Below are 126,162 nucleotides of genomic sequence, written 5' to 3'. Positions count from 1 at the left end.
TAAAAAGTCTATCACCATAACCCTAACCCTCCCCATCCAGGACCCACATACAGAGACAAACAACCCCTCCCACCTTCTTTAGAGGGGGGGGTCTCCAACACGTCGCTCGCGAGCTACCAGTAGCTCTTGGAGCGTCTCTGAGTATTTCGCCAAAGGTTCGAAGGATACCATATGAATTTGATAACACAAAGTCACTGGGTAAACCTGTTTATATTTGTATCCCAACAAACTCACACACATCCCTCGCTCCTCTGACACCAAATGTTTATTTGCCACTTGGTCATATTACTGTGGCAAGGAGAGTGTCAGTATTGTCGTAAAACAGCTAGGACAGGTCATTGACAGGTGAAAATAGTTTTCAATCCAGTGACCAAGCAGCTAGCAGTCTTTGTTCGGATGGTGTTGGTTGACCTTTCCAGTAAAGAAGAGTTTTTAACCTTACTTCCACTGAAAGCTACAACCAGAGGAATTGATATTTATAATGTTGTGAAGGAATAAGCTGGTGTCTGTAACAACTGACAGAGCACCAGCCATGACAGGACGTCACTCAGGATTTGTTGCCCACTGCAAACAGCACCAGGATTTTCATAAATTCTGTATCATTCACCTACAGGCTATGTGTGCGAAGGTGATGAGATTTGCCTCATGTCATGATACCTGTTGTTAAGATGATCAATTCCATTCAAGCAAAAGCCAAACAACACAGGGGCTTCAAGTTGTTCCTGGAGGAATCTTCTGCCGAGTGTGGAGATTTACTTCTCCACACTGAAATCAGGTGTGCAGTGTAGTAACATTGCATTCTTTCCTTGCTTGGTGAAATCAAGGCTTTCATGGAATCAAGTGAGGAGGATATCACCCTGTTGTCTGATGCTGTGATGCTGCTTGATCTTGCGTTCCTGACACATGTGACTGAGAAACTGAATCACTTGAATCTACAGTTAAAAGGTAAAGATGAAAACATATGTGACTGATCAGTGCTGTCAAGGCGTTCAAAGCAAAACTGTCATTTCTCATTCAGCAAGCGAAAAACAGAAGGTTCTGGGCACTTCCCCTCAGTCTCAAAGATGTTGGAAAGCCATGCAAGGGCAGCCAACGTTTTGAACATACACAAGTATTGAGACCGACTGTCAAAGCTCAGGCAGGAGTTAGCAGACAGATACAGTGACTTTGAGAAACTTGAGCCCTGTGGGACATTTATTGCCGACACATTCATGAATGTGGACATAAGGGAGATTTCAGGACGGATGGTTGAACTGTTCTGTGTCAATCCTGTGGAGATGGAGGTTATACGCCTCCAAAATGATGTGCAGCTCAAATCTGTCACTAACTGGAGAAAAGACTGAGTACATACCACATGCATGTGAACTACAGATGATGAAGGGACATGATGTGATACAGTGATATGTGGACAGATGGAAATTAAGAAAGAGTAAAATAACTCAATGAGATGAAATGAATTCATTAGTGTGAGCTTGACACATAAATGTAAGGAAATGCATACAGAAAAAAGCATGTTCATCCCGCTGAATCTAACATGTTGGATACGTGTTCGATTTCAACATTTTGTAAATGTTAAAACAAAAGAAGCTTATTCAGCTGGTTCGGGTGGAAATTAGCCATGTTACTAAATGTTACAAATATTATAATAAATGAGTAGCTCTCTTTTTGTCAAAGTAGTTCTCAGAGTAAAGAAGATTGGAGAACCCTGCCTTAGAGTCTCCAATCAGCCTCGATCCCATCTGCTTGTCTTTGGGCCTGGGGAGGAAGCTGGAGAACTACGCAGACACGAGGAGAACAAGTAAATTCAGCATGTGAGGATTATTGAAAGATTGTTTTTCCAGAATCTGTATCGGATCATTAAAATATAACTTATGCAACAATCTAATTTCAAATGGAAATTGAATCATGAGCTGTTATTCAACCAGGAAGGTGTCGTTCATTTTATGACAGTCCTCTGATAATTTAAAGATTGCTATGATGTGTGACTAATTAGATGTACAGTTCTAATGTATGAATTAGAATTAATGAATATATCACAGAGGTCACAGTGGATGGAGGCTATGTAATGGGTTGAGGCTTTTTTTCCCCTCCATTCCTTTTTTAACATTAAATTGAACGCTTAAATCCCCTTTTCAATCCTCACAGTTCCAGTTTCCTGTAATTTAGCCTGACCTTCTCTGCAGCCATTAAAATAAAAGGCCTGATTTTAAATCAAAATCTCCTCCTCCTCACTTTCATACATAATACATAGAACACACATACAGACACACACATGAAAAACAACCTAAAAAATATACACAAACACAAGTACACTAACAAACACACACGTACACTAACAAACACACACGTACACTAACAAACACACACACACACGTACACTAACAAACACACACACACACACACACACACACACACACACACACACACACACACACACACACACACACACACACACACAACTCTCCTTAATAATAACCTGAGGCTTAACCCCAATCATGGTATACAACTATGTGTGTTTGTGTATGTGTCAGTGTCTGTGTGTGTGTTTGTGACAGCAAGACATAGGGGACATTTTTCTGTGATGAGAATCCACCTGCAGAGAATTGGCCTTACAGAAATTATTGGATTTGAAGGGGGGAGGAGAGGGTCTACATCAAGGCTTTTGTGTCAGCTGGATATGACTTGTGTTCTGTGTGTGCGCAGATCACATGATATGTCCTCCCCACATGGCTGCTGGTCACTTGTTAGCACCAGTGTCAGTGCATGCCTGTTTTGTGCAGCTCTGTATATTTAATGAAAGCCCTAACCTCAAACGCATCACACGGTATCTTCATGTAGGCAAAGGTCAACAATGAATGCAAAAAACTAATATGTGTAATGGCCCCTTCAAGGGATGTTTCCAATAATTTGGGATTTCTGAAAACATGCCTTGTAAGCAAACGACAGCTTAAAATGGGCCAAATGGCAGCTGAGGTCTGATAACTGAAACTGGCAGAGCTGCTGCTGCTGAACACAGATAAACTGCATTTGGAAATTCATGACTGTTGGGGCAAAACATCCACAACTTGGTGAGTATGACCAGGAGTGTAAACATCGAAAGCGATAATGTCACTAAAAACTAAAACATGAGGGGATTGCTCACTTGGCAGCCATGTTGTTTGCAATATTGGTAAACAATGTATCAACACTTGTATGACGATGTTTTCTTTAATAAAGAAGAAAAGTACAATTTTTTGAAATTATAATTCAGTATTGAAGTTTCTTATTCTATAATGAGGCAGAGCCTGCAGTTAAAATCCCATCCCATTGGACAACAGGTGGGGTACACCTTGAACAGGTCTGGACAATACCAGGGAAGACACAAAGTGTTAACCTTGGCTTGTCTCCTTCACAGTACTGGTAGTGTAATTGAGTTTGAATAAAAATGCACCTGCTGAAAGTTATGCCCAAGATAAAATAGCAGTTTGTCAACACAACTTTTTCCTTCCACTTTGGTTGGACATTTAAGTAGCTTAAACAGTGCTGGTCTAGTAAACGGCTCTGGATATGGATATTATAACTATGAGAAAAAAGTCTCTCCACAAAACTATTCTTCAGGCAGGTGTTACATCGCTTAAGGTTCAAATGATCGTCTCTACTTGAACAAAACTTACAAACTTAAAAATTGATGCACACACACATACAGATAAACGTATGAAGTCTAACAGAGGTACATGCCTGTGGTAATGCTGTGTTGCTGATCTCATGAGTGTTTTGTGGAAAGCAGGTGCTCATGAATATTCAAAAGAAGGGAAGTGGTCCAAATGTCTGCTTTTCAACCTAACAAACATCATCTGTGTGCGTGCATGTGTGTGGGCAGAGCTGTACACATATATATATATATATAGGGTTCTGTTAGTATGCAGAATGTATATCCATGTGTACAGCTGCGTGCGAGAGCGCGCATGTCTTTTCTCGGATCAATGTTTCAGGAAGATCCCGACTGCAATTAAGAACCCAAAAAACCCCTTCCTTTCTGCTGGCGTCTTGTCTCTCATTAGTATGCGCGGTCAAGTTCACCATGGGAAACACAATTTAGGAGCCGTTCAAAAACAGCCTGCAAGAAGGCAGGAAGCTGTACGTTCTCTCTGTGCCAGCGATGTTGCAGTCGCACAGATATCTCAAGGTTATTTTTCTCTCTTTGCCTCCAGGAAATTAATGAATTGTGCTTTGACAGTCAGGTTCGAACTCCCATGATCTGTAACGATGCCCTGTTCTGCTTCTTGCTCATATGATTTACATATTGTGACTTGATCACACAACAAGGTTTTCTCGAGAACCCTTTTTCTCACCAATAGCCTACTTAAAAATACCAGCTGAAGACTTATTCAGTAAAAAATACACAAAACATAAATTTCTCTTCGCCTTTTTTTTTTGTCTTCAATAATATTCAATAATACTGTATCATAATCTCACATTAGTTTATGTTATTAAGTGTATGCAGTACACAAGTAGAAAATAGTGGAATTTTTATAATGTTTTTGTAATTGGAATACTGATAATGCATGAATTGAAGTGAAACAGTGGTTATTTAAAGTAGGTTTTTAGACACTAACAAGAAGAAAAAACATTTCATATCAAAGTGAAAACACACCAATACAAAGTGATTCCAGCAAGTTGATAAGAAATACAAAATAAATGGCACATTTGTATTTGTATGAGAAGCCTTTTTCACCCAATTTAATGTGACACATCTAATTCATCACTGGTGCAGCCACTTGGTTCTAAAAATCGCATAACTGCCTCAGAGGAGAACACTTGTGTGGTGACTTCCGTTCTGATGAGTCAGTTTTGCTGAAAAAACTGTTTAATGAAGATAAAAGAACAGTCAAAGCAATTCGGCGCAACGATGTTGAATATGAGCTACAGTTTGTCATTCATGGATAGAAAGCAGTTAGCTAAGTGTGGCTGTGTGCGTTTCGAGCAGTACAGTGCGTGTGTGCTTGTGTCTACGAACGCGCTGATGGGAATGAAGACAAATGCCGTTTTCCCTCTCTTCCTGTCCTCTTGTTTTGGCTTGTTAGTGGAACACAGAAACAGAGCTGTTTCCTTAATCAACATGAATAATGAAACACTTGCTTTGTTTTCAGCAGAAAATGATGTCTGCCCTACACACATATCTCCACATGTACAGTGTGTGTGTGTGTGTGAGTGAGACACACAGAGAATGTAAGTGTGTGTGTTTGTGTGTGCCAAGTCTTGCATGGCAACAATTTGTTCATGACATTGTCACAGCGTAAATAAATTATGATTTATTTTGTGAAAATGTATCAAATATAAACAAGAGAAAATGTTACAAAACGATTTGTGCTACATCAGTTCGCCACCATTTGTTTGTTTTAGAAAATTATATAATTGTTGAGAGGGTGAGATCTGTTTTGACACACACACACGCACACACAGTATATATAGTATAGTAAAGGTACAAACATGTGTCTAATCTCCAAGAAAACTAAATTGTGTGTTTGCAAGACTGTATTTCAGGTGCTGGAGCCTTTTTTTTTAGGATTACAGCATGTTTGTCTGTGTATGTGTGCGTGTGCGTGTGTGTGTGTGTTTGTTAGAGAAGTGTTTGCCAGTAGCTCAAGCTACTTGAGGAGCACTTTGTCTCTTTGGGTGGGGTTTAGTAGCAAAGCCTGTCTCCTCTTTTCTTTGTATCTGACAGTTTTTTTCTCTCTATCTCAAGAGCACTTTGTCACTTTGCCATTTGGTATAAAAGTGTTATTTTCTTTGGAACTTTTTATCTCTTCATTTCAATCTCTTCAATTGTCTCCATGACCATCTCTCTTTCCTCAATTTTCTGTTCCAGCGTCTGATTTCAGCTATAAGTGGAAGTCTAGAAGGAGACATTGTGTAAAGATAATGGCCTTTACATCACTGAAATATCCAAAAGGACTCAAGCTGATGTTGGTTTGTGGTTTACCTGCACAGCATCTAAATGTAAAGTATCGACAGCACAGAGGAGCCGGCAGATGTTTGTCCATGGCCACTTGGCTCCACATCTTGGTGCAAAGAGCTATACTAGTTGTATATTATATATTCAATCTGCCTTTTTTGCAAAAAAGACAAGAATTGTTCAACATTTGGTCAACCTGTTCATTTCCATACCAAACTGTATAATCGGGCAATATTTCTGGTGGAACTCAACTGCATCATCAGTATTCAAGTGGAATGAAAAAGGTCTGTACAATTACTGCCAGAATAAAAAAAAAAACACTGTCTGATCCGTTAAAAGTGTTTGTCTGGGGACAACTCACTGGCAAACCTCTATATAATCAACAGGATAAACAGAAGAACATGCCAGATGGATGAGGAGAAATATATGTAAGAGGAAAGCTTGTTGTTAAACTCTACAAACTTGACAAACATGACGTACAATGCAAATACTGGCAACAATAAGCTGTTCTGTATTAATCTAGCCAAGGGGCTTTTCCTGTCTATGACACAGAGCCTCAGAAAGCCTCTTTTTACACAGCAACCATTTTAGTTCATGTATTTGTTGGGAAAACAATGGGTCTTTCTTAATATACAATCTGGTGTGTTGATAAATTCTTAGCTTTTTTTATCGAATGACTAGAATATTGATGTGAATCAAATGAAGGGAAGGAAGAAGAACAGATGCAGGTGATTTAGAATATAACTAATATACAGTGCTGCAGTGCAGACGGCACAAAGTGTGATCTTAAGTAACTTCACTATATTGCTGAAAGCTATACTCTAACTGCAGTGTTTCACATTAATTATCTAGACTGTGGCAGACCACCATATTCTGATTTATTCGCCACAGTTTCATAATGAACCAATACATACTAAAACCAATAAACAAAAATCTCTAACTTGGTCTTTTGCTTGGTTGCTGCAATTTATATCTGTGTGCAGCTGTGGCTCACTCACACTATCGTCCATAAAGTTTTTACCATCCACACAGTTACTTACTGTCTTACTGTCAGTTGCAGTTGTGCGTAAACACGCAAGTGGCATGCAATGGAGGTCTCTCTCCAACTCAATAACTTCTCGTTAGTTTGTGTAACTGTAACTCAGAAGCTGCTGCGCGAGAGCTTTCTGCGCGTGCATGTACACCCCTTCCCCCGCCATAGATCCACTGCACTTGTGCACATTTCTTCCAAAGATGGCCAAAAAAACCATAGTTTTCACAACAACCAAAGTAATTACTTTAACATACTTTAAAGTATTTTAATATAACAATATCAATGTTGTTTTTCCTTTCGTTTTCTGATTTGAAGGCTCATTAATGCTATTTTTCCAGTATGGTGTTTGTAAGTGAGTGAAGCAATGCAAGCCAAGTTCAAAAACTGGACATTCTCAGTAGCTCCCTCCTGAATGTTTTGTACTTATGATCCATCAGTACAAATAATATTATTTCATTTATTGGCACTGATAGACACAGAATGATCACATTTAATGTAATCTAGAGGTTGATTCTCATTGCGATGCACAGCATTGATATCAAAAGAATAAATAATATTCAAAAGTGCAACATTTTTACACTTGTTTGAACTACAGACCTTGATCCTTGGAGCGACTGTCAGATGAGAAGAAATGCCGGAGTCTGGCTTGGATGTCAGAGGGAAAAGAGGTGAAAATGTTAGAATACCCTTCCAAAATTATCTTGTGACTTGCAAGGAGGGTTATATACCCCTGGCTCGCTGTACCTGAGTTGGAATACTTCCACGAAAGCAATCCCACAGCTCTCAGACTCCGTGGCATTAGAGAAAATATGTGGGGTGCATGCAAAGAAGCAAAGAAACACATGGAAATTTATTCCAGAAGAGGGATAGTCTGACAATATAAAAGGTGGAATGGATGGGAAAAGTAATCAAAACTAAAGCATACGTGTCAGGAGCTAGTAGCATTTGGTAAATGTTAAACCCTCGGCTGTGTGTGTCTAGTTTGAAATCATCCAAAGTTTGGGATGAGCGCTACCGGAGGTGTGGCTGCTCAAGCTGACTGCTGCTTGTGCAGGTTTTGATCATACCCTACTCTTTCAGGCATCAATTGCTGAACTTGTCCGTGTATGTTAGTGTATTAAACTGTAAACTGACAGCATTATTCACACTCTATAGTCAAATAAAGCACTTTTTGTATTTATGAATAACCAAATCTACTTTGTTTTCACTGTGCGAGCCTAAAGGGTATTCAGGGAATAGACGCTATAATAGAAACAGATATTACAGGTATTAATTTCATTTGAACAAAAATAAACAGGCGCACACCTACAGGACAAGCTGCATTATAAAACTGTGGTTTTACCAAATAAATAACGTGTTTTAATAGAATTACAAGCTTGACACATTTGCGATTCAAATGAAATCACGTATTCTCCCTTCACAGTTCATAGCCCTGTCCTCCTGCTCCAACACGTCTGCCTCCCCTCACACAACACACACACACACACACACACACACACACACACACACACACACACAAAGCACAGCAGCCCATGCTTAATTAGTTATTTCCGGAGGTAGTGGGTAGCTAAATGCCAACCATCCGTCAGTGGTCTACTGTGTAAAATCCGCTCTCTCTCTTAACCTCCTCCCATCTCTACTCTCTCTTCATTTTTTCCCCTTTCTAGTTATGTCTGTCCCTCCATTTCTCAGGTCCCCCTCTCTTGGTCTCTATTTGTTCTCCCATTTAACCTCCCTTTTTCCTTTTCTCCAATCCATCCTCACGTTCACATTTTTCACCCTCTCTTCTTTCTCACACCCATCATCCCATACTTTTTATTACAGTAGCCCGACCTCCATCTCTCCCTCCTTTCTAGTCCCTCATTTCCTCCACCTCACAGCAGCCACCTCTTGCTCTCTCTGACTGAGCACTGGCTGTGAGCAGTGGGAGAAGTCGCTAACCTTTCACGACCTTTATCCGCACTGCAATGAGCTCTTTCTCTCTGTGTGTAAAGGTATTTATACCCATGAATAAATAATGGTAACTATTATAAGGATTGAATAGTTCATACCATTTTCATTTTATTAAATTTTCAGGGACATGTGCAAATTCCAAATACAGTTAAGAAGAATCAGAAAGAATAGAACCAAACGAAGATGGCATGATTGTTTATGTTTATGGTGTGGTCACACCAACACTCCGCCTGTTCTCCTCTGGAAGAGAGGAGGACTACTGGCTGAAGCGATCAAGTTGCTGCGTTGTACATGTTGTGGGAACACCAGAGGAAGCCGGCGGGAGAGAGGACAAGAGAAGTACTGGCTGAAGTAGCTACAACTGCTGCGGTGTGCGGGTTGTGGAAACGAGAAGTCAGCGCCAGTGTGTGCCCATCCGGAAGAGCACACAGCTCCGGGACCTTACCTGCTCCTCCAGGAGCTGTGTCTGGATGACTGTAGTTTCCAGCACTACCTGAGGCTGAGGAGGGACCGTTTGAACACCCTCTGGCTCGGATCGGTGCCATGACTGAGTCTGATGAGTTTCATTTTCAGCGCTGATGGATGATGAGACATTGCACGAATTTGACACCAAAGTTCAAATATATCACCCAATTTCATAAATCACAGTTTCTCAGGTCTTTCTTGACCTTTTAAAATCAGACTGTCCTCTTGTTTGTTTTTTTCTTTTGCATAACCATGCCGTAACCTTTAAGTGTTTAAAGTTGTATGCATGATGTCAAAAGTCTTGTGACTTTAACAATTTTTTTTATTTTTTATCCTTACTAAGGCCATTTTCAAACATGAATAATCCTGGATATTTCCCGGGCTTTCACATATGAAGAACGCAGCAGGAGACTGTCTGGGTCACAACAACAGGAAAATGTACAGAGCCTTCAGGTGAGGAGTGGCGCCTGGGTAGAGCACGCAGGAGGCAGGAGGCAGGAGGCAGGAGGCAGGAGGCAGGAGGCAGGAGGCAGGACATATAAATTCGACCGTTGCAGGCAAATGAACAAGAAAGTGCTTTTTTTTTTTTTACAGCAAATTTTTTACAGCAAATTGACTCAAGCGTCGCTTATCGTCAGAGCTCTGCAATTTTCGCTTATCGTCAGAGCTCTGCAATTTTGTTGTCATTCCAAGTTGACAACTTCATTGTGAATGGCACCTCTTATTTATGCTGAAATACTGGCATTCTTTTTGTAGGTTTTTGTATACTTTAGGTCCGTGACAAGTTAGGAACCTCATCAACACTTGTTCGCTGTGAATCTTCCGGATATTTTCCTGCTGTATTCTCACATGGGCTAACTCTGACATTTCCTTGCATCTCATGTATGTATGTAATTTGTGTAAATGTCCAGGTCTGGACCCGAAATGCTACAGTAGATTGTGTTTATCTGTTAATGGGACTAGATGGACATCGTGGAGGGGTCCTCTGTGTTCTCATCATCTTCAGTCAACTCCTTGATTATAGAAATATTTTTTTCCTCCAAAGCTCTCCATTATCCAGGTATTCACAACCCCAGTGCTGATGTTTTAAATAGCTGCGTTTGGAGAAAGCTGTTCGATGAATTCCCCCCCTACATCTGACCACCCCCAGGTGTAGGTGAGGGTCAGGTAGCCAGAGTCGGTTGAGGAGAACACACACAAACGTTCTCATGACAGGAATGACTCAGCTAATGATGCTGTCGGGCTGGTCAATCCCTGAGTTCTGCGAAATGTTTTTCTCACATGAAAGGAGCAATTGGCGAGATGACAGCCGGGGGCAGCTGCTTATGGTTTGAGATCTGAGTGAATCAGTCTGTTGAGTTTAGGGTTGTTTTCCTTGGGAACTTGCTCTGTCACCCATTTCTGCCTCAGTATTTACATAGATGGGCTATGTGTCATGGCCTGTCCAGTTAGTTTAATATTGTTTTACTCCAACCTCTCCTGGACAGGGGCTTGCCACATTCTACTATTAAGTGGACAACATGAGTCATCTATTTCGTTTTGTCATTTTAGGTTTGGCAGAAGGATTGTGCTCACTGACGCTCGCTTTACCCGCTTCCTGCAGGCAGCGTGGCGGAGGACACAGTCTGCGTTTTAGTCCATTGGCGCTGAAAGCTCTCTGGAGTTCCGTTTGAGCAAAAGGTCACGATTTCCAAACAGGTGAGTTATTTATAGACCAGTTTACTATCACTCCACCCGAGATAATTATCAGTTTGAGAAGAGCAGCTTTTTTGTGAGGAAAAAAATCATGCAACAGCTCATCATATTGTTTAAAGTGTGGCCCTTCCTACAAGCATAATATATTATGGGGGGCAGCTTCGGCTCAGGAGGTAGAGACCGTCCCCGAACCAAAGGTTTGTGGTTAGATCCACAGCTCCTCCAGTCCGCAAAGTGTCCTGATGTTCCTAATTGTCCAAATTGTCCCTGATGGCAGTGTCGGCACTGTGCCAATGAGTGTGTGATACGAATATGTGTGTGAATGGGTGAATGTACTGTAAAATGGTTTGAGTGGTCGATAAGATTAGAAAAACGTTATATATATACAGTCCATTTAACATCTACCATGTGGCACATGCTACTTAGCAAACACTGTACGAATCAATATTTGAAGTACTTCATATTTAACGTCATGTCCATTCAAGGAATGGACATGACGTCCGCTCCTGTAATTTTGGGCTCAATGAATAAGAGTGAAACAGTATTATTGATCTTCTACTTTACCACCATTTATCAACCTTTGATGAATCCAAAGCTTCCCAGTCTATCGCTGCATCAGTTTCTTTGTTAGCCATTTGGGGACCCACTACCTCCCAACAATATTAACTTCCAGGAGGTTTAGCTAAAGGTAGATTTTGACTACATGCATTGGAGATATTAGTTGTTAATTCATCACTACTGCATCCTGAAAGAATAGTTACGGTATGTGTTGGCCCTCAACGGCAAAATAATTAAGGTGTGTGTGTGAGTGTGTGTGTGAGAAAGAGAGAGAGAGACTGCCATGTAGCCAAATTGGCAGGTGCACAAGAATGTTTAATGTTACATAATTTAGAATGGTTTAATGTGACCTGGAAAGAAACAATACTCATGTTACACCTCTACCAAGAAAATGAGCCGCAGAGCACTGCAGTGTGTGTGTGTGTGTGTGTGTGTGTGTGTGTGTGTGTGTGTGTGTGTGCGCGTGTGTTGTTCTCCTGCTACAGAGTAACTAAGCCAGCTCGGAGAGGGAGAAACAAGGAGCAGGGGAATGCAGTGAATGAGATAAATGTTTTTTTCTTCAAAGGAGCCCGGCCTGTGGCGCCGTGCTCCCTCTCTTTTTTTTTTCCTCTCGTTTAATTAAGAAAGCAATCCCTCCTTCCCCTGAGCTCCCTCACTCCTCTACTCACTTGTTCTGGTGGAAGCCACATTTAATAAATGATCATGATGATAATGGGGTGTGACATGGAGTGGTCGGCGTGTAAGCATCTTATGTTGGAGTGCATGTATGTGTGGCTGTCAACACCACTCAAACACATCGAGGAGCATCGCCGCGGTAACACAGGGTGGATTTTATATGGATTTAATATTTGACGTAGTGAATTAATAGGGATGCAGAGGAGAAACCCAACTTTACAGTAACAAGTTAAAGCTGTTTGTACATAATTTTTACAGGATCAACGAGATGTATTTTTTTAATTATCTTTGGTTTTATGCTGCAAGTACAAGCAAAGCTGTTTTTTGTAACACATTTATCATTCTGTAGAAGAAAAATAAAGCAAATGGAGTATGCAGATGTTACAGCATGCAATATACCAGTTTAAACCTGAACTGGCTTTATTAAAAATGTATTCGAATATTTTAGCCATAACAACCATCTATCATAACGCTCACAGCTTCCTACTTAGTTTGGTTTCCTGGATATTGATCAAATCATATAACACTTTTCCAGTTTTAATGACCACTCAAGTGCTTTCCACTCAGTAATATTCACCCATTCTCACACACACACACACACACACACACACACACACACACACACACACTCTCTTACAGTACAACATATATGTTGCGCTTCTCATTCATAGCCGTCAGGAGCTATCTGAGGTTCAGCGTCTTGTCCAAGGACACTTCTTCATGTCGACTGCATGAGCTGGTGATCAAACCACCGACCATCTGATTAGTGGACGACCATCTCAACCCTCTTAGCCACAGCCATCCCCTCCAGTTAACACATGACCATTTCACAAGGAATTGGTAAACAACATGAGCGATTCAATGTCTTTCTTCTGGTACATGCATAACCACTAATGAAGGAGTTAGGTCACAACATTTCATACAAAGCTGGTTCACAGTACTGCTGTACTCCATATTTGTATGTACTGACAGAAACATCTGATAGTATCATAAATGTAACCGTAGATACTTTCGATCTGTCGTATATAGCATGTACTTCATCACAGCTTGGACATCACAGTGTGTGAGAACCACGGGAGAGCTAATCATTGGATCTAAAGAAAAGGGATGAGCCTAAAAAAAGAGCTTTGATTTCTAAAACACTCACCAACGTAACAACATACATTTGTTCAATGATCATGACGTCAACATGCTTTGTTTCAGGATGGAAACTCTTACACTTTGTGTAGGTCAGCTTGGTATAACACTCTGTTGTGAATAAATCAGACGATGGCTACAGATCGGAGCCCTCACACCAAGTGACAGGAAAAATCCCAGCACTGAAAATCTATGCCACAACATCGTTTTTCTATCTGTCCATTACTTAATGTAGTAATACACATTGGGCCCTGAGCCTTAAGTAGCAGGCAGCTATAGTTAGAATTATAGTTTAAGGAAGTGTGCCTGAGGCGCTTTGCTCCAACATTAGCATCCATGTGTAAAAAAGACACGGTTGTGATTCGTATGGCAAAATATTACCGTAATATAAATGCATCAGGGTGAATTGGTAGAGTATGGCTACACTATCACTGATCCATGCTGACATCTGTTGGGGGTGGAGTCGTAGTAGCAGTGGCTCATGAAAGGCGAGGAAAGGAGACAAGATGAAAGACGAAGTCAAAAATGGGCAGAGTAATGAACGGAGCAAATGGAAAATGGAGGAAGCGTATAGGATGTGTAAAGGGACAGAGAGCAAAAAATGAAAGGCGAAAGTAGGAGGAGAAATTGGAATGGGTCAGAGAAGACATAATATGAGCTGGTGCGAGTGGGAATACAGAACGATTAGATGAAAGAATAGGACGGCTTAAAAGGGGGAACAAGAGAGTTGAGGACAAAGGGGGAGAAAAGGGAGGGAAAAACAGGGTGGAAAAAAGGGAGCAATAATAATGGGGAGAAAAGTAAACCAGGGAGCTGAGACGTTGAGAGGAGCGAGGAGAGGAACAAGAATGGAGAAGATGAAAGAAGGGTGGGAAAGAAGAAATAGGAAAGTGGAAAAATGAATCAGGGCAATAACGCTGATATTTGACAATTCTGTATAATATCTGCAAGGAGAGAGAACTGTTGAACAAATAATTTCTGCACTGTACAGAATTTTTAGCATTTTGTCTTTTGCTTTGTGCATCCCCACACGTTTCATTGCTCCGATTGGTTGTAGGTCTGCTCTGCAGCCACTGATGACGCCTCCTGAAAAGTGAAAATTATCCCATTCACATTTGCAGTGATGCCATGGTAGTAATTCCTAGAAATTTTGGACAACAGAAAAAAATTCCAGGATCTAAGGACAAAATCGTGGAAGGAGTGAATTCAATGTTAACTAAAAGGTAAACCAGTGCTATGGTACAATACTTACAGCCGGACAAAGTGAAGGAGCAAGCGAGAGCCTGAAAAAGACACAGGGATATCCCTGGATCTCCGTGCCCCATTTCTGATGAGTGTTCTTCGCAGAAACATATTTAATTCATCCGCTGCTTCACTTCCTCTATCTCACCCCTTTTCCCCCTCCTTGCTTATCATCTTCCTTTTTTTCAGGAGTTGCGTCCAGAAGCAGCGACTGTGGCTTATTTCTTTTGCAAACATTTTTCTCGTATACATATGTTTTCTGCATCTTCCCCTCTTTTTTTCCCTCTGTTATCCTTGTTATTTTTCTCTGCCCCCTTCACGGTCTCACACATTCCTACCAATTACTCTTATTTCATGTATATATATTTCATGTATATGTTATGTCACTGCTGCAACATATATCAAACTATACCCCACATGTGGACGACAAGACGTCCTAGAATAAATGGAGCAGGACAGACGCGCTATGGTGCTGATAAATTGCCTTTTGAGTGCAGTTATGTAAACACAGCCCTAGACATGCATAAACATATCAACAAATAAACAGATGTGAAAGTACACTATGCTACACTATATCTTTCTATTGCTTGGTCTGTCTCCTATTCTCTGTCCAAACAAACAAAACCAATGCATGTGTGATGACACATCGCTGTATGTGTGAGTGTACTGACAGTTAGTTGAATGGGGTCACTGCAGCGTGGCTCTTTACAGGGGAAATACTCAACCGGAGACTCCAGAATGTGTGAAACTGATCTCAGAAGCAGCGACTCTCAGGACAAGCTGGAATAATGGAACTGTTGTTTTCACTGCTTGAAAAAACCAAACCTATATCATTAACCCTACAGCCTCCCTGCAGACTGGAAACATTTAAAAATGAAGTATGGCAACCTATTAATAGAGAGAGAAATGAAAGAGTAAAAAGGCCACAATAGTAAGCAGAGAAAAAACAATAAAGAGGCACAAGATAAGCTGTCATGTACTGTAATATTTTGATGTGCAGTTTGGACTAATTAATGTGAATGTTTGAATGAGTAGGAGAGATGATTCACGGTTTTCTATCAGCACACACGCACACACACACACACACACACACACACACACACACACACAGCTGGGCACTGCCATTTGAGCCAATTCTTCTGTGACTTGCTCAATTACTGACAAAAACAAGTGAAATGAACAGAAAGATTTTCTCATTTCACTAAAAGAGCTTAAAAAAAGCCACGTCCCTGGAGGAGAACCAATCACCACTGCAGACAGCTAATCTCTGACTGGCATTAGAGCCAATTGTGACCAGAGAGAGGACAATAGACTGTCTGTGGAACAGAGAATTTCACCCTAATTAAATTTATTGGTAAATATAGGCACGGGGGTAGGCCTCGGCTTGATTAGGAGCAACTGCTATGCTTTAGGGGAGGTTGTGGCGATTTTCATTGTGAATCAATCCAGCAAACACAAAACAGTCTTCTTGGTATTTTCCACGCAAATATACCACAGCAAAATAAAGTGCGAGGTAGTACGAGGCAAACCCTGTGTGATTTGAATAGCAACTAATCTTCAGAAACTCAATAATTCCACTAAATTATTCAAACCTCTGTCCGTCGCTCTCTCTGTCCCCGTCTCTCCCTGCGAGTCTGGCACAATGGCGCCCTGTGGGCTTCCTGTGCTGACAGGAAGAGAGTGGCTTTTCACAGCCGGCCAAGACACACAGCTGAGCGGAAGACGAGCCCCCTTTCTGAGGTTGTCTCTCCCCCCCGCTGCCCCTTCCCCATCGCTTTCTGGACACACTTTTACTCCCTTTATTTTCTCTCTCTCTCTCTGTGTGTCTGGACCATCCTCTCAATTGTCTCCTCCCAGTCTGTGGAGGAACTCGGCCTCACTTACTATCTGGCCATTACTTAATAGCTCCTCTGCTCATTTTCATTTGCTCGCTCTCCTCCCTCGATCAGATTATTTTTCTTCGTCATCCCCTCAGAGGAATCTCGCCCTTAAATTCCCTGTCACACTTTTTTTTTGTGGACCAACATTACATTTCTCAAGTGACATTTTAGCTGCTTCTTCAATTCGTTTATCTCTTCCCTCCCCATCTGTGCCCATCCCTCTCAATGCGCCCTGTCTTCTATGTACTCTGTCCTAATACGTGCTCTTCTCTTATCATCCCTTATCAACCCTTATTTACTTTTTTCACAACATCCTTTTGTTTCAACTGTCTTGTTCTGTCACACTCCTTTTACTAACATCTCTTTTTAATTAGTCAATTAAAGAACTACCTTTTAAACAGTAAAGCTGTTTTCAGACATGAACTCCAGAAAGTATCTGCACAAAGGGGTTCGGACTCAAGCAAGAGTTGGTGCAACATGCAGGAGAAAATACATAACATATACATTTTGTTGCAGTGATCATGTGTTTTTGTCTTTAGCACATGGACACCAGCTTCTGCCCGTATCACCCAAAGCTCTCGATTTGTGTCGGTGAATCGCCTGGAAGATCTGCATTCAACCCTCTGCATGAGTTCATTTGGACACTATCCAGAGTTTTTAACAGGGGGCTGGCAGGAGAGAGGGTTGACTCGAACATTTGGGTTCTCACATACAGCCCCTACAGATAATTTCAAAAGATTATGTGGAATTCAGTGCATGTCTGAAAGCATCTTGAGTTTGCCAGCTAACAGGCAAAGAACTGACTGATAAGTGTTACCTTACTCACAGGTCCTTTAAGGCCTAATTGGGTGGGTCCTGCTCGACAGTGGTCCATTCAGCGGTGCTGTAATTTAAATAATGACCAGGATTAAAGTCTAAGTGTAGATAAAAGTGCCCCCTACCGAGGTAGACAGTTTCCTGCCATCCTCGGGGTGAGGGGCCATGATGTGAATTTGTAGCTATTGTGCGGTGGCTCTCTCTCACTGAACAAGGCTCTGATGTCTGCTTCAAGGAGATGTTTCTGTGAGCTCCAATGTTTCATTTCAACTGCTTCGTCTCTACCTGTTTGTGGCCGCAGCGTTGTCAACTAGCCCTTTTCCTGCACCTTAAATCACCTTTAGGCACAAAGCGAGTCCGTTACTGTATCTGTTCCTCAGCTCTTGAACTCATGAATCTTCATTACTTTTCCTCTGGTCAGTTAAGGTGTGTCTTGCACCTCATTTGAGTCATCCCTCATGTTTCATGATGTGGAACAGACAACGGGGGGATTAATGATAGGTCTTCTTTTTTTGTTGTGCCAGTACCTGTGAGTGAGTCTTGGAGACCAGCTTTGGTGCTGATGTCAGCAGGAGTGAGTGCAGCTGAGCCTGACAGGACATTTCTCTTTGCTGACTGATGTTTCAACTGGAAAAGTGGCGAGAGTCAGGGTTTCCAATCAGCCAGGGAATTTTCACCTCCAGCAGTCAAACAGAAAATGTGCTAGACACGCACAGCAAATTTTCCCGGAAGGTTTAGGATTTCCGTACTTTCTGTCATTGTCATTAGTCTCTATAACACCTACAATATTTGAGTGTTGGTCAAACAACACTTTTAAAGGCCCTGAAAGCATATTATCTTATTGAGCTTATGAAGAGTAATGGGATCCTACACTTTCATAACAGAAATATCCATGAGTCCATGTGCATTGGCCCCAGTTCTCCCCGCAACCCTCAACGGATAAGCAGTGTAGATAATGGATGGATGGATGGATGAATAATGTGTGCTTGTGTGTGCTCACTGATGTTCGTTGCTGTGCTGTTCCCCTACATAGCCTTTTCAGAGTCAGCTGCCCCAACTACGTAATTTACACTTGAGCACACTCTTCAACCAACCATCTCCACGCCCACACACAGTCTCATTCAAATATAACATCACAGCCTCAACCTCTACCACCATCTTCATTAACCCTCACAGGAGTCATTGAACAACACACAAAGGAGGGATTCAGTCTTGGCCACGTTGCCAGAATAAAACAGACCCCACTGTATAAACCCATGCATTGCTTTGTGTGTATATGTGAGTCCAAGGATTGAATATGTAATTGGGTGTTTGTTAGCACTATGTACCGAATAGAGACATTGTGTGAGTTCAAGCTTAATTGTATTCCTTACACCCCTTTGAATACATCTGCCAGAAATGTTTTTTTAAATAATCATTCCACAGTTTCACATATTCACCGAACCTCCAAACTTCAATTAGGTTCACGCTACAAGGGCATTGTTTGTTCAGTTCTATAAATGCCAACCAACGCCACCTACAGGCAAAGAAACAGCCACTGCAGGTTGCACTCATTATATGAACATTTCAACCAGCAATAATGGTGTTATTGTGTTATTTTGTTGTCAGTTAAGTATTTGTTATGTGTCCCTTTATGGTTTTACCCATAAAAATGGGATATTATGTCACAGTAACTTTGAATGTGAAATTTGAAATTATAGAAACACAGCTTGTGACTATGCTTCTTGCCACCAGATGAGTGAGACATAATGCTGGTAATATTGTCAGTCACCAGATAATATTTTTATTCATCCCATTAATCAATGTCCTTATTTGTACAGTATTAACTCCTCCTAATAGTCAGCAGAAAATATGCTTCACTTGTTTTTTGCAGTTTAATAAAAACAAACTAAAAAAGTGCACAGACACAGAAGATGAACACAACAAAAAAAAGACATAAAAATAAAAAATGCAGTTGCAAAACTCTTTGCCTGCAGGTGGTGCAAATAAACCTATTACTTTTCTTGAATGTGGCAGAGGTCTGAACGTGGAGGACCAAAGCTGTAGTCTTTAGAATAAATGACACTGTGTTTCTCTGTTTATCTTTTAAACTCACCCTCCTCTTTTTCTATCAGGCCACCTGCTGCTCTTTCTTCTCATCACCTCACTCACAAGGCTTAACTAGAACACAGGTAGGAATCGTTTACAGTGGAGGTTCAGACTCCAACTTCGCCTCCAAAACTAGCCTCAATAGTCAGTCACAAAAAAGAAATACAACCCAGTGTTCACAGACGAAGGGACTACTATAGACTAAATGCATGCTGCTTCTTGAAAGTCAATCTACAATGTAGAAAATTTGAAATTATATGACTGTACTGTGGTGGAGGTAATACCACAGATATACATAGATATAAACACAAGTTACCCAAGTCACATGAATGATCTCCATATTAGTGGATGGGACATGGGTCAAACCAAAGTACATTTTTCTCAAAGATTGTTTCCATCATTTTAGGAAGTTCTTATCACACTGATGTATTTTCAAGTGTTCATTTCACAATATGTTAATGAGGTATTTGATGTTAGTATAAATGGAGTGAAACATGAGGCTGACTCACGATTGGTCGAGCTTGCCTTTTGACGGGACTTCAATACCATGGCTCCATCTGCTGATCGCTACTGCGCAGACTGTCTACATTTCTGGATGGATGGAGGAAGTGGAGAAGCAATTTCCATCTTTATAGACAGGCTTTGGTAACTACCACTAAGCTTCTAAGACGCGCTTATCTCTTCTGCAAAAGCCTTTCCCCTGAGAAAGTGAGTCATAGTTTTGGAGAGTGCAAGTTTAAACACAACAAGGCCTTAAAGGTCGAGAAGTGACAAGATCAGACTTTGTGTCTCATGGTGACGTTCAATGTTTCTGACGACTTCTGTACTCTCATTTTGCACCTTCTTAGCAATAACGTGTTTTAGACACATACAACTTTAAAAAATCTAATCATACAAGTGTTGTATTTACAGATGTATTTCATATAAAATATTAATGGTTACAGCAGCAAAGAATCCAACATAATGGCCATATTGATACTATGAAAGAGGCAACCAGCACTGCTACAAGTTGATTTCAATTGAACAAAAAAAACATAGGCTACAGAAGGATATAATTAGTTTTGTACGGGTGAAATGGGGAAATCACTATTTAGCCATAATGCACCTTTGAAGAGCAAACACAGAGTCAGAAAGTTATTATTGTCGTGCAAAACATTGTTGATAGTGTCAGATGATACGAGGTGGGGGAATTAGCATAAAAAAACAGATACCAACAGACATTAAAATAAACATGAGCAGGGACTCGCGGTACCAATTAAGGGCAATAATGAATGGGAGGAGCAGAAATTAGAGGTATTGAGTAGACGACTGTGTGGAATGACAGGGGTGCAATGGATGAGAAGGATGGGGACAAAGATTGGGAAACAAGATTTTAAGAGACGAGGAAGAAGTGAGCTGGAGTTAGAGGAGACAGGAGGGCTGGAGGACTTATGAGGGACAGTTGTAGGATATGACAGGATGGAGGGCTGAGACATTTGGGGAAGGATAGGTGAAGAAGGATATGAGGAGGCAGATAAGGAAAGCAAGAAAAAGGGGGAAAAGTCAAAGAGAATGAAGACAGCAAACATGTAGAGGGAGGGGAGAAGATGAGAGGAGATAAGGAGAGGGCGCCAGTGTTTGATTTTTTTTTCTCTGGGTGAGTCTCCTGAGGCTTTAACATGTACAGTGTATACACATAAATACACACACACACACAAACACACATACACTGAATGTTTCATGGCTTCCATTTGCAAGATTACATCTTTCAATTAAGACTGAGATGGTTGTCTCGTGCACTGTGACTGTGTTTGTGTGTGTGTGTGTGTGTGTGTGTGTGTGTGTGTGTGTAAATTATTTTAGAATCTTAATTTATTATTTCTCCAACAACAGATTTACAAATTAAGGAATGTTTGTCTATTACCAAATAAAACAGGGAGAGTTGAAACAAAATGTAGATTGTCAATAAATAGCTGACAGAGGATTACGCTGACTAAAAATATCAAACCCTGATTCCAAGGACAGCTGACCTCCATGTTTGTAGCGTTGATTAGCGTTTTGTCATGACATGTGAAACCAGTGGAGGAATATTGTCACGTAATTACATTTTTCTTTAAAAACTAGAACTAAATTAAAGGAAAAACTACATTATTATATCAGTCTCACTTGCTCCTCTATGACGCTGTATTTGCGATGCTTTGAGCTAAATGCCTTTGAGATGCTAACATGCTCATAGTAACAATGCTAACATGCTGATGATAACATATACAATTTTTTGCATTGTGTATTAGCATAAGATATGTTTATTATTAGCACTAATCTCTGCAAAGGCTAATGGGAAATAAATAAGATTTCAAGTTAGGAATTTAGTAATGAACAAAACATTTTGACCTGATGATGAAATTATATAAAAAGGGGATCGCCAAAGTCATTGCAATATATCCTGGTGGTTGAAGACATACTGAAGATAGGAAATGTGACAGTACAGAGAAACTTTTCAACTACTTATATCAAATTCATGTTTGTGTGTGGTTATATGTTTTTTGCACCAACTTAAATTCTTCTGCTGAAACATTTAAAAATTGAAATTTCATCAAAGATTTCATTGAACTGAAAGAACGTTTCTTGAACATCACAGAAAACAAAGTGATTTCATTGTATCTGTTTCCTTTTTGCAACAGCTTTGACATCTGCCTGTTCCTGGACCAGCAGCAAAGCACAAGGATGTTTTGTTTATAGAGTCACTGATAGCTATAAACTGGATATGATAACTGAAGTGAATTGTTTTTTGATATTTAAAATACACAACACTGAAAAACTGCTGTCAATTTAACTCTACATATAAGGTAGATTTTATCATTAGTTTGTTGGAATTGGAGTAGCACTGCATCGTTTCTACTGCATCTCTGTCCATCATTTCAACATTTTTGTCTGTTTTTCTGTTTATATATAACAATAATCAAATGAGAAATTCAGCAGCACTGATTCATTGTGCTGAGGATGTAAATTTGTACCTTTTAGTTTTTAAGCATTTACATAAACTCTCTGGTTATTACTCTGTATGATAGGCATAAATACCATCATTTTAAACAGCACTTACCATGTTATTTCATTTAGTTATTTCATTATAAAGTACATTCTTGCTAATTATTAATATGCTTTTACAACTACAGTGATACAATCAGAGCAGCCTAATTCCAGTGAGTGACATACTTTGGAGAATCACAATTAGGGGTTACTCCCAGGCATGTAAAATGCAACCTAGGCGACCAGAAGTCACAATGCCTGAAGTGAGCCACTTCAGGCATTGATGCAGCATTTCCAGGCTTCTTGTGGCCCAAACAGAATGGATGTGTGCCTTAAGTTGCCCAAGTGTAAAGTAGCAATTGTGGTTCAAATATCCTAAAACAAATGTGGGCCATGTTAATCTAAACCCTGGGTCATTTTTTTGTTAGTTTGTTGTTATTTTTTCACTGAATTCGTGAGAGTGAAATGGAAGTTCCATGTTGTTTGTCGAAATCTGTCGAAGGGAGTGAATGTTGCTGCAGAGCTCAGTGGGGCTTTACAGAAATACTATGACATTAATTGGAGGTTTCCCTGATATAATGAATCAATGCATCTTGCCAATTAAAAAAATTCAATAAAACTGACTTTAAAAAGACAAACAAAACTTATTATATATATATATATATATATTATTATATATTATATTTAAAAAGCAGCTATCACGTAAATATAAAAGCAAATTAAAATAGAACTTTGACTCATATAATAAGAAACACATGATTTTCTGGCCACGTTATTTTTAACTCCAGGGGCCGATTTAAGAAGCTCATTTTGTCCCAGAAAAAAAAAAAGTATGACTTAAATTGTATGTCGTTATTTCCTTGTTTTTCTGCAAACTGTATTCATTAAGTGTAAAATTTCAGACTTGCTCTTATGCTCTTTCTCTGGTATAAATAAATGATTACCCTACAGTGGGTGGGACCCCTCCTCTCCTCTGAATAGCCCAGATGCTGCAGATAGAAATAACACCTCATGTGAATATGCTTGTGTTTCTCATCAAGAACAGTTTCTTTGACCTCGAAAATGTTACACTCCGTATAAGCCTGCGTTATCTGCAATGATCACACTCTCACTCGGCTGCGCGCAAGGATGATTCTCCTGGAGTACAAAGACACCCAGTGGATGTACTGCACGTATGCTGACATATTCATCCGTATGGCACCGTAACACAGCAGAGTGACAGAGTGTGGGTAGATAATTGCCCAAGTCAGAAAGCTTAACGCATCTGCTGCAACAAACACCTATTATCAGCTGTCAGCCTATTTTCCACATATCCAATTAGGGGTTGTCATGTTATGGTGTGTAAACAAACCAAATGATGTGAGATCGCTCTCCCACACACACACACATCACCTTCTGACATGGGCCTTCATTTATTCTGCCGTCACACAAACCACTAAACCCCTCCAAACCTGGATTAATGTGGCCTAAGTGTCGTTATAATTGCTCAAATCTCATCTTGTCTGACACCTTTCCTCCCCTTAATGTCAGAGATAGATTTTGGCTCGGGTACCAGTGCATTTTCAGGAGACAAAGAGGATAGAGTCAGGTTACTTTAATGGAAAGAGTATATCACTGTTTATTGATGTGATTCAGGGCATTATGCATCATTAACTGTGCTGAGAGCCGACACTTTCACAGGGCTTGTGTGAGGACATCTTGCTCTTTGGCGAAGAAAGTTGCTTTTGTAAAGAATCAAGTGTTTACTTCCCCTGCGAAGTGACAGATGCTATCTCACTTGTGTCATTAAAGCCTCCTTCTGATTGCTGCACTGTGGCCCTCATCGAGTGAAATTGTCGGCCCAGCCTTGTTTTTGTTTTGCATTTAGTGGCCCGCTGCTTTGACGGTAGCCAAGGCACGTAATGAGGAGTTTGTGTTCACAAGGCCCGGACCATGATAACAAAACCAAACAGCTTGTGTATGCCAGTTTGTGTTGGCTGTGAAAAACAGCTTCCTCAGGAAGCCCCTCTCAGATGAAAAATTAATTAATTTGGTTTTGACAAAGAAGATATTACATAACAATATGTCCCGACATCCTCTCATGAGGGAGAAAAGACCCTGTGTGAGAAAATGTGCTGTCTTAATTCCACACTCTGCTCTTCCACCTCCGCCTGCTCTTCAACAGATTGGAGGGCTGAAACTATCATGAATCATCTCTTATTTGTCAAATAACCATGTTTTACTCGACTTTGTCTGTCCCCTTTTGTTGATCTGCGACTGGTTTGCCATATTTCTTGTTTGAAATATCTCATGTGTGGTGTTATGGCTTCTCTCTCCATAGGTGGTCCGGTTGTGTCATGCATAATAAATGACCACTGGTCTAGTTCCACTTTAACCTGCGTGACTTCCACTTTATTTATATCTGAACTGTCATTTCACAATCATTCACGAACACGCACACATGTGCGCGCACACACACACGCACACACACACGCACACACAATTTAAATATGTCTCCAGATAAGTTGAAACATTGAGCTTTTTTTTTTTTATCTAATATTCTGCAGGTCTCAGTGCTTCTGCTCTGTTGTTACTGTGTTTTTATGTACACTTCAACACACATGCATTCATAACAAACGTGACACTCCAGTAGGTACAACATGCATATCTCTGTCACTATCTGTTCTCCACAGTCATTGTTGTGAGGTGTGACTTGAGAGAGTCAGAGAAACAAAAGCAGACTAGTGAACTGTTAACAGATGGGTATCATCATCCCTGCAAAATCCACCTTTTTTAATGAGTATGCTTTGTTTGTCAGCAGCCCTCCTCCTCCTGTCGATTAGATAAGAAACAGTGAAGCTAGCGCAAACAGCAAACACTATAGCTCCTGTGAAACAGTATAAATGCAGTAGTTGTGTGTGTATACCGGAATCTCAAACTAATCAAATGTTTTTAAATGCGATCAAACAAGTGTAGCAAAAATAGAGTATTTTAAAGTAATGTGAGACAATAATTATAATAAAGTTCTCAAACCTAAATGAGAGAATCAGGTTTGGTAGGAAGTTCTGCACTGACTCATATGAGCACATTTCTATTATTTTAATAGTTTGTATGTTTGATTGTGAGCTAAGATCACACAAAACAACAGGAAGGATGCAGTATGGGTTAAACAAGAACCCATTACATTTTGGTGCGGATCCAGGGATTTCTTTCATTACCTTTAACATTGAGTGATGAAGCTTCTTTAAAAACATTTTCACGAATGTCCCAGGGAATAATTCTTGGATCCTGATAAAAAGAAAACTGGCACATTTAAGTGACTGATATCTATGAGTGTGTGACATTTGGTGCAGCTTGACTGAATTTAAGACCGTTAGGCCTTGGCAAAGGTATGCACTCTACTCAGAGCCATTCTATTTTTAATTCAGATTTTATGGTTATGCTGTCAGGTAACTCAAAGCAATTGGTTTAGGAAAGATGCAGGCTTTGATTTGAAGAACTACTCAACCCACCACTGTCTTTTCCATACCCAATGTGTCTGTGGCCCTAACATAAGCAAGATGCAAACAATCTTACAGGACTCTTAACTTGTAGTAACCCCAAGACACTAGGGGTTTTATTATATGAAATATTCAACACAAAGTAATTTTGTTATGGCTATTCTCTGTCTTCCCCTTTCCCTGTGTCCTCTGCTCTGCCATTCTTGTGTTGCTGACCTGTGTGTGTGTGTGTGTGTGTGTGTGTGTGTGTGTGTGTGTGTGTGTGTGTGTGTGTGTGTGTGTGTGTGTGTGTGTGTGTGTGTCCTACCACCACTCCACCTGAGCTCCTGTAGAGCTAATACACTCTTCAACCTGCTGCAGTGTTTAAACCCTGACCCATCCTGACCACCTCGTATCATTCAGTCGACTGACTAACATCAATTCTAAGTTTTATATGCTTCTCGTCCACAGTGCTTCAGGTGCATGAGCCAGTTTGCCTCTGTAATCTGACATGTCCTGCTCCTCACTTCCTGTTTGGATCTTCACCTCACCACCAGTCCTGCTCAGCCCCACAGTCCACAGAGCTTTCGCAATCCAGAGACTCCTCACCACCTGCTCCAGCTGCAACCTTCTTCCCCTCTTCAATGGACTGGTAAAAACAACCCATCTCTCAAACCAAAAAAGAAAGTAGTTTTCTCAAACTTTTTCTTCCCTTTATTTTCTGCTCTTTTTCAGGAATCTAAATTGAGGCATTAAAGCATTTTTAGTAGACATGGCTGTTGGATGAATGTTTGATTCTTACTGCAAATCATATTTTTAGCACCGTATTCTAAGGCTGACAAAAATATATTCCTTGTATACTGTTTGTGCTCTGAGGCAGATTTATACAAATTCATGTCTCACATACAGATACATGTATTCTATACTGTTAGGCCATGTTTTCATTTGCATGAAGTATATGCAGGTCAGTGTAATAAAACATTTATTTTTCTCTCCCTTCTGCTTCTTTGTAAAACAACACACAGCAGCAAGCAGTAAACACACCACCACTCATATATTAGCAGGCACCCACACTCATGCACAGGCCAAAACTACACGGCAGTTTGAAGTACAGTGCTTTGTGTTTACAGATGTGGGGATAAGGAATAAGCTTGTTAATTATTTATGACGACAAGGGTTAGTTTTCATGTTTTTGTTTACAGTTTAACTGGACTTAAAAGAGCTTTCAGAGGACAAAGCGCCTAAAAGGACAACTTGCTAACTCTTTGTGTATGAGCTGCAATATGTAGTGAAGCTATATTCAAAAATATGCTTAAAAATTCCAAGTTTCTCTCTTGTGTTTTGTTTGAAATTCAAAAGCAGGACTGCAGTCCATGCAGGGTTGTGTGTCCTTAACCTGGGTCAACGTGGAGGGAAACTCCACTGCTGTAGTTGCTGTACATGAGCTGTACTGCCTCACTGGCACTGGGGGAGAGTGAATGAATCACCATCTTTAATAAATGTACTTGATAATGAATGTTGGTGACTTTCCAAGTTGGATCAATAAACTGTCCTGCCAATGGTGTTGCACTATTCCACTGGGCTACAGGTGGCACTGACATGCCAAGATTTGATGCAATGCGCCAACAAAAGAAAAGGAAAGAACACTTTAAGGTAAGATTTAGCACCAAAGCATTCACACAATGCATCTCAGTAGTGGTGAATGGACTGCATTTATATAGATCTTTTCCAGGCTTATTGGCTGCTCAAAGTAGTTCACACTTAAACGGATAGTTCACCGCAAAAAGATAAATTCACTCATTATCTACTCACCAATATGCTGATGGAGTGTTTTTAGCCTAAATGTCTGCTACTGGAAGTAGCGATGCTAACACGCACCCCACACGGCACCCTTGGGAGAAAGCTTGTGTGCAGTGTGTGTGTGTGAATGTGAACGTGGCTCCAAAGGATGAGATCAGAGGACATGAATGTTCGGGCTCAAGGACAACTGGATGACACCACAGGAGCAGAATGGAGACTTTTTTTTTATGTTGTTTTTTTACGTTTGAAGAAGTGGTCACCATTTACTTAATTGTATTGGATTTGACTGCAACACTGTTTACCTTTGGACTCACTTCACCAATAGTGAATTTTCAATTTAACTTCATGGCTCAAATTGTGACAGTAAAGTGTAAATTCAGATTTTCTTTGTTTTACAACAAATGCACAGAATATTAGACTTTTTAACATCATCCACTCCAGAAACCACCACTATCCACAGCCAATGAATCAGTTTCTTTGTAATTATACTAATACTACCCTGGTTATAATGTTGGACAGTGGATGTAGTTTTTCTGATTTAACCTTTATTGAGCGTGGTTTAAACAGATAGTTATCATCATCTCACTCGTGTGTCTGGGACAATCTCTGTAATTTTAAAGACGCAGTAAGAGTCTGAATGTGTCGTGTAGAGTCAGAAACACAGTGAGTCTGTCGTGAGAACCTCTCAGAAAATATAGACCCACCCTGTCTGCACTGCTAAACATAGAGATTGTCATATATTTCAAACACGCGCGCACTAATGCATTAACAATGTTCTTAGTATTTGAAGGTAATTCCTACATATTTAATCCTACAACTGCAGTCACATAAAAGCGCTTCCACTGAAAATCCATCTTCAGTTGCAAACTCCTGAGCACATTTATATGTTAGGGAATAAATGTGAGTAAGTGAAAAAGAATGGGATAGAGTGTGTGTCTGTTTGCCATTGTTTCAATAGCCATAAAAATTCTCCCAGATGGGAAAAGAGCAGGGAGTGCTCATCACATAGTGTCCTCTAGCTTGTTAAATATTTTGAATATACATATTGTACTTTACAATGGAAGCCAGCATGTGCACCTTATAAATGTGAGCAACAGCAGACATATGTGATACTGTTTCAGGTAGCTTGGATTCATGTTGGTTATGTTATAACTCAAAAACATTGCTGTGGCGCCTTGTTCCCGAGATGTAAAAAAACAATAAGTACACAAATATGCCAACGCCCAGAAGTTCAGTACATCAGCGCCTAGATTGCCAAAGTAAAGAAGAGGAAGGTGTCATGTTTCCATTGCTGTGGATTGAAGCCAATAAAAACCTGCGTCTACTGCAAAGTCATTTGACCTGGGAGTGAATGTCCATTGTATCCATTCCCACTGCAGACAAAAGCCAGATGTTACGGGGTGTTTCACACTTTTTGGACCAGTGTAAAAGGGGCAATAGATACAACTGTGACAATTTTCACTGCATTATAATTTTTATTTCTATTATAGAAACATCTTAAATCTGTCCTCCAGTGTTATCTGTCCATCCAGTCATTGTTTTTGTCTATTTGTTTCCACATGGAAGCAGTGTACAGGTATACAACCACCTGCAAGAAATACACCAATTTGCTCATGACCTCAACTTGGTTGAAAGCACATACAGGTGTATGATTAAATCATATAACTAGTATGATTATAAAATGTATATTTTTCTTATAAAGAAATTAAACTTGACCTATTATCACATGTATATATACACTTACATATACAGACAAGCATAAATAACCCTGTCTGTTTGGCCCTGTAGTTAAAACCGATATAATGAGACCTTACAGGCTGTAATGTAGAATTATACTCAAGTCAGCCGCTGTCATATCAGGCGAAATTAGCCTTTCCTTTCATGCATGCATCCCTGCTTTATCCATTCTCTGTCAAAACACGGCTCAAAGGGCTGCGCCACACTCCTTCATCAGCCAACTGTGTATACACACACACACACACACACACACACACACACACACACACACACACACACACACACACACACACACACACACACACACACACACACACACACACACACACACACACAACTTTTTAACTGCTGCAGGGAGCTTGATTATACCCATTACCAGTGTGACAGCAGTGCCACAGTTAATGATATCTGTGTTATATACGTAGGAGAGCTTTGTGGTGAGTTATTAATACTAAGATGCCTCGTCTTTTATGGTCTTATCAATAAAAGCTTTTCTGCCAGTCGATACAGCTGCTTCACACCAATGACTATTCATCCAAAACGCAAATCGACCCAGCATGATATGTAAGTGTGTTGGTGTGTATGTGTGAGTGGTTGCGTTCAGTGGAAAGTAAGAGCATGTGGATATTGTGTTTGGCAACATCTCACAACATACACATTTTTCTTTTGGCTCAGACAAATGTGCACTTTTTGCAGGAGTTGTTCCAATAACATGTGGATTCAAGAGTGTAAAATGTGAAGTTGATTGTGAGGTTGAATTCGTTTTTTTGTCTCAGTCTGCCCTCTGCCATACTTGCTGGGACAGACTGGACTCTGGCATTGGCTTGGATGGGCAATTGCAAGCAAAAGTTGAGTTAACTGATTAAATAAAGTCATGAAACATACAAACGGATAAATGTCATATAACGAACTTGGTGCTTCAGTATAATTGGTTAAAATATTCATCTTTCTTTTCACAACTCTTTGAACCATCTGAATCATTGGTTTTGCAGATTAACATCCTGGTTCAAAATAGAAGAACTGTGATAATAATAATTAAACCTGAGTCCTATTTAAGAAATGCTAACAGAGAAGATAGGTGGAGCGGAATGTCTGCGGCAGGTGCTGGAAGTGAGTAAAGAGAAAGGAAGTAAGTGTTTACATTAAACCATGCACTGCACAAATGTGAGAGCAGATGTAAGAAAGTCAAATAGGTCAGAGGGGAGGAAGACAGTGATGAATAAATATGACAGCAGGTCAAAAATCCAGATAGGGCCAAAGTGGTCAGCGTTAATATGAATAAACAGATAAAATACAGATACGTTTAGATTTTGTCTGATTTACAGCTTCTGAGAATATCAATACCTCCTTGTCAATTCTGAATTAAAATAAATCTAAAGTTACAAATCAAATTATCCATATAACCACAGAACTGACCAAAGAATCACCACTTTTTTTTGTGATAGTAGTCTGTACATTCATAGGTGCAGGGGAAACAGGCATTTATAATAGTTAATTTGGCATACTTTCATTTGTACCAATTTGTGAAACTCTGATAAAAAAAAAATGGGACCTTTCTTGTCCATGTTGTAACTTTATGACTTAATGAATCATCATCATCATTGTACATTCCCAACCCCGCCCTCTGGCCTTCAGTGCCGGACTTTGAAAACCCCAACTAACAATTTAAGGTCAACGCTAAATGGTATCACACATTTTTGTCTTGTCATATGTGTGCACAGGGCATTAGCTACCCCTGCACATTTTGTCTTGCATGCTTGAGTTGTTGTTTCCACATATATTGCCTCTATCATCTGACCAAAGCCCTAGTGCACTCATTTAGCCTACGACATTGATGCTGTTCTTTCTGGTTTCTGCACTCTCTGTATGAGTCCTGCTCTGGACTTCAGTTCCCTGCTACAAGTCAGAGCATTCTCTGTTTCAATTTGAGTTGTTTTTCTTGTTCAACCAACACATGGAAGTTTCTCACTGCAGCTAAAAGCTTTGATCCTGTATTTGACTTCACGAACACCTCTCTCATTTAATATTTTATCGCTCTGTGATGAGTAAATTTGTTATCCTTCTGGCAATTCTTCTTCTTTTACAATCTTGTAAAAGAAGTTTGACAGTAGATACAACCTCTTAGCTTTGCACAGCTGGTTGGAGTAGGGTAGTAATCGCATGATCATAGATTAGTCTCACTTATTCTCAATAACTGCCAATTGTAAACTAGAGTAAGCTGCTCATGACAGCCATGGCCTGGAGGTTAGAGAAGCACACTTGGGTTCGCCTCTCTCAATGTCCATGGCTGCAGCGCCCTTACTAACACTCTAACTGCTTCCCAGGAGCTACAACTTGGCAGCCCACTGCCCCTAGTGAGTATGGATGTGTGTGTGTGTGTATGTGTTTGTACTTATATCTTTGTTAGAACCATTTTGAGGTTAGACCATATGTAGTAAGGACATTTGGGCAAGTGAGGATATTCTAGTTGGTCCTTACATGGATCTAAATGAGTGTGGACATTTTGGTCTGTCTTTACATAGAAATAACATAGTCAGACATTTTCGGGGGAAAGTCAGGACATTTTAGTTGATCCTTACATGGATCTAAAGGAGTGAGGACATTTTGGTAAAGTGAGGACATTTTGGTCGGTCTTTAAATAGACCTAAGTGATCCCATTTAGGGATGGTTAAGGTAAGTGTCTGGGGTGAGCTGGGAAAGTGAGGACATTTTGGTTTGTCTTGACACAGACCTAGCAAAGTGTGGACATTTTGAACGGCCCTCATCCTCAGTAGACTGCTTGGGGGTTAGGACTTGCTTCTAGGGTCCGGTTAAGGTTAGGTTTATGAGTGTCGTCACTAAGATAGACGTACACGGTTGTGTGTGTGTTCACTACATACAGACTGTTAAGAGGTCTAATTTCCTGTAAAATCTCCATGTACAAATAAAGAATTCTTCTTCTTCTATGTGGGTCCTTGCATGATCCATGAACTGAACTAGTTTATTTTCCTGCTTCTCAGTCTTTTATTTGTAGGAGTGCTGTAGCAGTGGTTTGAGAAGTTTCAATGTAAAGCTTCAAGGTCACCATGCAGAATTATTGCAACTGCCTCAAGACCAAGCTGACAGTTGTTGTCCTCTACGAAGAGGCTACACACTTTTTTCCTAATACCAAGATATTCAAGGACAAGATCTAAAACGAAGCCACATAAGCCCTTCTCTTTTTTATCTGTATTTTATTTCTTTCCCTCTACCCACTTCATTTTCTCTGGTTCTGTACATTTTGTAGATTACTATGCGCTTATTGTGGACAGTGCCTGTGTGTGTTATTGTATATACTTCTAGCTACATGCAGAGTTGTTCATGTTTTCCCTCCCCGCAGCTTATGCCAATATAAATATCTCAGCTAATTAATAAAAGCGAAGACCTTAGTATCTCTGATGGGATTTCCTCTGGGCTTATTCACTCTCATTCAGATTTCACCTCGCAGCACAGAGGGAGACTCATGAGGACAAGAGGCAGAGGAGGGGGGAGTGAGAGGAAGAGTGGAACACAAGACGAGTTAGAAGTAAGAAGACGTCTGAAATGTCTAAGTGAGCAGTAAATTCTGGCTTAAAAAATTCACCTACCTACAAATGATCGTTGTGCTGAACAACATGAAAGTCAATAGGAATGGGTTAAGCTTCAAAAAGCTGCATTGCAGACTGTAGCACTCCCGACACTGTTTATGTTCTCCAACCACTGAAAACAGTTTGGAAAATGTTGCAGTGGCAGAACTACCCTCAGTTCAGCTTGTCAGGGTGATCGCTGCCTAAGATGGAGAGGAAGATAGGAGCAGGAAAACTATTAAGCTGACTTCAGCCTGGTGTTCAAACAGACTGCAGCAGTATTCAGTGTGTGGAAACCAGCTCCCACCCACTGAAAGGCGGAAGACTTCAATTACGGTGGCAGCACCAAACGAGACAGCAGAGTGACTGTGTCTGTTTGTATGTCCTGTGCGTATGTGCTAGTTTACGTCTTTTCTGTGTGTATGTGTGCTTAGAGCTTTGGGTGTTTGTGCTTACAATGAAGCATCCTCCCGTGTGCTTTTAAAAGTGTCGACAGTGGTGTATGTCCTGTAAGTGATGTGTGTCAGATTGTGATTGTGTGTGTGTGTGTGTGTGTGTGTGTGTGTGTGTGTGTGTGTGTGTGTGTGTGTGTAAGAGATGTTACTGCAGACCCCCAAGCTCTGTATCTACAATGAGGTGGTCAGGAGTATCCCCCACTGGACCCCTCAGTGTATAGCTGTTTGCAGTTAACATGGCAGAAATGTCATTGAGCTTTCAGAGCTCTTCACTGCACAGAAGAGACAGCCTCGGGTGAAATTTTTTCCCAAGCAGCCTGGCACTGCACGCATGCACACTCATGCACATACACGCACAACACACATGCACATACACGCACAAAACACACACACACAACCTGAGCTCACACAGTTTTATTCTCAGTAACGAAGAGATTAATATTAATTGTTCTCTAGTGCTGCATTCATGCATGTGCCTTCACGTATACTACTACATTATTGTCCTTTTCTCAGCCATTTTCCGACATGAATTCCAGAAAATGCCCATAAAATTATGTCCAGATATATTCTGTTGTTTGTGTGTCTCATAAGAAGAACTTGGGTCAGGCACAATCACAACAACAAGAAAATGTCCAGAGGCTGGACATGACGTATAAATTCTGCTGCAGAAATCACATATTTTTGTTTACAGCACATCGACACAGGTGTTGGCCCTTAACGTCAAAAGCTCTCTTGAATCTCATCCTGACATGTTTGTATTCTTTTTTGTGTTTTACAGTTTTGATTCTATTAGAAATGCAGATTCTCACATGGGCTCACTCTGACATTTTCGGGACATTTTACAAGGAGGCTGGCAGGAAAGGTTCATGAAAATTTCAAAGGCATCTATCTGGCTTAAACATTTGCGTTCTCACATACAGCCCCTCCAGAAAATCTCACAAAACATTTGTCGTTTTCATTATCCCTGTTTTACTGTAAGGCAGATTAGCAGAGTTGAATTTAATGCTAACACGTTATGTAGGTACCATGTATCCAAAGTGAAGTTTAGCTAATCCTGATAACTGTTGGTCACTGTCCACATTGGTCACCACATGCAGATGACTCAGATGATGCAGATAAGCACAGCGCAATAGTGGAGTAATGAAAAATAATCACGTTTTTGTGAGTTCATGTAAAGGGGGTGATAAGAGAAATCTGATTCAGATATTAGAGGGAGAGAGAGAGCGGGTATCAGATTTGGCTGATCCAGTGGGCACATTCCCACACAGATTTCTAATTGTGTTAGAAGAACAAATTAATAATCGTGTTAGTGGAGCAGATGTTTGAGCAGCCTCCTGAGGACCTGCAGAACATCATCTTTCTCATCGGTGACTGATTATTCAGCAACATCAAGGGTTTGGACTCTGTGTAAAATGGTCTGTTAGGACCAGATTAATCATAGTCGTCACACTGCAGGCGTGAAATTAAATTGAAACTTTTATTTTCACAGTCTTGTGGCAACTGGTTAAAAAAAAGAAAAAAAAAGGGGCTGCAATGTTATTGGACCCTTTGGCTTAAGCCTGCTTTGGCTTTGTGGAGGAGAATCAGGTAGTTTACAATGCAACACTGCAGATGGTTTCACAACCGCTGCAATCAAATGTATTGTTAGCCTCGAGGAAAATACACGGCGGACATTTTGATGTGCTTCAGCTGTGGAACAGCAATTAAATCAAAGTGCTTTTTTCCCCTCCACTGCTGCTGATGACTTTATTTTGAACAATGACTATAACAGTAGTCAGTCTGATCAGTTAGCTTCCAATAACTTGACTGTTTTTCTTTGTAGTTGTACAATAAGTCTTAACCTCTCTATGTATCATCTAAAAAGTTGTATTTGTTCTCTTTTATTAAGGTTTAACTTCCAAAAATGTATTTGTCCCAATTTATTTCTCCTGTGATGAGACATTTTATTTTATTCTCCAACTACCTTGAACTCAAGCATTTTCTATTAACTTCCTCACCATGTTCCACAGCCCATCTTTCCTTCATTTCTTTAGCTCTGTGTTACCTCCTTCACACCTTCCAGTCGTTTGTTACTACATGTGCCTTTGATGTTGTCAATCAGTGTTTGAATTACTTACACAGTGGCTTTAAGAGGAGCCCTATTATCCGGTTGGACAACATGTGTCCAACATGTTGTTGCATACATGCTCACATAGCAGTGCATAGCAGCGCAGGCAATTGCAGGATGCTGTGAAAAACATTCTGTTTGTGTTTCTCTTGCTATTGTTGTCCCATCACCTAAATACCAAAATTACAGAATGAAATCACGCTTTGTGTTTTGTAACATGGCACTTCACCATTCAAATACAACTCTGTGAAGAGAACTGCAAAAGGTGACATAAGGTTATACTTATGTGCTGATGTATGGCCACAGCAGGAAAGGACTAAATCTTTAACCTGTAACAAAAATGGAAGATGCTACATCTAAATATCTCAAAATTGGCTTTCAGGGGAGCTCATGTCCTTTTACCGAGGACACGTGTTGTCGATGTCATGTTCTTTCTTTCTTTTTCGCCACAACATGTCTTTACTAATCATTTAGTCTAATCCGACACTTGTTAATGCGAGGACAGTCAGCTCTCCACTGCAGCTGTTCTTGGTGATCGTGTCTTCCTTCTAATAAAAGAATTCAATTAAACTAACATTACTGCACTATAAAAATTACCATATGTAGCATCCGTGATATCATTTACAGAATAGACCTAATCTCTTCAACCATATCAACCCCGTCTTTGTAACTTGATCTCCTGTTTAACATGGCATTACCCTATGTCAAACTTATTAACTTTAGCTGTAATGTGCATGATAATGCCTTTGCCTTTGTTATGCTAAACATTAGCCAGTGACTTTATGAGTAAAACAACTGAATTCAATCCACTTTGTTTTCCGCCGCACATTCGCTATTCATTAGCGAGGCCAAAGAGCATAAACAATGTGCTGCAAACATTCTTGTTCCTGGAATATTCATTGATGATAATTAAAGCATGAATAAAACCGAGAGTACAAGATTAATTAATCCTTTGACTTGACCTGCATGTTAAAATAAATAATCTGTCAGAGGAACTTCATTTGAAACTCAAAATACCCACAGCACAACTAATTGTGTGACCGTTCATCTACACACCCTGTTACTGGCCTCTGATCATTTTCATACACCTCTGACTCTGCGGGTTGCTCGGTGTCCGCATCAACATTGAGAAGCATGACCAGTAAATTACTTTTCATCTTTCTCAATTTTTTTTTATCTCCCTCTTGTGCTTTATACACTTTTTTATTGTTTGGATCTGCACAGTATTGTCACCCACTCTATTTGCTGCCTCTTGTCTCATCCTCCTTTTGTCAGTGTCCAATTCCATCTCTTCTCGCTGAAAATAAAATTTTCATTTATCCTTGTTTTGCCTTTGGCATTGTTGTCGTTACGGTAAGTCTTACCCCACTTTCTTTTGTCTTTTTTTCTTTGCATTTCGCTCATGTCTTTGTGGAAATAGTAACATCTACAGAAGGTCCTTTTTCCAATCGTCATCATTTTTATTTGCGATCTGGCTTTAATTGATTCTGTGTTAAATCAAAGAAAACAAACATTCAGAGAAACTATTCTTGATGCCTTGTGATGTTTTTGGTGCTTTATATGTATGTGTGTGTACAGTCCATCTCCCCTCACTCTTCCTCTATAAATGTCAGTCACTCTCATCCTTGGAATAGTCTATCTGTCATGTCCCTTCTTTTACTCTTTCTATTGCAGCAGCTCTTTCTAAAGCCTTCTTCTATGGCACTCCATCATTCTCTTCCCTTACTCTCTAAGACTTTAACCCTGAGGGGCTCAAGGATTACAGCAAGATGGCCATATAGGAGGGTGAAGCATACACACACACACAGTTTCATACACACACATGCATGCATGCACAGCCAGGTCTCAGAGCACGTACTCACACAAAATAACACCAACACTTGTACCTGTGTATAAAAGGGAAATGAAGAGGTCCTTTTTGATATTGAACACACACATGCACACAAACACACACAGATCCACACACACAAGAACACAAATGCACATTATAGAGCAGGGTCTTAGAGCAAACTGGATAGACACATGCAGTATAACATAAGCAACTAGGATGCACTGTAGAGCACAAACCTTCATCTTCACTAAACAATTCTTCAGCTCACAAAGCTGCATCATTATAACAGCACACACTGTGCTACCGGTTTATCAGAGGCAGCTAATGTGCTTCAACATCTCTCCAATAAATCAGTAGTGGTGGAGAAAACCACACAAGACAAGAGGTTGATTTGATCTAGTAACCATCTTTAATTTAAAATTAGCACTAATCATGGCTCATTGCTACTGAGTAAAGTTAACCAAATATCGAGTATTGCACTTCACTGACCCACACTTGGACAATATTTTACTCAGGGTTTTTAGATGGTGTACATCAGGGGTTGGTCAAATCTCAGAATGTTCTGCAACATTTTGCTATGGCTTCCAGGTTATGCTCAAAACAGTGTGCCACAGTGTGCAAAAGGCATTGAGGTAAGTTTTCTCTCATTTGGTGGGTGTGTCAGAGGTGTTGTCCAATCAGCAGCGACTTGAAGATAATCCCTGCTGTATTAAAAAGGCAGAGAACACAGGGCGGTGTATAGCTCACCTGGTAGAGCTGCTGCCCCAATGAGGCAGTGCCTCAACCCGCAGCTTCCATGTGTCTCTCAAGAGAGCATGGACAAATCTGTATTCTAATTTTGTGGAACATAAAATATGTAACGTCAGCCAATAGGCCAGTAGGGGTCTTTCAATAGAAATAATAACAAAAGACCTAGTTTGATGATGCCTTGAAGCAGCATGGAATCATGGCAGTTGTTGTCTCTACCAACATTGCCCAAGAAAATCTACTTGATGCAATCAATCATTCATCATATGTTGTTTGTTACAGCAGAGACACGGGTTAATCGGACATGACGCAATGAAATGAAAATGAAAATGAAACGTCCGATTACATTGAAAAAAATTGGGTATTTCTCTGGTTTTGAACACTATTAAAAACACTTTGGATATTGTAAGCTTTGCGGTCAACAAAATATAACACAGGTTTGGTCAGTTTTAGACATTTTAACGAAGAATTGTTCCATATATCTTTGATAATGTCCGATTTGTATCGAGTGAAAGAGAGATCGTCTATGCTGTTGTTGTGGTGGAGTCCATTTTCTGATATTTTTTACTCATTCTCTGCAAGTGGATACTTTTAATTTGGGTCTTCTTTGCTGTTTGATCAATGACCTACCTACTTTATTTGTTCTCTCAAAAATCACCCGCCCCTCCTCATTTCCAGTCTGTCTTCTCTACAACTGTGTCACTTTCAATGCTTCAGTCCTATATTTCTTTTCTCTCTCCCGCTAATTGCCTCCCTCTGTGCCAGCATCTCCCTTTCCACTTAGCCACCTTTTTCTTCCCTCTCTCACTCGCAGGAGGTTGACGTGAGCTAACGTACAGTATGTGTGCCATCACATGTTGTATGCATCATACTCTGTTTGGATGTGCCTGCGACTGTCTTCTCATGCTCCTGTGCTCTAATCTACTCGTTCCTCACCCACTCCTCACTCTTGCTGTCAAGAGTTTGTGACAGCGGGGGTAGGTTTGGGAATATCTTTCTCATCTTCTCCACGCTGCTCCCTAACTACTCTTGGCCCAATCATCACGCACTTACACTCACTTCACTCCCTCCCTCTGTCATCTCTTGCTCCCCAGCACTCTCATCCCAAACCCAACATTTATTCTGAGCAATTTGTTGAGCTCTGCAGCGATTTTTTTTAAACCACCAATTACATATTTGTTGGTGATTACCGTCATCTCCTAAACACACAGGACCACTGCCATGTTTTCTCCCACAGTACCTGGGATACAGATCCCACTCATTGCTCATTGGCACACACCATTTGTATACCAATGAGCTACTCATAATCATTAATAGCAGCAACATTTAGGTAATCAAAAGGCATTTGTCAATAGAGAGTATGTCATGTTCAAGCTAATATTTTGTGGAGTTGAGAAGAGGAGGATGAAGTTTGTTCAACTTACCATTTTGACAATAGTGTTTTTGCTTGCTTTTATTTGCTCGTTTTCATTTACACTGTATATATTTGATTTCTTCCTTGCATTGACTGTACACACTGGATAAATGTATACTACTGCACCAATCATTTTTCCAGATCTGGCTGCAAAAAATAAATTAGTCCAATAATTCAATCCATTATCTATCCTGCTTAGCCTTAAAGGGCAATGCTGGGCTGCATGGAGCCAATCGCAGCTGACATTGGGCAAGAGGCAGGGTAAACTCTGAGCAGGCTGCCAACGTACAGAGACTTACCTATAGTCAATTTAGAGTCTCCATTTAAACTAACCCCATTCTACTGACTGTGGGAGGAAGCCGGAGTGCAGAAAACCCACACAGACACAGGGGGAGCAAGGAAACCTTACAAACTCAAACTGGGATGAAAACCAATAACCCTATTGATGTTCCGATTTAGTAATGCGTTTGCTCAAAACCCTTCGCTTGCCCCTGCTTGTGCTTAGATTTGTTGTCCTTGTGTTCAAACTGTGCGTTTGCACCAGGATGTATTGTTGCTTGGATGGATTACCGGCGCTCCAGCTTCAGCTCTTCTCCATGCAGTCACGCTGCTTCTGTGTGCGTGTGAAAGGTTGGCTTTCGGATTTCTGCTCTGCGCATGGATTTTTACTTTTGCACGTGGATTTTGTCTGTGAAAATTCCCCAACCAATCGAATGCAGGTGTTGTGTTGACAAATCAAATTGTCCCGCCCTTGTTGTGGGTGTGTTAGCACTCTTGAATAAAGATAGGAAAAGATACAAGTCCACAAATCAAAATTATCAATGACCATATATCTGACCCTATCCCTCTGATACAGATGCTATAGATTCAGGAAAAGATCATTGCTTAGGTATAATATAAGTACTTCTTTTAAGTTTAGAGGACTTTGTTGTCATGGTTACAGCATTAATTACATTGTTACAGCACAATCACATTCATGGTGAAGAGAAGCAACATTTACTTATCAGTTTGAAACGAGAAACAAACAGACGTCTCATGTGTTAGAGTCTTGGATTTTGTTGACCCCAGCCTCATACTCTAAATTTGTGTCTCTATAACAACGTCATCATTACCACAGCCACAAGAGGGCTCTTTCATTTAAATGTAAACGAGTATTTTCTGAAAAAGACTGATGCTGTCTCACATGACCGATCGAGATCACTTAACAATAAAACGAAATAAGCTGCCTACACATACGACCTTTGGGGTCGTGTTTTATGGGAGGTCACTCTAAAAAGCCATTGTCCTCTTCACCCCTTCTTGCTCTATTCTGCTATTCCCCCCACAGCTGAGGCACCACAACGCCTGTTATTAACTTTCTCATACCATTTATCTCCCTTTTACCACCAGCATTACCTCCCCCTGCTTTCTTGTCATCTGCTCCTGGCACCCTGTATCTCTCTCTCTCCCTCTCTCTCCTGCTCACACACCATTTGTCGTTTTCAGCCTCATCAGTATTCTCCCTCTCTTGGAGTCAGCAGGTAAATTCAGCAGCCCGCCTCCCCTCCAGCCCACCTTCATACTTCACTATCCCGATGCATCATTCCCCTCGTGTCCGTTACTGCAGCAGGGCTCTTGTTACACCTGTCAGCGAAGTCATTTCATCTTCATGAGATCACAGCACCGCTGGAAAGCATTTGACCGCAGAACATGAAGACATTATCATTCAAATCAAGGTCATGGAGCGGCTGATTCATTGGTGCATTGTTATATGTGATAGTGGCTTTTTGTGGAGTCTTAATATGGCTGCTGTTCTCTTGCCTTGTGGTCAGTTGGATGGGCATTGAAATTATTGTATTGATTGATCTTTCACTAACGTTCATCAGTCTGACTCTCTGATGATTCAAAGTTTCCTTTATAGATTTGTTGTTGATAAATTGGTGAGGGGGGAAAAAAACTGCTACAACATTCTTGACAAGTTAATAACGAGAAAATGATGAGAATGAGTAGGGTTCAATTGTTCATTCGTTTCTTTATGGATGTTGGGTCAAGACTTTTTGCAGTTATGAGAAAAATCCTATTCAAACCAAAAAATGCTTTGAAACTGAAAACACTGCTGTACTCTGTCATACTAGAAAACAATGATAAGAAGGTTTAGATAAATTGTTTTCAAAAGACTTAAACTGTTTGTTCTTTTTCCTTTCATGATTAACTTGGCTTTGAGTTTGGATGTTCCTACACTCTGGGTAAATGAAGGAAACAAAGAAATGCTGCACTGTGTTGTATTAAATACAAAAAAGAACGGTTTCTACTGAAAATCAACCAGCTGTGAATCAGCATACATGTTTCAGTGTGCATGTGAAGGTTTCCGTTTGTGTGAATGTGAAGGTTATATGTGCACATTCCTGTGGCTGCTCTCTCCCATGCCCGAGGAATTTCCTGGAGTTCCCTGTTTCCTGATCACCTGTGATCATGTTCGCACGCGCACGCACACGCACGCACATGCGCACACGCACGCACGCACGCACGCACACACACACACAGAGGGATGCAGACACAAAATCCTGCAGCATGATGATGTATTATAGGAGGAAGCCCTTTCTTGAAATGTGCATTTACATTACATTTGTGCATGTGAATGCAGTCTCAGCCCTTGGTAACCACATTCAGTTATCTGCAAAATAATCTATCAAGGAAGGAACATGAGAGAAAGAGTAAGAGTTTCAATAAATGAAAGAAAAGTAGGTTCAGGCTGCATAGTCATGAATGTAATTTAATTATATGGGAGATTAGATTCAGATTACCACAGGGAGATGAATAGTGGTAAAACTGTTATTAGTCAGTAAACTCGCAGGCTAATTTTCCTCACATATGCTTAATAGAAATATTTTTCAGATGCAAGTCTGTCTGAGTAATGATCTGTCATATTTGATTTGACACTTCCTATATATAAATATTTCCATTATTCTTTTTCTTTAATTCATACAAAGCAAATTTGAGGATGAGACAACACATGAAAGACAGAAAACACATGACAAGAAAGGTAAGAGAAATATGATGATGATCAAAAATGCACTGTCACAAATCACAGAAATGTGTGAGGTCGAGGTTGGGGATAAGTTAAATAAGGTTGATTTTGAAAGAAAAGGTGGACACTTGAGAGGTAATAGGATGGAGGGAAACAAACTAAAAGAATGACCGAAGGGTTACTGATAAAAATAGTATAGAATAAATAATATAAATATATAAATAATGGTTAAACATACAGACATCATCTCACAGGCCAGTCCTCTTGTTGTCAGGACCAGATATCTTAAGGAGGTGAGGGAGACAGAGGTGAACATCAGATGACAGGAGAAGTAAAACAGCTGACAAGAGTGAAAGAGTGGAGAAGAAAAGCTGTGAAGGAAAGAGAACACAGTCAGATGTGAAGTGGACAAGTTCATGTCGTATAAAAAGGTGATAAAAGAACCGTTCCCTGACAGCAACCTCTCCTTAAAGTTTAATGGCACAGAACTGATCCCCCACCAACACTGGATAACAGTTCTAACAACTGAGAAAAGCTCTGTGTGTGTGTCAGTGTGTCATTTGTGTCTTTTCCTGCCTCAGCACATTTGTTCTTCCTTGAACATTAATGTATCATAAACCATTATTTTTCCACAGTTCTACAAGTGTGTGTGCGTTTCCACATGTTTGTGTGTGTTTCCTGCTATTGTATTTTACTTCAGTTTCCACCCAGGACAAATTTGCCCGTGTGTGTGTGTGTGTGTGTGTGCCAGACGAACCTGCCCACCTTAAGTGCCAACAGTTTAAATGATGGGGTTGTGACTTTCTGTCATAGGTCACTGCAGGCTTTGTTCGAAACGGCTTTTGTTTGTGCCTTGTATGAGCACAGTTATCTTGAAAATATTTTCCAGCACTCAATATACACAATGTGCCAAGTGGGAAAAAAATGAAAACACACCTAATATAATATTATAGTCTGTTATCTGTCACATACAGAACTAGAAGGGTGCTCTAACAGCACATGCCTCCTCCAAGCCTAATGCCCTATCTCACAATATCAAAGCAGTGTTTCCCATCAATTATTTTGACTGTGGTGGCCCCACATATTCTAATTTGTCACGCCACAGTTTCATATTGAACCCCGTCAAAAATTAACACTCCTAAAAAGGTAAGAGATCTCTAACTTGGTGTTTTACTCAGTTAATGCATTGTAAAGCTGTGTGTGGCACTATTTGTCATGTGCTCTCATGCCCTCATGCTATTGTCTCCATAAAGGTTTTACCAGCCACGCAGACAGTCAGACCTCATTGTTGCAGCTGCAGTTGTGCACGTACCCATACATACCTGTCACTCACAATCTGTTGCCCATGAGAGTTATGTTCATGCACGTACACCCCGCTACTGCCATATATTGCATGAATTATAAGGGAAATGCCGCAGAGACAAAGTGAAATAAAATTCCTGGATCCACCTATTTATTTAGATCTGCACCAAATTTGAATGGCTTCTGTCCTGACCCATACTGCATCCTTCCACTAAGTTTTGCAGTCATTCGTCAAGTTGTTTTTGCGTGATCTCGCAGACTAACAGACATTGGATGTCATTACTGCTTGAAATCGTTAGGTTAGGTTACTTTTTTTGTACCAGTAGGTAGATTTCTTTTGCAGCAAAGGAACTTGGTATAAGATGGGAGCAGTGAAGTCAGACCACTGCCAGAAAGTTTTGCCCACAGACACTTAAACTAAGGAAATGCTTTCAAGCTTTCATGCTTTCCTGAAGAAGAATAGTTCTACTCACAATGCACTCTGGTTTTCCCTTTTTAAGGGTTGGTGAAATCTCTGCTGGACATTTAAAATATGGATGCTGGCACTTTACACATGCAGATAATATGTACGCACACACACACACACACCCACACCCACACACACATACAGAGACACACACTCGACATTGGAGAAACAAGAAATATGAGAGCAGGAAGAGAGGTTCCTTAATGGAAAAAACAGGTTATTATTTTGATACAGGCACATTTGGCCCTCATTCCCTCTACTAATGCATCTAATATGTCATTATGAATCCCTTGGAAAGAAAGAAAAAGACGACAGAAGGAGTGATACAAGATAAAGATGAGAAGGTTGAGCATGGAAGATGGGAAAAAATGTCCAAGGTGACAGGAGAAATGCCTCAGAAACATTCCCCCTTTCCAGCAAGGCTAAATATAGGCTCATTAAATCTAAAGAGCCCATCCGGTGGGGGGGAGGGGGGGTGAGTGAGATCAGAGACTGACAGGTAAAGCAGATTTAAGAGGTCGGTAGCAATGATGAGAGACAGAATGTAGTGTTAGATAAAATGAAAAATGTAGGGACGAGTGGAGAATGAGCAATAGGAGTGTTTCTGTTCCACACAGGAGAGACGGGCCTTTCCCTTCCATCATATGTCGGCCACCAATTTGCCGCCTTTTCTCTTTTCTCTCTGCTCTCATCCAGTATTCAATGGCCCGCTCCTGTTCGGCCAGGACACCAAGAAAAAGGCCTCATTGTCGTGTTCCACTCCTATTTCTGCTCTAATTGAAAAGTGGAGGGAGGAGTAGGGGAGGTGTGTGGGGGGGGGAGACAAGAGGAGAAAGAGAGGAATAACGATCGAGATGAAGGACTAATGAGAAACCAAATCCACAGATGGATGATTTGAAACTTGTGAATTAAAAATAATCACACTTATAAATAACTTTTAAGGGATGCAACATGAACTTACAACTTAAAGATGGCTGTTCTCAATTATCACATCTTAGCAACTGCAACTAGGCTCAGGAGCCCTAAGAACTGCTCAAATTCACCCCGTGGAAAACTCATTCATTATCGCCTAACAGTGAGCAGATTTACTTATTGATGATCATTATTTTGTGTCATCACTGACAGCTGTAAAGAGGCAGAGTGGTAATTTTATAATCTATCGAATGCATCTCATACCAGGGGGGAAATGTTAGCACTACACTTCGCTGAGAAGAGGCCACGTCACGGCACAACGGTCCCTTTCAATTCAATCAAGCTGCTCCAAATTGCATACACTCATAGATACTGGTTCCCTATATAGGCCAGATTTTTTTCACCGAGATCCATGCAATAATCAGAAATCGATGAATAGTTGTGAAAGGTGAAAGTTTAAACCAGGGTTGGCAAGGTATTGTTTTTTTTATTATCTTTTTGGTTGAAATCCACTTCACTTGCCAATAGCCATCAAAAATTAAGTATTAGCTTTGAGTGGGCTGATGCATGGGAGGGGGTGGGATGTATCGGTTTCAAGTGTAGCCTGCTCTCGCTTCTCCATGATTACCAACGCACGCTTTTAATAGGTTCTTTTTTTTGGCCCATATCCCTTCCTTCCACCACGTTTCGTGAAAATCCATTGAATAGTTTATGCATAATCCTGTTGATGAAAAACAAACAAACCAACCACCTAACAAACAGACACGGGTGAAAACTTACCCTCTCTGGTGGAGGTAAAAACAAACTGATTGAGTGATTTATGACACACATGGACATGGTGTGCATGGCAGACATCCCACCCTTGAATAACTAATTTCAGTAGGTTCCTGCAACAACCTTCATCATTTTAACCACAGCATTACAGTAGCTTATGTTAGTCAAGTACAGCTAATGAAATCAGCTTGTGATATTTTAGATTTGAAATAACTCTCAGAAGTCTTCAATTTAAGTTCTTTGTGTTCAAGTCTTTTTCTCAAGTTGTGTCAAAGGGCATCAGATCTGTGACTTCAGTCTAAGCTGTTCAGTATTCATATAATTTTTACCCACACGTCTGTGGTTTTTAAAAAAAGGAGTTGGTTAATAATAAACACTATGTGGGAACAAACGATGAAAAGAAAAAGCCAAATTCTCTGCGGGAATAGACGAGTAACAGGAGTCTGGAGCTTGTAGAGTGTGTGTTAAGGTTTGTCTGGTGTAATGAGGTCTGAGAGGTGTAGCCAGGTGTAAGTCCATGTAGATTTTTGTATGGGAAAGATGAAAGTACGTGAGCATGAAACGCAACGAACGACACTGAGAGAGATGTGGAGGGAGAAAAGAGAAACAGACAGAAACAGAGGGAGGAATGGGAGCAGAAGACGCGAGACAGCCTTTGAGGAGAGAGCAGCTGTTCAGTGAAACAGCTGCAGGGCAAATTTCAGAATGCATGACAAGGGGAACCTTGGAGGCCTGGGTACATTCCCTGACACACACACAAATACAAGATGAGATACGATTTGTGCCTAAATGTATACACGCACATGAATGGACACATATCTTTTTCTTTTTTGCATCAACATACTTTGGGGTATATTTGCACAGTGTAACCACACATATATATATATTAATATAAGCTTTTCTCACACAGATGCACACACATGCAAGTGTTTTTCTTGCAGTTGTTGTTAACGAAGCTAAATTAAGTCAGTGAAACTGTCTGTGCCCAGCTATTAATAATGTCATTCTGTGATGCATAAATACACAAAAGAGGCAGGAAATCTATGTAATATTTCAACAGCAATCTCTAAGAGAAAGATGCAGAGGTTAAAGAAAGGTGATAATTACAAAAGCCGCACACAATCAATATATAAAGAGAAATAGGGGAGTCGATACAGTCTCCGACACCGATGATTAAACTAACGCCTCATTTCCACACTGTTTTGCTTTGTGTCCCTGATTCTGTTTCATATATGAAGAGGCGGAGCACATTGACTGAAAAGCATCTGCTATCTGCTTTCTCAGTTATCTGCATTCACATGTAGATAGATGTTATAAGAGATTGGCCAAATTGTCACTTGAACCTAAAGCAACAAAAAGTGAAAAAAAGAAACCTTTGACCCTCGTTATAAAAGAAACCAGCTGGACTGTAAACAGTGTAGGACAGATGGAAGATGAAGATCCTATAGTCTATAGTCTAAATCTCTTTCTGCGATGGGTTCTGAGAAGAATGTGTGATGTCATCAATGAGTAAAAAAATACAAAATTACAACAAATAAAAGAATTTGCGTTTTCTTTCTTTTTTTGCGGTTTTAATCATTTTTTGTAAAAAATGGTTTATGATTTAGTGTTTATCAGTCCTGCTCCATCAATAAAGGCATCTCTCTATATGTCCTACCTGCCCCAGTTACATTCATTCTTTCCTCCATCCCTCGTTCATTCGCTCCATCCCCTCTTACCCTCTGTCCCTCTATCTCAAGGGTCTGCGAGGGCAATTAGGTTGTTTTACTGCTGCTTTAGTTTTACTGGCTGGGGAGCAACACTATAAACACTAATTAACAAACACACAAACACTCACTCAACGAGCAAAGGTGATTGTGTTTCCTATCGTTTCTCCACTGTACAAACACCTGCCACTTACCTGCTTAAACACATGGACATTCTCATTAATAAAAGGTAGCCTACAATAAACACAGGATAAATATAACACTCAGTCAAAACCATTACCATACATACATTGAATGAATTAGATTATCATTAAAGAATGGACCTGATCAGGTTATAGCATCATGCAATTAGGTAGGTTGTCTATTTTTCCATTTTAAAAAGCTCTCTTACTGTAAGGTTTATACTGTGAAATTAATTGATTATTTATCATTATAAATTTATTTAAATTATATTGTCCTTAAATTATATATATACACATACTGAACATTGCATTAAAACAATTTGAAGAATATGTAGATGTTTCATTCTCTTGAAGACAGGGGGCGTCCTGCAAGCAATAAACTTCACTACAGCTTAATGTGGCCTATTGGGGTTGAATAATGACAACAGCCCTATTATCCTGGACTGACTTATTTCTAATGTAGCAGCTAATTAGCATTAGCCACATCAGCAGCTGAGAGCTCGGCCACCAGAGATAAAAGTCATGTGGTGTCAAGGCAGAGCAACACCAAACCTGTGTATCATTGTGTGTGTGGGGCGTGTGTGTGTGTGTGTGTGTGTGTGTGTGTGTGTGTGTGTGTGTGTGTGTGTGGCTTTGATTGGCAAGTAGAGTATTGATCCACGGGGGGGTGTCACTGTGATGAGTGGCACACACAAACATGCAGAATAGATAAACATGTGTAAGGTGGAGGCTTGTCAGTCACAGTTAAAAAGCGGAGTCTGCAAACACGCATAGCAGCAGAACACCCTCGGTCTCTCACAACAAGAGACACACACACACAAACTGACTGTCATCACAGATTCACAAGACGAGATTCAGCAGACACACAAACTGTGTCTATCACCCTGACTTTCCTCCAAAGGTCTTTACACTTGTGTAGCTGCATGAGAATGTCTGTGTTGTGATCTGCAGTGTTTGACAAAGCTTAAGAGAAAAAGCCTTGACTGTCGTCTTGTTCCAAAAGCAACGCCGACCTTCTTGAGGAATGGAAGGCAAGAAGACGGACATTCACAGACAGGAAGGCACTTTAGAAAATCTTCACCTTCTCTTTTATTTACAACACATTCCAGTATTTTTGCCTAGAGAAGCTACATACTGTATGTGCAAACATGCACCTTAATATTTTTGTGATATCATTGGTGACATTTGTATTTGAATAATTTGGGGGTGGGGGGGTTCAGCCTTAGTTTCAAATGCACAGCAGATCTCAAGGTGGAAACTTGAAAGTGTAACATTTGAATATTTGTTGTGATGGACTGAGTGTGGTTGTTGAAAGCGACAGAGCGGCTCACTGAGGCTGAAGGTAAATGCCTGATGAAGGCAATGTCATGGCTGATAAAGAGATAGAGATGAAGGGCCATATCTCTCACCCGCCGCAACACAAGAGTCTTTGCTGCTTTCAGAACAATGCAGTTGTCATTTTCCTGACCAGCTCTCTCGTAGTTTGAATAGAAAATGGATTCGCACCCCTCTGAGCAACCGCGGGTTATTTCAGCATCGCATAATCAAAAGAGTAATATGCACTTACATAGAATGGTGTACAACACGCGTGCACCGTGCTCGTCACGTGCACAGATGGTCTGCTCATGGGTAAAGTGAAATTGGTTCCTTTGCAAAGAAGCATTCTTTCATACTGCAAAATCCGCCCCTCATAAACCTCAGCAATCTGACAAGGTGCGAGCTCACCTGGCTTTTAAAGGGAATAAGAGATGGCCCTCTGATTTATTGTATTTATTTATATCTATGTTATATTCAGAACACACCAATGATCCATCAACTAATTTAGAGCATATATTTAGACCATATGTGTGTAGATTCCTTTAAGACCGGGTGCTTCTCTCTTTAGAGCTTGACAAGAGGTGTGCGTCTCATTCAGTCATCATTTTCAAGACATGTGCCTGATGAAATGCATCGTGATTTGCAAAAATACTAGAGGAAAGGCGAAATGCATCATGGGAAATATAGTAGTTTATTAGCGCTCTTTTCAGACTCAGACAGTAAAAGATTTGGAGGTAAAAGAGTTTACCAGCTTTATTGCTTTTTTTAAGATGCTCACATCATTTAGGGGGAATGCAACAGTTTACAATTAAAGCTGAATGTTTAGGTTATCAAATGTTTTATTTCTTGTCTATATCAGCTTCGGAGAAACTAAAGTTGTTGGCAATTCTGTCAGCTCTTCAGAAAACCCTTAGGTTCAATGTGGTTGTTTTAAAACAGAGCTTAGGTTTTAGAGTGTGTTTTTATTTGCATCTCAATGGGTTAAACTGGTAAAAGTGAATTTGGACAAAATGAAATGTTCTTAGATGGTTAAAATGGTGCCCAAGTGTCTTGAGCTTGGAATGAACTGTTGCTTAATGAGTTTCTCTGACTAACTTCATTTGCTGTTGCTTCTCCATAACCTGCTTTTCTCTTACTTAACCACACACATCAACAATGACCACACACAAAAAAACAGACCAACCAGCTGTAAACAGCCCAAACCTTTTGGTTAACGAAAAATAATTTTCGGTTTTTGACTCCATTCAGCAGAGAAGGAAAAGGGAATGAACATTCTCAGCAGATGCCGCATCTAGACTGATGTCAAGGATGAATTTAAGACTGATTTAAATGTTGAACAGATGCTTGACAGCTCTCTTCATCACTCAGAAACCTTTACACAGCCGGTCGTATGTCAGCTCCACTTTCTGGGCTGTCACTCGTCTTTGCTTAGCGACTCCTCTGGAAATGTCCAAAATGCCTGCAATGATCCACGAAGCTACTTTCAACAGAAGAAATAGTCACTTGAAAAATAAACAAGAGCAATTGTGATTTTTCTCCCATTTTGTTTAAATCACAAACAATACTTCATCAGCCTCCATTGCCTCAGTGGTGGCAGATATTGAAAAAAATGCTTTGGAATTTTGGTAAAACCTTTAAATCTTACAATCTAAGTAGATGTAGTTTGACTTTTGAGTTCATGGCAAAGAGACATTGCTTTTTACTATCAATTGAAATGTGCTGCATGCTTTATGTGATTTCTTCATGTTCTCAGACATACTGACACATACGAGTCATACAGCGCAACAAAATAATTTCACTGGTAATAAAAATTGTTAGACCCCAACTTAATTGTTTGCAGATTATTTTGACAGCAGAGTCCTACAATTATACTGCCCCAAGAGTACAGAATTTGAATAAGTACAAAACACAAATACGTCAAATGGCCTCCTGTGCCATGATACTGTGCAAAGCTTCAAGGCTGTAGCCAAGGTGCAAGTAAGGAAGAGTAACTTTAGATTGACCAGGACCAGTGCTGCTGGAACACCACACAGGTGCATACAGATGTGCACACATGTGCGCTGACACAAATATAAACATACACTCTCAGAGAGCAAGGACGCTTGCAAGCCAGAAGCCAGACAGTGTTAATAATCACAGAATGTTGAAAGTGCAGAGCACAAAAAAGAGCAGACAATCTAACCTACAACCAAACAGTGACCCTTTCTCTCTGACTCTAATTAACACTACCTTCATATCACTGCCGGACTCTGAGGAACCACTTCATCAGAGAGAGACAGGTGAGTTTAATGTGCTGCTGCAGAGAAGGACAGATAGTATGTTATTAACAACTATTAACAAGGTAATGACGATGATCTTTCAGCACATTAAATAAAAACTGCAATTACTAACCTGACATGTCAGAAGATCCAACGATTTTATGTGGAAGAGAATCAAACAATCCTGTTTTCCTGTCTGATGTAAGTGAAGTGTTAGACTCCATATTAAGTATAAATCACATGGAGGAACACGAATCATGTCCAGCTCAGTGCTGAAAGAGGAGACACATTTTTGTGGTATTATTGGCCTCACAAGGTCGTCACGCTATGAGCAAACTGCAAAACTGATGTTACCTCTGTATTGTTAAAATGCCAACCACTCACTCAGTGTGATTCACAGCCTCTGTTATGATAAACAGCAGCTCTGATGTCGCATTTGGAGATAAGTGTGTGTGTGTGTGTGTGTGTGTGTGTGTGTGTGTGTGTGTGTGTGTGTGTGTGTGTGTGTGTGTGCGTTGTGTGTGCGTTGTGTGTGTGGGTGGGTGTTTTCACGCAACAGAAGGAAAGGTTAGAGAAGCTGATTTAAATTAGAAAGGTGTAAAGTGCAACTCAAGTAAACTTGGGTAAAAGTAAGTGCTGTAGACAACTGGTTAGTGTAGATAAGGGAGAGGAGGTTAAAGCATGAAAACAACTCAAACTGAGATCATCCGCAGATTTTCCTGGCGCGCTGCCATGCCCAGCTTCGCATTACATTTTCTACCTTTTAAAAAGAAGTTTGTAATTGTCTCTAAAACTGAAAAAAAAGTCACAACATGATTATATTTGGAGCGGAAAAGTAAAACGTCCCCCAAAAAGTGCATGTCACGAACGAGCCTGGCTTTGTTGTTGTGTAGCAGAAAGAACAGCTGTTGACGTCGCGTACTGCAGAAGCTGCCTGCTGGGCAGGAAACAGCAGAAGACAAATTCATGTTTATTCACATCGCCATTAGAAGGAATAACACACACAAGTAATGTGCAAGAATTTAATGTGTGTATGTGTGCACTGAATACATATACTCAGAGAGAGAGAGAGGACTTGATATGCTCCCTGCATTCTAATTTGGACCGTGCAAACAATAAGACACGTGAACTCTGCTGGAAAACTGGGCGATAACAAGAGTTTGATGATCAACTCGGGTTGTTAAAAAAGCTCACACACACACACACACACACACACAAACATCTCCCCCCTGTAGAGCTATGTTTATATTCTGTCAGGTTCTGCAGAGAAGCAACACACAATTCATCTAATCTAAATAAGGTTTTATCTCAAATCTGCAGTAACTGAAATGCAGAAGTAGATTGGATGGAGAGTGAACTTCCTTGTCAGCTCTGATAATCTCCTTTAGGTAGAAGTTGGAGTAAATGTATTTCCAGTTTTCCTAACTGCACAGTGGGACTGTGGATTTGATCAACCATATCTGCTTGAAAGTATACATCTAATAATGCATTTTTATTCATATTTTTTTTCTACATGGCATGGAAGAAAGGTATTTATTTAGCCTTCCCATTTTTAAAAACTGAACTGCAAATATCAGGAGTTATACATTTTGCACTCAATTCACACTTGAGCCATGCATTAAAAAACAATTCAATTCAGATCTGGAGGCAGCTGTGAATGGCCTTGTTTCTCCCACACACCAATTAAAGACCATTTACTATGAGTCATGACTCTTTTCACTACAGGCTTTTTACCAGATCAAGTAGGATTGCTTTAAACCTTCTCATGAGAATGACACCCAAGTGGGAATAATTGTTGTTGTTATCCTGCTGGACAATGTGGTGGTGAATAAGTCATCCCACCGATTTACCGCAATCATTTAGACTTTGTTATAAATCCTCTGAAGCCCCTGAGCGACTCAACAGATGTGTCTGGAGAGATCTGATGGGTTTGGCCTGGTGTTAGTCTGAATCAAACCCACCGCTCACTAAGATTAAAAACAATCTGTATTTGCATTGATTATGCAGATTATATTATATATACAAGTAACATTTATTAACACCTAAATCAAACACGTAAAAAAAAACCTCAGTGACAACCTTATTGATAATGTTTTTGATATGCACCATCCCGGCACACATACACGCCACTACCACCAGCAAACATAACATCAACAACACAACACTAACAGGGATGTGCAGGCAGCTTAAATATTAATTACTTGACATTACTCTGGCTAACAATGTTTCCCATAAGAATAGTTACATGCTGAGTTCCCCTGGGCCCATGTTTGACAAATGCAAGTGAGTGTGTGTGTGTGTGTGTGTGTGTGTGTGTGTGTGTGTGTGTGTGTGTGTGTGTGTGTGTGTGTGTGTGTGTGTGTGTGTGTGTAATAAATATTTGAAAACAATGCAATCACATTTCGAACACACTAATGTACTTTCGGTGGGTGCCAGGCCAGCACATTCATGTATGTTCACAAATGTGTTTTACACATAAAACAAGACAAACATAAAACTGCATTTCTGAATAAATAATACAGCCAATATGTGCTTGTGCATGTGTATAGGTGGTCATGTGCGTGTGTGTGTAACTGTGACTGTGTGTGCACACACTATTAGCAGGGTAGAGACTGCCCTACCTAATCTGCTTTCTCCTAATTAAAAGCCTGTGACTAAATGGACCCGCACAGGAGCTGTCTGCCGGGGAAATTTAAAAAAAAACTGAGATGATTAGAGGACAGAGGAAAGAGGGAGGTGGCAGAGCACAGAGGGATGGAGGGATGAAGGATGAAAGGCACTAAGGATGGAGGGTAACAATGGGAGAGGAGGTAGAGAAATGGGGGAAGGATGGTGAGATGTAGAATGTGAGAAAGAGGGAGTATAGAAAAAGGCAGAAGGAAACAAAAGGTGGGGAAAGAAAGGTGGACAGAGGAGGGAAAGAAGAATAGAAGGAAGCTGTAGAGATGAAAATATTGTGCCTAAAATGTTGTGTGGGAATACGGAGAAAAAGGTGGATAATAGAAAAGATAGAAAAGTCAGAAAGAGACATACAGGAGCCATAACACCACTTAGAGTCTATGGTCATTCAAGAAGCTCAGCCTGCAGCATATAAATGTCATCATCTTCACCTTAGTTTTGCACAAAGGTGAAGCTAAAATATCAAATTTTGAGCTTTTGACGTCATTTGGAGCCGGAGTTTGTGCGGTAGTGATTATGTTGTGGAGTTGTGGTATCGAGGTCCCACTAATACATGCACTAGACCCATTACGTGTCAGTCACAGTTGTCATTTGTGATAATTTACCCCAATTTTATACCTAAAAACTTATCAAAATCAGTATTAGCAGATCAGTGTGCTTAGAGCCATCTAATGTCATATGGGCCATCTTTACATACAGTCTTTGGTTTAGCGTAGTAGCATGCTAACATTTACTAATGGACACAAGATTCAAAGTCTGTTGATGACCAGAGTACAAAGACAGATTCTTCAAAGTGAACTGATGAATGATGTATCTATGAGCTCAGCTGTGATTCACAGGAATTATTAACAAACAGATAAATGCTTGTTGATCTAATAACCATTAACATTGCTTGTACACAGAACACAGGCAGAGTATTATACAGAGATGACTTCAACAGCTTGAACAGGCCAACAGACTGTTCTGTCCTGAAAACTGTCAGAATCAGCAGTGAATGTTGAGATGTGTTAACGGTGATGCATGCACTCACTGTTGTACACACTGAAGTGCATTTGAATAAAGATGTGATTGCGTGGCACAGAAGAAATAAGTGAACAAAAGTCAGTGACTAAACATCATTAAACACAACTAAACAAGACAATTTCTTTAAATCATTATTGAGAAACCATGTATAGCTGTAATACAGTATATCTGAGATGTCAACTTTTGGGTTCATGGGGAATCCATTTTATTGTTGAAACTTTTTTTTCTCAGATGTCAGCTTTTAAAGACATTCGGATTCATCCTCTGGAAACTATGAATGTGAATACTATTTTAATGGAAATCTATTTAATTCTTGAAACATTTCTTTAACATGCCAACTTTCCAAGACATTCGGGTTCATCCTGCAAAATGGCATTGCAAATCATTTATGAGTTATTAATACATTTCAATCTGTATATTAAAGTGGTGGACCAACTGACTTTGGATGATAAGATAGGGAAAAAAAAGTTTTGTTTAGGGCTGAGAAAAGACTGAGCTCAAGTAAAAGTCAAATACTGGGCTTTCAATCTTCCCGTTTATTATATTTCACTTCCCAAACAGTCAACTGTTAGCTGATAGATGTGCTTGAATTCTGATTGGATCAAAAGACAAAATATGTGCATGAGGCCTCTAGAGTTGGAGCATAAAACTTTTGCCCTGCAGCACACAAATCTAAATTCTGGAGGAGGCAGTCCCATGTCCTATAGTAAGCTTTGCATCCATAAACAAACAGGGAGAGGATAAGAAGGAGGGAGAGGGAGGCAAAGAGAGAGGGGTTGAGGGGGAGAGAGAGCAAGATGAAAAGACAGAAGAGATAAAGATAGAGAAACTGTGTATGCAAGGCAAGAGAAGAGTGTTTGATCACAGCAGCTGAGTCAGCAGTGCGCTTTAGCTGAATGTAGATATACCCGATGCTCATACTCGGAGTTTGCACTTCATTTAAATATGTATCACTCCCTCCTTCTCCCGCTCACTCAGACGTAACTCGTCGTTTCCCACTCCTGGTTCTGTGTCTCTATGCCTGCCACTCTCTTTCTGTCTTTCTCTCTAGCAGTAACAAATATCAATCTTCTCCGCACAATGAAAACCAGCGAGATATGATTACTTATTCCCTTCTAAGGGAAAATTTGTCGAAAAAAAATCCTTTACCCCGAGGCTTTAAATGTGAGAATAAGAAAATACAGTGTAAAATGTAATACGCACTAAGTGAATGTAAAAGAGTGCTTTCATTCTGAGCGCCTGAAGGTGCAGTGAGTGAAATAGCAGTAAGTCTGACACCGGAGTTTAGACTGGCAAAGCAATACATCTTTTGTAGCTGAATGTGACGGCTTGCAGAAAGGATATCACAAAGTATTTTTTTTATGCCCCTCATTCTGAATAAAATGAAACAATTTGCTAGTAAATAATTCAAGTAGGACACAGGTCAGAAACTGTACTTGAACCAAAGAAAAAAAAAATCCTGTTGTTTTTAATGTTTGCGATAAACTATCACAAAATCCCTTTTACGGTAAAGCTACTTTTTGTGTCTTGCACTTTACTGCGCACAAAATATAGCTGAATCTAGAAGCAAAAAAAGAACAAGCTTTAATTATCCATAAAGCAGTTACACTTGCTTTGAATTTTAATTGAACTAATAAAATTGAAATAATCTGTCATAAAAATGCAGTAAAAGTTGTAACAGAAGACATAAACTTTCCCAAAGCTCTAGCTCTAAATGAAAATTTGCCTGAATGGCTGGCTGGCTTTCTTTCCTCAGCAGAAATTAAAGATACACTTTTCTCTATGATATCTTGTATGGGAGTCAATCTTCAAGCTCACAGTTTTTGGGTTGTACAGGTTTTTTTTAAAGTGTAGGGGTCGCAGAGAGTCAGAACTATTCCTCGAGGATTTTCTCCATCTCTTTGTGACTGTTTCCTAATTCTAGAAATGTGTGGAGCAGGTCATATGGAAAGAGGACTTTAAATTGTCCACTAGTATTATACAACAATAAAAGTTAAATAATGATAAGCTTTATTTCCATAGCACAAATCATGAAAATAAAGTGAATAATAAACTGGAATTACCACCCTGCAGTTGTATACGCCTCTGACAAAAAGGGCTGTTTCCATCTATGTAATTTCTTTTCCAGATTCATATGAGATCACTTTGATCTTTAACTTCTCATCACTGAAATCTAATCTGTTAATCTCTGAGTCCAAGTGACAACTGGTCAAAATGTTATGAAATCCCCCAAAGGCAGAGTTGAGATATCATGATCAAGAGGCCAAGAACATGTGAGGTCACAGTGATCTTTGACTACCCAAATCTAATAAATTAATCTGTCAGTCTATAACAACAATTGTGCTAAATTTGAAAGAATTCCTGTGAGGTCACAGTGACCTTGACCTTTAACCACTAAAATCAAATCAGTTCATTCTTGAGTCCAAATGAATGTGTGTACCAAATTTGTAGAAATTCCCCCAAGGGGTTCTTGAGATGTTGGGTTCATAATACCAAAATCATGTTTGTAAAGTCACGGTGAAGTCAGACCTTTGACAACCAAAATCGAATCAGTTGTTATTTGAGTCCAAATTAACGTTTTTACCAAGTTTGCAAAAATTCTTGAAAGGTGTTCTTGAGATATCGTGTTCACAAGAATGTGACAGGCAGACATTTGGACGACCCAAACACATAATGCCTCTGCCTACTGGTAGCTGCCTACACGGAAGCATAAAAAGCAACTAACCGTGACATGAACATTAACATAAAGATAAAAGCAAAAGTGTCAGTGTTTGATCCGTCTGTGTTTAACTCAGTACTGCACTGTTTTATCTCAAAATAGGCTCCCTGCCTTTTCCACTATCATGAAGCTTTAGGTTTTAAGATGAGATCAAACAGTCTTAGCCTTAGGATCTGTCCATAGATCAATGTGTTGGGTCTAATTTTTACTCTGTGTTAGAATCAGAAAGATATGTTGAGTACAATTACATTCAAAAACCTAATTTACGTTGTTCAAATGTATCCCTGCATTGATAGTCCAACAAACATTATTTATATGTACTGTAGTATATCACATCATTCATGATATCATCATGTGTGGTATGGTTTCCTTCATGTAGGTATAATCAGTTTTAAGGCTAATGACAACCACATCAGAGGACTGTGTGATGTGTGTTACAGCACTGGATGAAGTTTTTTTTACCAAGACAGCATCACACTCTGAGAGCAGCTGACAAGCTAAACCTGAATTTAAAACATTTTCATGCAATAGTGAATCCCAGATATTTCAAGAGTGAGCGTTCTCCTGCATGTCCAAGTTTGTTTACCTCAAGGTTGTTGATGTATAAGAAAAAGCTGACCTACCCCTTCACTGTGCACAATCATGAGTGCTGCTATGAAGTTCTCTGTCAGTGTGACCTAAATGTGGGAGAAGAAGAAGAAGAAAGCCTGTGAGAAGAGGATCATTGGTTTGATGCCCTGAGTTGGCAAAAAAACGAGCACAGACAAAAACATGGTACAAACTGTGTCGTTATAGCAAATCATTGGTCATGAGAAGTTCCCTGCTGTGAAAATTCAAAGTGTAAGTTCATGAATGTGAAGTTGGGCACAGCGGGAAGAATTTCCCAAGATAAATAAAGTTTGAAGAAAAATGCTAAAAGCAAAATAGGTCACTGACCTGTTTCCACTGAGCTCCAAAAGATTGAAATATTATTTTAAGAATTAATTTTCAGAATAATGAAGAGTGAAGAAAGGGGATGTGCATGTTAGTCTTCTTCTGTGAAGGTTTTTACAAGTAAATATGTGATTAATATTGGTTAAGGTTGACTCATGACAGTGCTACGCGTATCAAGACGTCTAATAGAGATCCATCCGCGCGTGTTTGAGTCTCAGATGAGGACTCTGTTATGTTCCAAAATGGGTGTATCAGAATGGTAAGTGTATATAAGATATTATATTTGTTAATGTTCGTTGGTTTAGCGGTTGACACAGTGTCAGCATGTAAATTGGGGCCATGTCTTTGCAGATGTATAAGCTGCAACAGCAGCCGTTGTCTCCTTCAATCTTCATGACTCTCAGCCATATGGTGTGCTGCAGGCAAATGCCTCTGGCGATTGTTTTGAGCACTCAACTGTACTTTTGTGGCTCTCAGCTGTCGACTCTTTCCATTCTGTTTGACGTGATTCTTGTGTGGGTGGTGAAAGAGGTTAGTGGTGTTTGAATCCGACTTTTTATACCCACAACCCCATCTATGCAACATAATTAGCACTTCTTTTAGGAATGAGTCCTAGTGTTTGTTTGTGTTGCCCTTATGCAGATTTTCTGCCAACATTGTGTGGGGGAAAGCAAAATGCCATCCAAATGAAAATGAAGAAATAAAGGATAGAGCATATTATAAAACAAATAATTTTTCCGTCATCACAAAATACATATCTGATCTCGTTTCAGGTCTCTTTTGCCTGACCAAACAATTTAGTTCCTTTGATAAGAGATGCATGAAACAGAGAGTTTTTGGATCTGTTTTGTGTTTGTCATTGGAGCACAGTAGGTCCAAGGAAATAGGTTGCCATTGTGCAACTTCTTATTTTGCTCATATCTTTCCATGTAAAAAAACAACATATGGACAGTTAATAAGGTCAAAAACAAAACTTTCATCGGAGGTGGTCTTCTGGGCTGATAATTGCGTTGTGCTTTGTATATATGGTCTTTAATGCCGATGAAGCACAATGAACTGAATAAGCAATCACACTGTGGGTGATGGACTTAGTTTGGGTCCACATAAACAAATCATTTCAGCTGCTCCCACTGAACTGATGTAGCTGAATTATTGCAGTCAACAGAAACTGTATTGCTCTCTGCAAAACTGATTTAAAAGGTGCACAGAAAATAGCACTGCTGTCAGTGGCTGGTGATTAACATCATGTGTTCTCACTGTACACTCACTCTCTGCCAAATATTTCTTTCTCCACACAATGAATAAAATGTAAGCCAATGCCTATCCTTTTGCAACATTTATTGAGACTTTTTATTTAATAGATACAATAAGAATGATGGCTCACTTGTGGTTTTATGCTATTTTTTTCTTTGTTGCTCTGGAACTTCAACATCACTTCATCACTTATCGGTTTCGTCTGCGCAAAATGAATAAAGGGAGCTCAGCACTTCTACTGTATTATGTCAATACTCATTCATGGCTAAAGCAGTTGTGGATGGAAATGAAGAACTTCGCTGTCATTACAGCTCCTTCTCATGATGGCAGCACATATATTCCCTCAATTTGATATGTTTGACATTGTTCGAGGACGAAATGAAGAATTAAAATCTGTTTCGACATTTAGTGGCGCATTTCCATCAAGAATAAAGCTACAGGGTTAGACTGAACTGGATGCCCTTCAGGCTTAGAAAGATTTTGGAGTTTTTAAACATCAGGGAACCACACGTCATATAATCCTGACTCCCCAGATACATTAATAGTAAACAAAACTGTACACAGCTTTATGTAGAACCAGAGATACAGATAATAGAGAGAGAGGATAGAGTCATTGTCTGAATATATGTCCTTGTCAGAGCCAGCTCAGTGTGTGCGTGTGTGCGTGTGTGTGAGAGAGAGAGAGTCCGTCAGGCTATCCTGTCACGTAACATGCTAAATATCTCTGCAGACCACCACCAATGAAGCACAGGGATTAATGGGCCATTTGAGGCTACTTGACATTTCTGAAGCCAATTTCTTCTGCACGAATGAAAAACACAACCCTGGATGCCCCCACCCGATGAACACACACGCGCACGCAAACACACACACGCACACACCATACACACATGCGGTACAGGCTAAATACTACATACTTGTACAAACACACAGGAATACGCACAGACAAACTCATTTGTAAATATAAACTCTGATGGATTTAACCGAGCAGTCACCGCCCCACCAGTCACTTACATTAACACACCTATGGTCCCATTTATTAATATATTGTAGAAGTTGGCTGGACTATCCATTACAACATCAATATGAGTTAGACCCTCTTGCTATTTAGCTAAATTATGCAAAGTGTGAGCCCATTAATTATTATGATACACTGGCACAGACAATTTAAACTTGTAATGGAACAAAACCTCAAGGGTCACGAATATATACCTCCTTCAGCTTAATACTGCCTGACATGTAAACTGGCCAGTTATCTTTGACATAACTCTCTAATGTAGCATCAATTTAACCTCAAGCGCCTTAAAACACAAAAGGTACATTTAATTATAATAATGTGTCCTTACTACTGAACATCACATCATCTGTCAAGAGGAGTCAGAGAGGCCACATTGTCTTCGCTGTAGCTGAAACAAGTGGAGGCACTTCTTTAGTGAAGGTCGCATTGAATTCTCATCATTTTTGGCCGCACCTCTGGGTGTTCAATGTGCTAAAAGAACGTTTCCAGTGCCACAGCCTCTGGTGCCCCATGAATCAGTGCAAATGGCCACACACTATTCCGGGAAAATATGAAAATAAACTGGATGTGGAAAGAAAAGGCTGATTTAGTGTTTGGTTTTGCCAAATATTATAACTCACTGTGCTGCTTTCAAAACCTATTTTGTATGTTTTCCACCATCTCCGCTGTAATAGCAATAATTTCAGATATTGTTATGCCTTAAATGTTGCAGAATCACTTTCCAAACACTACAGGCTGATATATCTACAAACCGAATCCTGGTCTGATTTTCACTGAAGCATCCAGCTGCTGCACTCGGTCTCCAACTCTGAATTTACTCCTAAATTATTCATTTTGTCGTCAAAATGTCGCCTGCTGCCTTAAATCATTTCATTTTATTTATTTTTTGGCTCCCTCGTGTTTATAATTAAAAAAGTCTTTAACCTCCTGGTTCATGTGTAAAACAACCATTCCTGTCTCTTTGCCGCAGTGAGACCATTCATTAGTCAGCATGCTGTTCATAAACCCAATTACACCAGCACCTGTGAGCGCTGCCTGCCCCTCGTGCTGCTAACGCCAACTCTACCACCTTCTCCACAACCACCTGATGCCCACAGATTATAAGTAATGATGGCCGTGCTGTATGCCGCTGTCCATATAAATAAACAACAATATGGCCAAATATCATCGGGTTCTTAACTTAACTGAACTAAATTTGGTTTAAATCATAGACTGTATATAAAGATTGACGACATGACGGCTTCCCAAAAGTCAAGCTAAAGCGTCTCAATAGCCACCTGCCTTCTCCATGTTAATGGATGTAGATGTACCAACCCAACACATCAGAGTACACATTCATTTTGCTTTCCATTGCAGGTTTAAGCATCATTACATTTCATTTCATTTGGCTGACGCTTTTATCCAAAGCGACTTACAATTAGTGCATTCAACATCTGTGATCATGATTGACAGTTGAGACTGACTCATGATTAGTCAAGCATATTGACGTGACCTTGTCGTTACCGTGGCTCCATCCCCCGATTGCTACTGCACAAACTCCGATGACGAATATTCTAGCTTCATTTGTGGATAGTAGGAGGAAGTGGAGACGCTTCGTCTATATACAGACTACGATTTGAAATGACATTCGGCTGACATCTGTTAACAGAAACCTCAGACTCACGCATGGCTTCTCCCCAACAATGTTTTTAGTGAATATGCTTATGGTTTGTTTCGATTGACATCCGTTCATTATGTAATATCATGGCCTTTGAGTATGAATGTGAATCTAAGTATAATGTTCTTGGTTCATGCATAATATATTGATACTATTATTATTCTTGCCTGCCTGTTGTCAGTGAGTGGACCAAAAGAATTCTGATGTTTAGATGCTTTGTTAGTTTTTACTCAGTGACCTGTTATTTAAAAAAACACAGAAACAGCTTGGATGCTGTAGTATGATAACACCACTGTGGTTTTATGCAGGAAAATCATGGAGATAGTGAAGTTAAAAAAAAAATAGTCCAATTACAACATAATTGATTTAGGTTTATAAAACAAACAGAAGCCCTAGACAGCATTTGTGTTGTGTGTGTGTGTGTGTGTGTGTGTGTGTGTGTGTGTGTGTGTGTGTGTGTGTGTGTGTGATCCTACTGTGACTGTGCTTTATTCTACTATTTAATGCTCAGACACTAAATAAAGTGTTTTATATTCTTGTAATGGCTGTAAAGGATTAAATTTCACATTTTATGACTCTGCTGTGTGCTTGATAATAAGGAGCTAAGGCAATTAAGTCTTATCAGCTCTGTTGGGGAGCACTGCCGCGTTCTGTATGCTTCGTATTCTGTTTGTTCATGTTTATTGTGTGTGTGTGTGAGAGAGAGAGAGAGAGAGAGAGAGAGAGAGAGAGAGAGAGAGAGAGAGAGAGCACAGCATGATCTGCTCTGATGTAGGCTGAGTGTGCATGTATTTAATTCAAACACAACATCTGTGTATGTTTTCCTGTCAATGCCGGTGTGTGTGTGTCTATCCCTATATGTCGAGTGGATATTTTTAGTACACATGCTCATTAATGTCTACAAGGCTTGTCATTGCTTCATGTGCATTGCTGTTGTGTGTTTTTATGTTGCAGAGCCTGTGATTGTTGTGTGTGTGTGTATTGTCTAATTCATAAAAAACTACTGAGTCTATGTAGATACACATGAACCTATATCTCTGCCAAGGTTAATCAATTCTTCATCATTCTTCAATCTGGTTTTCTTATTGTGAAAATATAAACGGAAAAAGAAAGTGGTCTAAATGGTTCATTTCATAGTTCAAGAAAGTGAAAGAAATAAATCCTGAATCTGCCCTTGAATCTGCATTTACACCAAAATGAAAGGGGTTCTTCTCAGGCTCAGGCCCCATCCCTCCACCAAGTTTGGTGGATATCACTTTGGTAGTGTTTGCTAACAAATAATCACTCGAATGGATACGAGTAACCCTGTGGTCGAGGTAAAAACATGCAATTACACAAAAAACTGGTACAAGTCACAGTCATTCACATTCACACAAAATATATCACTGAAAAACATTTTTCTGCAAAAAGCTTCTGAATACTCTGAGGTCGCTATGTGAATATGTATATATATATATATATATATATATATATACGTATAGAGTTTTGGTCGCATGGCATAGAAAGGTCAAAGCATTGTCAGTGTTTAAGCCCTCAACATTTCTTGAAAATACAAATTGCAATAGTTAGCAATTTTTATGTGCTTGTATTTAAGGGCATGCATCCACCCACACATTATCTGTGTGTACTTACAATCTCAATATCTGGCCATGTTTTGACTAAATACAGTAATTAACTAAATATGGACGGAGAGTGGAAAAACAGTTTATCAAGATCATAATGCTTTTTTCGACTTTAAAATTGTGTGCACAAGAGAGTCCATATAACTCATATAACCACAATCTCCATTTTGCTGAAGATCAATGAGTTTTTGGTGAACTCACACTTTTACTCTTTAAAGTCTGTTAATGAGATGTTCCTCAAACCCAATGGTATTTTCATTTGTTTAAATAAATTTGAGATTTTGATTACAAAGGTTAACTTTCAGGTTTTAATTTAGTGGCAGACACCACCACATCAAACAAGTTTTGATGAAATGAAAGTTGATTTCTATGTGTGTGTGTAATGTGTGACTATAGCCGTGAATATACATCACACATGATGGTCGCAAGGCCACTGCTCTGAGTACAGGATGCCATAACTCAGCCTTGAGTTACACTAGCTCTAATTACTCAACACGGCCGATTGGAGCATGTCAGAACACACACACCCACACACCCAAACACCCACACACACACATTCTGCCACACACCTGCACATACATACCTACATGCTCCACTGACACACACTCAACTCTCCATCCTCCATACAATGCAAGCACATCCTTTACATAAACTGCATGCCTCGATGTTCATCCTCTGACAGACACACACACACACACATACACATGCTCATGGGTAGGCACACACACACATTTTTAGCTCATTAAGAGATTCCCAGAGGGTAACCAAGAACAGCAGACTACTGTGGGAACCTGGAGGAATCCGTCACTCTGTCCTGAACCGACACATTGAAGACATACAGGAAATATTAGAAGGCGTGACATTTTATGTTATTTTAACCCCCAAACATTCATTCACTGTAACTTGCTGTTGTACAAAGACAAGAGTACAGTGAAAATCAAAAAAGCATTGAGACAATTTAGTGGAAAAAATGGCCAGTTTTAGGAAAGTTAACTCAATAGCTCAATTGGGAGCGGAAACAGCTTGAAGAGTTTAAAGAAATACTCCACACCAAAGTGTGTGAATTTACTCTCAAAGAGTGATTCACCCCCTGCAGGCTTGAAAGTGGCTGTTAAAACGCGTTCTTTCTTCAAAGAGAAGAGCTGCTGCTATGGTCAACTTGGATTTTTGTCACTTCGGTTCTGCAACAGTAACGAGTATTCACAGCAGAAAATAATGATCAAAACAACAACTGTCCATCTGCCTGCACAATGTGTTACAAACACAGTACAGATACATAAAGTGCATCTGAATTACATGCATAATATGCATAGGTCCAAAGAAAACGATAAAAATCACATTATCACATGAGAGCAAGTCTATAAAAGTGATTTAAAAGAAGTATCTGACTCAGCGAGCCTTATCTCCTTGGCTGCACACAGAAAAATGCATTACTGTGTGCTGAACACTAGGGGGTAAAGTCGGTATGGCATCACTGACACGAACCAAAACTGTGTGGAAACGAGACCTGATTTGCTCCACATACACAGGTAAAGGGCCCATAATGTGTCAAATGCATTTAATGGGCTTTTACTATCCGTAATGACTTGAAGGGGGTCAGCAGGGACCCTCAAAGTATGAAAACAGTCACTTCGCGGGCTTTTTCCCTCGGTCCATTCTAAGAAATATGTTATTGAAACGTCTCGTTTCGTACTTCCTCCCCCGTATGAGTCATATGGGTTCTCACTCGTCTCTCAGCCCCACCCAGCCGGTACCAGTCCAGCCTCCGAACCCACCACCCCTGCTCCCCCTCACCTCCACCACCACACCGAGCGCGACACCAAGCAGACATGTTGCTGAGCTAGCAGCTTGTTAGCTACCACAGGCTAACCACAACAAACAACACTGAAGAAACACTGCAGCGTGGAGGACTCACTACTGTGTAACGCAGACGTTACGCGTTACTCGGGACTGTAACTCCGTACTGTAACTCGGGACTGTAGCTCGGGACGATACTGTCCTGCTGACACTTGAACAAACATGAGGACGGTGTAACTTACCGTTCAGAAACATCCTGTTTTAACCGACTGTGAATATGTGGCTGGTCTTCTATAGCTGCAAACATAACTTGACTTTCAGCTGGGTTTACTGTCAGAGAGAGTCCAATGCGCCAGAATGAGACCGGTGATAGGCCTGGTCGCGTGTCACTCAAAGTGCAGTCAGCCAATCAGAGGAGGGGCTCAAGAGGCAGGCGAAAACAGCCTGTTCTGTCTGCAGCTCCAGAGAGAGACAGAAGAGAGGACATGGAAATACACATTGCAGCAGTTGTTTTTTTTTACTTTAAACCACTGATATATCATCTTAGGGGTACCAATACCTCAAATTAAACCCAGAAAGGTGCAAAATATGGGGCCTTTAAAACAGATAAGAAATCAAGTAAGAATACAGCAACTACAAAACTGCATTACTGTCTGTCCATTTTAAAACTCATTTAAAACCTTTACTGGTTGATTTAAGGAATAAAGGTGACTGCAGCTTTTGTGTCATGGCTCCCAGGTTAGCGAGTGCACACATACCACAGCACACACACCCACACTAAAACAATGGTCACGTCTTCCCTCTACCGAAGCTAATCCCCTCTCATCTGACATTAAGCCAAAGGATGGAAGGATGAAGAGGTGCGGAGGGAATGAGACAGGGAGGACAAAAGAAGAAGTAAATAGAGCAAAGAAAAGAAGAAAAGCGACACACGCTCTTTCCCATGTTCACCTTTGACGTTAGGCTATTAAACCTGCTGCCAAACATCTGCAGAGACATTGGTATTTCGAACCAAGCTGTTTCTACATTTTAAAAGCAAGATAAAGTTTTCTTTTTTAATTAAAAAACAATCATAAGTTTTAATCACATACAGTACAGAGGTAATTTTCATAACCTACGCTGAACGTGTGACTCATTTCTCACCAGAAATAAAACCAAAGTGGCAAAATGTATGCAAGCATCCAACTACTTATGCTGTGGCCAACACAGGCACGCACGAATACAAGTGTGCAAGGACAAGCAATAGCAGACAACATGCACACACTTTTTCCTGGGTCTATAACATCCCAGTATTCATGAGTATAATAGAGGGTCAGACCCAGAGATTCCATGTGGAATAAAATGTATCAAATGACGGCTGACTGATTGACTTCACCATCTGTTTCTCTAAATCAAGTCCTAAATCCCTCTTTCTTCCCGATTTCTGTTTGCCCTCATGTTAAATCCAGAATTTGTATTTCATTCCCCAAGATGACTCTAACTCTTTGTCTTTCTCCTCCTCGTTCTCCCTTTTTCACTTTTCTTTCTTTCTTCTTTTTCTCGCCATCTCTCGTTTTGCCCAACCAGCCGAAGAAATCTGTTATTAATATAATAAGTATGGCTTTTATCAGTTACTCACACACAAACAAATACAAATGCACACACACTTACTCACACACACACACACACAAAGTTATGGATAGCACCACACTATTTCCTGGAAATCAGCCCGGTTGGATCCAAATCAGAAAATCTATTAAAACAACAAGTGTGCGAGTGTGTGTGTGTGTATGAGAGAGAGGAGTGGGTAGCACCTATGTCTCTGCAATGAGCCTTGTTTCTCCAAAGTCTTTGATAACACATTACAGCAGTGATACATAAATTGGCATAACTTTTAGTATGGAAAGAAAACTCAATGGGTAATCTGGGACGCAGTACCTCCAATCAGTATCTTCATGCATTCCTTTGTGCAGGAAAAATACACTAAAGGGTCAGTTCACCCAAAATACAAAAGAAACAAGCACACGAATTGTGCGAAAACTGGTATCCACTGTTGATTATCTTTTTGATATAATCTTTTTAATATACTCCAAAAGAAGTTCCACTCACCCTAAATAGCGTCACTTTCATTCTAGTGGGGTTGTGTCAAACATTTCAAAGACGGTTGTTTAAAAAACTGGGCAGATAAAAACCAAAGCATCTCCCTGGATAGATAGCACTGAGAAAATATGTTGTTGTTATTTTTTTAACACAGACCTTTAACCATTACAATAGAGGCATTCATATCATTGTGATATTTATCAAGCATGTTAATGTCTCCTCCACAACAATCTGCACAAAACATGGAAGAGGTGCTATTGGCAAACGAGCAGAGCGCAAGAACACCCTGCAGCCTCATTGGCTTTTAAGCTCTGCCCACAATTGCCTTCAATAATGAGATCATTCAGTGCTTCGCTCTGTGCAGGTGGATCAGGAATTAGAAATGTAGATTAAACCCTGAATATAATCAGAATCAGAAAAATGTTAGCGATCCCTGCAGGGAAATTGCTTTGTTACAACTGTTTAACATTCAGGAAAGAGAGAAGTAAATAAAATGTAAAAACTAAAATTAATTTGTAATGACACAAATAAATACACAAGTGAGTGAATTGAGGAATTGACGAATGCAAATGTGAACAAAGTTATGTGTGAGGTGGAATTACAGTATCGACAATAGGACAAAAACGGTAATGTTCAGAATCAGAATTTAACCACGAAACTAACAACAATGTGCAAACTGAGAAAAAAGTGCAATTTAATAGTGGTTGAACATCAGAGCACTGATGTACCTGTACTTGATGGCCGCAGGAAGAATGACCCCCCCAAATGGGGTCAACTGCAGCACTTCTGGAGTTTGTTACTGAACCCTTTGGCTAAGCAGAACACTGTATAGAGTGTTGGAGACATTGAAAATAAAGGACAAGACTTGTGACAACCTCCTCTTCTCCATGACTACAGGCACAGGGTCCATCCCCAGAACTGAACCACTTAACCTTGGTGAGAAGAACCAGTCCTGTGCAGAAAAGGCCCCATGCTTCAAAAGGAAGCCCATCAGGAGAACCAAAGGGACACCCCTGTGTTTGTACTCCTGTAACATCTCCCCCGCATGAAAAGCACATTAGCAGGACTCTTTAATCTTCAGAAGTCCACTGGTGCTGGTGTTGAGCTGCAGTCCATAAAGTCACATCAGTCCACAAAACTGTCCACTACCCTCTGGTTCTCTGACACATCCTCCCCATCGATGCATCCAACAACTGCAGAGTCATCACAGAACTTTTGCTCTGGACTGGTGAAAGGCCAAGATAAGAAATTGTTTACTTAAGGATTTTAATTTCTAGAGCAAAAAAAAAAAAGCACATTATTTAATATTTTAAAATAACCCCCAAGTTTCACCACAACTGGCAACTGGTGAATGACTGTGGGTGTGAAACTCAATCACCTCTTTATCGTTCCAGTCCATCACAACTTAGCATCTCCGGTCCAACTCCTGTCTTGGGGCCATGCTAGCACTAGATTATGTTGAATGTATTGATCTGCCTGTGGGCGGCAATGTCAGTCTGGTCAGTCAACAATGAAATCTGTGCACATTTTCTGGACGACTGGAGTAACAACCAGGTACATGAATCAGATTTTCTGTCTGAGTGACATCTTATAACTACATCACGGGTTGGGTTTGTTAGGTAATAATGATCACTTAATATGACGTTACCAATGAAGAACCAGATTCGAGTCCCTATTACCTGAGTCTGAGTCCTAGTCAGAGTCATCGAGGTTAGGCATCTTAGCACGAACTGCTACTGATAATATATACAGTACACGTGAATCACATGTAAGCTGGTGAGCCTACATGTTAATACACGTTAAAGTATTAATATAACTAGACTATGCCAAATCAAGGCTTGAGTACGACGACGCTGGTTTGGAATACTGAAGCATACTTTGATTTGACAGTGTCTTTGTGCCAGATATGGAACTGCTTTGCTCAAGGGCATGGCAGAAATAACAACACGTCTATCACTGATGGGAATGAAAGGACTGTTTCATAGGATTAAGGGGGTTCTCTTTAGATTCAATGTAATAATCATAATGATGTTTTCATTAGTGTATAATCCCCTGGAACCAAGATTCACTGTTTTCAATACCTTAGAATGAGCAGCTCACATACAGGTGGTGCACGTCCTCTTCCACAGACCCCACCATATAATGCACCACCATGTTTCTACAGTAGCCCAGAGCGAACAAACCGAACACACTTACTCTAGAGAGGACCTTTTGTGTTTTTACATTACCTGAAGGCCACCGTGTGGTTCCCAAAAACGCTTGGAAAGGAAGCAGTCGGGATGGCTACTCAGCCAGTTGCAATATGCAACTTCACCTCTAGATGCCACTAAATCCTATACAGTGGCCATGTACACCAGTTCTTTTATATTTAGTAGTTAGAGTGTCCGCCTCAAGGTAAGCCTTCTGCCCCCCTGTCCACACACATATTAGATATTACGTTTGCTCGAGAGTACATCTATGCACTGAGATGTCGCTTCAGGGAAGAAAAGACAAATGCCAGATCATTCAGACACACACACACACACACACACACACACACACACACACACACACACACACACACACACACACACACACACACACACACACACACACACACACACACACACACACACACACAGAGGGAAGGGGTGGAAGATATAGTAAGAGAAAGATTTTAAGTATGTCTGCTACTGGCCCAGCATTGCAATTCATTGAACTGCAATGATGCTCTAACTCTGTATAATGAGTTGTGAAGTTGGATTTACAGAATAATGGATGTTTTTATCATTAATATGATTCAGTCTTTTCATGTGTGAAATTGTTGTCCGGGTTGAGGTGCAGATATTTCCACATTTCACTGTTATCAAAAACTTGGCAAGTTACAGTTTCAGTAAAAGGAGATTCAAAGGTATCTGTGTGTGAGTGTGTGTGTCAGTGAGCATGTGTGTGTGTGTGCATAAGCATGCATGGTGTATGATACATGTGTGCCTGCCAGCAACCTCTAAGTGTTCTTACGAAATCATTCCCCTGGGCGCATATGCCTTTGAAACTCAGAGGGGGGAGTCTAATAGCTTATAATTTTAATTAATCTCCACTCCCTATTAATAACCTATATCATTCCCTAAGTGCTTCTATGTTTTAAAGGTGCTGCATTACTCATTAGCCAATTGCGGGCTGATGAGACGGATTTGCGCTTAGTCAGCAGAAACCTCAAGTTGGCGAGTTCGTCCCATAAAGTCTAAATAATTCCTCGAATGAGACGTGGCGGGGTGCGTGGACGCAGGGTGCCAAGGAAGGAAAGGGAAGGACAAGTTGCTGACGGTGAGTGACTCAGAAAATGAACCAAAAAACAGGAGTTTCTGTCCTGAATGAACCTGTGAGGATATGAATGCACCTTGAGGGGACTTTGTGTGGTCAGAATCAGAAACAGAAGCACGAGGCGTTTGCTGCAAATACAGCATGTAACACCCTGTCATGACATTTTGAGATGGCGGATAAATCACTGTGGAATTTATTAAGTGCAACAACTTCAAACATAATTCATGTTGGTAATAGTCTGACTTTGGCTTACACAGAGCTGCCTATTGAATGAAGTCTGGCAAACCTCAGCCTGAATTTACATATTTTCTCAACAAGTGCAATCATGTAATATGTGTGTTGTGTTAGATGTGCTCTGACAGCTTATTTCAAAGTGTAGAGTGATCTGTGGAAGATAATGTAACAGAGGGACGGAGGAAGTTCTCTGTGGAAAACAGGACAAAAGAAAAACCCACAAAAAACCCCCCACAAAAAGTCATTACCTCCAAGGAGGTTATGTATCATCAGCGTTTGTTTATTCTTTAGAAGGATGACACAAAAACTTCAAATCTGATAACCATGAATCTTAGTGGAGAGGTGGGATATGGATCAGAGAAGAGAAATACTCATAAATTTTTTGGTGCACATCTGGATCTGGGGGTGGATTGAGCAGTTTCTTTTCACTTTTCTATAACATTGCGAGATTTGCAGTTGATTTCTCAGAAAGAAAATCATGGATCTTGATATAAAGAATCAGAAACATTTAGGGGAGTGTGAGCAATTTGGTACAGATCCAAATCTGGATCTAGTGAATTGAAATGTGCTTTCATAAGGCGACTGTTGGACCTTGGCGGAGGTATGCGCTCCATTGAGTGTCCTTCTACTTATGGCATGAAATGGTACGTCATCAGAATCCAAGTGAACTCGTGTCAGCTGTTTCCTGAAGTCTCAGAGCAGCAGAGACTTCCACTCTCTCCTGTGTTTCCTCTCCTACATATAGTTAGATAGATAGAAAAAGTCAAAAATACACTTGCACTCACACACACACTAACAACACAATCAGATATTATAATGTTGTACCACAGTCACTAATACCAACCTGAGAAAGACAACAGTCATAGAGAGAGGCAGACACAAGCCAGAAATGACCTTTCAGTAATGGGTGAAAAGAAACAGTAATGTCAAAAATAAATCATGTCTTGTAAATACTATTGTGACATCATCTCCATTTTTTTTATTTCCTATGTTTTGAGTTTTACCTTACCACAATACTTATACTGTATATTTTATTTCCTTAGTTCCATTAATACTGTTATCCAATTGTTGTTGTTTACATAATTATTGTTCATCTGATTCTTAGACAGACAGACAGACATATAGATAGATACATAGCTAGATGGTGTTAAGTCTATTGATCGATCTCTCCTCTCTGGCCTTCTACCACTCCATCTTGCATGGTCTTACACACACATAAACACACACGCACACACACACACACACACGCACACTGACTTGGCACGGTCGGCTGGACACGCAGACAGACATTAGCAAACAATGCGGGAAATCTCTCGGTGACTGAACAGGATTTTTTGCTAACAGCGATAAGAAGTCGGGCGCCTTCAGTCTGAGCTGTGACCGTGAACGCTGCTATATCATCCTCCACCTGCACGGAGCTGTTTCGGAGGCTTCACTGTGAGAGGAAGGCACAGCACGGTGCGCGTCAGGGCGCAGCAGTCAACAAGTGGCTCTGGATCGGGGTAGTGCGGGGAGGAGTGTGGAAGCTTGAAGTCACTGAATGGAAAGTTCGCTCTGACACAAACTTTTTAATTTTTTTTTACCCGTGGGGTATAACTTTTATTTTTGAGTCACTGGGAGGTGAAGACTTCTCTGAGGGTTTAAGAGTTTGTTGTCGCCATGTGTCCACCGCTGCTTCTCCAGATGTGGATGGTTTTATTGTTAGGGGCTTTAACCGGGGTCGCGAGGGCTCAGGTCTCCACGGTCAAAGTGATAAGAGGCAACATGAGGAGAGACGGTGAGTTGTCTTCATTACTTCATTCTCTCATTATTGTGCACAATGTCTGTAAAGTTATGTTTACAGTTAAGTTTTTTTCCCCCATACAAACATCATTGGATTAGTTTTTGTCATCATTATGTTTTCTCTTAGCTCTAAAACTGATTTTAGAGGATCAATTCTGCATCTGTATTATATGTGAATATGACACTTTTCTTGCATAACTCATGGTGTTGTGGTAGCTGCTGGTGTTGCCGCAAATAGAAACCCATTGTCTGTGAGTGTTGCATGCCTTGTGGTCGTAAATGACCTGTTGTCACACTGTTAAAAATGCAGAAACAGAGCAAAGGAGACATGTTAAATGATGTGAAGTGTGCCCAGAGGAAGCTGTGTTGAATGAGGGGCTCGTGCACTTTTTTTTCCAGATGATGAGAAATGAAAAGGGAACGTGCATGTCTCAGTTGTAGTCAGTTAAATAAGAGCGGGGGCTTCACCGGTGCAAGCTGCAGCCGTCAGGTCGCCTATCTAACTTCCTGCAGGTGCGGCGTGCTTACTTTTCACTTGGCCCTGAGGCTGCAGCCACAGTGCTAATGTACCTTTGATTACACTCACATGCACGCGCCCGAACACTCACACACACACACACACACACACACACACACACACACACACACACACACACACACACACACACACACACACACACACACACACACACACACACACACACACAGCTGCAGGGTTGCTTTTGGCAGGGAAATATGAAAATACCACTGTATTAGGTTCTAAACTGGAAGACTGCCCCCGGGGCCTGTTTCACCTCACACACGATAACACGGAGGACAAGTCGCAAACGTTTCATTCGCCTTTGTTGCCTCATCGAATACCACTTTTTTTATCACTGCATTGGTTTTCATCTTGAAGAATTACGTTACAAATCACCTGTAACAAAGCTGCCATGTATGTACTGAGTACAGAGTCCGTAACAAACCAGAGATTGACGTATAGGAAAGCTGTCGGTGTAGAAATATATGGTCATCTGGTCCTCCAGTTGCCATCCGGCGCTGTGGCTTAGTTGGTAAAGCGCCTGTCTAGTAAACAGGAGATCCTGGGTTCAAATCCCAGCAGTGCCTTTTTATTTTTGTCCCGTTGGATTATTATATATTACGTGTCTAATGACCATTACTTTGATTTAGTGAATTGCAACCTAACAGAAACAAAGCACTGCTGGGTCTTGTCCAAATGTTTGTGAATATGAATGACCGAAACGATCACAAATACAACTATTGTGATATTAGATAAAATATTGCATATTATCTCCTCCATTTTTCAAAAAAAATCCATCCACAAGAAAACTTATTTTTACCAAACATCTCTATCCAGAAAAAAAATACCAAACTACTGCGTCAACAATATGTCAAATACCATAAAAGAGCACTGTGGTCTAAGTATTATTAGGCGAGGCAGACGCCTGTGAATACCAGTAAATAGGTGCAGTGATGCTAAATTTAGCAGCAAACTTGTATTTAGATCTAGTAGTGCTAACCAAACAAAGAAAACCGGTATGTAGCCGCTATTGCTGTTGTTTCTTGTGCAATTGTAAAAATCTCCATTTAGTGACTTTACATGCCGTTAGCAGTTGGAAAAAAACAGGAAAAATGTTGTTTTGCAAAATATCTGCATTGGTGTCCACAGGGTGTTAAGCTTCGCTGATTTCTTTTATAGATTTGTCTGGAAACGTTTTCAACATTTACAATGCAATGACTTATCTTGTCATTCATTTCAATTAATCTAAAACTAAATCTGAAAAAAGTTCTTCCCACTGTTGCACATACACCCGAGCAGTCTACACTTGCCCTATGTCAAACTGATAATTTGGGAACTCCCTCTGATGATTTTGGTATTTTTTTGTTCTCCACATTTTTTCCTTAAGAGACAGGCCTGAAAAACATGCTTCATCTTAGTAGTAACTTGAAGCTGCGGGTTTGACAGATGATGACGGTGGATTTGTGAAACCGTGGAATTTCACAATCAGCAGTGTTTAATAAATCTATCACAAGAGTTCAAAAGGTGAGATATATATTTTTTCAATATATTCACTCAGCGTGACATGAGACAGTCACTCGCTCTCAGCTGTCACAGTTATCAAAGACACCTGATAATTATGTTCTGATGATAAAGAATCAAACTGATTTGATCAAAGTAAATTCTCTTGATCTTATGATAAGGTTTAGCTGCACAGAATCTATGATCCACTGTGATAACTGCTATTGAGACAGACTGATTGTTGGATGGTGCACAGTTTTTTAGACAGCTCTTTAATCCACTGCACAGTCTTACAGTAACATGCTGTGCCAGAGAAGTTATCTTTAGGTGTGTGTGTGTGTGTGTGTGTGTCCCTTTGTTTATGTATTTACAGTACGCTTATGAGAGCTTAGTTCCAGTCTTTGATTGACTGCTGCTGATTAAATGTGTTTCTATCCAGGGGTGAACCTCAGGCTGATAACGTCTGCGGCTTTCATTCGTCCACTTACCATTTTGAACAGAGCTTGTATATTTCAGTGTGTGTGTGTGTGTGTGTGTGTGTGTGTGTGTGTGTGTTAATGTTCTGACAGAGTATCTTCGCTCACTTTGAGGAATTCCCCCCAAGGTTTTTTACCCCCGTGTTTGTTCGGCATTTTGCTCGTTCTTTTTTGCCTGCCATTGAAGTGTGTCTTTGTGTGCATTAAAAGGGGGTGTGGGTGAGGTGTGTGTGTGTGTGTGGGTGAGTGGGGGTGGTGGGGGTGGGGGGGAGGTGGGGGTTGACACAGGGAGACGTGTGTATTCGTAGAAAAGGAAACACAAAAGTACACATGTAAACACGCTGAGCAGAGTAAACACTACTTGGCTTTTCTGCTCTGAACTACTTATCACTCTCTGCTTGAGAGACCAGATGACCCAGATATGATAAAACCTATTACACATACGTGTGTATGCAAGAGACATGTGCACATATATGCAGGCAGACAGAAGCACATAGTAGTGAAACAGGGCAACCTCAGTTATACTCCTCTGTGGACAGGGACAGCTGCGGACACACCACAGATGCAAAGTCGTTGCTATTATATTTCCTTCTAGCCTGCTTGGACGAGCCTTGTTGCATCGTGACCACGCACACTAGCATAGAAAACTTGGCGCAGACCCTACAAGTTGGAGGGGACGCACACGTTCCACACAGAACCACATGTAACAACCTTTAATGACATTAACGTCACCCAAAACCTGAAGCACCCTAACATACTGACGGGAAAGCCTAGTACTGTCTTAACATTGTTGTTAACAAACACAGGCAGAAACAACAACTGTTGCAGATTTTGTAAAAACAGTATAATTTATCATATGTGTAAATCATTTTAGTATTTACTGCTAAAATGAGTCAGACCGTTTTCAGCATTGTCAAGTGTGACTGCCCCCTACTGGAGATAAATATATGCATGACTGGATATTATCTGTGGGAAGTCAATATTAAAGTTGGGGTTAGTGAGTAGTTCTATAAAAAACTTATTTGTTGAAATCCTCTTTCGACCTGATGGCCATCAATAAATAGTCATCTGGGGGAAAAGGACTGTAACAAACACAAACCTGTGCTTTCATTGCAAACTTCAAAAGCCGGAGAGACACCGCTGAGGCCAGAATTTAGCGAGCGAGTAACAGAAAAGTGGGATTTATTATTTGCATATTCTTAAGTGTAGCCCTCTTTTCCAGGATTACCAACTGAAGCTTTAATCCTTGACAGGTATTCTGAGAAATAATATCGTCAGATGGTAAGAAAATAATTCCAATTATTATAATTAGGTATGTAATATCTAAACCTGACAGGGCTTTACTTGTTTATCAACAAATCTCTTTCGTCCTACTAGGAATGCTTATAGTACTAAACTAGCTATAATGCAATATTTATGAATTCAAAATCTAAAACAGAAAATCCTGAGATAAGCTCTATTTGAAAAGGTAAAATGAAATAGTATTTGCATTTGAAGTTATATTTCATAACACATCTAGGCAATTGCAAAAGCACATTGATGCGTCCAGGCACAGCGGCTCAAAACCACTGTTATGGAAACACATAGACAGATACACAGACTGATGTCCTGAGATGGGGGTGCACAAGATCTGTGTATCCGAGGAAATGTGCCAAATATTCTGGAAATGTAAATGCACCATTATCTTTACTGAGATATGCAACAATATTACTTGCACACAATTTATACTCAAGTAAAAATACACACAGACACAGTAAAATGCAGACACGCTGGCACCACACACAGTTTGAGCTAAAAATGTAGATGTTGCTTGCAAAGAATGTCCATGTGGCAGTCAGCGCCACAGTTAACCTTTTAAACAAACAGACTACCAGGGACCTCACACAGAAAATGTTTGTGGAATGCAAGTGTTATTTATTCAAAGTGCAACTCTGCAAAAAAAGAGAATATGACTTCTATTCCTGGCAGTGACAGAACCACAGTATGTCTCATAAAGGCTTCTGGCAGATCTTTCTCATTCCTCCTCTTCTTTCTTCCAATAGTTCTTCTCTTATCTGTTGCCTTCCTCTCTCCGTGCCATCTTATCAGTCTATGCCTCGCCCTGTATCACTCCATCTCTCCAGATCCTCCTCTTTCAATCTCTCCCTTTCTCATTTCAGTCTTTATCTTCCCATCCCCTCCATCTGTTTCAGCTCTTTTTAATCAAAACCCATTTCACTCTGTTGGCTCTGTGAGCAAATGCAACGTGGCAAACAGTGTCACAGACGCACAGAACAAAGAAACCTGCGCAAGGAAAATACTGTACATTCAGTCAACCTTTTCACAGGTACTGAGAAACAACCAAAAAGAACCAGGTTACACAGTAAAACACTCTCTCTCTCTCACACACACACACACACACACACACACACACACACACACACACACACACACACACACACCACACACACACACACACACACACACACACACACACACACACACAGGTACAGCTGTTTAACAAATGAGTGGCTGACCTTACAAAAGCGTGTGAGCTCTCATACTCTGGAGGCAGGCGGTGGTGATATCAGTGTGAGTGTGATGTCATGGGGTGCTTGACTGTGTCTGAGAACTCAAGGTGGCCTTGTCTTTGATAACATGCCCTCACACAATATGCAGCCAGTCACTAAATCAAATTCCTCACATGCTTTAGCATCTTAACATGAAGTATGCAGCCAGCCTCCTGTTTTGAAAGTAGAGAGGAGTATTTGACCAAACAATCCCACCCCAGAAGTCAATTTCATAGCTATTCCGGAGCTTTTAATATTATCATATGATCCTGCAATAAAACCTGTGTCTTCATTCAGTGGCTGCATCCTTCAGAGGCTGCATTTGAAGACAGACCGTGTCACAGCAGCACAACTATAGGCTGTCCCCTTTCGAAGGCTCCTTCTAATACAGCAGTTGCGTGGTCTTGTAAATGTTTGAGTTTTCATTTTTCTGATCCTTTTAACGACTTTGTCTGGTCTGTGATTGAAGGTTGATATCAAAGATCATTCTTGACCTCGAAAAGAGCCGTTGACAAAACAATCCCACCTCTAAATCCATTGAGTTGTTGTTCTAGAACTTGAAATCATATCACGCAATTTTCCTAAACATAACGTGATCTAAATATAAACTTCTTTTTTTTAATGTAAGTGCATTTAATGAATTCTTTCTCTGTGAGGTGAAGGAAAACACAGATGTGTTTTGGCATGAGTGGACGGCCATGAACCTGTCAGCTCCACCTCGCCATATCACGTCAAAGCCTGGTCATTTATGACAGGATGCAAGCAATAGCAGGGAGGAGTGTCGGCGAGGTTACTGGAATTCATGAGTCACACTCAGGACACCCGACATGAAACTACTCCCTGCTGCCCTCCCAGGCCCACACAGACACAGACACAGACACACACACACACACACACACACACACACACACACACACACACACACACACACACACACACACACACACACACACACACACACACACACACACACACAATTACAGGCTCTCCCTTTCTAGGGAATCCCCCAAAAAACATTTGTCATCTCGAATGAACACACACACATTGCATGAGCCAAAGGTACCCCACCCCTAAATATTTGGCAGACAGCCTCCCTCCCCTACACAAAGTAAAATTAAAGGGTGGTGACCCCTTGGACAGTCTGACGACATAGGTGTGTGTGTGTGTGTGTGTGTGTGTGTGTGTGTGTGTGTGTGTGTGTGTGTGTGTGTGTGTGTGTGTGTGTGTGTGTGTGTGTTGTGTGAGATGCAGCCTTGGAAAGTGAGCTGAGCTGGGCGTAGTTCTGTGTGTGTTGGAGAGGGCAGCAGGAGAGCAGTGAAAGTCTGGAGGGGAGCTTAGTAAAGAGTTGGAGGGCACAGAGAAGGAGGAGGGAGGAAAAGGTGTGTAGAGGCAGATATGCCAAGTTAAAAGACCGGCCCCTCCACTTTTCTGCCCTGTCAGCTTCGAAAGAGAGATAGCGAAACCAACGGCAAGCCAAATGGATACGGTATAAAGGAGGAGATGGAAGAAAGCAGGACTGATAGAGGAGTGGAGGGGGATAATGATAAGGTAGAGCAGGACTGAGTGTAGTGCCAGACATCAGCAGAATATCTGATCTGATCAAATAAAAAAAAAGAGATTTAAAAAAGCATGACCCAGTCACTGTACAGCATCTGGGCCACAGATGAAGCCTGGAGACAAACCATGTTTCCGACATTATTAATGGGAGGTTACGTTTATGCAGTATTCAAGATGATCCAAATATACACAACATCGTTTTACAGATTTTTCTTTGTCATTTAATGAGGGATGGCTAAATCCATGTAAATGATACATTTTGTAATTCCCGAAATCTCTGTCTGTATGCATGAGGAGCGCATATCTCGAGATCTGTTCATCTTATCAGCTTCACACTTATCATGTGTATTGTTATGGGCTCAAAGTAGTGCAGTGTTGAATCTAGTGAGATTTAGACACGTGAGCAACCAACCATCTGCAGCAGCGGTGGCTGGGACACATCGGCGCAAGTAACGTTGTCCAGTCACGACAACAATGCATACATGACAACAGCTGATTCTGAAGTCCAGGGTTCTGGTTGAACTTCACCAAAGTTTGAATAAACATGCTCTCTGTGCAGCAGCGGGGGCACAGCTTCAGGGGTGTGTGGACTGAGTCCTGCGGCCGGGCTTCACTGCTCAGTTCAGCTCAGAAAGAAAACTGCAGCCATCATCGTTACAGGCCAAATAAACAGGCATGTTTAGAATGGGCGTTGTCGTTAAACAACTGATGAGGTAGACTGTAATTCAAAAGCAAACCTATTGCTTACCTGATCACTTGACCTTAGAAATAACAAAATGTGATATTATAGTATCATAATTCAATAATGACAATTTGTTTGCAGTGGTTTGCATGGTTGCATGATCCTCTCTGACAGTTTCAGTAAGCTAACGTTAGTCACTGTTTGCAAACTTACTAGTTACAATAGCTCTGTGCAAAGAAAACAAAATCCAGTTAGCAAAATAACATGTCGATGTAGATTTCCAGTCTTTACGCTAAGCCAAGATAATCAGCCGCTGGTTTTAGCTTGATATTTAACTGACAGACATGAGGATGGGATCAATCTTCTCATCTTACCCTTGGAAAAGAATAAGCAGATTCCTCAAAATGTTGAGTTGTGACCTTAACACAGTGTTTTGAACATTATACAGCCTTGCTTTTACTGACATCTCTTTCTTTACTGATTAATGTGAACATATGAGTAGTGCAGAATAATTCATCTCACTGATGTGCACTGTTTTCCTTGGACTATAACAGCTCGATTTACAAGCCCTTTTACAAGCATTTCTGAAATTGATCGGGGTTGGGACACCGTGGAGGAGAAGTAGAGAGAAACCTGAACGACAGAGAGAGAGGAAGAGGGAGACAGATGTTCGGTCCTGTGGTGAAGTCAGTCCTTTGGCTGAGCGATCTGACTGGCACAGTAGATGCAGATAACAGAGGAGCAGGAGGATGAGATGGAGAGGAAGGAGCGGTTGGAGGATGCGTGGAGAGAGTGATGAGGCAAGTGGATGAAATGAGGAGCAAAAAGAGAGTAATGGCAAAGAAGAAAATGAGAGTTTATGGGGAGGATGGCAGGCAGCTGGAAAGGGGAATTAAAAAAAAGGTGGGAGAATAGACATGTGGAAAGGTTGGGCGGGTTAAAGCAAAGAAGCACTGAAAAGAGAGCTGTTGTCTGTCGATATATGAGCTTCAGAAAAACAGCTGACAAGCAGGTGAAAGAAAGTGTGAGAAAAGGAGTGAGCAGAGGGATAAAACGAGACAAACTGAAGTAGAGAGTGACGGATGTGAAAAGAAATAGAGCAGACGTGAGAAAACAGTGATAGAGAATGGGGAGGGAGGGTGCTGAACAACCAATGAAACTGAAAAAAGAACATTTCGGGATAAGAAGAGCATCAAAGGAGAGAGGAGTTTGGGGAGCAGCACCCCCTAAAAAGTGCGAGAGAAGAATAAGGACCAAGGGAATGTGTTTCTCCCACAGCATTCACTCTGTCTCACTTCTTAACATCTGTCAGCCAATGTGACTCGACAGTAAATGCATGCTCTGTTTGTGCGAGTGTGTTTGGTGTTGATGTAGGAACTCTGAATACCGCGTGCACGTGCAAAACTAAGTGCAGTCGTATCCTCTGGCCTCCATCAGTGTTGTGTGTTAACAAATGGAAACTAATAGAGCGCTTGTTCCAAACTCAGCACCTGGGAGTTCACCGAAACTGTTTAAACTATTAAAACAGATGTAAACACAGCGGATAAATTGACTTTTTCGAAATCAACTCTGCTGAACTTTGCCACTCAGCTGGACTCAGTTGTAAAAGAGGCTCTCAGATCAAATATGTCTTATAAAGTATCCAACCGTCAAGTTTACACAGACACAGGTGAATACCGACATCGATTCTGACTCAAGGCAAAAGGGCCACCACACAGCTCCCTTAAAGTTAATCCAATCATCTTGATCGCCCACTGGTGGCTGACTAAAGTATAGGCCTTCTCTTTATTAGTAGATGGGACATGGATTTACTAGATTAAAAAGTCAAAATACACGAAACAATTTTTTTTCTCAAAGATGGTTTCTATCATTTGGGATAGTTTGTATCACACCACTGTATTTTATCCAGTAAGTGTGGTTTTAATTGGGTATTTGATGCTGTAAAATGGGCTGAAACGTCATGATTGACAGCTGAGACTAACTCACGATTGGTCAAGCATGTATATCAGCGGGACCTCGCTAACGTGACTCCATCCCACGATCATTACATTATGATATTACATATTATGAATTCATTACTGTGCAGACTCTGGATCCAAATCCAGAATGCTTTGGCTTCATTGTTGCACAACCGGAGGGAGGTGAGACACATGGTCCAGATTTATATACACTTTATGATTTACACAAATAAATAACTCTGGTGTATAACGACAAGATGTTGCGTGCAAACGTGCCTTCAGAGGGGATTGTTAAAATCCTCTTAGCTGATCTGTATCAAGATGTGGTCAAAGTATGTACTGTATATAAAACCTGAAGATTGACTTGATGTCCACAGTATTCACTTAATTTACTTTCCAACCTAGACATGTCTGTTCAGGCAGGTTGAGGATAACTTGACCCATGATTGCATTATTACATTGTTCCTCATGAGGCTCGAAAGGCTTCAGTGTATTCATTCATATTGTGTCATTATTTCCTCTTCTCAATTGTTAGAAGTTGCTGCATTTCTCTGTAAAGTTAATACTCTGAGATACATTGAAGGGTATTTTTCAAAAGGATAGAAAAACATAATAATCAGGAAGTTTGGGAGGTAGTTATTAAGGCAGACAACATAATTGCACTGCTACACTCACACCAAACATACTCAGCAAAAAGTCAATAAGTCCTTAGCAATGGGGCAGTTGTGTTCTGCACCTGATAATTCTGCTGCAACCGCTGCATTCACACGGCCCTGCTGCTGTTAAAGCATTTCATGAGCTCAATAGCTCCAAACATTCATCCACATGTACTGCTCCGAGGATGGGTATCCGTGGGAGGGAAAATGTTGTTGTCACATTCTGCAGCGCAGCAGGGAACTTGTTGAGCCTTCAGGGTTGTGTGATGAGGTCTGAGCCTTGAGGCCAAAAGAGATCACACTGTAATAGGATTGCCAAAGAGAAGGCGGTGACTTGATAGGATAAGATAAGATAGATATTTATTGATCCCACACTTGGGAAATTCTGATGAGGCCACTCCCTAGAGTTTTGAGGGGCCCACTCAACACAGCTATAGCACAAAAATGTTAGCTATGAGGTCATTCATTGTGTGCAAAGGAATATTTGTGGATTTTGTTTCATTTCACGGAGACACTTAAAGGCACTTAAAAACAAAAGCAGGAGGTGAAACATGTTTTCTCAACAAAAAGACTCGAGGAATCAAATATTCCAAATGTTGTCAGCACCTGCTGAAACTTTAATAGTACAAGACACTGATATGGAAAAAAATTGTGGCATGCCAGTGGGTTTCTGCTACCGGGGCTAAGTGAGGGTGAGAACATGACAAACGTCAGAAGTGACACTGCAGAAAGATGAGCGCAGGAGCTTCTCTCACCCCAGGAGATCGGTCCCTGCTGAAGGAAAGAGATAAACACTGTGTATTCATGTTGTGTGTTTTATATGTGTGTGTGTGTGTGTGTCTGAGATATAGAGAGACAGAGGGGAGGGGGGGTTTGACAAATCTTCTAGTGCACTGTGAGAGCTATGTCTTTGTTACTTCGACAATGGTGCTCTGACACATATGAAAAAGATTCTTTTTTCCCTCCTGCATCAAACATTTTTATCTTTGCCTCTCCAACTGTCAGCGTTTCTCCCCACATTTCCATCACTTTCTCTGGTTCTCCATTTGGGTGTCTCAGCATTTCTGCTGCCGTCTTGCTACCTCTCCCTCTGTCTCCTCTTGTCTTCATTAGCTTTCCCTTTCCTGTTTTCATTTCATCATTAACTTCTGGTATCTGAGCGACAAAGGGTAGGGAAGGCAGAGTGAGAGAAGCACTGAATACAAATACAGAGGAGAGAGGGAGGAATGGGGAATAGGGGACATGGATAGGAGCACTGAAGAAGGGAAAAAAAGGGATACGGCATTGTTAGGGTGATATCAGAGGGGGGAATAAATGAGCGAGAAGCCGTAAGAAAAGTTAACAGACAGAAAAAAAGAGCAAAAGAGTGAGAGAGAATGAAAGAAGAGAAGGAAAGAAATGGCAGGAGGATGATGTTAAGAGCTACTGTGAAGCCTGCAGCAGAATAAGTGTTCCCCTGGTGGAGGGAAGGTCAGATACACACTGACAGTCAGACCACTGCTTAACCCTGCACTCTGGCCACACACACTCACTCACACACACACTTCACTTGGGCACAAGCTTGCATACACATATGCACGACTTCAGACACACACACACACACACACTCACACACACACAGCTGATGTAAGACAGCCAGACTGAGAGCAGGATAGCTGTCTAAACATAAGCATCTGCTCAGCATCACACACAACGCTCAGAGCAAACATGCACACTAACACACTGAACATCTACAGCGTCCAAACAGCCCTTAGAGGGATCAAGGCTGATATTTGATAAACTTTAGCTACCCCAGCTGGGGCTTAGCTAACACACACACTCACACACACACACAAACTCTTACACACCCTCACACACACTGCGAAAGGAAATGTCACACAGTTTTTCATGAAGTTGCAAAGAGACTGAAACATGAAGTCATGGAGATTTAAAGTAGAGGGCTACATCAGATGTTTATTATATTGTGACTGTATATATGGTACATGGCCTTTGATGTTTTTTTTCCTACACGCATATTTGCATGAATATCATTGTGTGTGTGTGTGTGTGTGTGTGTGTGTGTGTGTGTGTGTGTGAGAGAGAGCGCGTGAGCGTGATGCAGAGCTAATTGATTGTCCTCGTCAGCCCTGCTGTTCAGACTGCAGCAGCTGTCAACAGGAGCCAACTGCTACTCTAACAAGCCTTACACACACACACACACACAGACACACACACACACAGATTCGTACTCTCTCACAAGTACGCACACATTATCACATTAGCCCTTAATGTAAAATCAGATGAACAGACTCACTTAAACGTACACACAAAGGCACACATGCACACACAGAGGCAACTCGGAGGATCTATGAAATGCACACGGTGTGACTGGGTCTAAGCTGGCATTCTTGACATTTGCCAGTTGGAATGACAGACGTCGGACATATCTGAAGAATCCTTTGACATTTCCTGATACGTGCCGTGTTTAACAAAGGCCCGGCTTTGAGTCAAACCTGAGGCCAGAGTTGTACAAAACAGAAATTCACTTTTCGATCTACAGGAGCAGTGAGCAGAAGGAGCTTGTCTCATGATCCTCGTTTTTGATGTTACAGATACTGTTCATCTGTATAGATTACGACTGTTAGGGATTTTTTGGGGACTATATTGATATGAGGGAGTAAAATATATATTGCAATGATTCCCAAGATGTCGTTATCAAACCCTTGTGAGAAAGACATTTAACTGAGGCTTAATATTTAACAGTTTTGCAGTGGTGTGATGATTAGCACTGTTGCATCGCAGCAAAGAGTTTCCTGGTTTGAATCCCTGTTTGCTGGGGAGTATTCTGTGTGGAGTTTGCATGTTCTCCCCTTATTTGTGTGGGTTTTCTCGAAGTAACTCCAGCTTCCCCCCACAGTCAAAAGACATTAGGTTAGTGAGGTTGATTAGACATGATCTAACTGACCATGTGTGTATGGCTGTTGTTTGTCTCTGTACGTTGGTCCTGCGATACCCTGGCAAAATGTCCAGTGCCTATACCCCACCTCTCCCCCAATGTCAGCTGGGATTCCTCCAGTGGTATAGATCAAATATATAGAACTTGAATTAAGAAAACAAACAGTTTTTACATAAAATGTTCACATGAATCCACATCTCTTCTGCATTGTTTATTTTTTTTAATCAACCAATAAATTGGTCAGGCTTGTGTATTAAGGACAGGTAATATTGAAGATAATGCATATTCCAGATAACACTGCATCAAGCCCCATATAGTCTGCACACACACACACACACACACACACACACACACACACACACACACACACAGGGAGGATATTGCTGATGAAGTGTCGGCGAATACACTCCATCACAGTGTAGGAGGTTACTTCAGGACTGGCCCCTCTCATCCCTCATTCTTTGCTTCTCCCAAACCTGCCCCTCCCTCAAAGCCTCCTCACAATCTGTTCTTACAACCTGAGTTCGCTCACTCACCCCCACCTGCTCCTCTGTCTTTACTTTGCCGCCTTCTCCAACTCATGGATTTCTGTCCTATCTATCGCCTCCCTCCCTTTTTTGTCTTTCCCTTTCCTCCTCTCATGTTTATGAGAACTTGTTTTTCATCCTCCTTGATTAGCGAGATGAAGGGTTCTGTCAGACGCTGTCCTTTGACTCCTCCTCCTTACTTAGGTCTATGTATCACCAGAGTTGTGCATGTGTATGACACAACATGTGTGTGAGACTTCGTGCATCCTTTAGAGAAAGAGTTTCTAAATGTTGCTGTGGTCCTGAATATTCTGTCTTTTCCTTTTGATGCAATTTTACTTTGTATATTGTATATTGTGCATCTGTATGTGTAATCAGCACATATGTTAATAAGAATAATAATAAGGATAAAAACATTATGCAAGATAGTTGTATTACCTCTGCCAAGGAGCAGATTTCCAGAAAACGTGGTAGAGAGGATGGGATGGGACATGGGCCAAGAGAGACTGTAGCATATCTGGACAAATGCATTATAACCATGGTTTGTTTTATTACTGACATTGCAAGGTTTTTGTGTTTGTTTTACATTGTCACTGATTTTCTAAGGAATAATTCATGGATCTACATGAAAAAAAAGTAAGCACTTACGGGACTGATCCAAATAAAAATCATTATCTATATTTAGATATAAATAGTAGATAGTGGATATTCTACTCTACATAAGTGAAGTTACTGATTAAAATAGGAACAATTGCAGCTGGTGTTGCTTTAAAATATAAAAATGAACATACTTTATTGTGCAATGATGATACATTTGATGTCAATCTCTTGCACTGAGAGTGTTATGCCATCTTAACACAGGTAGGCTTTCTTCAACCTATGTGGCTCTCTTTCCCTCTCTCCCATTCTTTCTGGGTTTGTTAACATCCATGCATGTGTGCAAAGGTTTCTGTCCATCACTTTAGTTGTCTCAGTGTGTGCATGGGCCATGAATATCCATATTTCAGTGTCCAAGCACCCATTCACCGGCATGCGCGTGTGTGTGTGTGTGCAGCCACTGTGTTTGTGTGTTGTGGCTGCCAGAGCCGCTCAGGCACAATGTCTCCACTGACCTGTCCTCAGTGCTGACTCAGTGAATGTTGGTCCGCTCTGCATTATTCATCAAGCTTAGCCAAGGTGTTAAACAGGAGCACATCACAGCAGAGAAGGGAGCATGCTAAGTAGACTGGCGCAAGGCAAGGAGAATGTGGGGTTGTTAGCTTAGTGTGATACACAGATTAGCTTGTAGAAACAAGACCAAAGCTGTGTCTCATTCCCAATCACACACATTTCAAAAAGGATTTGAGGACGTGGTGTGTTGACACCGACAAAGATGATTAACATCTTAAATATGTTTGATGTTTGAGTGTTGAAGAACATTCATAGTTCAACTACATTTATGCTCCAGTTAAATGATGAACCATAAAAATACCTCTGACAAGGGGCATGTCCTGTCTGAGCTATAGCTTTTGTTTGTGCTGTTGTTTTCTACTACAGGTAATAATAACACAAATAAATTTCACCTTTTCTGAAGTTTTACAAAACATGACATCCCTGTGATATACCTAAGTAATTAAGCACTCGTATAAATCAATATGCTGAAAAGGTTTAAAGCATAGACTCTATATAAAGATGCACAACATGTCACCAGGTCCTCCATAAAACCAAAATGTCCCTGTTAAGAACACTGCCATCTTCCACAGTAGCGTTCGGAGGATGGAGCCACGATCTCCAGATCTTGCTGATACTTGCTCTAGACCTGACTTTTTATTTTGGTCTAAGCCAAAGGCAACAAAAACGCTTTGGCTTCACTTTTGGAGAGCCATCATGTCGTCCAGCTTTATATACAGTCAATGGTTTAAAGGTTCAGTGTTCAGGCACTAGTGTCATCTAGTGGTGAGGGTGAAAATTGCAAGCCACTAGAAACAGGTGAAACAGGCTGACGATTCTTACTTCAGGTGATTATAAAACTAGTTCAAAAATAATTATCAATGTTATATCCAATTTCTGCCAATATACCCCTCGCCCCCACCCCTAAATCCTACACAGAAATAATGACTATAAAAAATCATCACTATCTGTTCAACTTTTTAACTACCAATTTTCCACCCCAGTTGGCAGAGCACAGCTCATCCCTCTTCTTTGTGCCCATTAGCCAAATGTGTCCCCATCAACAAGTGTTGAGTCATAGATGCCTGAGAGGCAATCACAAAAAACAAGTGGATGCTAATGCTAATCAAAGGCCCAAAAGGACCATTGAGAGTTGTTGGTAAAGATCGAAGGACATGCTAAACAGCTCTGAAACAAAGAACAAATGTGTAATGCCTTCTGAGTCAGAGCTTTCCATTGATGTCTCTTCTTTATTTTTCTCTTTATAAATAGAATGCACAGCTAATTTGCACAAACAAAGTGACACTAACACAAACATGCACATAACGTCACAGATTCACACAAATGAGTGTAACTCAGGCAGGCTCTGTAAAGCAGCCTATGCACTGCTTAATGTGTTGAGGTTTACTCTGAGTTTGTTCTGGCTGTCTCTTCCTCTCACCTCTGTCTTTCTCTACCTCACTCGCTCAGTCACTGCCTCTTCAATCTTCCTCCCTTGTCCATCCCAGAGTCCTTGATCTCTGCTCTGTCTCATTCCTGATTCTCAACCTCTCTTCACGTCCATTTTGTCCTTCATGCACTATTTTGTTTGTCTGTCTGACTTTCTTCCTGATCCCCCTCTAACTTTCTCTCTCCGTGAGGATGTCCACCCTGGCTTGTGTGTATTGTTTTTTTTTCTGAAGAGACTGAACGAGCTCAGTAAACAGTAGTTCTGACATGTCTGTGAATGTTTGTCTAACCTCCTCTGTCCGTGTCACAGCACATGCCTTCATGTTGGCTTCAAAGGGGCACACGCATTCACCTTCACTACTGACCTCACACAAAATCTTTAAACTCAGACATGTGCTTACAGAGCATACACACGTGTCCTTTCCTTTCTCAACCTCTTACACACTGAAAATGTCCCCCCACACACATTAAGAGTGTAATCCCCCCTATGAGTGCAGAATGGAAAGAGCCCAAAACCCTATAATGTTTTGGGGATGGTACTAAAACTGTTATGGGAACAAGTACGTTGTCATGGTGAACTTTTATCATACCGACGCACCATGGCAACAGCTGTAGCCCATGGAATTGTTTTGGGGTCGTTCATCCTTTTCTCATGAACATTATAACTTAGGAACTCCTTCAAAGAATTTCATCAAATTTGGCACAAACATTCACTTTGACTTATGGATGTATTGATAAGAGAATTGGGTTGTCTGGCGGAACTGTCAGGTAGTTCTAGATGTCACTGTCCTGAAGATGAGGAGTGAAGGAAAGAGATGAGACAATGGATGAGCTGTGAATTTACAAGAAAGAATACAGCAATATGCAAAATGTATAGAGAGTTTTTTATCTTGCTTGTGAGTCTCTTGTATGTGGGACGTTAAATGTGTGAAGCTGTTTGTGGAGGATTTTAGTCAGTGTGAGTCATCAGTATCCACACGGTCAGACACCAATAGTTCCAAGAAGCCTTGAAATAGAAAGTTCTATATGATGTTGTTACCAGGCAACCATGATGTTTCTAAGCGGATGTTTCAAATTCAAGTCTTACACAGGTTAATTTATTACACTGTTCCAGTTGATGATAGGAAGAGGATAGATAAAAGATATAGATAAATATATTTGTAAGTCAAGCTATCACTGCTAAGCATGTGATACAGAATTGAGCACGTCGTAGCCCTATGTGGTCGACCAGGTTTTTAAACAAGCACACATAGCAATGACTTTGTAGCATTAGCAATTGAAACATTCAACAATCAATAGGGTTGTGCATGTTTTATGCCACTCAGAATATGGACGCTAGCTGGCCAAGCTTACATCATTAGCACTACTTTCCACAAGATGCTTATTTCTGGTCATGTTGTACCAACACCTGCTGAATCATTGGCAGCTCCATCACAGCTCAGAGTTGTGTTCGTTCCACACTCTGAAAAGAAATGGTATCTGACTGATGTTACCACCCTCTACCCCATGGGTTCATTTATGGTGATGGCAATTTACCAGACTAATATAACTTCTAATAACGTGGCCTTATGTAAAGTCAGTTTTGCACAGTTTAAATCACAAAATAGAGACAAATAAATGTGATTCTGGTTTTACTTCTGTGTCGCATGGCTCACTGCTCATGTGCATGAGTGCATCCTCTTCTTGATGTTATCCCATGACACTCTGACCACAGCTCTGTGGCCATCATGCAAATGCAGCAGCTATGTTGTGTCCAACTGAAGGGACATAATGCATGTAGTATGTCCTTTCCTATAATTATATATACAGATATGGGCCTGCTGTTCTCTATAATTCATGAATATGTTCAACCCAGCTGCCTACATATGCAATTCTCAGATGAATGCCTATGTGGCCTGCCTAATGCACTGGACACTCCCACGCGCCCTTTCTTTAAAACATGCACTTTCCTTCTTGATCATCATTTTGTTAGTTAGACTGGAGAATTACTGAAAGGTCCCTCCTGTCTCTCAGTCCTTTCTATATTCGGCCTTCATCTCCATGCCAACGCTTCACTCCAGCATCCCAATTCCCCACACTTTGACTCAGAAACTGCAAAATAACATGCAGTCTCTACGTGTATGTAAACGAAAGTGATAGAACTTGATTGGTTTAAGCAGCAAATGTGGGTCTGACAAAAAAGTAAGATTTGATCAGAGAGAGGGAGAGAGACAGACAGTTGTGAAGTACTGTTTTTTATCGTGGGTTTGCAATTTGTGTCTAAGCATTTAAAATGTTGAAATGTGAATTATATATCAGGTGTTAATAAATGTAAACAAAAAGTCTAAATTAGAGCTTTCTGTGATGATCAGAAAAAGAGGGAAGCAGAGGTAGAGAAGATGGTGCAGGATGGAGTGAAGACGAAGGGAGGAGAGATGCAGGGTGAGAGCCGATGCTGACCAAAGCTGACACCCCTCGGCATGCAGCGTTCATCCCCAGGGTGTGTGTGTGTGTGTGTGTGTGTGTGTGTGTGTGTGTGTGTGTGTGTGTGTGTGTGTGTGTGTGTGTGTGTGTGTGTGTGTGTGTGTGTCTTTTTCATGCATCTATGGTTGTTTGAGCGTGACTGGGGAACGAGGGAGCATATTTAAAGATGATTTGTCATGAGAGAGTGGCAAAACATTGGAGCCAGCACAGGCTTTGATACGCAGCACAGCGACACAAACGCACATGCACGCACATAGACATGCACACAGACCTTGAGCTAACATTTAGCCAGATGGAAAAGGCTTTGGTTATTTCTCATGGGTGGAAAATACTCTAAGGGTGTTAGTACAGCTTCCCGCATCAACAACCAACACACACACATTTATAGATGCACACAAACACAGATCGATATATACAGTAAAGGCGTACAGATGTGCACATACAAACCCAGTTTTACATATAAGCAACGCACAAACACACACATGCTCACGCAGTGTTTAGCAGTGTTTTACAATGTGTTGCCAACAACAGATGAATAAACAATTCAGCAGATAACTGGGAATGGCAGCAAATGGGTCTGTAATAATAATAATTATAGTCATAGTAATAATGATGGTGATAATAATAATGGCAGAGGAAAATGGTTTTATAACCTGCCGTCTGTTTTTTAAATCCAATATGTGTCTAGATTATTGGTAGAGCTACTGCCACATTCATTCAAAGCCTATTTATAAAACTGCCATTTAAAGTCAACCCACATTTACCAGATTACCGTAGTTTAGCTGTTAACTGTCTCACAGTATATCAATCTAATGCAAGCTATCCAGCGCTGCATACAAATGGCACGTTGTGTTTGTACGGAAAATATGAAGCTGTAGCAAACAGCCGGTTAGCTAATCCAAGTGTAAAGACTCAAAACAGGGGGAAGCGTCTACCCTGTTTCTGTCAGAAAATAACAAAATCCCCACACTGAAACCGTCGTAAGACATCTGGAAAATGATTGTTCTGCATCTTCTACGAGGATGGCATCTCTTATCTGTCCTTGCTTGCTGAATTTTCCAGAATTTTCCAGACACACATTCACACATATGCTCATTTAGACATTTTACTTGCTTGGAGGATAAGTTTCAGAAAATGTGTGGAGCAACTGACCCGGACATTTGCGTTCTCACATACAGTCTAATTTTATAAGAAGATCAAATCCCAATCCAGAACAGTTTAAAACAACTACCTACATCTGCATAGAAACTGATAAATGCCACCAAGAACAAGAACAGCAGCAGCATCACTTTCCTCTGGGGAGTTTTTCTCAGCTGAAAGTGAATGTGTTATGTGTGGCCTGTTAGCTGGTGCAGGGGCGGACGAGAATTCATTTTAAAAAGATGAAAGTCGTACAGGGGATGTCAGACAGGGGATGTCAGATGGGGAAATGGGATAGCCTTGTTATAGGTAATGTCCTGTGGGAGAGTGTCCCCGAGGGAGAATGTATCATATGCAAACTGTAACTCAAGAAAAACAGGGTTGGGTTTGGTTTGAACAGAAAGTGACTTGGAATAAAAAGTGTTGATTTAAGCGAGTGTTTGCACACGTGGGATATCAGCAAAATCAATTTAATCAAGAGAGAGCTATAAAGTTAAATATCTCACCCTCATCATCACTTACTTCTTTTGCTGCAACTTCAGTACTTTCTCAACTCACACTACTTTTTCGTGTCTGTGATGCACACCGGTTGCTGGGTGACTTATGTGTGATTGGCACTCGGATCAGAAATAGATCTCAGAGCCATAGAGAACATCACACCCTGGCACTGGAGGTGGGAGCCAAGTTTAATTAGTGAGAATTTACCCACATACATCCTGGCAGACACACTTTGATATACCGTCTAACACACACACACACACACACACACACACACACACACACACACACACACACACACACACACACACACACACACACACACACACACACACACACACACACACACACACACACACACACATAACCGAGTCAAGCTGCATCTTTGTGACGGTTATTTAAGTGTCTCATCATTAGTCTCAAAGCCTAATTGCCAGTGTCAGACATTGCGTGTACCATTGTGTATTTAAGTGTGTGTGAGTATTTAAATCTCGAGGTGTGAGTCAGATTGACAGTGATATTATCTGCACTACTGACATCATCCTATTTCCTGAGGTTGCACAACGTTGATTCTCTGCCAAGTTTGGAAGATGTAAGTGTTGTGTGACTGCAGGTCCCATAAAAGACCCTATAAATGAACACTAATAATTTTGTAGATGTGATGAACACCTGCAACTTTATATATATATATCTCTATATATATAGATATATAGAGATAGATATAGATACAGATATAGTTGCAGCTATGTAATGAAACATCTTAAAAACAGCCAATTTAGCCACAAAAAATATAACAATTATGACAACCAATCAAGAATTAATCATTTTCCAAAACTGAGAGTGGTTCAATAGTCTTAAAGAGAGAAGTAAAGGAGAACGGGCCTGTGAAAGAGACAAATTAAACTGAGACTTTATTTGCTGACATATTTGGAGTTACTGGAAATAACATGCCCACTAATAAGAGCACTAATAGCAGCCTCCCTGTTGTGAAACGACTTGGACGGTGGCGATGCCATTTGTTATATTGGCTCTCACACACTCCAACATTTTGAGTTTGACTACGAGAATTTAGGTTGAGGGACTATTCAACTGCAAAGTTGAAGCAACTTACTTTCACATTAGATGAACACGTGTTTTCCTGAAGCATTTAGTCTCCAGATTTTAGGGATCCATAATATATTAGACACATTGAAATTACTTATAAATAAAGTCACTGTATTCAATATGTCTTTGTAGTCAGTCTCTCTTTCATTCTGCCTCCATCTGTCTCCAGAGCTGAAAGATCCATATCTTACACTATTTGATAAAATTTTGTATTAACAAATGTATTATTTTTAATGGATGCTGCTATCATTAATAACAACAATACATATATTAGTGTCACTCTTCTTATTTTAAATATAACAACCAGTCTGATGGAGCTTAAGTATTACATGGTTACACAACTGTTACATCCCTCTCTTTCTCACTTCTCTCCCCTCCGTCCAACCCACCGCTCCTCTCTTTCCCATTTTTCTCCCCTCGCCCAACCAGCCGAGGCAGATGGCTGCCCACATTAGTCAATACAGGTGTAACAGGCCAAATTAACCCCCGCCCAGATTAAACCTGGGTATACTTTGGCCCAGGCCAGAGTATACCCCGGGGATAAACTGTCCTAGGCCAAACTATACCCGGGGGTGTAAAATAGCCTAGGCCATACTATACCCCTCCAGGCCAGAGTATACCCCAGGAGATAAACTGTTTTGATGTTGTTATCAGTGTTTAACTTTGAACATTTATATTGTAGCGAGGACTTGCTAGTCTTAGAAGTTGAAGTTTCAGGACGTAGTAATCTTTGATCTTTGTGGAAGTCTAATATTTTTTCTGTTTTTCTGGTTGAAGTAATAAAAGTCTATGTTTTAGAGTTTTAAGATTTAAGTAAGTTAGCTTTCTCACTTAACTTACCTGACAAAGCTGAACCCCCAATAAAATGTTGAAAAATTAAGTAATTCTTGTGTATATCACTCAACACTACTGATATCATGGGGGTATAATCTGGCCTGAGGGGTATGAATTGGCCTAGGCCAATTTATACTCCGGGGTATAAATTGGCCTAGGCCATAATATACCCGGGGTATAATCTAGCCTAGGCCCCTTTAACCCCAGGTATAGTCCGGACTGGGGGTATACTATGGCCTGTTACACCGGGTCTGTATGGAAGTATGAGTAGCTTTTTGAATGAAATATGACTGACACTGCCAATCAAGTACTTCACACATTCTAGGTTGTTTTTTAAAATTGTTAATTTGTCTGTTTGTTACAGATACTATTCTGCTATACAGTCTTAAAAACAGTACATATATATGTCAAGTCTGCAAGTCTATTTAAAGAGCCATTCAAGCCAAAAAGCAGCATAGTTACTGTTTCTTCCCAACTCTTAAGTGCTGCAGTCTAGAGCTAGATAAAGAAAATGTGTTATTGTCTTAGCATTTATGGACTTCACTGCATATCACTGTGCCAACAACGTATGTGCTGGGTCTATGAGGATCCGGCTCTGCCCTGTCTCCATTTCAACCCTTTCCCCCGAAGCCGTAGACTTACATGCATTTGCAAAGCAAGCTAATGAAATTAGCTGCCAATTTCCAGTACTGTCAATTCTCTAGACTGGATCTTTAACAGAGAGCCCATTTTCTAATCATTGACTCATTTGCATGAATTTGCAATGGAGTCACTGACATCACTGCATGATTTATAGTAAGGTCAATGGTGTGAGTGACGAGCAGTATCCAAAAGAGACGGGTGGTACTTGAGCATATTTGCATATTTTCTCATTTCCAAGTCTTCCTCCCTCTTAATGCTTTCTGTCTCTCACACACTCTTTTCCCACAGAAACACACTCGCTTGTGTGCTTGGATGTGAACATAAATGCTGATTCATGTTAGAATATATGCACATTCCTATTAGACCTACACACTATACTCAAATATGCATACATGCACACACACATACACCTAACATACTGTAGGTTTAGCCAATCAACAACCAGATTAATAGCTTTTTGAAAAGATTTAGCAATAACAATTTGCCAGAACAGACAAATGAAAGATGTTGGGGTTGGTCTCTTGTCCAGCTGGATAGATGAGCTGGTCCATCATTTGGTAAAATCACTGGAAGATGTTATTTCAGTCTGTTAACATCTCTTTCTGCTGATTAACTAATTTAATGCAACAAATGTCACAACGGGTCAAACAAACAGAATCTGGCTGTTGCTGCTTTGCTGCAGCTACAAGTTTCCTTTACCAGTGTACAAGTTGATATTACAGTGTAAGACTTTTCTAGTAGTCAAGCCAACCCCACCAACCACCAACCAAGCTCCATCATTTAGTTATTTTAATGATCTCCACATTGATTTGAGACTCATTCAGCTGTGAGCTTGTGAGCTGCACCTAAGCCTCAAAGTGGAATGATTACCATCTTTCCTTTATCTGCACTGAGGCGTGTTTCTCTCCGTCGGTCAACAAGCTCCTCTGCTCTTTTCTATTCACTCACACATAGAACTGATCTTTACAACAACCTGCTGAATTTCTTTCTGTTATATGTTCCTGGACACGCGGAGTGACGCTTCTTCTGTGATAATGAAGGTGAAAGGAACACAACGTATTGAGTGATAATCTTCACTCCTGTGTCTGCTCATCTCTGTTGCTCTTCAAACACAAATAAAATCCACTTTAATCTGAGGTCCTAGCTGTGCGTGTCTCATGTTGTGTGTAGCAGGGGAACTGCTTGTGCACAAAATGTTGGACTGGAGTCAAACAAACACAAAGTAATGGAAAGGTCCTAATAAGTTTTCATTAGGGTTGGTGTTTATTGTTTAAGTGCAGGCCAGCGGGGAAGTGGGGTAGGAGGATACTCCAGCAAGATATTCCAGCACAGTACAAGGTAACTGGGCCTAGTGTTTGTCTGCCCTAATTCTGAATCAGAAGAGGTTATAATTTTGTATAAACCCTGCAACTGACACTGATGAATATTAGGAAACAAGTTGGGGAAAGTTGCCTCTATTCAACCAGTTCAGAGGTCAGGGTGAGCTGCAGAGCATCAGTCCAGTAAAAAGCTGGATGGAGTTTATTACCTTCATCACACTTGAGCAGGTTGAATGCTGAAACAATGAGTCTGAATCCAGGTTGCTGGTCAAAAACAATCTGTAAACCTCTAGGCTTGCTGCTCTTTTCTGATGATAAAGAGTTTTCTACCACAACTAAAGTAAAACTGTAAATATCCTACAAACTTCCCAAACACAATGATATTGTGTGACCTTTGAGTGGGTAGAAGCTGATTAGCTCACCCAGTAAATTCTCCAGAAACAGGCTGCGTTATTGTGGAGAAACCCAACAGAGTTCAAAGAGAACAAAACCACATTAATTAAAAATACGAAGAAATGATAATGATATACACGTACACACACACAAACTAGTTCCCTTATGCATTATATGCTGATAGACACAAACACACACACGCACACACACACACACACACACACACACACACACAGAGCACTGTTCCCCAGGCACCTCAGTGGGTGAGAGTTCCTGACACATAAGCACTTTTATGACTGAATGGACCTACACAGTCAGGCTTCTGATCAGCAGAGTGGAAGAATCCCATTACAAACTGTGCCCTGTTACACACACAAACACCCACCCACACACACTCACAGATGCACACGCACATTTATTCACATACGCATAAATGCTCATATCTGAAAGTACACACTCTCTCTCTCGCTCTCGCTCACACACACACACACACACACTCTGAGGTACAGTGTTAATTGCTGAGGCCAGAATTAGCAGGAGGTGAGGCTGCCAAAGAGTGCTGAATGACCGATGAGACAGAATTACTGACTGAGGCAGAGAGGAGGAATCTGAAGAGAGGAAGAGATGGGATGAGATAGCAGGAGGAATTAAGGGAAGTTTGCAGTAAAGGGGTGGAGGAGAAGGCCAAAGCTTCATCATCATCTCCCTTGGGTGCAGGTTGCGGTGCCTTGATTATGCATTCAGCTCTCTCGCAAAAAAAAACCCACTAACCAGTCAGAAAAATAGCCCAGTCAGCCTACTTCAGCACACAGCCTGACCTTAGAGTGTGTGTGTGTGTGTGTGTGTGTGTGTGTGTGTGTGTGTGTGTGTGTGTGTGTGTGTGTGTGTGTGTGTGTGTGTGTGTGTGTGTAGGTGTGTGTTTCTTTCTATGGTTGTTTATGTTCCATGGTCATTTTTAGCCGGCCCTCAGAGCTTCAGAGGTCTTTTTGAGGGTTAAGACTCTTTAGGTACAGGTTAGAGTTGGGTTTGAGGCTAGGGTTAAGGTTAGGGTTAAGCTTGACAGATTGGTCATTGCGAGCGGCAACATAACACCCCTCCCTTTCAACTGGCCCTTGAGGCACAAGACTCGGTACAGTCTTCTGCCGGTGTCGTTGCTGGAAAAGGGCGAAGAAGAGGAAACACAAACAGAAATGTTTTGCAGTTGGCTTATTTCCTCCAAACACTTTGCGCTTGTGCCGTTTCTTTACTGTAGCAAACTGGTCAAAGAGTGTGGCTTCCATTTTTCCTGCAATGCATCTTCTTTACCTACAGTCCGTAATTTCCCTCCAGGAGCCATCAGATATTGGCTATGCTCCCTCATCGTGTGACATAAATAAGGAAGCATAGAAATAACTGTAGATGGCACGTGACGTCATGTGCAAACACAGGAACAGTGAGTGAAGTCTAGGCTTCAAAGATTAAGATGAGGGGTTAGGGAATGGAATATGTCAGTTATTGTCCTCATAAGTATAAAAAGATGTGTGTGTGTGTGTGTGTGTGTGTTTGCGCATCTGTGTAACAAATTCTCTAACGTTTTATTGTGCAATATTAAAAGAGGATTTATGATTGAGTTAATTAGTTGTTTATTGGTATTTACTGATTAGCTATTACTTTAAACACTTTGGAAAGTACAGTTATAGTTTATAAAACCAGTTGGTAAAGCAATAAAAGTAAAAACCCAAACCCATGGTAGCCAAAAGGTATAAATATATCCAACAACAGGTTGTAGCCCAGACTGACAGTGGTCATGTCACTTAAAGGGCAACTATTGTTCTCTATAGCTGCTATAAAACTAGGTGTGACTCCTGGTCACCGGAGAGTGATTCTAAAATGTTTTTAATGTTCAGTGAAAATTTCCTTTTAGTCCATGGCCTCCTTTCCCCCCTGTGCTGCCCATGTTCATGAACTTCAGAGAATGGATCGGAATATTTTCGTTGCCCGCTTGACCTTTTCTCTAGAACCACTGTCAGGCCAAATATTCCGCTTGTACAGAAATATCTCAATCTAATGGATATGAAAAAGGGCTGACACATGAACATATCCACAGATGTTCAAGAGATCCACAACAAAGCTGTCTTAAAAACTGGACTTCTCACCTCTATAGAGTCATTTTAGTTGACCCATATGAATAGTACTCTTTTCTCTACCCTGTACTTCAGATGTTTTCTTTTCACAATAACAAACAGTGCAAACCACAAAAGTAACGAAGAAACACCAATAAATCAGCAAGACTGATGCATTGGCCGATATTGTTTTACTGCTGATTTATCTGTATCGATGTGCGTAGCCGATAATGACAAATAAGAGCAGTATAGAAACATCAGATTGGCTTTGAGGTCATTTAGTGTTCCAATTAGAAAGCACCAACATGTATTTAAATGTAAAATGTTCCACTTCATAGGTACAAATCTATGGCATACATATAAATAATGTTTGTTTATGTTACGTATTAATATATATATATATATACAGTATATAGAGAAGGATATAGACAATGTATAATTTATGCTTCTTTTTTTTTATCCAAAATATCTGTCCCAAAGTACCTGACTCAAAATCCATTATCAGTCGGGTTAAAACAAAAATAATCAGACATTTCATGAAATAACCATATTCACTGTGTTGCCAAGAGATAGATGAGAAGATTCATGCCAATGTTTATCTGTTACATTTTAAGCTGCAGCCAGCAGGCAGTAAGCTTAGCATAAAAACTGGAAACAGTGGTAAACAGAATCTCTGGCTCTGTAAAAAAAAAATTAAAATCCTCCTACCAGCACTAACACTCACTAATTACCATGCTATATCTTGTTTTTGTCAGTCCACACAAACATAGCAGTGTAAAAGCTTAAAACTGAAATTGGACTTTGTTACCTTTGCTGTTTGTAAGAAATTTCCAAAAAGCCAAAGGCTTCTTAAGGGTTGGATCTGAGGTCAATCTCTGCTGACGTCATGTCGTCGTTAGACAGAAATGTCACATTTACATTTGTATTGTTTTTGTGCCAAAATGCATAAAGGTCTATGGGCTCTATTTTAACAACCTGCACATGGTCTAAAGCAGATGGTGCAAGTGTATTTAAGGCTTTTGCTAGTTTAATAGTGAAGGTGCACATGGTTTTGAAAGGCTTGTAGGTTTTTCCCTAAATTAATTATGGGGTGTGTTTTGGGCGTAACGTGCGATAAACCAATCAGAGTGTCAACTCCAATTCCGTTTAATGTGTTCCTGCACCTTGGTGGATAATGGCTGATCGGTCAGGCTTCATAGATGAGTTGACAATCTCTGTGTAAACATACAAATCTGAGTGTAAAGATCTTGTAGCATTGACTTTAAATGGGCCAACAAGGCCCCTGACTACACCTCAGTTTAAGACCAACATGACTATGGGCACTCAGATTGGGGCACTTGCATCGCGCTCGCCATTGCTTTGATGGTATGTAAGATAGGGCCCAATGTGTTGTTGTAGCGTGTAGATTTACATTTTGTGTGCGTGTGTGAACAAGCTGCTTTGCTTGTTTTTAATTTATAACTGGACTAACTAACTGATTAGTTGTAACCACTAACACACAGCAATCGCCTCACCACAGACTTGTACCGCAAAGAGGAAAACATCACAGTAACACCAGTGGGTGGAGCCATCCACAGCCCACGCTACCCTAACGCTTATCCCCGCAACCTGCTGTTGTCATGGAAACTGCTGTCACCGCCAGGGAGCCGCATTCACCTGGAGTTTGACGGACACTTCGGCCTGGAGGAGGCTGAGAATGGAGTGTGCAGGTAAAACATGAGATGCAGAGAAACAGATAAGCAGGCAGACAGAAAGCAGAGCGGTGGAGTTCAGAAGGCAGAATTAGAGCAGGAGACATAAAGCAAAAAAGAGACAAAAGGAAGAGAAGGAAAATGACCAAAAGGAGGAAAGAGGGATAGAGGTAAAAGAATAGGAGAAATCAGATGAAGTCACATGAAAGTAGCAGTGAGTGAGAGAATAAATGATGGAGTGGTTGATTTAACATTATCAAAGAGGGGATGAAAAGTTTAGTGAGTAAACTCTCCAGTTGAGCAGTACAATATGTGAAAACGATTTGATAATGACTTCACAGTATCACATCAACAGTAAACTGTGATGGAAAGTATGTGCGAGAAAATAATCTGCAAAGGTGCAGGGGGGTAGAATCACTACAAGAGATGGATAGTTGAAGTCTGCTTTCTTGGCAAGAAGTAGAAGAAGTTTGTCCTTGAGGGTTTGGGGTGGGGTGGGGTGGGGGGGGGGGGGGTAGACTTTTAATCCCCATATGCAACTCCGCTGTCTTTGTAAGCACTTTTCTGAAAAGACAAGGGGGAGCAGCAGGGGCGGAAGAGGGGGAGGAGAGAGTAGAAAAGGTAGAAAGGAGCTTTGCCTGCTTTTTCAGATCTTCTATGTCACATTGACTACATTGTGTGTATTTCTGTGTGTGTGTTTGATAGTTGTACTAACTGAGTGGGCTGTTGAATGCTAGAAATGCATATTATATGTTTTTTGCATAATTACGTTGTGCAAAAACTTTGTATACCTTGCCCGACATGAAGATCTTGTTGTCAGGTACTTTGGCAGGATGGCCAGGTGGTTTGAGGAGACATCAAAAAGTTCTGATGACAAGCGCTGAAGTGTCTGATTCCCCGAAACTAATCTAGGCTGTGCTAATGAGAACAGAAATGCACACCAAAGCCATTTTCAGAAATGAACGGAAATTGTCAGGGAAACTGGGTCCGAACATTTTCCGGAGTTTACCTTTCACATATGAAGAATGTCCTGAACATTCAGGTGAGAGGCGGCGTCATATAGGACTTATCGTATGAATTCTGCTGTGGAAATGCGTGGATGACACATCTTTGTCACTGAAAGATATTTGTATTCTACCAGTTTTCGTCATCAACACTTTTTGCTGCTGAATCCTCGGACTCACTCAGATATTTTTCCATGGGGGTGGCAGGAAAAATTTGGGAAAATGTCACTGCGTTCTCCAAAACAGCCCCTTTGGAAAAATTTAGGACAATGTCTGGACTTCAGTGCATGTCGGAAAGCAGCTTATGTCATTCAAGCTAAATCACTTTTTAGTACTTTAATTACTTCTTATTTAAAAAAAAAATCTTAGTATTCATATTGTCTTTGTTTCACTCCAGGTATGACTTTGTTGAAGTGGAGGACCAATCAGAGACAAGCACTATAATTTGGGGTCGCTGGTGTGGGCAGAAAACTCCGCCTCGCCTCAACTCCAAAACCAACATGCTCAGAGTCACCTTCAAGTCTGATGATTACTTTGTTGCAAAGCCGGGATTCAAAGTCTACTACTCCTCTGGTGAGAGACCAACACACACACACACACACACACACACACACACACACACACACACACACAAAGACACACAGACACACACACAGACACACACACAGCTGACGATGAATCACGAGCTGCTATGTGGGACACGGCTTAAAGTTTTTTTGTCACATCGGGTTCAGCCCGAGTACCACTGCATTGCTCCAGGTGAAATGCTTATTTCACTCTATTACCCCCACTTGACAATAAAAGAGAGAAATGGTATGATGAGGAGATAAATAGAGAGGAAGGGAGCGAGGGAGGATCTAGTAACATGGTCGGTGCAAAAAATGCCACACATTAGCCGTTTGATTTTTCTTTCACACCACGTCCACTGACAGTAGAGGAGATGTTGATAGGGGTGGTGGGGGTGAGAGGGGGTAGAGAAAGTGTTCTCCTAAAGGCTGTCAAATGAAGGGATAAGGAGATTAGCTTTGTCAATCTGTCAGGAAGAGGAAAGAAGGAAATAGGGGGAGTCTGATTTGAAGATGTTCTCGCGCCCTATAATACAGGGGAAAGGGGAAGAGGGACAGCAGTGGAGAGAAAGAGGCATTTAAAGATGTTCCTTGACTTCCTCTTTTATGTGTAGAGGAGAGAAAGAGGAGAAGAGACAAAGCATCGCTGACGAGCTTGAGCCAGTGGCATCGCTTATCATCTGATAAAAATCCCTGGTATGAGCACAGATGGAGTAAAGGGCAAGGCAAAGAGAGAAAGCAAGACAGACAGAGATAGTGTTTTTTTTCATACAGTCACTGGGCTTGTATGAGATTTTTAAAGATAAAGCTGTTGTTGTTCTTTTTGTTTCTTGTCAGCAAATCCTATGAAGACCAAGAACCACCAGTAATTAGTAATTTTGTTCTAACTTTCTTTCTGATTTGACAGAATAAACAATGGAGAACAGATGTTTAATAATGTCATCTAAGGAATCATTGACTTACTACTTATACTTGTCTGGGCCACTGAGAAACATTGAGAGCACAAGAGACTAAACGGACAAATCACAGTCCAGTCTGCATAGCCACAACCTGTAGTTAGACGACTAAGGAGGTGCAAGTCCGGCTACAGCTTTGGCTACTGTGTCGAGTGCACAGCTATATGTCCAACCTGTATACAGCATCAATTCAATGCAGAAGTACATTGGCCATCACTTTGCTAGTTTTCTTTTAGCCGTCAGCCTTCGATCTCTTGTGAGAACAACTCTCACAGACGACTCAGCTGCCAGCGGCCTTTTGATCTGACATGGAAACCAGATCAAATTCTTACTGGTTTGTGAGTCATCTTATTTTGGGGGATCTAGAGGAAAGGTGTTAGTTTGTGACATCAGTTTTCACAGCTTCAATTTGACACCTTTTATTAAAATGTTTATTTAAAAAAAACAGAAAACTCAATTGGGATCCATTTTTATGCGTTGATACCTTTAATTAGCTCAACCACAGGTTCACAATGTTCCAACACCATCGACTAATAACTAAATAAATGCAATCGGCAGTTTGTGTGAAGCGTGACAGGGATGAGGAGACACTCACATACACACACACACACACACACACACACACACACACACACACACACACACACACACACACACACACACACACACACACACACACACACACACAGGAGAGAAGTTCTTCCCGCTGATTATGTCGCAGCGCAGTGTTTGAATTTCTTTGTTGCAGAAGAAGCGACGCCCCATTTGTACATGGACGTAAATAACAATTCAGCAGGTTTTTGTAAAGATCAGTTCTACGTGTGAGTGATTAGAAAACATCAGAGGAGCAGAGTCGCTTGTTGAGGCAACACTGAGTAATGCGCCCAGTGATGCGCTCCATGGGGGTGGGGTGGGGGGGTTATAAAATATGAAATAATCGATCATTAATCGTAATCAAGGTAAAAGTTGGAAGTCAGCCTTACTCAGGATTTGAGTCTTGACTAAATGTACCTACTTTTCACCACTGCAAAAACCACACCCAACTGCCTTATCTCTCTTCCTCAGACACTCGTTCTGTTTTTCTCTGTCTCCGCACCCTCCTCACCCTTTGTATTATTTCTTGTGGTCAAATAATCCCTTTTCTGTTCATTTGAAGCAGAATCCAATGCTTAGGGTTATCCCATTTCATCAGTTTTTACCCATTTTTCAACCAGCCCCTGCATTTCTCTTTCTATCTTATTCACACAAACACTCACACACAGAGCTTCCCTTCAGCTAGGCCGGAGCTGTGTGTGCGGCTTAATTTAGCAGGTCTAATTTGTTCTCTGCAGACCTGCCGAACAGATAAGAGGGAGGAGGAGAGGAAGCAGAGAGAGGAGAGAAGGAAGAGAGAGAGAGACAGCGAGCGAGAATGAGGAGAAACAGCATTGGAAGGAGAGAACAGGTGTCTGAGATGGTATCAGCATGTCAGCTAATGACTAAAACAGCCTGGACTCAGAGACGCAGAGAGAGTGACGCGTTTGTGAGGCAGGGAGATATGGAGTGGACTCAGGTTGACTAGATGAAAGAAAAACCATGAGGGGAAGTAAACAGCATTAGTGCGAGACAGAGAAAAGGTAGTGTCAGATGGAAGCATATAGGAAACAGACAGTGAATAAATTCATCTGTTTCAGATCTTCAAATCTCATTATCACTATCATCACTATCTACAAATCAACCTGAATCCGTCTGTCTGGTTAGAGCTCCTCACAGGGTCTCTGGGTTCCTGGAAACCAAGCATATTACCTACAAGGTCTAGCCAGGTCCAAAATATATTCGGTCTAATCAGGTCTGGACTGTTTCACTCTGTTGCCACATGTCTTCGGTGTATATGCCTATGAGACAGAACATGTGCAGTGAAAATGACATAGTGCAGCTCGTAACAACCTTTAATGGCTGCTTGTTAATTAGAGGAGCATCATGCTGCGGCATCCTTAGCACAGGCCGTATATAAAGATGGAAGACACGTCTCCACCAAACTAACCTGGATACAGGCACGGCCATCTTGCGCTTTTGATGTCTCCGATGTCAATCACGATATTTTACCCCATTTTCACAGCATCAAATAACTAATTTAAAACCAAACTTACCGAAAGAACCAGCACTTGAATATACATCAGTGTGATGAGAACTACAGAAAATAACATCAAAGTCATGTCACATCTACTAACAAGGAGGAGGCTAGGTTGATTTATTTATGCCACAACCAGTCACCAGGGGGCACACAGGATCATTTGGCTTCACTTGAGCTGCCATCGCGTACATCTTTATATACCGTCTATGGTCTTGAGCTTTGAGTGGAAAGCCAGGTCTCAAAAAGCTTAAACTCATGAGCCATAACAAAAGGATTGAAATTAGATCGTTTAAATCACCTCTCATGGTGGTTTGTGAGGCAATTAAATTGGATTTTGTCAAACTGCAAATGCATCAATCTCTCTAAAATGCCTTTATAATGTTCACTCCTTCTGAGTGTAAAGGTCAATAAGTAGTCTGTAAAATTCACTCTGTAAGATTTCAGAACCTCAGATTTTCATTCTTGATTTATTTTGGTCACCTTTTTGCCAGAATTGATTTTGTTGTCTGATATCATCTGAGTAACAGTGCTGTGTTTTGGCTGGGAATGCCTGGGCAGTGGGTGGGAAGTACAGCTAAGGCAGATGCAGTTGGGAAAAGTTCATTAATCCAGTAATATGATCCAAGTTAGTTCCCAGAATCCCAGAATGACCCAACACGTTTGCATCCCACGGAGACAGGACTCATTTGTTTCATGGAATATGACCCAGGATGAAAACAAAACACAGGCATGTGTTCTCGTATGTTTGTTCTTCTTGTATTGCTTTCTTAAAAAGGACCAATTCCAGTTTATATCATCTGACTGGGAACATTTTTACATTGATGAATATTTTGGTTGGTCCCCACTTCTACTCCAAAGGGCTTGTTGAGGCTAAAGACTTGGTTTAAAGGTTATGTTTAGAAGAAGTGCTATTTTAATGTCAATCACCAAGAGACAGGATCGAAACTGATACATAATCCAGATTAAGACCACAATTATTAGAGTAAACATGAAAGGCCAGTGTGCTACATAGGAGGAAGCATTTTTTCTGGCTTTAACCTGAAAATCAGCGCAGAGATTAGATAGGGTAGTCTGTGTGATTAATCTATTAATAACTTCAACGTCCTCTGGCTGTAAGCGAGATACCGAGTCAAGCAGGATCAAAATTCGACAGGAGGCTGTTGCTTTCTTCACCGTCCACCACACACACTCAATCCTCAGCTGCTCCAGCATCCGACTGTACAAAATAGGATGATGACAAGGGCACCTCCCTGGTGCCCTCTCCACTTCACTGCCACTGAAAAGAAGAATGTTTCCATAGCACCAGTGAGTTTGGCGATAGTGGCTAGAATATTAGTTTATATAACAAGTATTGCTTCATAAATTACATTTGAAGCATTTACATGATACATCTTAACGATGCTGACTGGAATTTGCATTGTCTGCCATATGTACAGTATGTATTCATGTAAGTCTACTTTGGTTATAATTGCATCTTTTATTTGAATGAGCACATTGGTGAGGGAAGTGAAAAAAGTTTGACTTTAATGACTTACACCATCAACCTTTGTTGATGGTGACTTATTATCACTGACCAAAAATTAATTTCCCCACACAGATGCAGGATGACTGATGAAAACATGAATGAATGTGTTAGAATTATAATTCAATAAATCACCACGAACATCTAATGCACCAACAATGAAAGGCAAGAATTAAACACCATTCTAATCAGGACAAAAGAAACTAAACTACAGTTGTTAAAGAAAAAACTTAAATTTAAATCAATTTACATTCTCCTGAGATACATTTACATATGTATATAATTTTTTCAAGAACACACTTTATAAAAGTAATACCATAAAAAGTGTGAGGAAGCTCGTGAGATAATTAGTAATAGGAAGGTAAAGGTTTGATACTGTAGCTGTCAGGTGACAAGAGGCTACATCCTCAGCAGGTTCTGATCGCTGTCTCTGTTTTTAGACTCTATTAAGTGGCCCAGATGTGCTTAAAACATGAAGCATTTAACCTTAAAAGGAAATGAGAGTAGGGATCTGTAAACACGAGTCACATGAGTCACACAAACACACACACACACACACACACACACACACACACACACACACCTCTCTTACAGGAAACCTTCTGACCTCATTCACAGCTGGTTTGGGTGTGCATTTATATGAATGAGTACATTTACAGGCTTTGATGTCAACTCTATTACACACACACACACACACACACACACACACACACACACACACACACACACACACACACACACACGCACACACGCACACACTAAGACAAAGTGAGGGCACCGTGTCTTTGAAGTGTGGTTGAGACAGATTTACTGTTCCACATTGACCAGAGACGGTATTTAAGACTCTTCAAGGAGAGGGATTCAATATCCAATGAGGTTTAATGAGTGTGTGTAAAGAGAGTGATGCTGGAGACGGTGTGTGTTTGTACATGTGTGTGGGGGAGAGGTGGTAAAGACAGAAAATAATGTGTGCATGTGTGCCAAATATGTCAGTCTGATGAGTGTTTATCACGTTAACATGCTTTGACCAGTCTAATTTCTTAGACACACACAAACGCACACGCAGACACATGAACACACACACAAATACAAACACACACACACACACACACACACACACACACACACACACACACACACACACACACACACACACACACACACACACACACACACACACACACACACACACACACACACACACACACACACACACACAGAGGCGTGCTGTGACCAGCTTCATTGGAGATTCTTTTCAGATTTTACCAACACAATGACAGTCCATCAGTTAGACAGGCAGCCTCCTGAATGTCTTGGATAACCTTAGATGTGTGTAATGTCACAATAAGGACATGCACCTTAATGTATACACAAAGCCTGGGGTTATGTCCCATCTGATGATCTTTCTGCAATGTCCACATGTTTTACTGCATCACCTAACCACAACCATCACCTACAGTAACCCTGAGTAAATGCAGAAATATCCATCCATCTAATAAAAGAGACACTGGCATTTCTACACATTTAAATCCACAACAACAGCGTTTTTGTATCGTTTATGCTGTACATGTCTGTTGAATGTATAAATAGACTTTAGTTTCCGTTGCCTAAACTTTAAGGCCCTACAAGTAACTTTTCACTTTCGCCTCTGTGGACAAAAGCCGTAGTTTTTCCTATTGTTAGAGTTGTTGTAGGTCATAAAGAGGCAGCGATATTAAAACGAGACCATTTCATAGCCAATTAAAAACTCCTTGTTGTACGTTTAACCAAACTATTACAGCAGTACCAAACAGTATCAAAGAGAACCTATCAACATTTGTTATTCACTTAGCCCCCACATGCAGTTATTGTGATGTGTGCATTGTAGTTTTTATTTAGGTATAAACTTCCACCAACAGGACCCTGTGCATATACCTACAGAGCCACCACATGTCATTTAACTTTGACACACGACCATGATTCCTTAAGTCAGACCTAAATCATGTAGGAAGTGGCATCAGTTCATTTGATGGCCTAAATCAATCAATTGCAAAAGAAACCCAAAAAATTGTATTGTATTAATTTAATAATAAACTCTCTTTTCTCTATGGTTCTTTATCCACCCCTGCAGCACGATGCTCCTCTACCTGCAGCCAACACCAACTGGGAGGTTGTCACTATGCTCATGTCGGTGAGTCACACACAAACATACACACACATTGTTATGGTTAAAATCCTAGAATTCAAATTAAAACAGGAAATGGTTGACCTCTGTTAGAATTAGATGTGCCAGTACCAGACCTGGTTCTTAGTCAGACATTAACCACAGAGAAAGTCAAAGAAATAACTGCATATTTAGTCATTTTGCTCTAAGGAAAAGGAAACGTCACATGAGGATCATCTCACATTCATCATCAGGATGATACTATTTTATTTTAAACTAATCTTTATCTGTTAAAAACCCTTTTCTTCCAAACTATAAGTTAATAGAGTTTTGAACACATACTGTAAAGCCATACGTGCCTTCTGACCCCATCAATAACCCACACACATGGGGGAACTAATAATTAAGATATACAGCCCATTTGTATCATCCAGCACACCCCCACACAGACCATAATCATGCATGTATGCACTTTACTTAATATGCATGAAGCTTGTGATGCAACATGACATGCTTCCTTAGACTAATGTTTTTATAACCATATGTAATCAGTGTAATTTGTGTCTATGTGTAAGAGCGCTCGGACGCAGTGACATACTGTATGTGATTGTAATAATTAGCGTGCGCTGCGCTACGTGGCAGTTCTTCTGCATGGGCAGATAATGGTTATGTGTATGTGGGTGTTTTTGCATGTGCACTGTATGTATGAGGATGTCACTTCCAGGGCAGACGGGAAGTACACGCATGTTGGCCTCTTACGCTTCCACATTCTACTTTAATCTGCTTCATGGTGGTTTCACACCGACTTGTGTAGGTTTTACATATATTCATGTTTGTAACTGAGCAAGTTATAAAAGATTATCATAATATATTATATTATTATCATTTAATCAGATTATCTTGATAAAAATAAAGATTTTCCAGCTCTTTTCAGTTTCTTGCTGATCTACTGATTTTTAGCTTTTTTAAATTTCGTACTAAGTACAAGGTGAATCAGACGACGATATCTGAAAAGTAATTAAATTACCTCCATGTTCAGTTGAGCTTGCGCGTCATCATTCACTTTACATGAGCCAGGGTTCCATTTTGTGTAGCAGGGTGTAGTGATCTAAGTCTCAGCTATCAGCCCTGACATTTCCTCATCAATTACCTTTGTCCTGTGGTCTGCATGGAGGTCAGTGCTGATTATGGCTGCCAGAGTCAAAGGCATAATCGTCCTACATGCTGTCACAATTTGATTGCGATTGCCTCCTATATAGATAAAGAGCCAGCAGCAGGGAGCTGTCATCATTGGGTAATCATCTGTGTTACGTGCTGTTACTTTCTGGTTCCAAGTTTACTGGCACTAAAGATAAATAATATATATTCAGGTATAGAACATATACAATATGAGAATAATTTATTTAAAAAGTATAAATTTCACAGTTTTACTTGTCAGACTAAATGTTGACTTTCACACAAAGGGTGAATGGCTCAATATAAACGTAGTGTTGTAAAAATTATGGCACAAACAATTCATGTGCTGTGCACAAGTAAGTAAGTACAACAAATTTAGGAGGACTCATTTTGTTGAATTTCCACGATAACTATTGCAAGTTTGAAAATAATTATACATATACATTTTACATAATATACAGACAACAGGTTGGTTCTTTAACTTGTCAGACTAAACCCACATGCATGGGTGTATAGATGGTGAGTGCATGGAGAGTATCTAAAATCACAACTGCACCATTTTAGTTTAGGTTTTAATCACAGTCCACAATATAGAAACATATAACATGTACAACAGTATATACAGTATATCCTGTAGATTTGATAAAGATTTCAAGTGAGAAATATAGGAAATAACTACAGTGGAAAAAGACCACATCAGATTTATACAACTGCTGTTTTTCATTTCAGCAAAAGTTCACTCTCAACTCTTTGTAGGAATCTGGAAATATTATATGAATGTATTGGCTCTCCAATAAAACTTTTAAATTTAAATATTATGGTGCTAGATAACAATGGTGGAAGAAATAACAAAGCGACCCGAGAAGCCCTCATGGCTAGCTGCAAGTTCCCTGCAAGCAACCTATAAATGAACAACTGCTGAAGTTAGAATAGGCTTCAGATATATAATGAATGATTAATCTGTATCTTTTGACCTTTGCTGTAATCAGGACAGCGGTGGAGGGCAGATGATGCCCGTCACGGTCACAGAGGTTCCTTTCTCACTGGAGGATCTGGACCGGACCATAGCTGCCTTCGACACGGTGGAGCAGCTGCTCAGGTCCCTGAACCCAGACACCTGGAGACAGGACCTGGACAGCATCTACACTCAGACACACATACATTATATATCCAGGGCCTATCATCTGGCAAGCAGACATAATAAAGGTAACTATACTGAGCTCTCTAATCCATTTGAGACCTTTACATATTTTTAAAAGTCTCCAGAGGATTTAATGTAGAGTATAATTATAGTGAGAAGATTGAAATAACGTCTTTGGTTTTAATATTTCTCTTGGAACAAAGATCACATGGATCAAGCAGATTCTTGAGTAATTTTACTTGAAAAGTGAAATTATGTTTCTTTTTTATCAAACATATAAAAACAACTATTTTTATGCACTATATCTAAGTATATACGCAGCAGAGTAATATTTAAGTATCGAAGCCTTTGGTGCCATGTTGAGTTAGTAAAGGAAGATGGGAGCGGTGATGTTCTCCTGGTGTTTTATCGTGCTGCAGACGATGATCCACAACAACTCTGCTGCACTCCCAGTATTTCTCTGCAGACTGGTGCAGTCGACTGTACTACAGGGGAGGGGAGGGGGGAGCGTGTAGCCTAGTGCTGACCAAGAAAAGACCCACGCACCAGGAGGCCCTATTCTATTCTCGCATTGCAGGCTACACCTAAAGCTCTGTGGTACAGTGCAGCAGAGGGGAAAGTCATATACGGCTCCATAATTTGAGGAAAATGATCAGTCGGGGCTGTGATGACTGTGATGGAGACACATTGCTGCCTTATGATCAAATATAGCAAAGGTGGCAGCCGATGAAACCGTGCTAATGAAGTGTTGAATATTCAATTGAAACCACATTATCCCGTCTGTGCTGGGTAGGATACAGAGCTATTATAATATTAGCTTGTCTGCTAGTTGAGTGTACGTCGACGCATTTAATGAGATGGGGTGTGAAAATATTTTGAATTTGAAAGTAGCATATAAATAATCAATATTAGAGATTACCAAGGGAAAAAGTAGCCCCTGTTCATATTAAAGGGGACATAGCATGCCCATTTTACCACAAGTTGATATGGTTCCTTGGGGTCTTAATGAAATGTCTGTAACATACTTTGGTCAAAATACCACAAGGATCATTTAAAACAGGACCCTTTTTACCCTATATAAAACAGCCCTCCACAGAGTGACCTGTTTTGAGTGCCTGTTCCTTTAAATGCTAGTGAGCCAGCTCCCCTCCCCTCTCCCCCATGATTTTAAACGATATAAATTACATATTTTATATGATATAAATTATCAAATATGCATTCCATACTTTGTATTCCCCTTCTGTTGTCCTGGAGTTTTAATTTTCCCAATCACATAATTAAATGTCCCCTCTGCCCATCCACTACAAGCCACAAGCAGATAGACAGAGAGAGAAAGAGAGGGGGGGGCTATGAAGACCTTCATTTACCCCTGAACCCCGACATTCAACGGGTACAACAACAAGCGGGAAAAGCAGAATCGCGGGCTGACCTTATATATACAGTCTATGGGGCTGACCAGCGCGAGAAATGCACGTCCCGTGAACAGCCAGGCGGCTGCGCGCTTGAGAACGGCGCTGCACTGCCTCGCAGCCTCACTGCGTCCGGTTAAACCCGGCGTAACAGGGTGGGGGGGGATGAGGTGGGGGGTGGGCCAAGGCCATGTAGGGAGACTTCCAGTGTATTGTGACGACACAGTACACAGGAAGCTCATTCCAGTCACTCAAGCATGACGTTTCTGACTTAGAGGAACCATAACAAAACGCGCAAGTGTTTTTTTTCCAGAGTTTTTGGGTTGGTAGACATGCCAGTACCCACATTAACGTGTAGAAGCACTAACAAAGTGGAATTTTCATGATATGTCCCCTTTAAGATGTAAAAGCAGGGGCTGAGTAAGATGTTGCATCATCAAAATGAGCAGTTTGCTCTTGGGGAGTCGGATAATGAGTCAATGACAGATTTAAGGTGACACAGGACCAGCCGTTCAAGGCAGTTCTTCACTGTGAAGTCAGTGCCAATGACCCGCAGTCACTGAGGCAATAGATTTTATCCGGAGGTGCACAGCTAGAGCCGATGTCTCAGAGCAGATATAAAAATTTGGCACACATACACACACACACACACACACACACACACACACACACACACACACACACACACACACACACACACACACACACACACACACACACACACACACGTCATTCATGTGGAGAATATACTTAAGGACGCGTGTGTATACAATCCCATCTCTCTCACCTGTGCCTCTGTATCTCTCTCTGTCTCTCTACCCGAGGGCTCGCTTGTTCTTTGGTAAGTATGTGCGCTTGACAGCAAATCTATCTCTATTTATCAGTGCATGGGTGTGTTCTGCTGGCATGAGGCAGCTTCATGTACGGGGAGTTTGTGCATGTTGCAGCACTACACAGAGAGGGGCATAGGTGCTGCAGATCTTTCATACACTGTGGTACAGTGTAGCTCCCTCTAATTGGAAATTCAGCCTGTGCAGCGGAGCAGAAATCTGCCACAGTCAGCAGCCCAGCTTTGTTTTCATTAAGACGCACACACTCAGTGGCTCACATCCACCTTTGTTCCCGTGAAGGACAGTAAGTCTGATCAAAATATTAATTGGGACACTTTGCGCCCGAGTAACTCACAAACATGCACACACTCGCATAAATCAGTTTGAATAAAAAACAAAGACTAGCAGATTTTTACAAACTTTTGAGGACATTGTTCCAGGAGACTGATTCACCCCACCCGAGGATCACGGGGTGAACATGTTTGCTATTTACAACTCAAAAACAGGGAGACTGTAGTATGACAGGAACACTGACTGACACCTGCAATAGCCAATGAGAGCGAGCTGACAGAGAAGTGTCCCCGACCAAATGATGCATACATGTGTTTAGAACCAAAACATGGCTGCCGACAGCGTGAATAGGACTTCTGTTTCCCGTGAGGAGTGGACAGTAGAAAAGGACAAATCTGTGGAATTGTGGCTTCAGTTGGAGAGTGTGTTTAATGTGTCCTGTAAAAGCAGAAAATGGCTGACAACATCGACAGTCCGCCTCCATGTCTGCTTTTAATCCTGAAGTCACATTAGATCACGTAAGTTTCTGTGTGTTACCAAGTCTCTGAAAATGCCACTCAGAAATCGTTGAAACGGCAAGTGTGTGGTCATGCATCGTGACTGGATTGTCACAAAATCCTCTTGTGTGCAGCAAGTAATTCTCTGAGCATAACCACGACTTGACAAACTTAACCTAACTTTCACCTTAAACTTGGCGTCTTTTTCCAAAATGCGGCCTTAGCATTTGTCCCAAAATGGACAAAGTGTCCCCCGATAACTGGGTCTTTAGTTTGAAATTTGTCTCAAAAGTTACCCTATGAAAGACAGACATTGGTGGCCATAAGAGTGACATTGTCATTCCCACAGTCTTGCTTGCTCTCAGTCTGTCTTTTTCCCTCTCGTACTCCCTGACAATGTTCCACACCACTGCTTTTCTAAGATTGCACCGATTCCCCTTAAACAGACACAAGCTCAGCCCTGAAAGAGCTTGCACACAAATCCACAGCACACCTTTGTCCCCCCTGCATTTGGTGTTAAAAGACAGAATGTGCCATCAGAGCCAGACTCAATGTACTTTTGTATAGCAGCTCCTTTTATATCAGGCCTTGCATCCCCTTGTCAAGTGCAAACAAACTTTGGAGACACTTGGCGTGACTCTCGACAGTCTCGCATTTCTGTCATCGACTATGATTACATCGCTTGCAGAATTATTTTTGCCAAAATCAAATAAAGAGGACATGAGGGTTTTCTAGAGCGTGTACCTTTTCATGAAGGAGACTTAAAGTAAAACATTTTTATGATGAGTCTGAGTGTAGCAGAATGCTGGGTTTGTTTTTTACCCCAAGATGATGAAATTCATTCTTAATGCTTAATTCTTCCTCCTGGGCACCTTCCATGCAGCTAAATGTGTTAAGTAGCCTCGACACAACCCAGTCTGCGCTCTGCAGGCGGCGCCATCAACCTCATCGTTTGTTTTTTCTCTGATATGAGTTGTATGTAGACAGGTGTGTGCCTTTGCCTTTCCAAATCGTGTCCAATCAGTTGAGTTGACCACAGGCACCCCTCAAATCATGTTGTATAAACTTCTCAAAGGTGATCAGGAGAAACTGACGCAGCTAAATTTCAAGTATCAAGGGTCTGAAATTAATTTAAATAGTTTTAACGTTAGGTTAGAACATAATAAAATATGAACTAAGTGAATAAGTAAATATTCTCTGTTTGCCCTTTACATTATGTTAACCTGTAGCAAAATCGTATCCGTATTTTAATTTTCTTGCTATTTGTATAGAAAAGGACCAGATTTATTCAAATGAACAGATATGTGTAAACTGACATTTTCCCAAATGTCTCTACTCACACTAAATGCACTCTGATACATTCCCTGTTTTCCCTGCGGACTTCTGCTCTTCGCTCTGTCTCTCTTCAGTGTTGTTCATTGGGTTTTCCACATGAGTTGCGTCATGAATGGAAACCCCCACTGAAGAGATTTATTTTTGTGAACAAATGCTTATTGATTATCAATGCCATTAGGTTTCCCTTGACCCCCTCTGCACTTCCCATAGGGTTCTCTATATATCTCTCTCTCACACACACTCACAGACACACTATTGCATGTCAGGCAGATTTGTTATCGTTATACTGATGAGGTGTGTGTGCAATTTCAAGGCAGGTTCTATTCTATGAGTGATCCTTAAAGTTTAGTTGTTGCAGTGAAGCTCAAACATAACCCAATATTAAATCAACCTTTCTAAGTGTTGCTGCGGTAGTAGACTGCAAATATTGATTTGGACAAGTCTTAGTTTTGTGTTGCATTGCAAAAGCCTGATGTATTTCAATGAACTGAAGAATTGTAGTTATTTCCACTGAAAATAAACTTAATTTAAACACATTTGACTAATTTAAAAACAGAATTTACCCCGTCTCACTGCCTCAGTGGTTTATCGAGTTGACGTGTTTGTTCAGTCAGTGTAAGATCTCCTCTCTTTGTTGTCTTTGCCTGGGGGCGTGCTACAGTAGGTGTACATTGCTTGGAGAGAATCAGGCTGCAATCATACAGTCTTTCTGATAGGTTATGGGGTTTAGAAGCTGCTGTTTGATGTGATAAGTGCTTTCTCCCCCTACTTTCTTTCTGACGAAGGACAGTTGCATTCTACCATGAAGGTGAACGCATCAGCAATTTCTTCTTGTCATGTTTCTTTTGCTGAGAGGCTGTTCAGTCACCCTTTCTCAAAGTGGCTCCTGCAGGTAGTAAAGCCTCAGTAGGCCAATGGGTGCTCAAGGATGTCCAATCTGAACCTCAGGAGCCAATTGGACTAATGCTATTAACCTTTTACAAATATTTGTACTATTATAATTACATTTGTGAAATTTTGCCAGTGTCATTACAGCTGCAAATATACTGGACTTTATGAGTTGCAGGCACAAATGTATGCAGAATTATGGGGCTACTAGACCACATTGTCATAGACACAATGTTAAGAGGCAAATGGAGACAAGTTGTGTAGTAAGCGAACTAACAGCTGAGAACCTCAGAGCTCATTCAGGAGGAGAATTTATGAAGTGTGCTTTGTTGCCGCTGCAGAGCTGCTAGCTCTAGACAAGGTCAAATTTGAGTGCATTCAAAGGGCAGAGAACATATATGGCACAGTGTATTGAAAAACCATTAAAGGGCACCGCAAGAAGTGTTTCTCTATGACCTGCATTTAAACAACAGTGAATAGCATCTCACAGATGCCTAATTTCAATGATCACATTGAAGAGGTTAGAGTGATATAATCTGTATTCAGTAATTGAAAGGCCAATTTAAATGTCTTTAAATACACATTAACATGAATCTGTGAATTATTTTAATAGCTCAGTGTTGTATGCAAGATGTATGTTTATAAATGGCAGTGGCACGGCCACCCTGTACCTTGCAAATGTTTAAAATAAAAACATGAATATATGAACCTGTGTATTATTTGAATAGCTTAGTATTGAATGCACAATAACAGGGTAGCTATGTTTATACATGGCACTAGGCCCAGTTTAATATAAAACACAATTATATACAATATATATAGTAGGGGGTCCCTGCTCCATCTCTCCATCAGTTTGGGGGTCCTTGGCCTGAAAAACGTTGAAGACCCCTGCTCTAAAGAATAAAATGGCCCTTGATAGTAAAATGGTTCCCCACCTGTCTAACAGCAAGTATGTACAGCACATTTCCAAGTATGAAAAAGCTTTTTCTACACTATGAAAAGGAACATCTGCAATGAGCTAAACAATTGTGCTTTTCACATTTACTGTAAATGATGACTTATATTAGATATTATCCATAAGTGGCAGTGCAATAATGTTTTCCTTGGTTTACCACTTAAAAGACAGGCAGACATTTAATTATCACAATGCAGTAGTTACAGGCAGCTGTTAGAGCAGAAGACAAGGGCACACGCATTGCAAGACTTCTGCAGAACTAAGAAAATAATTACCAACTTTATCGAGTTCATAAAAGAGTCACTCAGTTGTGTTTTTTTTATCCTAAAGTAAAGCAAAATCATTGGTCTAATGGCCAAGACAAATCACCAGCGATGTAATGAACAGTGTGGTGATTATTAGAGGAGAGCAGTCCGTCTGACACTGATCAGAGCTCATCTCTTGTCCTTCTAACAACATGTGGTCGCCCTGGGTGGCCTTTTTAATATGATCAATTTAAAGTGCTCCCTTTATATCTACAGAAAATACATTATGTGTCTCTTTCAATCTGTCATAGTTCACTCCTAGAAAATCCATACCAATGCTGGAGAGGATTGTTGATTGTGGTTTTTCCTTTAACCACATCTATTCTTTGTCCATCTTTAACAAACATTCAGCAGCCTTTGACCTCAGGTTCTCTTTGTGCTGCTCAGTGCATTTTTTCATTCAGCGGTTTCTATGCCAATGCCAATACTGGAGAGAAATACAGAAATACAGACAGATTTTAATGAGGTAGGAGGTAGATTTTACTGTCCCACTGGGAAATTTGCCTTGAGCATCACTGTGTCTGTGTAATAACATTAAAAACAAAATACAGTCATCCATCAAATGAACATCAAGCTCCTGGTTTCCCCCCTCTTGACCAGGACTTAAGTCGTTTATACAATCAGCTTGTCCCATAATCCCTTCGATTTTTCTGAAATTAGTTTTGAAGCATTGCAAGCCAAGCCAGGTCCAGGACTCAGACTGTAGATTGTCACGATATCCAATCTACAGTCAATTAATTCCTCCCCTGGCCTTTGTGTTCAGACTTTGTCTCTGTGCTGAGTCAATCACAGCCACTTTGCCTCACTCACCTCCATTCTTCCGTTATATTCTTTCATCTCTGTCTAGTAAACATTTATTGTGAAAGAAAAACCAACCAAATGTTTGTAGTTGTACACTGGACAACAGAATAGTAACCTCTCAGATGATGGATTGAAGTTAGGGGTGTCGTGTGTTATCGCTGTAATAAAGAAAAGGATTCCATGATGAATAGAACAGAAACTCATCTAACACGTTCCCCCCCCCTGTCTCTGTGTCCATCCAGTTGATCTGAACCGTCTATATGATGATGTCAAGCGCTACAGCTGTACCCCACGCAACTACTCTGTAAACCTGCGCGAGGAGCTGAGGGCCACCAACGCCGTCTTCTTCCCTCGATGTCTGCTGGTCAAACGCTGCGGAGGCAACTGCGGCTGCGGAACTAACAACTGGAACAACGGCTGCACCTGTCAGGCCTCCAAGACGGTGCCCAAACTACACGAGGTACAGCTCTTACACAGATACTGATACACACCCACAGACTGGTGGGCAACGCATCACCCAAATGACATATTGAGAGTTTTTTGTTCATTTGTTTTTCAAAAATCTTCATCATTTACTGCTCCACATTGTATGCAGTTTTACCTACAAAAGCACAAGCAAATATTTAGTTTTTGTTTGTGACCTGGCCTCGTTCCTATTTACTTACATTCTGTGTGTAAAGCATTTGCTGGATGCTTTGGCATTGGTCACTGATGCCTGGCGATTTTTCAGATTTTCCATTCCAAAACTCTTACACCACAAGAAATTTAAAATAATCTAAAACACAATTTTATAAATTGATCTAAAATGCTTAAATTCTTTATATGGGTTTACATTTACTATGTTGATTCTCTTTCCTTACGCACAATAATTATATACAAAATGTAAATTTTGATATAGACCAAGATGTGAACTTAATATCTCTCAGCATGTGCCGGGGCACACTGAAGCTTTTTCCATTAACATGACAGCATGTAATTCAGATGTGAGCTGTGCTGGAACGTGAGACTATGAAAACTTCCCAGCACATTTTAGGTGCACAATCGGCGAGGGGCTAAGGACGGCGTGTGTGTGAGTAAGTGAGTGATGCGGTTTCAGAGAAGCAGGAGAAACCGGGCGTGCAGTGGCAGGCGCTGCATCAACAATGAAGCAGCAATGCACCAGCAGCCTCACTCTTTTTCCTTCTGCTGCTCTCCTCCATTTGTTTCTATGTTGCATCTGTCTTTCTCTTTCCCATCTCTCCATATCTGTCTCAGGACACTGTTTGGCATTCTATCACTCTTTCTCTCTCTGGGCTTCCATCATCCTTTCATTCTTTCCAATTCCCATTTTCAATTTAGTTCTTTGCAAAAGCACCATTCTTGTTCTTTAAGCCTGTCATTCATTCTCTTCTCTCTCTTCCCTCCATCGCTTTGTGTCTTTGTTCTTGTGTAGTTTCATTATTGAAACATGGTCTGTAGGGCCTCCCCCCTCTCTCTCTTCCTCTCTCTCCCTCTCTCTCTCTCTCTCTCTCTGTTAAAATTCATACAATGGGAATTTAGACAAAAGTGGAGTTTAGGTTGCAATTGTGCCATGTGTATCTGAGTGTGTGTATGAGTGTGTGTATATTGTACATGCATTGAACTGCCTGTATGTGTGGTTGTGCATTTTTATGAGAGATTTCCACCCTGTTCTCTTCTCTTAGCCAGCAGCCATAGACCAGTCAAAGCTTCCCCCAGTTACTTAACTTGTTGACAAACCCATTATCAATCAAGACTATTGTATCAGTGCTGGTGAGTCCTGACATGAGTCAGAGGCCACCTGCAGTTTACCGAGCGTTGAAGAACGAACTCACTGCATTACCTGTGGAACAGTTTGTACTTTTAGTTGATTTCTCATGAAGAAACAGCACCTGCGAACAATGTGGCAACCTACAGTAGAGTCAGATAAAATTAATACGATTCTAAAGCACCATTTTTATACATGACCTCAGGAGGATGTCTGCAGAATTGTGTCCGGACTTTTTCTTACAGGCGAACAACTCTTCATGCAGTGATATTTGTTTTCTTTATGATTTTTTTCTTTTTTTTGCATCTGTTGCAAATTAGAAATATCATCAAGGCGCCCACTCGATCACGGTGAATCCTGTGGAGGATTCTCCTGCTCCGTTCTCACATGCGGACATTCTGTTGACTTATTACTAAGGGACTGGCTGGAGAAAGACGGCAGAAAGTCGGGAGGCTCTTGCGAAGACATTTGCGTTCACGCATACAGCCCCCCTAGAGTATGTCTGCAAATGTCCAGAGGATTTTCGGCATTCAGCGCATGTCTGAAAGCAGCTTTGTAGACTCGTAGTGTAAACAAACCCATGTTAACTCTTTCTTGACTCTACATTTGTAAAGAATTATCAAACTTTTGCTTAGAAAAACAATATGTCAACTTTTTGATGTAGTAAAAATCTCATATTATGTCAGACTGTCTGTTTGCCACTGCAATCTGTGTCAACACGGCTTTACTAAATCCCTTTATTTAAATACCTGATGTTTGGTATTTTCCCTCACATACTGATCACTGTTTTCTCTTTGCAAAGTCAACAGTCAATCCATTGGCAACTTGTTCTGGATATATCTTTGCTGGGAAGAACTCCAGCTCCCAATGAATTTCAAAATAATAAAGGGATCCCGGTGTGAGTGGACAAGAGTGTACATGTCATGGCTTCCAAAGTTTTGTCTTCTCTCACTTGCTTCAATGTCACGTTTTTTAGCGCGTAATTCATCTCAAAGGGTTTAAAGATATATACTTAACTATTTTCAAATATTGTTTATTGGAATCACGACATGACAATAGGTTTTTAACACCTACCAATGTCTAAGGGAAGTTTTTTTGTGCTTCTCCGTCTCATCGTCCTTGATGTCTTACTCTCTGTCTCCTCCAGGTGCTGAAATACGCCCCAGAGGTCACTTTGCCTCAACGCCATCGGCGGCCACGGGTGCGTTGGATCATAGACGAGATCTTCCTCTCACACCATGAAACGTGCGAGTGTGCGTGTCCCTCCCAGCCTCCTCGCTGAGACACTCCAGACAGGCACATGCGTCTGGAACTGTTGGACGAGTTCTTTCTGTATCTCTTTTTGCAACGGACTTCATGTAACAACAGCAACGCAGACACGCGGTCAAGAAGACAGCAACATTATGACTGGCAAACCGCAGCTCGCATCACATGACTTCTGGTCTTGCAACCAACTACATTCCTCTGTTCACGGGACACCACTGCAAATGCATAAATGTTTCAAGCCAAAGATATTTGTTACTCAACTTTCCTGCAACATGGATAAAAAATCACAACAGTTTTGACCAAAATAAACATCACTTGTGCTCCATGAAATGTTAAAATAACAGTGGAGCGTCTCCGAAGGAATTCACTTAGTTTTTCCTCCTTTGAATTGAAAAAATACCACATAGCACAAATACCGAATTAAAATTACATTTAAATTTTAATTCATAGAGTTTATTAGATGCCAACTAGATTACAATTAAAAAAGAATTGGCTTAGACTGCTACGCAACCAGTATTTTATTCCAATTTCACATGTATGTCTTTAGGCTTGTTAGAATAAGACTGTTTCTAGAAACTTCGGGCACCTCTTCTGCCAGGAGCCCGCTGAGATGAGTGAGCGTGAGACAGAAGGAGGGGGTGAGAGGGCTTTGGAGGAAGTGTAAACCAAAATACCACTTTATCTTGATGTGAAATTAGGCTAACCACAACCCTCCAGGTCTGAGCTGCACACTAACACACTCGCACACACATTCACTCACTCCAGGCTTTCACTGCTACTTAAAGAAAAAAACGGTAGTTATTTATATTGAATCCTGCTCTGCTCTATTTTTCAGTGAACAGCTCTTTTGTCTGAATACATCCTGGCTTCTCTTTTGTCTGTACCTCCATCCATACCCTTTCCCATTCCTATTCTTTCTTCCTCGGTAACTCCATCTCTAACACACACTTTCTCGCTCTGTTCATCACTCAGCCTCAAAAGCACCAAAGGAGATGTCAGATCAGGCCGCTGCCCATTTATTCTGAACATTCCTGGCATTCCAGTTGCTAACCGGAATTCTGCCGACACGGATAAAACCAGTGAGCTTCAGACCCTAAAGACATAACAGAGGAAAGACGCTCAGGAAGGGAGACGGAGGGGAAGTATTTTAGGAGAAAGTGGCTGGCAGAAAAGGGGCAATCGAGCTGCCGAGTTGTAGGACTCGTGGATGAGAGCTGCAGAGGGGGGGGACCACTTTCAAGATGTGACACAGGAAAGAAATGGCTGCTCCTTCAGTGGTTTCAAACAGCATGTATCACTTTTTCGGAGAGTAGCTTTGTCTTTTTAATAAAAGTACTTCTATCTGACCCTCCGCTCTGCATGTCTGCTGCAGCACCACAGTGAAAAAGAGATCTGAGAGAATTAGAGTAGTGCTGTTAGTCTTTGTTGAAAATAAGACAGATACTTCAGAGAGGAAGTGAGTGTGTGTGTGTGTGTGTGTGTGTGTGTGTGTGTGTGTGTGTGTGTGTGTGTGTGTGTGTGTGTGTGTGTGTGTGTGTGTGTGCTCAGGAAGAGGTCCTTTTGTTTTAAGGGGTTAAGGGTTACCAACAGTCTGTAAGAGCTGGCAACAGATACAAGCATGTGAGTGGCCGGCATGTGAGTGCGACTGCCAGTGTGTGTGTGTTGTGTCTGTAGGTGGGGAGCTCGAGTATCAAAGCAACAGGGGAGCAAGAATTCAAACTAACTGCTCAACATTTCCATACACATGGGCCAGCTGTGAGGAATAAAAGACGTGGTCATCTGTCATCGCTCCATCTTCACCTGCTGCGTAGCCCAGCATCACTAGCTCGCTTACAGGCTGGCTTCACGCAGGGAAAATGGGATTTGACGCACTACTCCTGTTTAAGAGACAGACCAAAAAAAGAGAATAACTGGACACAGATGATTTCCTCAGTCACAGCAAAACCCCATCAGCCGTGTGCTGGCAGCACTTTTATGTGCACGTCTGTGCTGTAAGTCACGCATGATATTTGGCAGGTGTGGGATACCAATATGTTTCAAAAGTGTATCAGGGTTGTGCGATAGTCATATTCCAAGTCATCTATCTCAGACACAATTCACTCTCACACACAAACACACATTATATTTTCAGACAACTCCAGCAAGCCGAATGGTGATTAGGTAACATGTTATTTTTCCAATGTGCTTTGCTGTAAAATGTATAGTTACTGTACCAACACAGATGTTAGAGCTTTTTATGAAATCAAATTTCATATTTTGGGGGGGAATATTAATGTATGTGAGGGGTGTGTGTGCATCCTGTGTCTGCCAGTTTGCCGGCGTTATCAGCACATTCCATTGTTGCACGCTCCAAAAAGCTCAGTTTCCTCTTGTGGTTCTTGACAATAGAACCATGTGTATTTCAAAGTCTGACGTTTAAACCTGCTTGTTTTTTTTACTCACACCAACTTAGAACAGCTAAGACCTTTGGGAACATTTCAGAATAATCTACTTTCAAAAATATTTGCTCCAGAGTTTTCAGCCTGTCATGTTTCAAATCTGAGAAATGATTTTAGTTTCAACACAAAAATGTCCTTTGTTGTATTCAGAAAAATAGTCTGTATGAAGCAGTATTCTTTTCCTAAATAATTTATTGTCATTCTCAGTTGTTTTATTAAAAATATCAGCTTGGTTTTGATAAATAAAATATTTCTATCATCACTGCCTCCAGTGCTTTGATTATTTTTTAATTGTCAGATGTTTGACTTTACATGGTGTTATTTGATATGAAAGAATGGCTTGTTTGATAACCTGTGGAAACCTCACCGTATAGAAAATGTTCTGTGATTCAGCGGGTATCTTACACAAGGGCTGTACAATATTTCCGTCTCAAACCATTGCATATCCAGACGACAACACATATAGTACACATATGTTGTGCAATAATGCATTAAATGTGATACCATAAAATGGTGTGCCTTTCGGCATTCAATAAATTTGGTTATCAAAATAAAATATTGAATATTAATATTACAAATATGAATATTAAATAATAACTTTAATTGGTTAAAGTTACCACCCTTCAAAGGAAGAGAAAAGATTTATTGATTAAGTCTCATAAAAGTACTAACTACAAATTTGGAACTCTGATTAACAATTAAATTAATAACTATAACCAAAATTACCATATAGATAGTTAGCTAAGTTGAAGGACATAGAGTTCTTGACAGTGTAGAGGTTGGCAAAATTAACTTATGCAACATTAATGAAAAAACATTTGTGAAAGAAAAACATTTATTATGAATATACTTAAGACACTTCACAGTAAAACTGTGAAGTGTCTTAAGTGTCAACACAAGCACAGACAGTCAAGTTTCAGGTTTGAATGAATAGTTATGAAGAAGCTGTTGATCTTCTCTGCCGCTGTCAGACACCACAA

The 126,162-nt window shown here is 40.6% G+C and overlaps 1 protein-coding gene and 1 non-coding gene across 2 annotated transcripts; both read left to right on the top strand.

Moving 5' to 3' along the window:
• The first annotated feature begins 73,147 nt into the window (after positions 1–73,147).
• On the top strand, positions 73,148–125,441 carry pdgfd (platelet derived growth factor d). Its single transcript, XM_047339594.1, has 7 exons — positions 73,148–73,632; positions 101,610–101,799; positions 103,183–103,352; positions 110,045–110,112; positions 112,251–112,467; positions 119,956–120,173; positions 122,626–125,441. The coding sequence occupies exons 1-7, from the start codon at positions 73,515–73,517 to the stop codon at positions 122,758–122,760; spliced, it is 1,116 nt and encodes a 371-aa protein (XP_047195550.1). The 5' UTR covers positions 73,148–73,514; the 3' UTR covers positions 122,761–125,441.
• On the top strand, positions 74,672–74,744 carry trnat-agu. Its single transcript has one exon. It is a non-coding gene; the product is annotated as a tRNA-Thr (tRNA).
• Positions 125,442–126,162: the final 721 nt, after the last annotated feature.

Source organism: Hippoglossus stenolepis, chromosome 4, assembly GCF_022539355.2.
Source record: "Hippoglossus stenolepis isolate QCI-W04-F060 chromosome 4, HSTE1.2, whole genome shotgun sequence".
NCBI lineage: Eukaryota > Metazoa > Chordata > Actinopteri > Pleuronectiformes > Pleuronectidae > Hippoglossus > Hippoglossus stenolepis.
The sequence above is the reverse complement of the archived record's forward strand: the minus strand, read 5'-3'. Positions and strand labels throughout refer to the sequence as shown.

Excerpts from the sequence above, each read along its gene's own strand:
- pdgfd (XM_047339594.1), top strand. The coding sequence starts at position 73,515 with ATGTGTCCACCGCTGCTTCTCCAGATGTGGATGGTTTTATTGTTAGGG. Across the intron at positions 73,633-101,609 it reads AGGCAACATGAGGAGAGACG|ACTTGTACCGCAAAGAGGAA; the intron begins GTGAGTTGTCTT and ends GCCTCACCACAG. Across the intron at positions 110,113-112,250 it reads TTGTCACTATGCTCATGTCG|GACAGCGGTGGAGGGCAGAT; the intron begins GTGAGTCACACA and ends TGCTGTAATCAG.